The sequence below is a fragment of the Gymnoscopelus microlampas genome (genome assembly GCF_963454915.1).
Source record: "Gymnoscopelus microlampas genome assembly, chromosome: 4".
In the NCBI taxonomy this organism is placed as follows: domain Eukaryota; kingdom Metazoa; phylum Chordata; class Actinopteri; order Myctophiformes; family Myctophidae; genus Gymnoscopelus; species Gymnoscopelus microlampas.
This window is the reverse complement of record NC_139941.1, coordinates 17,856,686-18,000,864: the sequence shown is the minus strand read 5'-3', so window position 1 is coordinate 18,000,864 and position 144,179 is coordinate 17,856,686. Positions and strand designations below refer to the sequence as shown.

Sequence of the window (144,179 nt, the reverse complement as noted above, 5' to 3'; positions counted from 1 at the left end):
GCTGGAACATCCCCAGAGGAGGAGGAGGAGCCTGAAGCCAGCAATCTGGTGGTCGACCACCAGTTTTTTGAGGAAAAGATTTGGCCTCACTTGGCACACCGTGTACCAGCTTTTGACAACCTCAAGGTTACCAGTGCATGGGCAGGTTTTTACGACTACAATACCTTCGACCAGAATGCCATAGTTGGCATGCACCCCGTGGTCAACAACATGTATTTTGCCACTGGGTTCGGTGGACATGGCGTCCAGCACTCCCCTGCGGTGGGGCGGGCTGTGGCTGAGCTCATTCTTGAGGGAAACTTCAAGACCCTGGACTTGAGTGGCCTCGGCTTCAGAAGAATCCTGGAGCAGGATCCCATGTTGGAGATTAGTTTTTAACTGGTTTTAGTTCAACTATTTTATTGGATGGGCTTGTGCTTTGGCATTGTCATGTGGAGAAGAAAGCCCAAGTGACCTACTTTAAATTCCATTATCACAGAGAAATGTTTTATGTGCTGCTGCTAGTGGCAAGACGTGTTGTAGCAACAATTCAAGATCACTTTACGATATTGACTGATTTTGCAGATATGAAATTAGTATAGCTGACCCACTTTATGTGCTATGTTACATCCCCTGGTATCTGGTGTGTGTATTGTGTCCTGTGCTGTTTCTGCATAATCACAAAGATGGTTAATTTACTGGTACTTACGCTTGTCCATGCTTCACATGGTGAAGCATGTTCTGTCATGTTCTGGTTGAAGTCACCAGTCATAACGTGAAGTCACCGTGCTATTGGGAGGCAAGACGTGAAAAGTGATAGCTCTTGTATATAATGCACTGTGGGAAATGTAATGTACAGCAAGGTATGGACACAATTATAGGAACACACATTACTATACGTTGCTGTTGGGTAGAAACCTGTCCAAAAGCATTACCTTTCAGAAAAGAAAAAAAAAGAACCTGTGTTCCAGTTGCTCCAATGTAGTTTAGTCACAAGTTGTTGTTAATACTTGTAATTTCAATATTTATAAAACCCACACACATATCTAACCGCTTTAGCTTTAAAGATGATTAAAAAATAGCATAAATAGCTCATTTAATACCTTACATTTCCAACTGCTGACATTTTTTTCTGAATAAGGTCACTATGTACAACATTACAGTACATGGATTTTTGGCGGTACACGCAAAAGTCGTAGGAACACATTACGTGTGACCATTTTGGTATCAGAGCAGTTACACCTTACAGTATGTATTAATGGGCACATTACCTGTTTTACATTTTAGAATCCACATCCTAATCACTCGTTAACAATAATCTGTATTGTTAGCATTCAGTGTAGATGTACAATTACACTAGATGCATTTGCCTTCCATAATTTGTCCTAAGACACAAGATGCTGTGTGAGTCACGCCTTTCTAGCAACAATCAACAGAAGCTGGCCAGGAAAGACCTCACCCCAGGGCCCAGGTACATCTGATTTTTAAATCAATCTTTATTGAAAAAGGAAAAAGATGCTCTGTACAAGCATCGCATGACAGTGACATCACTGATGTATCCTTGGTATCTTATAACCAACCTCGAGCATATGCCGTCGAGCTCACTGTCGCATGATATCAGTGATGTCACGGGCGAATCCTTGGTAACTTTGACCAGCGTCATGGTCAATGTCACCACATGCTCTATTTTCTTCAAGCTTGCGCTATCGAAACACTAGTGGGATTATTATTTAAGGTCAATATTCAAGTAGAACTATCAGAAGGTGTAACCCAGGTAGAATGCTTCACTCACATGATAAGATATATAATATAATATAAATAGCAGTTGGGTTTCACACCTAATGCACATGAATTGTACTCCAGACTCGGTCCAAGCGTACCGGGGAACGGATCACTGTCCCGTTCCCGGGTACATTACGGAGTGTTCACACTAATCACAACACCTGGAGTGAATTCGCCTTTTATTTATTTATTATTTCCCAAATGTGTCAATCTTTCAAAAATAGCGTCGCGATGTGAGCTTGCTATTTTCACTACATTTGAAATAGGGCTTAAGTGTTTCATTCATAATGTACTTAAATGTAATGGAGTCAAAATAAAAAAATGTAGTGGAGTGAACGTATAAAAAAAGCAAATACTCATGGGTAAAAAATACAGAAAGAAAAATGTACTTAATACAGTACTCGATCAAGTAAATGTACTTAGTTACTGTCCACCACAGTCCAGTGCTGATGTCGAGCTGTTGATCACCTCACTCTCCATCAGACCAGTTTGACCAGTCTCTCACTGGCCTCCCACAGTTTCTTGGCCACACCGGAGTCTCTGGCAAAAGGACGCAAGGTGGCCGGCCGGCAGTCTACAAAGTAGCCCCCGCTGTGGCGGGCGGCCTCGTCCGACACGGCACAGTAGACGACCGTCTGAGCGCCCAGCTCACACGGCACAAAGAACATCCACATGATCACCGACATCAGCATCCGGAATAGGAAGGAGAAGTGGCAGGTCCAGCCACTATGGACGAAACCTGGAGCACACAGAGCCACAAACAGAGATATTAGGATCAGTGGGGCGGCGGTTTCAAAGGAGGTAGAGTGGCTGTTCCCAGTTTGACCACCGGCTCCCCCTGTGTTAGTGTCGAAGCGTCCTTGAGCCTTAAATGGATAGTTCACCCCCACATTTTTTCCTATCAATTAGTCATCCCATGGAGACTGTTTTTGTCGCATTCCTAAGCCAATAATTTGATGACCGGCAGCGGTTCCGGTAGGAGACACAAAGAGTCTCCTTTGTATCTCCTACCGGAACCGCTGCCTACTGGTCCGCTGGTCATCAAATTATTGGCTTAGGAATGTGACGAAAACTAAAAAAATTCCATGAATTCAAGTCTCCATGGGTTAACTAAGTGATAGAAAAAAGGGTGAACTATCCCTCAAGTCTGTTTGTTCGGCATTTGATACAGCCGTATTGCATGGCTGATAGCCTACAAAGTCTAAGCAAACTAATATCACCTATGAATTTTGTAATGTGCACTATGATGTTACACTGTGTTTTCCCACATAGTACAAGTAAAACTTGAAGGCGTGTAAGCTAGTACACAGAGCTTCTCATAAGTTCTCACCGGGATGCACTGCATAGGTGGTCACCCCTTTCCCCTCAGTGATGCGGGCCAGCTCCTGGCTGAAGTAGATGTTGGCCAGCTTGCTGCGGCAGTAGGTGAAAAACGGCAACAGGTTGTAGTTGAGGTCCTGGAAGTTCAGCCTTTGGTACTTGTAGTTGGAGCATGTGAGGGTGACCACTCTGCTGGGGGCGCTCTCCTTCAGGCAAGGCAGGAGGAGGTTGGTTAGCAGGAAGTGGCCCAGGTGGTTGACCCCAAAGCACATGCTGAAGCCATCGTCCGTCCAGTCCAGAACGCTGGGCATGCCTGCATGGGCAGCAAAATGGAAAAGAAAAGATCTAAAGGAAACATCTAAGTACGATGAGGCAGCTGAACTGCAATGTGAATAGCGGAAGATAATGCAGCATCAGTTAACCACTTAAGCTCTATTTTATACTTTTTCATTATGACTGTGGTGTGCGTCAAAAACAGGCGATCTACAAGCTCACCACGTGTCGCTATGCAACGCGTGTTGAGCTGAGCTTGTACTGTAGATCGGCTATTTTTGAAAATCATTCGCCTATAATGACATGCCTAAAATAGGGACGTGCCAGTTTGACAGGGGTTCAGCTCAATCAGGTTTTCAACAGACTCACCAGCGTTGTTGACAAGGATGTCCAGACGCTTCTCTTTCTGCAGGAAGCCCTTACAGAATTCCCTGATGGAAGACATGTTGGCCAGATCCAGCTCCATGTAGAGAACATTAAGACTGTGGCTCTTGAACTTAATCTCTCTTACAGCCTTCTCCATCTTCTCCACATCCCTACAAGCGATGATGACACGAGCACCTCGCATCGCCAGAGCCACAGCTGTCTCTTTGCCGATGCCAGAACTTCCACCTATAATAGAAATGAGGGAATGGTTAAAACATTTGCATTATTTTCTGTTCTTACTTAAAAAAGGTGGTGTATGTCAGTAGTTCTCAAAGTGGGGTCCAGGGACACAGGTTTGTAAATGTATGGGTCCATTTTGTACATTCTCAGAGTAATGGGGGTCCTTGAAATTAAAAAGTTTGAGAGCCACTGGTGTTAAGTGATATTTTTTTTGTTAAAGCTCTATATATTTTTATAGTAGTAAGCAGCACTACTACAATAGTGTTTTTCAGTAACGGGTCTCTCCCATAGACTCTCTCTCTCTCTAGCACTATACACAGGTGTGATTAATTAGACAACACAGTGACGCATCTTGTGTACCAATCATTTCGGCCCATATACGGCAAGAAAATGTGCTCCTTTGTGTGAAGCGCGTGGAAAAGTGGATATGTTTGACTAAACACAAGTTTTCTGCCATAACTTTCAAATGGATATGAAACTAGACGACAATATCTATCTGACCCCAAGTCGCAGCAATTCATTATTGGGTGAGTTATCAGAGTACACACGCAGCGCTACCACTTGATGATGATGACTCCCCGACACAGGAAGGCATGCCAGTGATGGTTCAGGTTGGGCTGTGTATACTGAAATACGTGGTGTAAAGCAACTAAGTACATTTACTCAAGTACACAGTACTTAAGTAGAATTTGAGGTATTTTTTACTGCTCGTTTCTTTGTATCATCATTTCCAATTAGTTCTCTTTGCTGATTAGATACAGTATCCCTTCCGTTTACTGTAATGCTGGACTCCAGCATTACAGTAGCTGGAGAGACCCCTACTGATCAAACACATATGAGAGATCTGAGCTAGCCTATGTATCATAATCAATCAAAACTATATCACTTACACCACCTGTAAGAAATGTCAACACACTCAGTCAACACACTGTATTTCATTCATTTTATACAGAGGAAAAAAATACATATGCATTGATTTACCTGTGATGAGAACCGTTTTTCCATCAAGTCTTTTCAGGTCGCTGCAAAACCTTCTCTTTTTCAGCCATTTCAAGACAAAGAATGCAAACAAAGACGCGACAATTGTATACAAAACATACATGTCTTTAGAATGAATGAACAAGGACCCCTACAGTCTGATGATGAGGGGCAGACTGTTGTTACGTTTGTTAAACGTGGCTTTGTTGCTGGTTTAGTTTTCCATTAGTTTCTCAGATTGAAGATGAATCTTGGTGATTTTGTCAGGGAGTATCCTTAGTGAATCCATGATCTTAGAGATGAGATATAAATGCTCCTCCTGCCATGAATGAATGTCTTCTTCTTCTCTGAAACAGCTGACATTCTTCTTCTTCTCTCTGATAATGGCGGATCGCAATCAATGTTTACCAGTCCACACCGCCACCTACTGTACCAGAGTGTGTAGTAACTCTGGACAGGGCATAAACAAGAAGTTGATGGGGAAATCTTGGTCGGATAATGATGTACCGTGCATTATTCTTTTTACTTTTTTTTTTTACATTTCGGAAAAAATAGCTAATTTAACTTTGAGGTCTGCCCACAATGTCTAGTTGCCCACTGCCTCACTCTCAACCTGTATTAGTTTCAAGTCCCTTTCTACAGTCCGTCCCTGTCAAATTATTTCATACATGTTATTGACTAGTATTTACCTCTCTGCATTGTATACTTCATAATCTCATTATCAGTATTTGAGAAGTACGCAGATTTTGTTTTACTTAAGTAAAAGTAGCGCTATCTTTTAGTGCAATACAGATTTTGTTTTGCTAAAAATTCCACACATCATGAACGCAGTGCCCGATTGCTGAGAAACCTTGCATTCACATCGACATTCCCACCCCGGTTGCCACGGCAACGGGGTGGCACTTTCAATGTTAAATTCCCAAAAATCCGCCGTGTGAATATGGTCTAAAGAGCGTTTTCTTCAAAACACACTCTCCTTCAGATGTTGTCCAAAACTCACACAAATCGGTACACATTATCTCTGGGGTCATGAGATATGAGTTAGATTTTTCAGATCCCATTCCAAGTGGCTATGACCCAAGTTTGCGGGCCCTGGGTAGTAGGACTCATTATAATGTGCATCACATTTTCTGGGACAGCATCTGTACGATGTGCATAGACCTTTTGACATAGCCATGATGACAAATGCCATATAGAGATCAGAATACATTTTATTGTGTTTAGTGTTTGATATTCTCAGCCATTGTGAAAGGAGATGACTTTACTCATGTCTCACTTGGTTATTTGCCAGCGCTCCGCCTCATATAATAGAACCAGCTTGTTTTGGTTTTGAGGCGTAGATGCTGGACTTCCAGATGTTATGGGGTCTTTCTCAAGTCTGTGCTGGGTGTCTTTTTAGGCAGCATTGTCCTGGCTAATCAAAAAAACAGTGTCCTAGAGAGTATAATGTATAGGCTCTTTGCATAACTGTAGTTCCCATTTCCAGAAGGTGGCATCAAACATTTCCTGTTCCGGGTCAGTTTCTCATACGGCAGCTTCATTTGATTGGCTCAGCAGCAGATTTGAACCGGAAACACACACTTTATGAAGGTGTCGTGTGTTACCAGTCCATTGACCCATCTGTTCAGTCTTAGATTTCAATGAACACTGTGGAGTTTTACTGTGTATATTTGTCCTATAGTTGTGTCGTGTGTCTGTCTGCCCTCTCCCAGGAATGTAAGGAGAACAGGACATGCTACTGTACCTTGAGGGGACAACACTGAGCTGCAATTCTGTTGCGATGGCTTCCTGATGGTTCACAGCAGCAGCAGCACACCTGTCAGGATGATGGAACATGGTAAGTGAAGGACTACCTTTCTGTGTGACATGTAGGTTTTAATGGGATGCTATCTAATGTAGCTCATCTTAATCCAATATCTCCCAACACTACACAGAAAAGTTCTCAGCGTTACTTTAACTCTGAGAGTGTACTAATGGAACCATTTGGACGCGTACAGTAAGGTTCTGTTTGGTTCCATTTGTACACACTCTCACTTGCAAATGGATGGATTATTGCTGAGGATTTTACAGTGTATGGACATTAAAAGCAGTGTCGATTTGTTGATTTATATCACACTTAATGTTCTTGCTTAAAGGTGCAATCCTACCCATGTTTTGAACCCAGTTCACTAAACATCTACTGCTCAGCCAAGACAAAATCAAGATATGTTGCACTTACATTTATGAGCTTGAGGCAGGTACTCGTCAACCAGGTGTCCTACTTGACACCAGGGTCTACATTTATCAACAGAAGAGTAGGGAGACCACCTCCAACCACTGCAGATGTAGTTCTAGTTATTTTGCGTTCACATACTTTACCATACCGGTTTGTTAAAATAACGTTTTATTCATTAAAATAAGACCCGGATTGCAGCTTTAATTTCTCAGCTGGTGGTTGTAGCCTATATAAAGAGACTGTCTCGTCCCATCTCTGAATTCATACTCGCTGTGCTGTTGGCAGGGCGCTCCGCTCCGGTGTAAACTGAGACGGCCTTTGGGAAGCCTCTTCTTTGAAAGCAGAGATTCCACTGTGCTTTGCTCTCAGACTCCCAGACAGACCATTAGCCACAAAGCTCTAAACGCATGAACTCTGGTTGGATCAACTTCGTGTTTGTAAATGGGAACCACCTGTGTCCCCCTCATGGCTCAGTTCAGCTCGATGTTCCCACCGTGACCTCTCTGAATGTGTGGTGTTGTAGTGGTCTGCTGTCACCACTAGGATGCAGTGTATCCCAGTGTATTCTAGACATTGGCTTTTGTGAGAGAAAGCACTGTTAGTGCCATGACTGCCATCTCATCTGCTTTCTCATTGCCAAGTGAAAGTCCTGTATTCACGAATGTACTTGAGTAAAAGTACACAAGTATTGGCATCAAAATATGTATGAAGGGGTATTTCACTTTGGAACACCTCTGGCTTTTGTGTGCACCCCGACAGTTTTTTTTATTAAGCTGCTTGATTCAGTATTTGTACGTATATTTCAATATTTGATATTCATTTGATCAGCAAGCTCACAATGGAGTGAGCTTGTAGATCTGCTATTTTCGAATAGACGATAAAATAGGGTGTAATTGGTAAACATATGTTTTGTAATAATCTATCCACAAAGTAGCCCAACTTGTGACTAAAGTGTTCAAATAATTGCAGTGGAGCAAAAACTACAATATTTGACTCTGATATGTAGTGGATTAGAAGAATAAAGTATTGAAAAAGTATGTATTCAAGTAAAGTAAAAGTGCCTCAAAATTGTTCTTAATTATAGTACTTGAGTAATTACTTAGTTACTTTAAACTACTGGTTAAGAACATGCTGCTGAGATAAGATGATGAATGTACATCCACACTATATCGGACTCTGTCATATTTCCTCAAGGATAACACATTTGTTTATTTAAAGCTCTTTTTGAAACAGGGTTACAAAGTGCTATACAGCAAGGATAAAAGTAACACGATAAAACTAAGGAAATAAAAACGGTACAGTAAAAAACAAACAATAAAATAAACATCAACAAATGGCATCAATAAAACAAGTACGAACACACAAGCGTAAAAGAGGCAATGCACGTTATAAAAACCGCCTTGGTGTAATATGTCCCTATGAAATAAGACATTGAGGAAAGAGGCTTTCCCAGTCTACCTCCACCCCCCACACAACCACAGGGATCCTGTTCCGTTCTCCATCCTCTTCTCATTAGCGCTACAAGTTGAGACTTCCTCTCGATAGCTATCAGGGATGGGTAGATCTTCTATCAGATGTGGAGCTCGGTTGCGCCGCTCGGTGTAACCGCAGGCTGAGTCACAGCTGGACACAATAGAACCTGAGTATTGACACCCCCACCCCACCCAACACATCATGAAAACGAATGGCTTTCATAACCCGGTGCTGTATCTATGGAGCTTCAGATGAATGGTACTTATTAAAGTCAGGCAGTGTTTCTTTCGTGAGTCATCCATGCACTGAAATCATCATAACGCACTGAAAATGTTACTTTTTCAAACGCATTCCTCCCGAGGCCTCAAAAGTCAAGTGCTTTTTTGGCTCTGCGTGTGAGGGTATTTAAGGCATATTTAGGTTTGGTAGTTCAGTCTCTTGTTCCCAGTGGTGGACAAAGTACTCCCAGTACTTGAGTCAAAGTATAGATACTCCTGGTCAAATATAATGTTACTATCTATGATTATTACAAGTGAAAGTTGCTCAGTCCAATTTGTACTTGAGTTAAAGTACTGGAGTACTTGCTATTAAAAATACGCATACATAAGTATTTTTTCTTATATGAATCTAAGATTTTCTTTTAAATAAATATCAAGAATAGTGAAAATAGCAAATCTTCAAGAAGCTCACAACACGTCACAGTGTGACCGAAATACAGCAGGGCATAAGTGGTTCTTTCCCTTCCTAGAAATGTAGAGGAGTGAAAAGTTCAATATTTGTCTTTGAAATGCAGCAGAGTGAAAGTATCTAAAAATACAAATACTCAAGTAAAGTACAGACTCAACAAATTTACTTAAGTACAGTACTCAAGTAAATGTCGGGTGGAAACTCATATGTTACTTTTCAGGATTCAAATACAAACATATCAAAAGTAGCAGATCTACAAGCACAAAGTTAAAATATGGAGATAAGAGGTTTCTGCCCGACAGCAACGATGTACTTCATGTACTGTCCACCACTGCTTGTTTGTGACTGTGCTGCTCAGGCGGCTCAGATCCATCCATGTGCTGACAGATTGGCCATTTTCATATTATGTGGTGGCTTTACAAAGAATGCCTTTCCCTGTTGAGTGACCAAGTGATGCACATGTGTTCACAGACACACGCATGCATGGAATGATCAAACTAATGGATGCTGCTGTGAACTAAAGTATTTATTTTTACCTGACAGGCATATTATAATGGGCCTACTACATCAGTGATTTTCAAACTGTTTGTGGCCAAGGGACACCAATGATCACACTTGCAAAGCAGACGTTCTCAAAGTAGGGTCCTTGAAGGGGTTTGAGTGGGTCCCCAACAAAATGTGTTAATATACTGTAGCATCACAATCAGTTTAACCACGTTAACCCTATTTTATACTTTGGCTATTCAAAAATATCCGATCTACAAGCTCACAATGATGTGAGGTTGTAGATCGGAAATGTTTTATTTATTTTTTTCTTTATTGAATCATTTTGAAAAATGTGAACACAAATCATCTCTTCTGGGGGCCCCTGGCACACAATGCTTTTAGATGTGTACATCTACATGGCCAAATACATATCAATTTGAGGGTCCTTGGCCCGGACGGTTGGCCTAACCGTCTGGGCACCTAGGCTGGTAATCCAGCTTTTTGCTGGGGACCCCCTGGTACCCCCCCAAGGACCCCTGGGGGTCAACGGACCCCAATTTGAGAACCAATGTTGTAAACAAATTCGATACCTAATACCCTACTACGGGAGATAAGACGGCCTGACTGGATTCTTCCCTTCCTACAGTATGAGTCACCCCCAGCATGCCGAGCAGGTTCAGCAGCCAGCCAACATGGAGCTGCGGTGCAACTGCAAAATGTGCATTTCATCACAACAAAGGCCACCGCGGCCAGTTTGTCGTCTTCCCCGAGTCACCTTTAATGAGTTCCTGTCAGCGAGGATGACAGAAAGTTCCCTCTGTTGACAGCGGATCACTGCCTGAATGTCTGCTGTCAGCCGAGTGAAAGCCCCATCGCGTCGCACTGTGACGGATTATAATTTGCCAGCCGTTTAAAGCGATGCGCTCGTCAAGTGATTTTTTTTAACAGCATCGGGCTTTACGAGGGATCAGCGTGTTCTGACGATCCATTTTACAGTCTTCTGCAGGAGAGCGGGGAGCGGGGTTTGGAGACGGAGTCCTTGGAATGTTTTTGATCCGAGGGAATATAAAATAGGATGCCGTGGAGACCTGAGACGTTAGGGGTTATAGAATTTATAGGCTTGGCTGGGCCTTATCGTGCTCGCCTGAAAAACAATAGGCCCTGGCTGAGGTTCAGATGCATGCATAGTGTTATAATATTAATAAAGTTCTTTGTGTGTTGGAGAAGAATGTGATTAAAGGGAATGTGACAGCTGCCGAGGATACGGAGACAGGCGTGAAGTAGTGGGGAGAGAGATGAAGTGATTTTCACAAGGGGGAAAAACCAAAACGGATTGGAGAGGCAAAGTCACGCTCGAGTTTTACGCCCTCCAGACCTCTCCCAAGATCCCTTTGAAATGCAGCAGATGAGAGGAGCGAGAGAGAGTATGTAGAGAAAAAGCTGCTGCAATGCCAACCAAGGCCCTCGAGACATTTAAACTAGTCACGTCCTCCAGGCACCAATGTTTTTGCGAAGCGTTTTCTGTGAATGATGAAGGACCCCGTCTGGGGCAGGTCATACTTCCTCACCTCTCATTGTTTCACTTTTATTCTCAGCTCCATCTCCCCCACATTTCCATTTGTTTCTGTTATGCTGGAATCACCTCTTAACTGCACAACCAGTTGAAGGTATGAGAAGTAATTGTTGGACAGTGACACTTCTCTTTTTGTTCCCTTTCTCTCTCTCTCTCTCTCTCCCTCTATCCTCTGTTCTCCGTTTGTCTCTCCCTCGAGTTGGTGAAATGTTGGCACCGTCACATCCCAGAACATCACAATTGAAGTCGTCCCTCCAGTAGTCATAAACGACACAGTGGTTCTGCATACCGATGGATTTATTTCCTCTCTTACTGGCACACATAATCCAATGTCGAACAAAATAAATAAAGCATAAACAAACAAAAGCTCGTATTAAACACATTGGGTGCCAAAACCGTATATATACGTTTTTTCAAAAAGTCACGTTGAGTGCCAAAACCGTATATATACGTTTTTTGAAAAAAAAAATATATATATTTTTTTTCCTTCACAGCACCAGGAGATATCATTTTCCGAAGATTTAGACTCCAATCCACTTCCTGGTTAACTTATGACTTCATATGCCTGTATCTCGGCTCCTAAAAAATTGTTAAAAATCCTGGCACTCAGTGTACTCTGTTTTAAAAAAGAACTGGCACCCAATGTGTTAACAACAGAAACATGACTTTGTACAAATAAGCAAATGGAAGCTAAACTAAAAATACAAACAAACAAACTTTGCTGGCTGCATATAGACTAGGAATGAGTCCAAGTGCGCACAAACAGACTCACAGCAACACAAACTGCAATAAAAATAATTTCATCAACCAAACGCCCATACCCATATAATGTTCAATATTCTTTCTTTAGGCATTAAAGATCCAGGACAAACACATACCTTTCTCCACTCAAGGGAGGAAGTGCAACCACTAACGTGTTCGAGTTTCAGCCGTAAGGAGTTCCGGACATTGAACTAACAGTTTCTGGTAATTAAATACTTCTAATAACTGTCTTAAACCAATGGGCATGGATAATGGGCATACATAATTATATTGACACAAAGAACCAAAATAAAGAAATCAAATTACTCTGGCAGCCACACTTTTTTATGCTTGGTCTCACGCCGCGTCACACACCAAAAATACCAGATCTACAAGCTGTGGTAGATGAGCTGTTTTCGGTGTGCAACACCGGCACGCAATCAGGTATAAATCACCCTTAATTTGATGCAGAATCTCCTTTTCTTTTCTCCTTCCTTGCATCGCAAATGTCGGGCATGACTAGGGGAGTGTTTTCCCATGTGGTTGACCCAGGTTCAAATTCAGCACATTAACTTCAGTACTATAGTGCACTTGTATATTTTTTGAGTATCTGTAGGCCTACTTTGCTTGAGTATTTGTGTTTGTGGATACTTATGACTTTCACTCCACTACATTCCAAAGACATTCCCCTTTTGACCGAGTGCTTGGTTAACACGTGGGAGACCCGGGTTCGGATCCAGGTGGTTACACAGGCTGCAGCGTACTCAAAGGTCATTCCCTTCATGGTGGAGCATTGAATGTTCTGTGACAGTAGCATGGCTCTGAGCCTAATTGCTTCAGACACCTCTGTCTCCCAGAGCTGCTGCTGCTGTGTGCAGACTGCACATTCTGAATCTCCAATGAGAGTCTGGACATGATTCACTGACCAAGGAAGGAAAATGGAGGGAGAGTGTCCTACAGTAGCATTGATAGTTGGCTGTGATCCTTGTGTATGGGGTGTGCCGATATATCGTCCCACGATATATCGCGATACGTTTTCGTGACGATATGTATCGTTTTGGAGAAAAAAAAATATCGTTTTTAATTTATTTATTTAAAAAAAAATGTTTTTATAATCAGGCATGCAAACAGCCCCGAGGTGAAAAGGGTGACAACATGTTGTTTTTTTTTCGGTCAGGTGTCACACTATTTCCCTATTTGGATGGAAAACGGCTATTGTAGCTGAAAAGCTACAAGTTTGCATGTCTGAATAATGCAAAAACAGAATTATTTGTTTGCATTTACTTCCTCCCCATATATTTTCATAATAAAAAAAGTGTGTATCGATATCGTATCGAAGTTGTGAGCCAAATATTGTATCGTATCGTTTGGTGAAATTAGTGTATCGGCACACCCCTATGAGGGGAAACAATACCATATTAACCCATTAAGACTTGAGGCAGATTCCACAAATATTGTCATCTAAATCCTAACAGTTTTCTGAAACACTTATGTTGCTATAATATCAGTGGTTCTCAAACTTTTTCATGTCAAGGACCCCCAAAATTATATGTATGGACAACCCCATCTCAAAATATTTACTTCCAGGGATCCCCCAGAAGCAAAGATTTGAGTTACAAATGTTCGCTTTAAAAATATATATATAATCAAAGATTTGCCCAAATGTTCATGATTTTTCAAAAATAGCAGATCTACAAGCTCATAGCTCATATGAGCTTGTAGATCTGCTATTTTTCAATAGCCAAAGTATAAAATAATGGTTAGAAGTGGTTCAAATCTAAAATGACAATCTTTCCTGGTCTTAATGGGTTAAAGTCTGAAGTGCATTCTGTTATATACATTGCCTGAATTCAGACACTTCCATGTATCACACAGCTACATCGGGCGAAACACACATACATGTATGATAGCCCAACAGTAGCTTGTCACTGATACAGAGATACAAAATGTTAAAGCTACAATCGGGGACTTTTGATGAATAAAACATTATTTCAACCAATCTGTATGACAGAGTATGTTAATACAATATAACTAGCACATCTGTAGTGGTTGGAGGTTCTCTCCCTTCTCTTTCATTCAGAAAATTCGACCCATGTGTCGGTAAAACACCAACTGGTTGACAATGTCAATTTTATATATTAACATTTTCAAATATTTATGTAGAGTAGCAAATTATTGAGGAGACCCCCCCCCCCCCCCCAAACCAGGGCCTGTTGTATTCGCATATATGCTTAGCCAATCCGGATACACTGACAGCGATGGATTCTAACCCCTAGACTGCGGTAGTGGACAGGGTACTTAAAAAAACAATGAATTTACTTGTAGAAGACGGCACACCAGATTGAACATGTGCCATCTTTATTGTACTTTGGACATTGTTACAATTAACCTACCTCTTTCCATTGGGAGAGCAAGACAACGGGCATAAAAGCTACAGATTGTAGCTTTAACCCAAGGAGAAAATAAAAGAAATGAATGGAATTACTTTTAATATGTTGTCGACTTTGCCAGAAAACTCATCTTTGGCTCAAAGAAATGCTGTCTGTGATAAGAACCTGCAGCTTAGGGGCTTACGGGTGCTCCAGGCTTTATGAAAAGAGTTTGATAGCCTCCTGTTTGCTGTTTCTCATGCTGACAGACATAGTGTTGAGGAGGGGGGGGGAGACACGTTTTTATTGCATTCAAACAAATTCTATGATCTGACATACCAGCAAAGTCTGTAAAGTAACAAGATAGCTTTGGGGTTCAGCCAGCCTCAAAAAACATATACAGTGAGTGCTGGGCTTCCACATGCTGCTTCTGGTAACTGTCTGGGCAGCTTGTCATTCAACCCGCACTCTGTGGCATATACAGTAAGAGCCTTGACCTCAGCCTCATTTGAAGATGTGTGTGTGAACTCTCGGGACAGGGAAGAACAGTTAAATTCTTCAAGATACTGCAACTTGGGAGAATTCTCCACAGGACCACTGCGAATGACACAACTGACAAGCGAAGCACATTATTGCAGCTTTGTATTCTAAAAGGGAGGGTGGAAAATGCTAACTTGTTTTAAACTAAAATAAATGTTTGCTAAGTGTCTTTGTATTAATATGTCTTTATGCTTCCTTATTGCCTTCATTGCAATAATAGCATAAATACATTTTGAATGTTGTAGATTGGCCATGGCCTTTTGTATGGCCTACAAAGCAACCAAAGGTATGGCACCCCCGTATCTTCAAGGCCTGATCCAACCCTACAAGCCCTCCAGCTCTCTCAGATCAGCTAACACAGGGAAGCTGTCAGATCGCTAAAACATCCGGGACAACGCTCCTCATGTCCCAGACACTTCTCCCTTCTGGCTCCCAAACTATGGAATGAACTCCCCATTGCAATTAGAACTGCAGACTCACTTCCAATCTTCTGCCGTAATCTGAAGACTCACCTCTTTAGACTCCACCTCTGCCCGTAGCACTTGCCCTAGCCTTCACGACCTTGCAGGATTATGCAAAGGCTAAATTGTAACTTAGATAGCATGTTATGTAGACAGATGCCAGGTCATTGTTGACCTGGCATCCTACAGTGTGTATAGTTTCAATGTAGGCTGATGATAGGTTATTGGTCTATGTATGTATTAGTTACGATTAGATTATTGGTTTACTTAAGTTATGTATTACTTTATTATTCGATTACTATTTCATTTCATTTGATGTATTATTGATATATTATGATGTATTATCTGTGTCCTTGCTTACTCTAAATTGCTCTGGATTAAGTGTGTCTGCCAAATGCCTAAACTGTATGCTAGTTTGGATATTAATTCACATAATCTGTGTGTGTGTGTGTGTGTGTGTGTGTGTGTGTGTGTGTGTGTGTGTGTGTGTGTGTGTGTGTGTGTGTGTGTGTGTGTGTGTGTGTGTGTGTGTGTGTGTGTGTGTGTGTGTGTGTGTGTGTGTGTGTGTGTGTGTGTGTGTGCGCGTGCCCGTGCTTGTGCGTGTGTGCTTGCGCGTGTCTTTGTATCCCAGAAATAACTCAGCCAGGCGCCGTCCGACTGAACGGCCTCAAACTTGGCGTTTGTGAATTATTGAGAATAATGCGTCTTCTAATAATACATGCAATTCATATAGCGCTTTTCTAAATACTCAAAGTCGTTTTACAAAACAACTTTATTAGGAAAAAACTACTCTGGGGTCGAGATGTGCATTGAAGTCGCTCAGGTTGACCAAGTAGTTATGTGTGGCTGGACAGTTTCAATTGTCTGCCTGAGCTGAGCTGTTGCCAGAACTGTGATTTGTCGTCATTGCCAGTGCAATTAGTTGGGGAATATGCTACAATGACTATGAGGACAGGGTTCCCCTGGAATGATGCTGTCATGATTCGCTCTGATATGCGTATAAACGCGCACGTGCACACAGGACCACATCAGAAACGTGGACCTCTAGGGGTGCCTCCTGCGGGTCACAGACAAGGTCAGGCCTGCGGCAGGTCTACAAGCTGTGAGCTTGTAGATCTGCTATTTTCAAAGGATTTTTATACATTTTATGTATGTTGGAAAACTTAAATGTCCCAACTTAAATGGTACTTTTACTTTTGGTACTTTAAGTATATTTTGATTTCAATACATAGTCAATTTTGAATACCAGACTTTTACTTGTAATAGAGTATTTCTACAATTGGTATTGATACTTTTACTTAAGTAAAACATTGAGTACTTCCATCACTGGGCACAGCTAGGAGTGGAAGGGGGCGTACCACCTATAGCACGTAGACCAGAGCCTTCTATTGGAGAGTTACGTCAATGAGAGGGCAGAAACTGCACTGGTCACGTGGTTCATGTTAACTTGAAATAGTGACAAACGCTCAGAGACTCTAATGCATTCCGTAAACTTCCGGTTCAGGGCTTTGTCATTATTTGCCAATAGAAGGCTCTGTAGAAAACCTGGCACGATGAAGTGAACGGAGGTGACTCTCCTTATATGGCTCTGACGTAGACACACTGTGGCCAGTGTTGGCATGTCCGCTAATTATAAGCGACTTCGGCTTCTTTTTCTGTAAAGTAGCTTGTAAATATTGGTAGTTGCGGGTTGTGTTAGTTTTAGCGGCGCTAGCCGCTCTATACCTTTAGGTATAGAGCGGATCCTGCTCTATACCTGACTTTGTCCGTGTTCACCGTCAACGCTCTGATTGGTCAGACCCGTCAACGCTCTGATTGGTCAGACCCGTCAACGCTCTGATTGGTCAGACCCGTCAACAAAGTGATTGGTCAAGCTTCACGTGACACATGGCTATAAACACATTATAAACACATATCGATGACAAAATGTATCAAAGGCGCCGCTACCTTCACACAGGGTGTGATTTTTTTGTGTAGTTTCTGAATGTTGTTTAAACCAAGGGTTATCAAATATTTTCATGTCATGGACCTGAATGGATGTGTGTCCATGGACCCCCATCTGAAAATGCTTTTTGCCAGGGATTTACCAGATTTGTGTTGTTAGAATGTTTCAAAAAATCGTCCAAATATTCCACATTGTATTTCAAGATATTTAGAAAATCGCAGATCTACAAGCTCACAACTGTGTTGTGAGCTTGTAGATCGGTCATCTGCGTAGATCGCTCATCCGCGTAGATCGGTCATCCACGTCATCAGCGACCGGATCGCGACAAACCGGAAAGACGTCTCACCCCAAAATAGGTCCGTCCTAATAAAATCCTTGATGCGCGTAGTTTAGCTTATTTTTTCATTAATATAAATGTGAGTGTACTTTCCGGAGACTATTTAGCGACAATCCGGAAAGAGGATTCTTTTTTTTTTTTTTTTCCCAGTAGGCGTGGCCTAGACTGGATCATATGGGTCTTTAGTAACGCATACCAGGCTTTCCTCCGAGGTGGAAAGACTGGTGACGCGAGGTTACATGTAGCAACACTGCAGAGCTCTGGATGCTGATGCTCGATATAATTCTAGGGAGTGGAGGGTGGCGATCTAGGTGACCCGAGTTGGTGTCGGCTAGTCCGCACCATCAAATCACATCGTCTATAGACTGTGGCCATGTAGCTCTGGCTTTCTCCTGCTCTCGATCCCTGTCTCCATTCGCCATTCACCCCAAAACACACCTGGATGAAAGTACAGATAATAATTGGTCTCTGTTCAGTCAATCTCCAGCCAAGGCTTCCCATACAGTATATCTCACGTTTCTACCCCTGAATAGATAGACAGTGTGTTCCGTGTCAGGAAAAAACTAGCACATAGCTAGAGGTCTCCCCTCCACCCATCTTCCTCAAGTTCTCTTCACTAAGCCAACAACGACAAGCGCAGTGAATCTCACCTGCGTATTTGATATCCAACATGTTCCAGCCTCCTATCTCCCTCTCTCATAAATTCCCCTTTCTGATCTGATCGAACAATAAAAAATACCCCCCCCCCCCCCACATCATCCCCAGGACTGGAGTCAAGCCTCCGGTCCAGGTAAGAGAAGGAGCTATAGCGCTACAGTTAGCTCCTGGGGCCTACAGAAGCAAATTAAAGGCTTTGTTTTATGGGCTTGCAGACTTCAAATGGGCTTCCCCACCATAACTCTGCCGGGCTGAAGAAGAAAGATGAGTGTCAGTAGGAGTTTGGAGCTGCCCCTTTGCTCCCGGCAGCCCTTGAGGCGGGAGAGCGAAACCACTTTGGTTTCAACCCATGGGGGGCAAAGAGGTGAGAGCACCTGCCCCCTTTTACAGCCTTGATCACGGGAGGCCAGGTGCATTAAGAGACGGGGAAGTGTCTCAAAGGTCTGCAGATGTGAGACAGGGTGATCTCACACGTGTGCATGTCAATACTCATGCTTGCATATTAGACGCAGGACACACGCAGCTACAGAACACAAGAGAGCTCAGTGTAGATAGACAGACTGACTGACTGACTGATTGACTGACCTGTATTGATGCTGTGGGGGAAATTCAGTCACCAGAGGCAGCACAGCAGTTAAGGTACAATAAGACACAGCAAGAATAATAAGAATAAGAATAACATCACAAAAAAACACCATCAATAATGAACTGTATACGACAATAATAGGCTACACCTTATACAATAGCCTGTCACTGTGGGCAGAAACACGGCACGATGCGTTGTGAGCTTGTAGATCTAAATACTAAGTATAAATTAATAATATCACCTATTGCAGTGGTTCCCAAACATTTTAGCTCAAGACCCAAAAGAGAAATTAGATATTGGCCCGCGTTGTGAGCTTGTAGATCTGCTATTTTCACTACTTCTTTTTTATTTATTTTTTATTTATTTATTTACGAAATACTTTTTGAAAAACATTTGAATTGTTTTTAATTGATGAAAAGTTTTTTTTTGTTTAAACTTTTTTTAGATCTAGAAAAAAATAGATATTTACTCGACCCATAACTCGACCCACTGTTTGGGAAACAGTGACCTATTGCGTGCGCTGTATGCATGTGTGAGTGTGTGTGTGTGTGTGTGTGTGTGTGTGTGTGTGTGTGTGTGTGTGTGTGTGTGTGTGTGTGTGTGTGTGTGTGGGTGTGTGTGTGTGTGTGTCGAGCGCATGCACGCACGCACGCACAAGGCTCCCGATGCCTCAGTCCCCAGTCTCAGACCCAGACATGCAGGGGTACTTTCCACATCTAGGGTTACACTGCAGGCCTCAACAGGTCTACTGGCAGCTCAGAACAGGAGCAAGAAAGTCATTACACCATGACGTGTGCGTGTGCGTGTGTGGGTACCTTTATGTCTACGCCCGCCCATATGCTATATATGACACATCAAAAGGTCGAGGGGCCTTGTCTGAACCTGGCAGGAGATTGAAACCATGAGGGAGGAAGCATTTGGTTTGTTTGTTTTTTAACGCAGACCAACAACGGGAAGTTAAAACGTCTTATACAATTAAGAAACATGGACAAATGATGAGCTTCGTGCAAAAGTCCCATGTGCAGCTGAATGCCAGTAATTGATCCCTGCTCTAAAATGGCCACCAGAACATTGCTTATGGTCATGCTTATGGTTTTGATTCAGTGTATTCAGTGGTGGACAAAGTACTCAAACCAGTATGAGTCAAAGTATAGATACTCCTTGTCAATTATTACTCCAAGTGAAAGTTGCTCTGTCAAATTCTTTGCTTTAAAAACATTTAAGTATTCAAAAGTACATGCTTTAAAAAAAATACTTCAAAAGTACAAATTACAAAGTACTTGTTTTTTTTTATCATCAATGCATTGCTGTATTGAAATGAGACATTTCCCCCCAAAAAAAGAATATTTTCCTTGTCTTTGAAATGTAGTGGAGTGAAAGTATAAAACAATAGTACTTTGTTACTGTACACCACTGGTGTATTTTATTCCACTAAGTCAAACTTCCTGGTCTCTTAAAAGACCTGCTGTAACTCTATAGTGAGTATAGAGTTTCGGGGAGTGGATTCATGGAGTCTTGCTATTAGACAAAATTGTTAAATTTGAATTCTGTAAACGTTTTTCTTCTGTAATTTTAGAGATAGAGAATAGAAGATGGATGGAATTGAGACTAGTCGACTTTTTTGTAGTTTGTAGTCGATGGACACCATTCTGCGTAATGGATCATTATGTGGGGATCGTGTAAGGGATATATTTCCTGCCGTTACTGAAAAGCTTTGGTTGAAAACCCCCCCCCCCCCCACTCCAAAAAAACATCAAGAGCTGAACATTTGGAATTCATACTTGTGTTGTGTAAGATAACCTTCCTTAGGCCGGTAGTGTTCTATTGACCTCATGACCTTTTCTCAGAAAAACCTCAGGCACTAGTTGGGATGTCTTTTGGTCTTTTATTGAGTTTGGAAAATCTCCAGGTCATGGTAATGAACCACACCAAGGATTCAGGGCATGGAGCTAAAGGAAAAACACAGAATATTTTGATATTCCTTTACATGCTTTGCATGGCCGACAGCCCTATGTGCGGTAGACAGAGCGTTGTGTAAGCACTATGCACAGATAACATCAATACAATCAACACACTCTGCTGCCATATGTCTCCGATTAATGAAATGGATTATTGTGAAAGTTTTTTTATATTTGAGTCAAAATGTAATTTACCTGAAGAAATACTGGAAGAATCCTGTAATCCTGTAAACATGGCTTTAGGTTTGTACTTTTGTGGTTATTGGAAAAGTTCTCTCTCATTTAGCTCTCATTTATATACCTGTCAACTATACTTTTACTGCATTGCATCTAATTGAACAATATCCAGTGGTTTAATGGAGATATCTAATGGCTTTATTGCAAATGAGAATTCTTTAGACATACCTCTTCTCTGAATGGGGGATATGTGACATAATAGCCTGGAAGTTGATAATGGTCATCATACTTGGGAAAGAAAGACCAGGTGGCTATACTACCAAACACGGTACACAGATTAAGATATGAAAACAACAACAAAAAAAAAACAGAGGAAACATGTGTGACTTCTGTAAGATGTCTCCTTTCTGTATGGTGGTAACAGGCAGCAGGTTGTTTATTGTGCATTCATATGAGAAAGGACATGGGACACAGTATGTCATCACTTGGGGACACAAAAGCACTTCTCTGTCTGTCTCTCATGGGAATCCTCCATAGCACTCAAGGATTCACCCATACAGCTATTGGAATGCTCAATGCAGGTACGTTTAAACAACAGCAGATGGCGTAGTTTCCAATTTAGCGGGATTTAACAATAACCTTTTAACTATGTTTTCATGCATATGCACAGGCACATGCTTAAGAGCAAACCCCAGTTTGCTCTTAAAGGGACACTTCACCCGAAAAAAAACTTTGTTTCAATGGATTAGTCCCCCCATGGAGACTTGAATTCATGGATATTTGTTTTGTTTTTTGTCTCATTCCTAAGACAATAATCTGATGACCGGCAGCGGTTCCGGTAGGAGACACAACAAGTTTGTGTGTTTTTTTTGGGTGAAGTGTCCCTTTAAGGGATGGCCAGCCCCTTACCAACATAAGACACAAAATATGCCATCTATACTCCTCTCAGTTTGCAAACCGCGCTCTATAACAAGGATAACAGGAAGATGCCTCAGTCTCAGGTATAAGTGCCAATGCATAAAAAAAAAACATTCATCAATCTACCCAGAAAACATGGTACAAACGAAAACAAAGAATCCACTGTTGAAACTAAGTCACCTACAATCTGTTAATTTATTTCACAAATGAGTCGACCTGCTTCACATGTCTACCTGACTCCTAGTGCAAAGTGGAGGTGGCTGAGTGCAAAGTACTTGTGTGAGTTCAGTTCACCTGGCTGTGTATTAATTGCATGGGTCTGTGGGAGGTCACCTGACACTTCGACACACAGCCGGAGCTGGGAATCAAACTTGGGACCTTCTGTGTCCAAGGCAGCCTCTCCATTTAGGCCGCCCATGCTCAGATCTGCTTGTGTTGAGAGCTGGGAAGGTGAATCCTAACATTACACGTTATGGGAAGGGGCCATGGGAAGGGAACTGTGCACCATGTGCTGGAGAATCTGAGGTATTCAAGACCTTATACACAGCAAGGGTGACAACAGTTTTCGGAGGGTGGGGCACCCACAGCCACAACAAGAGAACAATCGGGATGGCTGGCTGTAGTAGCTCCTCACTTGCAAGAGCCAGTTAATTGTCTTAGTCTCACTCTCCTGGCTGTACTTCAACTCACTTTGTTCACTTCCAACAACCTGGTCTGAATGGATGCATTTGAGAATCCAAAAAAAGTCACTCCAAAGATGATGGGCAACTGGCTATGCAACTGCTGTTAGCAGAATCTGTCTTGAGAAATTAAGTCGACATTGACAAAGTGAAGGATATCTGGTCCCATGCCTCTCAGCTGGCTGACACCTCCAGAGCCATGTGCCTCCAGCACAGCTGACACATCCTGTGAAGAGAGAGGCCCCTGAGGAGGAGGCGTGGTGACATCAGTTTCCTCCTCGGACTGGTCAACAACCAGCTGGCAGTTTGTAGTACATCTAAAGGCATCTTGGACTGTCCCATCCACCATTCCACTTACTTGGTTCAGCAGCAAGGTGTAGGGTTCAGTTACACGACTGTGGTTCACGCATGACTGGATAAATGGCTCTATATACTTTGCACATCTGAAACCACACCGTTTGTGCCAGGGACATAGTTCAGGTCACTGTATGCTGCAAGTTTCGAAAAGCAAGAGAGAGAGCAGAGAAATCTCTGTTCACCTGCATCTAACTTACTGTAGGTTTTGTCAAGATGTATGTTAACGGATTATTATCTATCTGTCCAGACTGTGAATCTTTGCCCTTTCAGCCAATGGCTGAACTCATGGCTGAATACACACCGGCAATTTTAGAGCGAGAAACTCCAGCCGATATGCTGGATAGTTTCACTGGGACTGTGAGAGTGTCTTGCTGGTGAGCACCACTGGTCTGGCAATCTTTCCATCATGGGGGCAATTGTGAGAGGACAGCTCCCAGGCCATCAAAGGAGGCATCAACTGCGAGGATGAATAGTGCATTAAAGACTGGATGGGCTGACGTGGTACTGTGCACAAGCTCATGTTTCAAAGCTCTAAATGCTTCCATGCACTCATCATTCCAGTCTGCTGGAGACAGTCTCTCGCCTCTTTTTATCCCCGCCAGGCCAGATTGGCCAAAGGTGAGGGATTATGTTTTCGCTATGTCTGTCCGTCTGTCCGTCTGTCCATCTGTGAACAGCTAATCTCGGTCACAGCAGAACTGATCGGCGTGAAACTTTGCACGCACACTCCCAGAAGGCCAGCCCCCACTTTTCCAAACAGCCTGTTATAGAGCCACCATGAGGCACCATGAGGCATGAAACAAATGTTTTACTACTCCTACAGATTTTGTCCAAACTTCACATAAAACACATTATGTCTGCAGTCATGTGATCAAGTCATATTTATTATATTTTTCATATTCCAATCCGATTGGCTACAATTGCGTTTCAAAGTTTGCGTTTTGCACAAAAAGTACAAATCAGGAACAAAGTGATTGCCGTGAAACTGTACACACACTCCCAGTGTTCCAAGGAAGATCTGGCACCCAAATGTTTAAAATCGGCCTCATGGTGGCGCTGTAACAGGTCGCAACACAGCCTAGGGTAGGCAACCCGGCCTGCCTTGGATCTGCACTCCGAGCAGTGCACTTTTCTAGTTTTACATTTGGTTTATGGCCTCTCTTTCTTTTGTTTGGTGCTGCAGGCCCAGCAACAAGGTTGAATAATGTTTAGCTTTGGCAGAACATCCCTCAATAAAAGGATATTTTGTAGAGAACATTGCTAAGATCGGATTTTCTTGGCACATGGTGTTTCCCCATCAGACTCCATCAGGTCAGCTTCCTGCACATCATTTATAGCGCGCACTTTACTTGAGTCTGTCTTAACACCATCTGCACATATGATGTGTCTCGGAAACTTAGAAAGTGTCACTTTTTAAGCGATAGCTTCAAGTTGTTGGCAGCAAGGCATGAGAAAATCTGCAAACGTTCAAGTGCAACCTGTTCAGATGGAGCATCCCTCATCCAGGTAGCAAAGCAGGGCTTGTAAAGTTCTCATTGTAAAAGATGAAATGGGGAGGAGAAAGCTGTGATTTTTTTTGTCATCCTTGTGTAGTCTGACTGATATTATAGAAGAAGATGTGAGTTCCATTGTCAGGAACATTGCCACCCAGTGCAGCGAGGGTGTCTGTCTGATGGGGGACAGGATGAGCTTGACAGCGTCTCTCACTGTTCTTGCATTCAACTTCCGAAAGTCATTGCAAATGCGAAGGTTACTGTTTGGCTTTACAGCCAGGACAAGGGGAGATGAATACTCGCTCTGAGATTTACGGATGATCTCCTGTCATTTCATTCAGAGCAGAACGGTGCTTGTCGTAATGGCATGGTGGGATCTGCCTGTATGGAAGTCTAAAGCAGTGGTTCTCAAACGTTTTCATGTCAAGGAACCCCAAATTGATATGTATTTGGCCGTGGAGCCCCATCTGAAAAGGCCTTTGCCAGGGACCCCCCAGAAGAGAAGATTTATTAAACAATTTCAAAATGATTCCAAATTTTCCAAACATTTTTGATAATCAAAAATAGCAGATGTATTACAAGATCTACAAGCTCAGAGCTTGTAGATCTGCTATTTTTGCACATCTTTTGAGTTGAGCTGTGTCGATTCTGTTTGGCACTGCTGCACCTTTACATTCATCTGCGTAGGACAGCAACCACTAAACGGAGCAAATTATCATTCAGAGCACTGTTCATGAACACTGCACCTGCTGCTAGTACACACCTGCATATCATGCTAATGTTTCAAAAACGAACATGTTCAAATCTGCATACGATGCTAATGTTCTAAACATTATGTACATACATGCTATCACATACTCTATCTGTACAGTATATACGTATGTATGGATGTATGTATATATTTTTCTCTATTTACCATGTTTCTTTCCTGTGTTTTCTCCTTTTTTCTCACGGAAACTTCAAAATGATGGAGCGCGCACAGAAGAAAGAAAAGTCTTTGTAGACCTTGCACAGTCAATGTTTCGTTTGATGGCACTGCACTGCTGTAGGTGTGATACAATGTTTCATAATCATCGGTGTGTGTCAAAGCCTTGATCTGTGCTGTTCTCCCTTGCTTGCAGATCATTCAGTTCCCCTGTTGACCATGGGATGGGGGCGTCTTCCCTCAAGTTGCATCTTGAATGACCAGGTAAGTGACACAGGAAGCAGAGTCTGTCCTCTACGACAGTGTGGGAAGGCAGAGTGTTCCATTTTGTATTTTGCTCATATCAATATTTGCCTCAATATGGATCAGGTAGGGTTAGACAATGCTATCTGAGAACGAATTTGACTATTTAACATGCAAATTCATTTCTATGATTCATGCCTATTGCATCACTATGTTTAGAGGCTTACAGTAAGTGAATTAAATGATCAACATACTGTACATTTTGTTTATACCTGACTACTCTCATACACAATGTGAGCAGGATCAGAACTTCCCTTGAAAAGCATTATGGGAGCTTTGCACCCTCCAGGAAGATGTCTCTCTGCTCTTTCTGAGCTCATGGGGTGACTCATTTTATCCATTGATTTCAACAGTTTTGGCTTAAAATAAAGTTCTGCAACAATCTATATCATGAATGGGAGCCCCTGAAGATAGGAAAAACATAGCTGTGCTCTGTTCTAACTCTGATAGAGGTACTTAAAAGTCTGCTGCTAGACTAATACTGTACTCATGTCGTGCGGCCAAAATAGCAGATATACAAGCTTACAATGCGTCACAGTGCAACATGTTAGGAGCTTGTAGATCAACTATTTTCGCTGTGCTGACCTCATCATACAACAAAGTATAAATCAGGCTCAAGTTATTTTTCCCATGTGTGGCCTCACTTCCTTCAGTCAAAAGGTGTTTCGTTATTTACTGAGCCTCAACAAATGTCACCTGAAGGTTACCTGTCTCACGAAATCAAGGGGGGGGTGGGTGCGGGTCAATAAATGTAGAGACTGGCTACAGGTGTCTACGCGCATATGTGTTTGTGTGCTAGTCTGCTACTGTTCAGACTAAACGGAAAAGAGCCACTTGAACCCTTAACCATCCTATTCTGGGGAAAACCTTCGCCAGATTGCGACGCGTTGACAGCTTGTAGATCTGCTATTTCTGGGGAAGAGAAGGAAACAAGAAAGAAACGGGGAGCAGACCAAGGACAGAGCCAACTCAGGTCTGTTTAACTAAGAATAGAGGCATTATAAGTGGTTAAGCAAGCAGGTATGTGCAGGGCCTGATTGGGCCAAATGGCCTGCCAGACAACCCCACATCTCATGTTACTCCCGTGGCCCTGTCCGTTGCTTTGAACCAGACTCACTTCTCCGTTTCAAAACAAACCCTTTGGGGGCAGTGGCTCTCAAACATGTTCATGTCAAGGACCCCCAAATTGTATCTGGCTGGTGTGTACCCCCATCTGAAAAGATTTTGTGGCAGAGACCACCAGAAGAGAAGATGTATGTACAATTTGTCAAAAATGGCAGATCTTTACAGATCTAGCTACTTGTACATCAGCAATTTTTGAAGTATAAATTAGTGGTTAAACTGAATTTGTTGTAAAAACTGATTGCTATATTCACTAATTCAGCTGGGGACCCCCTTGAACCCCCTCAAGGACCCCTGGCGGTCACCGGACCCCACTTTGAGAACCAGGGCCTTTGGCGGGGAGGGGGGTTGGCAATAGGTCCCATGTGGCTGATCCCTGTGAGTGATAGGATGGGGGTCCGGCTGGGGTAGAAGGAGGGGTCCTGAGGGGTGTAATTGAAATAACCTGGTCTGCTTTGAAGTTTCGTGCTGCATGGTGAGCCGTGGTTGGCGACTAGGAGCCGTGCAATGCTGCAACCATTACCACGTCCTGAGCTCACCAGTGAGATGAAAGTAACGTTGCAGGAGAATGGATGGTTCTCAGAGTCCAAGGAACATGGTAGTAGCCTTGTTGTTTGTTTGCGCACTAAACAAGACATGTGCACTCTCAGTAACAAAAAATGAATGAACAAATGTTTCTGTGTACACATGCACCCACATACAGTATCTGCGTTCTCTGTTCTCTTAATCTGGAAATAAAGCCATTATGATTCAACAGGGTATGCTCGCACAGAAACGGGTCCTAATGCCACCGACAAAGCCTCAAGCAAACCTCCTGCCGTCTGGAACCCTCCGCCAGACGAGGTCTTTCTACAGTATCAGCTTAGATCGGCTGACTAACTGTATAATCTCCTAACTGGGTGCAAATTTCCCTGCTTTCATGTGTCAGTCAGTGCTTACAAGAGAGGCAATGGAGCGAGTCACTGAGCCTGTTTGCAGAGTCAGATGCTGATTAATTGCGTATGGATAAGAGTGGAGGTTTTTCATCTCTGTGGGGGCCCGTTCTAAGCCCGAAAAGTTTACCCGTGCTTATCGTCCCTATAGCCCAATGTAATTAGCTCCATCAAATTCAAACACAAATAAATGCCAACGTGCTCTTTGAGCCCTGTGAAAGCCTGCTGCCTTCACATGGGAGTTTTCCCCATTTCTCAGATCTGCCCTGTATCCCTGGATTATGAAGAAAGGCTTCTGGTGTGGCTTTAGATGATGCTTTTGTTTTGGGTGTGCTTTCTTTTTTTGTTGTTGCAGCAAGGTGACTTCAGCTTCACAGGTGCATGTTGTCTGTTGCTTCTTGATACTTTTTGTCCCATGGTTCAGTTAGCACCGTGACATGTTCTCTCCTCAGTTTAAAGGGCCTTGGTTGAAACAAAGATTGATCAAGAGATTACGGTATTTGCCCAAACACTTTTTTTGGCACTGTCGACGTGAAATGCTGTTGGAACTGTTATGAGAGTAAAGCCAATCTTACATTAGATCAATATGGACGCTATCTATTTATAGACCGAATTCAGTCAAATGGAACCGGTTGAGTCATTTCAGGACTGTGCCTGTTGGTATGCAGACAAGCAAGAATCACTCCTAAATTGAATTTGACCCAGGTTTGAACCTCCGCTTCTTGGCTGATCCATAGAAACGTGGCCCACTTCAACCCTACTGTGTAGTACTTAGTTGACCGAGGTCCCCCAGAGCTCTATTCCAGGTCAGATGATATTTCCCTTGCTCTACACCAAAATCTCTTGGCCGAAAATAGAGCCAATCTACAAGCTCATAATTTTGCTAGCTTGTAGATCGGCTTTTTTTGCCGAATGTTCGCCCGAGAATAGGGCAAGTGGTTATGACACAAACTGCTCTTGACGTTAACACTGCATATAACTTTACTACTCACAGGCCTGCTACCAGTGTTCCCCCTTCCTCCACATCAACATCAGAGGCTCAGTTCTATCCCCAGAGGTATCCTAATCCACTCACCAACCGGCGGCCATTAGGACCCAAGGCTCATTTTTCATTGGAGTCAGTTCTTTTTATAATGGAGCACGTCATTCTCCCAGGCCACAGAAAAGGCAGATACCTCACTTTACTACACCACAGATGAGCGTAGCAGAGCAAAACACAGCCAGCATGCCCAATCCGCCCTTACAGATGTTCGTCCTAGACCCTGCCCAACACAGGAAGCCATTAAAGAGCAAATCAATCAGTCAGCCCTATGGAAACTTTGGGGGGGGGGGACAAACTTCCATGGAAAGCTTGCCTTGCGGAGGGGCTTGTTGCCAGGGGAGTGAGATGCACTACGTAGCCTGTACCAAATATAAATTCATTGCAGGCTCTTGGAAACTTGTGTTTTCATAAACACGAGAATAGTGTGTAAGCGATTTCCCGATTTGGAGTGATTGAGATGCTAAGCAGCATGGGCCTCCAAAAACAGAGGAGGGGTGGTGGGTTATTCTTTCTGATAATTCTAAAACACAATTTCTCCCAGATTCCCCGATCTACAAGCCTTACAATGCGGCACAATGCGACGCATTGTGAGCATGTAGATCTTTTTGCTGAATTTCGCATAATGTTCACCGTGCCCAGAACAGGGACGCTAAGATGCGTGTGGCTAAATGCAGAGCTCTTTTGACTATGGCGTCTGGTCCTGAATACAAATGACCATGATGGCCGATCTCAACAGCACGCCAAGTTCAAGTTCTGCTCTCGTCTCGGTTGTTTATCCTCCTTTTGAAGAAGTTCAGTGCCTGAGGAAACAAAGTCATTTGTTCAGTGACCCACGTCGCTGCACTCTGCACTACAGTACATATCTCTTTTTCACCAGGCGTGGACTGAGTCAACCCGCCGCCTTTGCAAATTAGTTCCTTCGAATCCTATCAGATCCCACCAGCATCTGCTTTAATCTAGTTTTGTGTGGTCTTCTCTTTACTTGTTGGCAAGTAGACCTTTCAGATAACGTGTTGCACTTAAGTCAACAGACAGGAACCCTAGCGTCCCTCACAATAGGTGAACGTTCGACCGAAACGGGCGAACATTCAGCGAAAATGGCAGATCTACTGGGGGTGGGGTGGGGGTGGGGGGGTTTAGGTTCCAGGGGGTATAAGAGCAGTTAATACAGCATCATAATCATTTTAACCACTTTATCCATTTATACGTTGGCTATCTACAAGCTCACAGCTTGTATATTTGCTGCTTTTGAAGTTTTTAGAACATTTATCGAAAAGGTTTGGAGATTTCTTTTTTCGTTTTACATAAATCTTCTCTTCTGGGGGTCCTTGGCACAAAACCTTTTCAAAATCAATTTGGGGGTCCTTGACATGAAAATGTTTGAGAACCAGTGGTCTATGGAAGTTGAATAGAAAGGTGCAATATAAATGCAGTCCATTTGCCAAAATAGGCAATCTAATTACAGTTGCTTCCTAACATCATACATGTATAGCGGACCTCAGGACCCAAGTACTTGCTCCTCACCTACATGTTGTGAATATCATACATCATACGCGTGTGTGTGTGCGTGTGTGCGTGCGTGCGTGCGTGCGTCCGTGCGTGCGTGCGTGCGTGCGTGCGTGTGTGTGTGTGTGTGTGTGTGTGTTTTTTTAAATGGCGGATAACGACATGTTGTGAACTTGTAGATCAGGTACTTTTTCCTTTTTTTAAAAGCCATATTCACAATAGGGGGGTACAGCCAGGGGTTATGCCTATTTGGGGGTCTTTGGCATGGAACAGTTTGGGAACCCCTGTCCTACTGCATGTGGTAATGTGAGCCCTGTATCTCCTCACAGGACCCGTGAAGCTGGCTAAAAGCTATGAGATGATTTACAGTATGTAGCCTAATCTACACATAATCTTCTACCTAAGGATTCTTTTATCTCCACAGGTCATATACTTTTATCTCTATAAGTCATATACTTTTATACCTCGGTGTCTTTCACTGTCTAAACCTGAGTCAGTATAGCCTCAGCCTCTAGATTTATGGCAGCACCTGTATGCTAGCACAGCACACACATCAAACTGTTAACTGAGCAGAGGAAACTGTTCCAGCAAGCAGGGGAAGTCCCATCAAATCCAACCCCAGAATCCCCCAAATCATCAGCAACTTTGTTCTTGCCAGCAGAGATAAAGCTCTGGAATCCTCCCCAACCATTATGCTTAATGATCTGCTTAACTAGCCACGCTATGCCAAAGTCAGTTCCAAGAAGAAAGGCGACTTCAAACAGCACAAATATCTACACGCTCCGTTTGTCTTCCCCTCTAGCATGCAATGTGTAACTTGCAACGCACATACAGTAAAGGAGGAGTCATATTTGCGGTTGTTATACCTGGAGCTTCATCAAAGCCTTTTTTAAAACGTTTTAATGGGAAATATACATTGAATCTGGGCACCAGTCGGTATTAGTTGCCGGTTTTATGAGACGATAATATCTGTCGCAGCCGGCAGACTTGATGAGCCTGGACTTGACTACTCTGCACCACCTGCCTTTAGATGCGCCCACATTAGAGAGAACGCTGTAGACTGCCACTTAGGCTAATTATCCAATACCTCTGTTCATTAACTACTTTCAACCTGGCGTCACTATTTTCGGCATGTCGTCATAAGATAAATCATGTTATTTATTTATTTTACAAATAGGGCTTGAATAAAAAATGGTTAAAAGAACAAGCTAATGCTGTACCACTGGGGTGTGTGTGTGTGTGTGTGTGTGTGTGTGTGTGTGTGTGTGTGTGTGTGTGTGTGTGTGTGTGTGTGTGTGTGTGTGTGTGTGTGTGTGTGTGTGTGTGTGTGTGTGTGTGTGTGTGTGTGTGTGTGTGTGTGTGTGTGTGTGTGTGTGCGCGCGCGCGTGCGTGCGCGCGCGCGAGAGTGAAAGACCTCATCAAATGCTTGACAGTTCAATAAGATATAAATAAACATATATGTCATGTTTATGAAGACCGTTGTTCAGATTGGAAATTCTGTACTTGAGGATTATGTGGTCTGAAAACGATGTGGAGGCTGTTTGGCTCCCTTTGGCGTCTGGTTTTATTTAACTCACATACTGTCCCTGACTACACACTCCTCAAGCCTTGGTCGGGTCCCACACAAGCAGTCATATAGTGTTTCTCCATGTGTTCCTGTGTACATATGCACAAAATTGCATTTGCACTGAGGGTCTTTTGGTCTCTGTGTTGTTGTAATGGTCCACCACTGCCGTAACTCACAGTTTGTCCTCCCCTCATCTTGGTTTGTCAGGTGTTATGCGAGGTCAAAGGTATCCTCACTTTTGTTCTTCTCCACTCCAGTGGTGCCAGTGTACACACACAAACCACCTCAAACCCATCAGAATATGGAAGAAAGGTGATTTTAAGTGACTTTGAACTTGGCCTGAACCGTTGATGCAAGGCAGGATGGATCCGTTCTTTCATGTTGTAGACGCCAAATTCTGACCGTTGATACAAGGCAGGATGGGCCCGTTCTTTCATGTTGTAGAAGCCAAATTCTGACCCCATCATCCGAATGTCGGTGTACAAATAGAGACTTGTCAGACCAAGCACAGTTTTCGAATCTTCTGTTGTCCAATTTTGGTGAGCCTGTGCAAATTGTAGCCTCAGTTTCCTGTTCTTAGCCGACAGACGTGGCACCTGTTGTGGTGTTCTGCTGCTGTAACGCATCTGCCTCAAGGGCTCACGCGTTGTGCTTTCAGAGATGCTCTTCTGCCTACCTCGATGGTAACAAGTGGTTATTTGAGTTTTACTGTTGCCTTTCTATCAGCTCGAACCAGCCAGGCCATTCTCCTCTCACCTCTGGCATCAAGAAGGCATTTTTGGCCCATATAGAACTGCTGCTCGCTGGATTTATTTTCTTTTTTTCCGCACCATTCTCTCTAAACCCTAGAGAAATCCCAGTAGATCAGCAGTTTCTGAAATACTCAGACCAGCCCATTTGGCACCAACAACCATGCCACGTTCAAAGTCACTTAAACTCTGATGTACATGTGTATATATATATAGTGTGTGTGTGTGTGTGTGTGTGTGTGTGTGTGTGTGTGTGTGTGTGTGTGTGTGTGTGTGTGTGTGTGTGTGTGTGTGTGTGTGTGTGTGTGTGTGTGTGTGTGTGTGTATTTTTTGTATAGTTTATATATTACTGTTTTGGAAATTATAATCTCTTGCTCATTACTGGGGAATGTAATATAGTAATAGTAATATATCATGTAGTAATAAGTTACTGCCCAGCATAGTGTAACACACACTGTACGAGCCATTCTTGGGTTTCTCTCAGAAACTGTAATTGCATGACTCTGAGAGAGCATCATGCTCTCTGAAGTGGATCTTTGGAGAGGGCATAGTTTATGTCGTTTCTCCTGACTAGCCTCACGTCGTAATTGAGAGTGAGTTGTGGTGGGAGAACTGCCAAACATTGGAGGAACTTTGACATGGTGTAATAACGAGGAACATGCATGGGATGTGCAGGGGAAGTCTCGTCCTCATCTTGAAACCCTAAACCACGCTTTTGTTCCCGAATTCCGTGGCCAGACAGTATGGTAATCCGTTCTGTCAGCTGCAGATACGGGGCACTATGAAATCAGGATGACAGTGTTGCACACCGAAATAGCTGATCTACAAGCTGACAATGTGTCGCCTCCGTGACGCATTGTAGAACTCCTATTTTTCATGCATGACACCGTAGTACGATGCAGCAATTGGGCATAACCCCCTTTTGGCCAAAGAAATGTTTAGCTGTTGAAAATGACAACAGCAATGTATCGTGCTGTCGTTTTTGCTGTTGTAAACACTACCAATGTACGCATCCTCAAAGTGTGTTTCTCATCAGCATTTTACGCTTTGCATATGGCAAATTGCGGTTCTCTCTGATGAGACATTGCATTCCCTCCCTGAGTGGACTAAATGAAAGGACAGCCATCAGAGGATGTTTGCGGTGTTGTTGCATTCGACATGGGAAAAAAAAAGATGAGTAGTTACGTTGTAGAAACAGGTCTGCCCTCATTGTACCCCACAAAACTAAAACCCTCGAGTTGTTTATGCGCATATGGAACAACATTTGAATTGTCCTAGATTTGGTTGGGGAATGATTTTACACAGTCCTTTGAAGACCAGACAGGCTAACAAATGTCTCAAAGAGAAAGGCGCTCTTGAAAGACAAAGAGAACTCTCAGATGGTGCTTCGCAGAATGTCCCAGACATGTTGTGTAGACAACAAAGACAAGAGTGAGGGACCTTTCCAGCCCAGTGGCTAAGGGTCTAAGGTCAAGTTGTTGTTTGGAAGCCTGTTTAAGTAAATTCAGCTACGATAGCACGACTCTTGTGTTTTCTGCTTAACATGATGTTTCCAAATAGTATGTGGAAAAACTGCTGAGTCACTCTTGCTCATCAGTGGCGCCAACAGGTTTTGCTGTGTGATTTAGATGTGCCGCCGTTTTGAACCCCCTGGCGAGATCTATCCCATTATGGTCCCTGTACCAACTGTTTCTGTGGGAAACGTGACACTGCTGGCATCTGGCTGATGGCCCGTAGCCTGTGGTGAGTTAATATGACAGTGTTATCGGTTGTAATAGACCATGATTAAGATGCTGTTACGGTTTTGCTCATCTTGATCATTGTCTTTGGCATCATTATATCGTCATGGCAGTTAATTAGTTCTGCTGAATTACCGTCATAACACTTCACTGCTTCAATTACTGCACAGTAATGCCCTGGGTGCTGATATAACTCTGATTTAATGTAAAAATGGATCCGGTGTACCCGGTGAATCATCACCTCAGCGATTGCCAAACATGGAGTGATCACTTATGCAGACATCCGGCTTTGGTTCACAACGACCAAGTTTAGCTGCTTTTAGGCTTGGTTTCCCGAAAAAGGTTTGAACACTGAAAAACATGTGCCTGTTTTCAGCCCATGGGGTGTGGCTTTACAGCTACCAATTAAAGCTACAAGTAAACTAATTAATGGACCAGGTGCAAAATGATGGATGAACGTCACCCGTCAAGGCCAAAAGATGGCATCAGAATTCATTCCTGCCATGTGGTGCTCCAGGCCCACCCGACGTTGCAGTTAGAATTTCCTCAGCTTTGGAGCACTTGGGTGGTGCAGCGGTAAAGTTCCTACCCACCCCCATGAAGACTATAGGGGTTTGAGTCCTCTGTTGGTGCATGCAGCTTGGCAACGGACGCGTGGAGGTGACGTTGTTGTATTAGCGACTCCTATACAGTGGAAGAAGTACTCAGATTTGTTTTACTTAAGTAAAAGTTGCAGTACCATAATATAAAATATACTCTGTTACTAGTAAAAGTATTGTATAAAATGTTTTACTTTGAGTGAAAGCAAAAAAGCATTGTGTCAAATTGTATGGAATGTGTGGGTCAAGAAAGCACCTGTAGACCTGTAGGGATGGGAGTGGGACGGTTTAACGGCTCTGTAATGTGTGTCACTAACCGTTTAGGACTAAATAACCCAAATTAACCGAAGTCATATAAAAAAAAATACAATATTAAAAGAATATTACTGGCATAAATCACCTGCTTAATAAAGAAAAAAACCTTTGAAGAGAAGAAAACAACCTTACAGAATGAGATATATGTTACAATACAGGCCCTATTTAGGCCCTATTTTTACTGCCCACACATGGACTGCAACTTTATTTATTGATATGACGTCATAGATGGTTAACCGCGGTTAAACGCCCACAGTCCGAAGGTTAAACGTTTACCAAAAAAGGTCCAAATGCCCATCCCTACTGTAGACATTTTATTGTTTATAGTCTTTATTTATTAGGTCTGTCCCCGACTCAGGATTTAATTGGTCGAATCAGATTCTTAATTTTGATATGAATATTCAACGATTTGTTTTATATAAAATTCGTAATTTATAGTCTATGACCAAATTGTTTACATGATGTAAAACAATTGTGCAGCTCTGTACTAATACTAATAATATGACTAATGCTAGTCACATATAGTCCTGTTAATCAGACAGCTATATAGGAGGGAACTTGTCATGTAGGATGAGGGGCCCACATTTTTGTGCTAACCTGCATTTAACTATTTATATATTTATTCACTCACACACACACACGCACGCACGCACGCACGCACGCACGCACGCACGCACGCACGCACACACACACACGCACACACACACACGCACACACGCACGCACACACACACACACACACTGTACACCTGTATATATTTAATGTAAATGCATATTTATATATTTCCATTTAAGTAAATTGTTAGTGTATTTTAGTCTATAGAATACACAGGGAGATGAGAATTGGCACGACTAAATTGGGAGAAGAAAACGTCCCTGCTTCTTTCTCTCGGTCGAAATGGGCAAAGACATGTTAATTATTAATGACTGTTTAAATGTACAAAGGTAGAAAAGGTCATGACATCAGAGTGGTTTCTGTCATCTTCATGCACCTGGTTCATATGGGACTCATAATCAGATTTTGGGGTGCAACTGTTAATCAAACTAATCGATTTAATCACTTAAACCCCATATGGTTGAGCGGAGTCCCTCTGGGCTCTATACTAGTGTATTTTCTGTTTTATGTTGGGAAAGCGTTTGCTGAAAATAGCTGATCGACAAGCTCTCAACGCGTCGCAGCGCGACACGTTGTGAGCTTGTCAATCTGCTATAATCTGTTATCTCTGTTGACCTGCTATTATCCCCACAATACGGATGCTGGGGTTTAAGTGGTTAATTGATTATAAAACAATTTAACATAATAATCTATTAATAGTCGGTCCCTATTTTGGGCATGTCATTATAGGTGAAAAGCTTCAAAAATGTTTAAAAAGATTATAATTTAAATGGTGAAGTTAGCCAATCTACAAGAGTTTTAGATTTGCTATATTCACTGTTTGTGCACGACACCATTGTGCGATGAAGTACAAAATGATGCTTAGGTTAATCAATTTGTTGATATACATTTTGTAATATAACGATTATTCGATTAATGGAAATCGATACGATAGAATAATCGCTAAGAACATAATGGATAGTTGCAGTCCTATAATCTGATTAGATGAGCTCACACAACCCCGACACTGATCAAAATAAATAAGTAACCAGTACGTTTGGTCAGATTGATTAACTGTCAGTGCGTCCCATCTGTTGATGATCCGTTCTGATTTGTTTTCTTTTTCTATTCCTTTTCCTTGCCGCTTTCTTCTCCCTGCCTGTATATGTTGAACAGCAGATAAACCGGAGCAACGTTATAATAAGCAGCCATTCTAGAGGGTGTCACCCCCGGCTCTAATTAAAGACCTGGGAGGCAGAGCGAGATGGATGACTGCTCAGTGTGTCAGAGAGAGAGAGAGAGAGAGGGGGGGGGGGCTGTTGCTATCTGCTCACTGCTCGTGGCTGCTGGTTACAGTATGTGCAGGTGGCTAGATGTAAACGTTAGCTTTTATCTTGGCTTTGAACAAGGGCAGGCTCAGGGGCCTGTGCAGGTGGGGTTAAGGAGGGATGAGGGATAGGGGTTTGCGGGGAGGGAGGTATGGGGGGGGGGGTTTAACGGCTGGAGAACAGAGCCCGAGGCCATTGTTCGTCAAAAGGAGCCTATACTTCAGATGAGCTGCGGCGCGGACAGAGAGTGACACGATAATGTGTCTTGTGTTGTGTGTGCAACCGCTAATGATGAGGATCATATAGGCAGCGGTGTGGCCATAGGGGGTTGTCGTCTGGCTGGGATATAGAGAGAAAAAAAGACAACAACCAGATGCCTGGGTTGAGTAATTACATTGACTCACGGTGACCCCCACAAGAGTAGAGACAAGAATGTGCGCGCGCGCGTGTGTGTGTTTGTGTGTGTGTGTGTGTGTGTGCGTGTGTGTGTTTTGTTTTTAATTAAAGTAATGAGTCAAGCAGTAGCAAAGATTTGGCAGTGTGAGGAATTAACCCGGCGTTAAACCTTGTGACTCAGGCGTGATGTCAAAAGAGGGCGGTGATCATCTTTCAGTTTATCACCACACAGCAAAAAAATATTATTACAAAATGATATATATTTGACTTTTCGCCAGATTTGAACTGAAACAAAATCTGAAACGTTGGCCCAAGTTCCCAAGGTGAGGTACTTAGTCTGCAGAAAGCGGGATTTGTACTTAGTTGCCCTGCGTACTGCGCCGAAAATAGTCCACTTACAAGCTCACAGCTTGAGCTTGTAGATCGGCTATTTTCTGGACACGGCACACAACCAAGTAGAACTGTAGGCCTGAACACTTCCCCACTGCATCACATTATGAAACGGCTCATCCACGCAGGACATTTCTCATGTTTAGCCAATAGGAAACAAGAACATTATCCACACTCTCTCTCTCTCTCTCGCTCTCGGCTCCTGCGTTTTTGCATGTAAAATCATCTGGGTCTAGTTCTTATTCAAATATGCATACCTCTCACTGGCGAGGCAAGTCAGGCATGTCGAAAACATCTCTCAAAGGGCTCTTTTTCGCCTACAACAACCGCGCCATGCTGTGTAACGTAGTTCAGCGGTTCTGGGTTTGTTTCCATGAGCACTACGGCTGGGTATCAGATAAGGTTCTCAGAACCTCATTTGAGCCCTGCTCAGGAGGTGGTACTAACCCTCGGAAGACCTCAGAACTTGTACTTTTTACATTATCTGAGTTACCAGCATTGACATGCTGTATTTTATATTTTGTGTGTGTGTATGGTCACCGTTTTTGGGGGGGCCTTTGTGCTTAACAACAACTAATTATTTCCTCATACACCTACGGTATGACATGAAACAGCGAAAATAGCAGACCTACAAGCTCACAACGCGTCACATTGGAGATTGTAGATCTGCTATTTTTTTTTAAAGTGAGTAAAATAAAACCATCAGAGAACTTCAAGGTTTCAGGTCATGGAGGGTTCTGGGTTACCCGCCGCAGTTGAAAAGGGACATTAACCACTTAAACCCCAGCATCCGTATTGTGGAGAAAGCTTTCGCAGAATATAGCAGATCGACAAGCTCGTAACACTTTGCACTGTGATGCGCTCTGAGCTTGTCGATCGGCTGTAACAGAAAACCAAAAAGACACTAGTATATAGAGCCCCGAGAGACTCTCGTCAACCATATGGGGTTTAAGTGGTTAAGATGGTGCTCTGACCTCCACCTGTGATCAGATACTGTGTGACGGGGTCCGTTGTGTCTCAGGGTGTACGGTGTTATGTGTGGAGGTGCGGCGGTTTAGCGGGAGAGCGTGAAAGACAAAGAGAGCAGGCATTACTGTAAACTCCAGCAGACCACAAGGAATGCAGCCAGGCAGCGTGTACGGGCACGTCCAACATGTGATCACACACACACACACACACACACACACACACACACACACACACACACACACACACACACACACACACACACACGCGCACACGCACACGCACACACAGGTATACAGACAGACAGACACACACACACACACACACACACACACACACACACACACACACACACACACACATGCGCACACGCACACACAGGTATACAGACACACACACACACACACACACACACACACACACACACACACACACACACACACACACACACACACACACACACACACACACACAGGTACAGACAGACAGACAGACAGACAGACACATAGACAGACACATACTATACATACACACTTACACCCATGCACACACACACAGACAGACAGACAGACAGACAGACAGACAGACAGACAGACAGACAGACAGACAGACAGACAGACAGACAGACACTATACATACACACTTACACCCATGCACACACGCACACACATTCACACGCACGGATGCACTCATACACTAACGCATGCACGAGTGCACACCACGCACACACACACACACACACACACACACACACACACACACACACACACACACACACACACACACACACACACACACACACAGAGGAGGAGACAAAGAGAAATGTTCTACCTTTACTGAACATCATCTGGTGATGCAAAGGGAAGTGGCATGAATGGAACTCAAGATCAAGTTCATTTTAAAGTTCACATGGCGTTCATAATTGGCGCTCTGCATGATGGAAATGAGAAAAAGAGGATATTAATGTCAGAAGAAGGCATACTACAGTATGTGTAGCAGAAGTCACCCACTGGAGTGTAATGAGTTTTCTCAGTTTGACTCATGTGGATTTCTTCCTCTCACTCAGAACAAGAGGGTGAACTGCCAGCCTCAAAGCGCCACTGATCTACTATGGCAGCCAGTGGTTCTTAAATTGGAGTCCGGGGACCCCCAAGGGTCCTTGAAGGAGTTCTAGGGGGTCCCAAGCAAACAATTTTAATATAGCATCAAAACCAGTTCAACCGCTTTAACACAAGTGAGCTTGTTGATAGTCTATTTTAAAAAATTCTTGAAATGTTTTGAAAATGTGTAATATTTTTTGAAACATTTGAACACAAATGTATGTGTGTATGGGTTTACTGCACAAACTATTTTCAGATAGCCCTCCGTGGCCAAATGCGCATCAATTTGCGGGTCCTTGACATGAAAAAGGTTGGGAACCACTGGACTATGGCAGCGCAAATGGCTTTTTTTCTCAAATCAAGTCAGTCATCACCACAATGTAAGTGAGGTCTGACGCTGGCCAGTATCTCCCGGCCACACTGTTATAGAAAGGGCACACGTCATTTTAGATTACTTTCCCAGTGCACCCTCTCAAAACTCAACCCCTTTAGGTTTGGCAAAATAATGTTTTTCTTTTTTTTTCTCTCTCTCTCTTTCTCTCTCTCTCCTTTTCCCCAAGACTGGTGAGATCATAATGGGCTTTCTATTTTGGGGCTTGTGACTGCTTTTTTGCTTGCAAAGTTTTTCGCTGGTGAGGTGATTCATTATTACACAGTACGTGCTGCTTGATTCATGGCACGTTGGATGGAACACACGAGGGTGCTGTTTTGCAGACAACATCTGCTGGAATGTGGAACATGGTAAAGAGGTCAGGGCCACTAAAATGCTTTCACACATCCAACACTGTGCACCTGTTTTCACGCAATGAGCAAGATATGGACAACTCTGTTGGAGGAATGTTTGGAAGCAACATCATTTACATTTAAATGTTTGGTGTCTGAATTCTATATAGTCAGTTAATCAATGAATTGGTCCATTTTGGTCTTAGTCTTTGGTTGGATGAGCACATCTCTTGTAAACTCTAGATATCGTTGTTGTCGGTAAGACCTCTTGTCCCTATATTTTGACTTTTTGTGTTTTTTCGTAAACTAACGCCCTAATTGATCATAGTACAGCGTCACACAAAAATAGCAAAAATAAATATTTTTTTATTTGAATCCTGAAAAGTAACGGTTTTGGACATGTGAGGTTTCCACCCACCAGAGACGATATTCTTAGTCAGTTAATTAGTTTTGATCTGTTTGGTCTTGTCTTTGTTGGATGAGCACATCTCTTGTAAACTCTAGATATAACCCTTTAATTCTACCAGTCAGGACCTTTTTGAAATCAACTTCAGCCATCACTGAGTGTGAGTTTAAATCAACGAATCGATGATTCAAACAAAGTTCCTATAACTATCAGTCAACTATATACCTTCTTTAGTTGTCAGAACAGTCCTATATTGTCTGTTTACTTTTCCTTAGCTGTGGATCTCCTAAAAAGCATGCACAATCTTATACGGAATGCAACCTACTGTAGAATCAAAATCCAATGCTACAAATTGGCATATGAAAAGTATTCATCAAGAAATAAAGCATAAAAGTGGAATGACACTTACATACAAATAGTCAAGGCTTATATTGGAGCAAGAACATTTTAGCACCAATAATAATACATATCCAGGTTATGGGTTAGTGATATACACCAGTGATGTTCAACCTTTTTAATCAAGGACCCAAAGTTTGATGATATGCATTAGGCCAAGGACCCCCATTTGAATTATTTTTAGTGTTTAATCTCTGGGACGTGAGATCCCAATCTAAAACTGTAAAATCCGCGGTGTTAATTTAACTCTGTGAGTGTACAAATGGAACCAAATGGACCCTTACGGGCACATTTGGTTCCATTTGTACACTCTCTGATCCTAAGGGGATTCCTAACTATCACTATTAGTTGGGGACCCTCTGGACCCCCCTCACATGGCCCTGAAGTCCCCAGACCCCACGTTGATCAGTGACCTATAGACCCCTTAACAGACGACGTCATACTGGCTGCGTGCAGCCAGTATGCGCGCAACAAAACCCATTATATCAGGTCTCGTTAGGACGCGTCTCACTAGCCAACACACACAAGAGGGGGTTGGGGTGTGCTGAAACCAGTGCACCCCGAAACAGGTTGGGAATTGATTGCGTGAAACAATCACCTGTGCGTCCAGGCTCAATGTTAGTAAACAAATAATTGGTCTATACAGCGCTCTTAACCTATTAAGACCTGAGGCCGATTCTACAAAATGCCTTCTAAATCAGTAGTTCTCACACTTTCAAGATTTAAAAAATAGATGTACATGCTGAGCTTGTACATCTGCTATTTTTGAATAGCCAATGCAAAAATCTAAAATGACACATATTCTTTCCTGGTTTTAATGGGTTTAAAGGCTAATATTAAAGGTACATGTAGTCTGGTGGTTTCCTCCAGCTTTTGAGGCAAATTTTCCTAAACTATATTATTTATTTAAATTGGTTTAGGATTGTTTAAAAAAAAGTTGAAAACTAACATACAGTAATGTGCTTCTTCATTGCTGAATTGAAATGGCAATGAATGCCATGGGTTTTATGAGACATAATTTAGGCCAGGGTACAACTACAATTCATCTAGTCCTGAAGTAGCCTAGCTATTACATTGGTATTCTCTCTCTCTCTCTCTCTCTCTCTCTCTCTCTCTCTCTCTCTCTCTCTCTCTCTCTCTCTGTGTGAGACACACACACACACACACACGCACGCACGCACACCCCCCCCCCCCTCTGTCTCCCTGCATTGCCCACCACAAACGCTGCTGCAGGTTGAATCTATTGCCCCGAATTTCCTGTCACATGATTGGAAATAGGATCCCTGCGTTTCTCTTTACTATCTCTCTCCCTGGGCTGGTGTCAGTGGAGTGAAGCTAGGGACCTGCCTTGAAGTTCAGGGACTTTTTAACCAAGGACTTTCGTAGAGGAGCGACTTCTTCATCTCTACAACAAAACCAGACAGAGCATCAGTCCCAGCTTCAGTCCACCTGAGACCCTGAGACTATACTCTCCGTGTCCCAACAAGCCGCTTCCATCCGATCTCTCTGCTTCTTCTTTTAGCGATGGATTCTTCTACAATCACCGCTGCCATCCTCCTCGCTGGCTTTCTATCTTCGGCAGCTTTCAACAAACACTTCGAGACCGGTAAGTAAGTCCGATGATGATGGAACTTAAGAAATATAGACTTTCTCTGTTTTTGTGCCTTTTTAAGGCTAATTTACATGTTTAAGTCGCATTTGCGTGTTGTTCGATCAGATCAGTTGCGCACTGTACCAAAAACAAAACCCAACAGAAAACGGCACTCCACAAAAACGGGAATAGAGAATTCCATTCGCGTGAACTTCATTCATAGTTTTGTCTTTGTAACAAACCTCATTGTTATTGCTGGCTGCAGTGTTGATGAGAACTATTTAGTGTGTGCTCTAGTCTCCGGAGTGTTTCCCAGAGAAATCTCAACCAGGCAACTTATTTGTATGGACTTCTCTCTCTCCCCAAAACAACAGCCCGGCGTGTGCGCTACAGACTCCCGGACAGATGTGCTTGCTTCTGCAGTGGCAGACAGCGCAGGACATGGGACATTTGTGACAGCCGGGTCGCGATCGCGACCCGGCTGTCACAAATGTCCCATGTCCCGCAGCTGCAGTAGCCTTGGATCAAGACCTGTTATTATGTATTTGCATCGATTTTGACATTTTTATGTCTTGAACCAAGGCTGCAGCAGTAGCACAGTAGTGGCTTTTTGTTTGTTTGGTAATTGACATAGAAGGGGGGGTATTTGTTTTGAAACCGGTTATTGTTTTGCCATCCTTGCTGAGATGGTGAGATGGCACTGCATGCGGATCGCATTTCGTTATGGTTATAAGTGAGCTATTATTGGGTGACACATCAAAGTGACATGCGACACTGTAGCGACGGATTGCACTTTCAGATAGACTTGTATCGGTATTGCCAGGTGTGTAATCATAGCCTACTATACGACCCTTTGGGTAATTAGTCTAGGCTATTATACCAAAATCCTCCCCAAGTTTCCACACTATTGTTTTATAAATAGTCAAATTTTTGTTCTTGTATCAGCCAATTCCACATATAGTTTAAACAAATAAAGGTTAAACCAAAAGCCTAACATATGCCATGGACTGCAGAGGCTCCCACATCACAGATGGATCTCCATTCAGGGCTAGCCTTTCTTCTCCTCAGAGAAGAATGTCTTTTAATTTGAATATCTAATAATGATGACCACACAAACCAAAACTTCTCCTGCTGTAATTTGTGCTGCGTTTCATGTTGAAACGGCAAATCCCCATGCTTTCCTTTTTAATTTTTTGTCTCTTAATTATACCCTTGGACTCAAATTAGAGGGCCCACCATCTGGGCCAGTGCGTAAGTACTCCCATGTGTACCTATGTATTAACAAAGTATTTAAAGCTATGGTATTCCCCCCATCTCAATGGAGGGGGATGAGAAAAAAAAGAGGCAGAGTTTACCCTCAGTGCAAGTCAACTGTGCCATATAGTCACTGTACAATAAAACAATCATTTAGAACAGTCAGAGGGAGCGAATGGCTCGAGTCTGTTTATGAGTGCAACTATTTTGCTCTATTCTGGATGGCTGTCTCTGTCCACATAACACACAGCCTACTGATTTGACTGTCCCATACATACCATAGGAGTCACATGTGGGTGACTGCTTCAGATGAGTGGTATTCATTGCCATACTGCAGCTATGGTTTATATGCAATGTCTTGTCACCGCTCAAGCAAGGAGTATAGTCACAGACAGCCTGCTGTTGCTATGTCAGTGGCTCTCAAACTTTTTCCATGTCAAGGACCCCCAAAATTATATGTATTTGGCCGTGGACCCCCATCTCAAAATATTTTGGTCCAGGGACCCCCAGAAGCAAAGATTTGAGTTACAAATGTTCGCTTTAAAAAATATATAATATTCAAAGATTTGCAAAAATGTTCACGATTTTTGAATAGCCAAATAAATCTAAAATGACACAGATGCTTAATGGGTCTTAATGGGTTGATATAGCATCAAAATCTGTTTTGACCACTTTAACCCTACTGTACATGTGTCTTTGTGTGTTTTTGAATATTTTAACAACACAGATCTCGTATGGGGGTCCCCTAGCAGCACACATGAAACAGATTGAGAAGCACTGATCTAAATCAAATACACAGACAGGAACACTTCCCTGAAATGGGTTGTGCACGATGTGCAGATCTGGAAGTCCCTTTACACAGGGAAATCCTGTTTTAATCCTGTGTTCATTTGACTAGTTAACCACTTAACCACTTAAACCCTCTTGACTTAGTAAAACCGGCCCTGAGTCGGCTCTGTACTTGGACCGCTTTTAATCTATACCACATCACTCTGCCATAATTTGCTGATCTACAAGTTGCAACGCGTTGTGAGCTTATAGATATGCTGTTTTTGGCGAATGTTCCCCCCATAATATGGATTCTCAAGTGGTTAAGCCCTAGTGAAAACAGCCGATCAAAATGCTCATGATGCGTCGCATTATGACACGTCACACGTGAGCTTGTAGAGCTGTGAATTTTGGACATTTTTGGAATATGATGACCTGCCCATTGTAGGGACGCCAGGGTTAACGTGGTTGAATGAACGCTGAGGATTGTGTTTCCAACTTTCCAAATCACATCACGCAGAAATGGAGCATTCTATTTCATCTTATGCAATGGGATTATCATGCATGCACACACTCAGTCTCTCTCTCTCTCTCTCTCTCTCTCTCTGCACACACACGCACACTCTCTCTCTCTCTCTCTCTGACACACACACACACACACACACACATGCACACACACTCTCTCCGCACGCACACACACACTCTCTCTCTCTCTCACACACAAAAGCACCTTTTCTGCAGTATGTCTGCGCAAATCTCCCATAGCCTTATATCAGGTCAGGTGGAAACCTCATATGTCCAAAACTGTGACGCAGCGTTTTGAGCTTGCAGATCTGATACTGATCAAGTAGGGCGTTGATTTACAAAAAAAAAACACAAAAAGATCAAATATGGAGATAAGAGGTTTCTGTCCCGACAGCGACGTTATGCACAGTGCAGACAATATTTGTCTATCATCATCCCCTCTCTCCTCCGTGTTTCACCTGAAGGGACAATATTATACACTGTAGCAGCGTTCCTCAACTCTTTGGAGGGACGTCAAAGATCACAGACCGTGTCTGTTTGGAGGTAGTCGAATATCTTAAACATGTTGCACAAAACCATAAATTGCTTTGTCGTAACTTGTCATCACAGAAAATTTGTATTTGAAAGGTTTCAAAAACAGCGAAAACAGCCGATCTACAAGCACACAGTTGTGAGTTTGTAGATCGGTTGTTTTCGCTCTTCATCGCACGACAAGCACATAGGAATTAAGTTGTTAACGTGAGGCATTTTAAAAGGAAGAACCATGTTTAGACACCCACATGCTTATTCTGCACTTATTATTATATTCAGGCCTGACGTTGCTCACTTGGCAGCCGCTGCAGGCCTCTTGACATGAGCACACACACGAATGGAAGCCATCTCCTGTCAGAGAGCTGTCACGATGAGGTGTAATTGAGTTGTGCCGAGAGCCGGTAATGTTCGGGGAGGTTGTCGGCGCCGCGAACAAGCCAGAGCCGGTTAATCTGCAGGGAATTATTCTCCTGTTGTCGTTCCCTCTCAGGGGATTTAGCGACGGCCTCGTTGACGGGGTCGGGGTGGGGACGCTTGCCCTCTTTTCAGGCGAGAGTCCTGCAGTCACGTCACGCTCACACACATCAACGCTTTTTTTTTGTTTTGTGATGTCATGACACGGCAGAGGGGAGCGGCACATTGTTGGAATGAGCACTGAGCTTACACACTTTGAAAAGGGCTGTGTTTATGTTCAGTAGCAGGGTGAGCAAGGTGTGTGTGTGTGTGTCTGCCTCTAGATCTGTCTGTCTGACTGCATGCACACGCAGGGGAAATTCTGTCCAATCCAAATCAATCTCCTGCATCAGGGAGAAAAAGGGCCCCCCCCCTATTTTTGCCCTAAAAACAGGCAAAGTTGTAGTCCTCTGGGGGTCATATTTATAGGCGTTTCTTGACTCCAATTACCCGTGCAGAGAAACATGAACATAAATAGCATAGGTGGGAGTTTCTCATGCAGAGTCTTGATTGAGGGCAAGCTGTGACATTTGCCAGTGTGGAATTCACTCCAAATATCGGATCAAAGAATGCCGCGGCTGTCAGAAATAAGGCCTGTTGTAGAAAACATCGGGTTGCTATCTGGGTGCGTTCGATTCCACTTTGGATTGATGTGAGGCAAGACGTGTATTACAGGCTTTCCTTCTCTCCTCCACGCTTGCCAAGGCTCTGCTGAACTAGACATGCATGAAATAACTTGTAAGGCTGCACTGGAATGACGTGCAAAACGCTCGCGCTCCGCGCGACAAAGCGTCACATCAAACTAACTCGCTGCAGATTGAAGCAGCGACATTATTTCCAGACTGGGTTTCTCCAGCACGTGCATGAATGGATGGCGGACCTGGAAACGGGGGTCCCTCCCTAGTCCCTACCTATAGGGAGCCCTCTCCCATCCCCACTCTCCTCCCCTCCCAATCCCTCCCTTTCAAAGCAGGGCAGGTGGTGAACAGCACAACACCGGGGCTGAGTGAGAGGCGAGCGTTTCCCCTTGTGTCGCTCGACGCAGCTTCAGATGAGCTGCTGGAACTGGCAACTCGCCGCCTTGTGCTTCTTCTTCTTCTTCTTCGAGGCCCGACCGCCGGGCCAGCAGAGCTGTAGCGCAGCAGGCCTGCTGCGCTCCGTCAGGGCCATCACACCCAAACCGCAGAAGACAGCCCCCGCGCTGGCCTTCGCCTTGCAGCGGGGAACAGATGAGGCGGTGCCAGAACACTGGCTTGGATCAAAAATGCGGCACATGCACTAAGCCACTGCTGCACAGTAGCTGAGATGGGAGATACGCATCATAGCTGATCGTTGCTGTCGGGGCAGAAACCTCCTATCTCCATATTTTAAGTTTTTGTGTTTTTTTCCGTAAAATTTACGCCCTACTTGATCATCCTACAGCGCCACCCCAAAAGCATCAGAAGTAGCTGATCTGCAAGCTCGAATTGAGCTTGTCGATCTGCTACTTTTGAATTTGAATCCTATTTTGGACATATGAGGTTTCCACTCGACAGAGACCTTATGCTCATTATAACAATTTTACAGCCTCTGTGTTTCCTGGGTCGATATACAAATGTTAAAATCCGGAGTGTTGATTAAACTCTTCACAGTGTGAAAAGGGATCTTTGAGTTATACCTGATTTATACTTGGTTGTGTGCTCCACAAATAGCTGACAATGTCGTGCTGAAACATGTTGTGAGCTTGTAGATCAGCTATTTTAGGTGCACAAATAAGTATAAATCAGGCATGTTTTTCAAGTAAGAGAAGTTCGAAGAAAGAGAGAGAGCAAACCAGGTGAAAGCTTTCCCTATACCATGGCCTATCATTAAGTATGTTTGTGTGCACGTGTGCGTGTGTGTGTGTGTGTGTGTGTGTGTGTGCGTGTGTGTGTGTGTGTGTGTGTGCGTGTGCGCGCGTGTGTGTGTGTGTGTGTGTGTGCGCATGCCCACACATGTGTGTAAAGTTCAGATGTGAGGTCTTAACCGAGGCCATCTGGAGAGTCCATAAACCCCCTGTGTTCCTGCTCCGGGTTTTACAGGGGCCACGTCGAATGTCTGACCCCACAGGTCTCACATCCTCCCCCCACTGACCCTCTCCACCCCCCACCACATTTACAGGCGGACCCGTAAGGGTCCATTTTGGTTACATTTGTACATTCTCCGAGTTTCAAATGGATAAACTAACAACTGAGGATTTTACTGTGTAGCCTCAGCCCTCTCTCACACACACACGCACACGCACACGCACACGCACACGCACACTCGCTCCTGTATCGGCCTCCACTTAATCTTTCCCGGCTCTCTTCGTGTAACTGTAGTCTAGCCTCCATCAACCTCCACAACCCCCAGGACAGAGAGATCTTTGTGTGTGTGTGTGTGTGTGTGTGTGTGTGTGTGTGTGTGTGTGTGTGTGTGTGTGTGTGTGTGTGTGTGTGTGTGTGTGTGTGTGTGTGTGTGTGTGTGTGTGTGTGTGTGGGAGAGGGAGACACACACACACACACACACACACACACACACACACACACACACACACACACACACACACACACACACACACACACACACACACACACACACACACAGAGGGATAAGGCGGGATCCCTCTGTTAGAAGATAATAACAGAGCATCCTGTGCCATCTGTGGAAACGTGAGCATGATGGCGACAGGGATGGAGTTTGGAGGAGAGGCCGTGGCTTTTCCGTCAGAAGGTCAAACGTGCAGCGAGAACCACCGACACCACCGCACACAGTGGTGGTCGGGGGGGGGTAAACCCCTATCCTCTTAGTGCGGGGAGTGGGGAGGGGGGAGGGTTGTGGAGGATGGTCTGTAGGTGGTCTCAGATGTGGGCCCTGTGGTACCCCTCTTTTTTTCCGGCTGGGAGATGGAAACCTCTCCTCCTCCTCTTGACAGGCTTCTGTGCAGCAGACACTGTTCAGACAAACCACGCGGCTGGGATCTGAATGCGTGTGTGTGTGTGTGTGTGTGTGTGTGTGTGTGTGTGTGTGTGTGTTGTGGTTAGGCTGCACAGTTACTGGACTTGACTGTGTGTGTGTGTGTGTGTGTGTGCGTGCCCGTGCGTGTGTGCGTGTGGATCTCATGTACAGTATGTATGATCCTTTGTGCTTCTTTTGCGCATCTCGTTTCACTACAGTCTCGTCTTTGTTAAATCCCCAGTCAGTCCGGCTGCCTTTCTAGTGCTAAAAACGCAGCCAGTCAGTCAGGCCTTTCCTCGTCTCTGTGCTGATTGTGTCCATGCATAATCAGTCCCGCGCACACAGTAAAATCCTCAGTGTTAATGTAACTCAGAGAGTGTACAGATGTAACCAAATGGACCCGTAAGGGTCTCTCTCTGAGTTACAGACCCTGCTAAGGTCCCTTTGGACCGGCCCTTACGGAGCCCTCATAAATCTTTAATGGTATGTCAGAAGAGGTTAACTTTCGCAAGACAACGTAACACAACAAAAAAATGTACTGTTCATAATTGGCCCGAACTGACTCCCGGTCAGGGGTGGCAAACAAGGGTGTGGGGCCTACATTTTTTTAGATGGAAAGATTAATGTGTGAAATTCATATTGCTATTATGCACCGTCCTCAGTTGGCACGTTTGCCAGCAGTGGCTACCAATCTGGCCTCAAGGGTTTTATGACTGCAGCGAGTTTGAATGTAGTGCATTTATAGACAGGAACAGGAAACCGGGACAGGAAACTGGATTAAAAAATGAAACTGTTCAGTGGTCAATACATGATTGGATTGCTACCCTATGTTACCCAATTGGGTTTATGTTGATGTGATTCCCCCTCTACTGCACCAGAGAATCTACACTAGATATAGAGAATCTACACCTAGATGCTATTTGATAAGGTCATAGCTTCTTATTTTGATTGCTTTCTTGTTGTGACGGGATGTGCTAGACAACGCTGCATACATTCTTTTATCTGCTGTCCTTGCTGAGTGTAACCTTAGCCTGCAGTAACAAGCTTGCTTTATGAACATGTATAGTGGCAATTTAAGCATGATTTATATTATGCATCTACAAGCGTTGTGCGCTTGTAGATCTGCTATTTTCGGTGCCGGGACACCATCGTACGACTAAGTATAAACCAGGCTTCAGGGTTAGGGTGTGAAGAGACAATGTAGAAAGAGCGAGGGAGGGAGAGAGACGAAGAAAGGGAGTCTGAGCGAGGGAATGCCAGAGATGCCAAGAGGAGAAAGCGTGATAGCTTTTCCTTTTTTAAATCTCTCTACACTCCCTACGCTCAGCATGCCCTGACTTGTAAAGAGACGCCAACATTTTGAAGAATACTCTTGTTTACTTGGCTGAAAGTGAGTTGAAGTTGGCTCGCTATCAGCAACAGAAAAAGGCTGGACTGTTACTGGTGCACGGCATGTGGCTCCGTGTCAAGCAGCTGGCCAGTCACTTCCTCTTGACCTCTGGGTGGTGCCTTGTGAAGGTCATGTTGCGGCCGACGGCCTGGCCGGGATCCTCCAGTCCATGCCAGTGGGTTGGACTGCCCAGGAAACCGCCGACCGGCGGTGAGATGGACAAGCAGACCCGGTTATTATAAACACAATCACGGTCATTACCATACCACTGTGATTGTTCCTCCAACTGTCATGTTGCTCTGAAGAGTTCAAAGGCTCACACGTGTTTGATCAAAGCACTTCTCTCTCTCTCTCTCTCTCTCTCTCTCTCTCTCTCTCTCTCTCTCTCTCTCTCTCTCTCTCTCTCCCCCAGTCGCTGTCTATCTCCTTTCCGTGTGCTCTCGTTTTTTTTATTCTTCTCCTCTTCATAACCTTTGTTCCCATCAATCCTTTAAAATTGTTCTCTCACCTGCAAATCACCACCTGCCCGGCCGGTTGGCATGCAAAGCGACCGGGCCCAGCCCACCACTTCAGCGTCTGTGTGCTGGTGGCAGCAGCAGCAAAAGCAAGTCAGCCCCTTCCTTCAGAGGTGGCAGGGCATGACAGATGTCAGAGTCATGTAAAGCATGGGAAAAATAGGCCTCTCCAAACAAAGTGGTGTCAGGTTGACTGCGTCAGCTCGCTCCCTGAACTGTCGAGGCGGCCCCCGCAGGACAACATGAAATTAAGTTGTCAAGTAGCCGCCCGCTCCGCCAATCCGAGGCCACCGCGTCCGGCTCCGGAGGAGGCCGTGCAGCGCAAAACTGTCAAGAGCGAAGGAGATAAACAGCGTTTGGGCGGGGGAGAGCGCACTCGGCTGCTCTTGTTCCATCACGAGGCTAAAGTAGTGGTTTGTTTCGTCACTCAAACGTCAGTCACAGTGCTGACACTTCAGATCTGTCGGTTTCCGGAGCTTGTAGCATTTTCTTTACCTAACATCTTTCTCTGTAACTTTTAACCTCGTGAACCCTAGCATCCCTGTTCTGGCATGTCACAATAGGCGAACATTCGACAAAAATAGGCAAACGTTCGGTGGAAATAGCCGAACTACAAGCTCACAACGTGTCGCGTTGCTACACATTATGAACTTGTAGATTGACTATTTTTGCCATTAGGTGTACAACGAAGTATGTAGGATTTAAGTGGTTGATGCTCTCTTCCCTGTCGATCCTCCTCTATCGAGGATTCTTTTTTCCAGCTTTCTTTCTGGACTCTTCCAGCATTTCTACACCCCTCCAAGCCCTTCCAGGCTCATTTGACCACCATTATGCATGAGCGGTGTTCACCAGCCTGCTCATGTACCTCCTTGACATTTATTTTGCTTATGTATGAGGAGAGCCACTTCGGTTGCCGGGTGACATTCTCAGGCCTGCCGGTCCAGCAGTCGGAGCCCATCAGTGGGAACACACTCCGGGGCAAGAGGGGCCAAATCAAACCGTAATGAAATCCCATTGTGACCCGTGTTCCTCTATGAATTCTATTAACTCCAACATAAACAATTGTTTTTCATTATCGAAACTCAATTTAATTCACAGGGAATCGGCGCTATATCCGAAGGCCCTGGAGGGTAAACAGAATTAAGCAAAATATGATTTTCCTTCTTGCCAGTTTTGGATTTATATGAGTTTAAATCACATTGGAGATTTACTGGCTTTGGGCATTTTCATAATAAGAATGTGCTGTCGCTTTTCTCAAGCAGGGCTCGTTCGAGCTGTGGAGGCCTTCGCTTTTATCTTCCCGAGGAGAACATACGTACAGCAGGAGAAGAGACTTTGGGTTTGTTGTCTTTGGTTCAACCCCCAAAACCATAAAGCTCTCTCTTGTTGTTTCTCCTTTTACGCATACTATTAATAAAGCTTTGACATTGTATGATTGAGGTGAAACAAGCTGTTATTCTTCCTTTGATTCAAACATGTAACATATTCCAAACATCACGCCAAAGATTGGTGGGGTGTTTCGCAAAAAAATCTCCAGTGACCACTGACCAGAGTTTCAAAGCAAACATGTATTTTCGCGGTGTCGCATGCAGCTCCGAGTTTTGAGAAGCGTAACCAGGAACATAGCGGGAGGATATTGAATTGCTACTGTGTGAGACATGACCTGTCCAGTGAACTCTGGTTCCTTTTATACTACTAGTTATGTTTGGTCCAGGGCCACTGAGGTCTGTGCTCCAGCGCGGCAGAGGAATGGCAACCACTTTAACCCATTAAAACCGGGAACGCATCTGTGATCATTTTAGATTTTTGCGTTGGCCGTGCAAAAATAGCAGATGTACAAGCTCACAGCGCGTCACTTCGTGCCGCGCTGCGAGTTTGTACATCTGCTACTTTTGAACATTTTCGGAAACATCTTGAAAGTGTGAGAACTACTTATTTAGAAGGCATTTGTAGAATCGGCCTCAGGTCTTAATGGGTTAAATAAATGGAGAGTAATTTGGCTGCAGTGCCCGGGGGCCTGGTGCAGGTCCAGCTGCAGCAGTTTGTGGCCGAAAAGGCAAATTGTCGCCTTCCCCCCCCCCTTTCTGCAGGAAACGCCCACAGACAGAGCTATGTTGACAAGGCCAAGCAAGTGGACATGGTTAAGTGGACAGAACAAACATAAGGACAAGGAAAGGGAGCAGACGCAGCTAAGTGGACAGCAAACAAAGGACCAAGGCCAGTAGTGGGCAGAGCTAAGATGCCATGACAGGGAGATGGACAATCAAGAGAGAGAGAGAGAGAGAGAGTACACAGAACAGGGATGGGATGCTGCGTTTTTTTCATGGTGGTCTATTGAAAGAATATGGAAATAAATGTCCATTAACTGAAATGGAGATGTTTCTCCCCTGAATCGAACCCTTGAGTTAACTCGACTTAAGCAATTCAGTTATATAATGGCCTCTACTTTAGAAGCACACAGGAACATCTTGGTCCAGTGTTTTCACAAACAGCCATTGTACTTCCAAGCCGTGGAGCCAGTGATATCCCGTTGCAAAGTGAAGCTTTGAAAGAGGTGGAACCCAAAGGGGGATGAAACCCAAGTCGTCGAGAGACCCTGATTTAGTTGTCTGTCCTGTGTGTGCGAGGTGAATGCAGCTCCCTGAGGTGAAAACAAACGGGCCGGGCCCGCAGTAGCCTACGTGGCACCAGCCCGCGACCAACGTCAACCGAGGGCGGTCACACTCGGCCGGTGCCATGAAACGGGATCTGCCGGCCCTCAATGGATCCTCCGAAATGGATCCCCTTCTCAGGGACTGCATGCAGTGGGATGCCCCCCTGTCTCTTACCAGAGCCATCTGGTTCCCAGTACTGCGTGCTCTTCCCACAGCCACACAAACCGCAGTGAAAACGGATCGCTTTCACAGTCAAGATCAGGAACTGGAGACTTGGCTGGTTTAAAAGGAGGCTGAATGCCCAACGCTTTGGTTCCCTCTGTAGCAGCCTTTTGTGCTAGTGTTATTGTGTCCTCGGGAGCATGTTTTGTTGCGGTTTATCTGACAGCCTTTTGTGATATGATACAGCAGTATTGCATGCGCTGTTCGCTCTTTGACTGGGTCAGTCAGGCGAGATAAAAAAAAGGGGGACACTTCGAACATAAAAATCCTGAAGTTGAGAAGTTGAGATGAATGCGTACTTTTGTGTTTTGCTTCATTCAAAAGGCCTGCATCTTGATTAAAAAGGAAACTTACACTGTAGGGCAGGGGTCTTCAACAAATGGTCCGGAACCCCTAGGGGGTCCTTAGAGTTACTACAGGGGGCCCACCAAATATTTGTGTGATAGATAATAATTTTACATTAACCCTAGCATCCCTATTCTGAGGGGAACATTAGCCAAAAAATAGCAGATCTACAAGCTCACAACGCCTCGCCTCTCTCTCTCTCAGCTAAGGAGTCCTTGGCCTGAACATTTTTGAAGACCCCAGCTCTAGGGCCGGAGAGTGTAAAAACGGATGTGTACAGGTCATTATTGAAACTCCATTAAATCCACAGAGGATGGGATTTGAAGCTCTGTTTGAGGGTCATGAAACCTCTATTTAATTGTTTTTCTTTATTTCTATTTATTTAATTATTTATATTAGTTTAAATCACAATGGAGAGTTATTTTGTGTTATCTTCCTGAGGAGAACATGTCGTTGCTGTCGGGTGGAAATCTCATTATGTCCAAAACTGTTTTCAGGAAAAAACTGCAAAAATTAGCTGATCTACAAGCACACAGCTTCAAAATCGCCTATTTTTACTACTTTTGTGTGACACTGTAGAATATGACGAAATAGGGCATTAAATTACCAAAAAAAAAACTACCAAGTTGAAATAAGGAGATTCAAGGTTTCTGCCCGACAGTGACAATATTGTACAGTCGGAGAACAGACTTGGGATGTTCGCTGAGAGAGTAAAAACGGACCCGTACGTACGGGTCACAGCAAACAACCGTACAGAGCTGAATGAACTCTCAGTTTTTTTTTTTGCGGTACAAGAGTCGGAGATAAAGGTAGAACAGTAAGGTGCCCTTGACTGCTGTGTAACCCTCGCAAATTCCATCGCAGCTTTTCTTCCGCAGAGGGAATCGGATTAAAAGTGTAAAAGAATCTATACAGACAGAGGAATACTGGCGGGACAGGGGGCCAATGCCACCATCTGTAGTTTACAAAGATAGACAAAACAAACACGACGGGGCCTTTAGTGTTTTTTTCTGATGTGCTCGCCACTCTCTCTCCGAAACGAGCGTGCTGGGGATTCATTGGATACAGATGGGTGCATGTTTGTGCTCCGCACATGGCTCTGCTGAACAACAGTGCAAAGGGAATGGAGTAACAGGGGGCTGCCTTGATTGAACTATAGACTTGAATGTACAGTACTGTACTCTATGACTCTATCTATGCCAGCGGTTCTCAAACATTTTCATGTCAAGGACCCCCAAATTCATATAGTATTAGGCCGCAGACCCCCCCCCCCCATCTGAATATATTTTATGCCATACAAGATTTGTATTGTTATTTATTTTCAAAAATATTCCAATGCGCTATTTTCAAATAGTCGATGTACAGTTTCTAGGTTTAAAATGGTTAAACCGATTTTGATGAACACATTTTGCATTAGTTTCCATTTTACACTCTGTTGAGTTACAGACCCTTTAAGCCTAATTTATGCTCTGTCACGCCATGGTGTGGTGCGCCAATGAACGGCCCGAGAACAGCAGACTACAAGCTCACATCCAGGCCGTGTTATGGCCATTCTTGCCGTGAGACACTGTCGTGCAACAAAGTATCAATCAGGCTTTAAGGCCCATGTGGACCCCTGATTGTCCCCTGACCCCACTTTAAGAACCAGTGATGCAGGTATCTCTTTCTGATCCCTTACAGTATGTCCTCCCTACAAAAAGGCTGCGTTGTAACCAATGTCGGTCTCCTTCAGTTGCGTTTAAATCAGTACACAATGGCCCGAAGGCTCAGTCCAGAAGATTTTTGAAAATAAGTTCCTTTTCCACGATGACTGTTTTGAACGGATACCCAAAATACTGCCCTGGGGTCTCGAGGGGCGACTGATCTCCTTGATGTTCCTTCCTCCTTGGTGTTTGTACTCTCTAAGTGACATTCAGTAATTCAAATGTATACAACCCTAACTCAGTATGAGGGGACATTTTCTGCAACCCAACGTCAGTGAGTTTTGGTTTGCAGATTGAATTATCGGCACAATCATCTCACTGAAGATCATCATAATGCTCTCCTCTTCAAGATGACAATGTACTACTACTACTACTACTACTACTACTACTACTACTACTACTACTACTACTACTACTACTATGACAATGTTTGTGTTGCGTTACAATAATCGAGTAAGTCCATCTCCATCAAGAATAAACAGGGGGAAAAATTCCCAGCATGTCATTTCGTTTTAATGGCAGCATTGTATTTTAATTTTATTCACAAGCAAGGGAGGTCCCTTCACTTCAACCCCAAGCCCTTTATTTATCCTAGTCAGACCTCATCTTCCCTGCGCCCTGTAATCACGCAAAAGGCCTCAGAGAGAGAGAGAGAGATAGAGAGAGAGAGAGAGAGAGAGAGAGAGAGAGAAAGAAAGAGATGTGGGTGAGAGGGGGGGTGGGTGGGGGGTGTCTAATGGCTGCACACACATGCCCCTGAAACAGCACTGACAGTGCCTTAGCTCCAACCAAACCACATATAATTAACATTCCCCACATGCCAGCTAACCTGAGCACAAACAGGACGATCGAAAACAGGTGTGTTTAGCAACAATCCCCCCCCTTCTCTCTCTTTCTGTAACTCACCTCTCTGTGAGGTGTGTTAAGAAATCGGGGATAAACACTTTGATGTTAGCAGCGAAAACTTGACCACTTGAACCCCAGCATCCCCTGTTCTGGGGGGGAACATTTGGAAAGCCTCTACGCACCAAAGAGATTTGGTGTGTAGAGGGAAAAAAGAGCACACCAAGTACAGAGGGAAGTTGTCCATTTGTTTTCTAAGTACAGAGGGTTTAAGGGTGAGAGTCGATGAGTTGTACGGGTGTCTGGTGTCCATCGGCGCGGATGAGTGGATGAGGGATCCGTTTGTTATAATTGGGGGCAACATCAAACATTTTTGTAGTCAATAAAGTTGTACTTTTTCCTCAATTACATTTTTGAATACAGGACTTTAACTTGTAACAGAGTGTTTTTTATATTGGTATGTGTGGCATTGCTACTTTTGACTTAGTACTTCTTCCACCGCTGGTTGCTGCACAGGAGTCTGGTGTCCATCGGCGCGTATGAGTGGATGAGGGATCAGTTTGTTATCGTTGGGGCGACATGAAAGGACGCTGAGCGGCTTGGCATGGGGAGCTGAGTTGTTTGCAGAGACATACCAGGCCTCTACAGCATGTCACACGTTTAACCACTTAAGCCTGACACCGTCGTACAATGAAAACAGCCGATCTACAAGCTCTCGACGGGTCACGAATGCAACGCGTTGTGAGCTTGTAGAGCTTGCTGTTTTCACTGCCCAACAACTAAATGTGATTAATAAATGTGTCTGCAGATTGCAGAGGCTACGGATTGACCTGAGATGTACAGTACAGACAAATGCACACACAGATGATGGCCCAGCAGCAACTCTACTGCAACGGGAACAAAGGAGCCTGTGTGTGTGTGTGTGTGTGTGTGTGTGCGTGTGTGTACTGTACTCTAATGTACATGTACATGCGTGTGCATGCGGATACGTGTGTGTGAGATGTAATGTTGTAACTGTGTGTGTGTGTGTGTGTGTGTGTGTGTGTGTGTGTGTGTGTGTGTGTGTGTGTGTGTGTGTGTGTGTGTGTGTGTGCGTGTGCGCATGCGTCTGCATGGGGCATTTGTGTGGGTATGTCTTTTCCGTCTCCACATCGGCTACATCCTAAAACACTGTGGCTCCTCTGCTGATGAAAATTGCTCCCTTTCATTCTTACTGTAAGTCCCATCAGGGGATGTCAGGACGGAGAGAGAGAGAGAGAAAGGGAGGGGGGGCAGAAATAGAGAGAGAGGGCGAGAGAGACGGAATGATGTGGGTAGAAGTTGAGATTAATGCATGTTTTGTCACTGCATGTGTTTATCTGGGAACATCTGACATGAGCTGGCTGACAGGGGGATCATCTTACCATCCATTTGGACGAGGAAATGGGAGCGAGCGGGCTGAGAACGCCCCCATGCAGCGCGAGAACAGCCATTAGCAACAGTCAACCATCATGTTTTGCATCGCAAGCCATAGATCCTCCTTCTGCTTATCAAAGCCCTGAATGCCACGAAGAGCCCATATGGAGACATGTTCTCTCCCTCCAGAACGCACGCACGCACACGCACGCACACACACACACACACACACACACACACACACACACACGCAAGCGCACACACACACACTTGCAAGCCACAGTTTGTTTGTTTCCTAGTATAGGGGCCCAGCACGCAGCTGCGCCACAGAGCTCCTCCAAGCATGGGATTTTTGAACTCTGTGTGTACGCCCAGGCCCTCGGTGTTAGCAGGCGCTATCTGTTGTGTTTGCTGTTAATTTTATGGAGCCAGGGCTTTGTTGTCGGCTCCATCCATAACAATGGGAAGTGTTAAAGTAAACCAAGTGTTACATCAATGGCGCTGCGCGGCAAGATGGAGAAAATTAGAGTTGAAGGGGTGGAGAGGCATGCCCAATCTGAGGGATCGTTAAACCACTTAAACCCTGCAGCATCCGTATTGTGGGGAAAGCTTTCGCAGGAAATAGCAGATCGACAAGCCCACAACGCGTTGTCGATCTGATGTTTTCAGCAAAAGCTTTCCCCACAATAACAGAAAACAGAAAATACACTAGCATAGAGCCCTGGGGGACTCCATATGGGGTTTAAGTGGTTAAAAAAAAAGTCTCTCTCTCTCTTTCCCCTTTTCGCTCCAAGCTTTTTTTCCTCTTCCCCAGCTATCCCTCTATCATATCATTCCAAATGGCTTCATTTGCTCTACGCTGCAGCACATTTAATTTGCAGTTGGTTTTGACTTTTTGGATGAAGCCGTCCCAAACACGCTAATTGTGTACCTTTGGAAAGCGCAGCAGAACCAAACACGTGCAGGCAGCAGCGTCTCTGCCGGTCCCGCCCTGGCAGTGGTGGAAAAGTAACTAAGTACCTTTCGTCCCTGTCGGCTGGAAACCTCACATGTCCCAAACTGTTATTTTTCAGGATTCACAATTCAAAAAGCATCAAAAGTAGCAGATCCACACAAGCTCCAGCTTGCAGATCTGCTACTTTTGTGGCTTTTGTGTGACGCTTTAGTATGATCAAGTAGGGCGTGATTTTACGAAAAAACGCAAAGTTAGAACATGGAGATAAGAGGTTTCTTCCCGGCTGATAGTGCCGATTTACTACTGTACTAGTACAACGCGCCACACCGCGACGCGTTGTAGACCTGCCATTTTTTAAAACGTTTTACACATTCTGAAAGGGTTAGGTACTTTTACTTTAGCACCGTGAGTACATTTTGATGCCGATACTTTTGTACTTTTACTCAAGTTAGAATTTTGAATGGAGGCCTTTTACTGGTAACAGAGAGTCTTTTTTATATTGTGGAAGGTTATTGCTACTTTAACTTTTTTTTTTTTTTTTTTTGCTTTTTATGCCATTATTATAGATAATAATAGGACAGTAGGCTGACAGGAAATGGGGAGAGAGATGGGGAGTGACACGCAGCAAAGGCCATCGGGGTCGGGAGTCGAACCCGCGACACGGTATTAGGCTACATTGTAGCCTAGGTGCCTGGACCGCTACGCCAGCGGTCCAGGCCATTGCTACTTTTACTTTTAAGTAAAAAAAAAGAAAGAAGTAAATTCTTCCAGCTTGGCGCCCTGGCCTGGCCTGGCCTGTGCTCTGCTGGCTGCATGAGGGCTTGTTTACTGTGGTGTCAGAGCTCCTTTGGAGCCACTTCACCAGCATGTGTTGAGCGTGGAGCAGGTTTCGCCTTCTGTTTGTTTAACCCTCCTAACCCTGTCTATTTAGTGTATGAAGAGGGCCCGCGCACAGCCATCCTAACCCTGTCTACTTAGTGCATGAAGAGGGCCTGCGCAAAGGCATCCACGTTTGTTCTTATTCTTTTCTTTTTTTTTGCCCCTTTCGGGCACATATGGCTACATTGATTAGAGGAAATCGTACGGATCAGTGCCAGGGGGAAGTAATTGAACGCGACACCCGTTTGACTTCATGTTTGTTTGGTTGGTCGGCCTGTCCCTTGTGTGGACATTCTGTCAGCAGCTTGTTTTCAAGGGGTTCAGTGGCTCCCTACATTGCCAGTGTCTTCATCACATTTGTCACAACCTGAATCTGCCAAAAAACCCAAACAATAACAAAACGACAACAAACAAAAACTCCGAATTGTTCCATCCTTGCCTCTTGGAAGCCAAAACGACATGCAGTCCATCATGCGCTGTGTTCTGTCAAATATCCCTCCATCCCCTGTGGGAATTACTATAAAGGTAAGACATTTTATCCCCTTTGATATGTTTGCTGATAGATCGTCCAACATCAATCAAGACGTAACACTTTAATTGAGGGCCAAGGAGCTGCTTGAGGCTAAAACCTTTTTATGCTTTTCATTTGTGATGTGAAACTTCAAACGGAGGTTTCTTTTTTTTGTTGGTCTTTTTTTGGCAGAGCCTTCAGCCCACCACTGGCTCTGGCAGTGGGCTCGCATTAGGCTCTTTCCATTACAGGGCTAAAATAATAGGGGCCACACCAGAAAGAGATGCAGTCCATGTTTTATACTAGGTGCTAGCCGTCCGCTTTGGCAACCAGCCCCATGGACCTGTGGCTACTGCGGTGAAAGAATGGGGGAGGGGATTTGCATGGAGGGAGAATTAGTACTTTGGTGGAAGGATGGTAGTAGTATAGTGAGGCTATTTTGGGGACTCAATGAGGTCTGGGTTTATTGCCCAGCTTTCTGAGGCCACAGCACTGCAACAAAAGCATGAATAAGCTGTAGAACGTGACCGATGCCAGATATTTGGGTCCGATGCCGATCCCGATTCCTCCCCAGTCCTAGACCACCAATGGTTTGAACGCTATTGTGTCAGATCAATCAATTCCAATCAATTCGAAAAAACTTCTGCAGATCTACAAGTAGATGTAGATCTGCTATTTTTGATATTTCTAAAATACTGTTAAAAACATCCTGCCTAAAGATCTGTTCCTATCTGATGTGATGTGAGCAAAAATGGATATGAAATGCAGAAAAGTGTGGGGGTATTTTTCTCCTACAGTATCTCAGAAGGCATGTGATTATGAAATGGAAATGGCTGCTGGCACAGCCTGGCAGTGGTGGAAAGTACATTTACTCAAGTATTGAACTATACTTAAGTAAACCTTTTAGGTACAGTACTGTACATTTACACATTTACTTGAGTATTTCTATTTCTTGACACTTCTAACTCCACTGCAAGTATTTGACAACTTTAGTTACTAGTTATTTTGCATGTAGATTATTAACACAGAAACATACATTAACCAATTAAGCCCAATGTTATTCTTCGGCAAAAAAACAGTATCTACAAGCTCACTACACGTTGCAAAGTGACGCGAACATTTTTAGCACTTTTACTTTGGCACTATAAGTATATTCTCATTTAAATACAGGCCTTTTACTTGAGTATTTTTGTATTGTGGTATTGCTACTTAAGTAAAAAAAATATCCCACTACTTCCAGTACCAATGGCTGCTGGCGAGTAGAATGAGAGGCAGCCAGCTACACCCCCCCCCCCTTCCAGTGTGGAACTCTGTAACCCACCACAGCTGGCCTGATTTGGCCCAGCCCTGGCCCCTGTTCTTGCTTACCCTGACATTAATGAGCACCACAACAGTAATGGCTACCAGGGCACTGTGGTAGACTGCATGATATTAGAGGTTTGATTTGAGGTCTGTGGCATTTCTTTGTACTAATAATGTGTCGCTGACGTGAAATGTCGTTGTTTTGTTTTTTTCGAACTATCTTAAAGTTCCAAAAAGCTGTGTGTGCGCGAGTGTGCGTGGGCTTGGCTCACCTGTAGTAAGAGTGCATATCACGTCATGATGAATTGGGTGTATCAGTTCTCAAACTTTTTAATTTCAAAGACCCCCCCCCCCAATAACTCTGAGAGTGTACAAATGGACCCTTAAACCCTATGTACAGTAAATAAAATAAATCAGGTACCCACAGAGGTCTATACTTAAATAGTCCCTTCCTTTTTTCCCTCTGTCTACACCAAATCGCCAAAAACAGCCAATCTACAGGCTCACATCATGACAGCTCTGCTATTTTCACAGAATGTGTGTGAAGTAAAAAAAAAAGTAAGCTATGTGCATGGCTGACAGTTGCGCAGCGCGAATAGAGTTTGTATTGACGCTGGTGTACACACAGCACATTTCCAGCGGTTGTATGTATGCGTATCATGTAGCCAGCACTTGTTCACTATAATGGACTCACACTGCGAGGCTGCTGTGATGGAAATATTGCCCCTGCAGTCAAGCTCGCTCGGCTGTTCGCCTGAAGCGCCAAGCATATAATAAAGATGGAAGGAAGCTCTTTATGTCAGCCCTCTGCAAGGAAACAGTCATCTGTAATTATCGCTTGCCTTTCAACCCTCATAGCAAACACAACAAATAAGTGCTGTAGCGTGACCTGGCAACGCGCTTCAGAGAAAACGCCTGTTTGCTTGTTTGCATGCTTGTTTGTTTGTGTTCTGGAGATCACGTGATCACGGTACCATAACACTCCCCCCCCCAAACTCTACCCCTCCGAACTCCCCCCCACCCCACTCCGGAGCATCAAGTGCATTTGAAGTCACAATGTGGAAGTCATTAGCCGCAAATCCCTACAAATATAATAACAGGGTGATTAGCCCTCTCAGAATTATCCTGCGCTCTTTTTTTTTCCTCTTTTCTTTTTCTGAAAAGGCTGCTCTTGTTGCCGGGTTTGTGCGGTGTTCTGCGAGCTCAGGGCGAGTCCTTCTCCTCCTCCTCTGTTTCCCGGACTTTTTCTATTTGTAGATCTGCATATATTTTATAGGAGGAGGTTTTTCTTTTTCCCCCTCTCTTTGCCTTTCATGCGGTGGTAGTTCTGTTTCCCATCACAGCCTGTGATGAGACCACAAGAAAGGCCTGGCCCATGTGACGAGAGCACCACGGTCGCTTGGTGACAGGGAAAGGGCGGGGTGTATGTATGTATGTGTGTGTGTGTGTGTGTGTGTGTGTGTGTGTGTGTGTGTGTGTGTGTGTGTGTGTGTGTGTGTGTGTGTGTGTGTGTGTGTGTGTGTGTGTGTGTGTGTGTGTGTAGGGTGCTCTGAGGTGACGATAGCCCAATCAGTGCACGACGGGCACCTCATCATGGAATTGGGAGTGAAACACACGGCCCCGCGCCACTTAACCCGTAGCGGGCCTGCTCTTTTTTGTTGACGGATGTGTGGCCGTCCGCAGGGCTTTTAAATGCTCCATTCATCTTTATGATGGCCTCACTTATCTCAGAGTCCTTGCAGATCCACTACTTCCCATTCCCACCGCAAGCAAATGGTGCCTTAAGACCACATCAACCCCCCTCCGGCGGCTGCAAAACGCTGCCATATTTACCATCTCGTCCTGGAAGGCGAGCTTGGCCACAGCAGGCGGAGATGATTGCCAACAGCAGTTCCTTCCAAGCAGCCCGTGTGCAGACGAGCACCGCCACTCCACTCCACTCCACTCCACACTTTAAAAACTCCAGACTGAAAGTACCCCGGAGAAGAGGAGAGGAGAGGAGACATTTACTAAGTCACTTTAGAGAGCTAATTTTGATGCAGTGCGTTGAGCACTGCGCACGGCAAAGTCCAGCCCATTTCAGTCTCACTCCACTCCTCTCACAGAGTCACTGTCTGAAGGACCGGGAGCTTATTTGGGATGCACTTGGTTACCCCTCTCTCTCTCCTGGCCTGATGCTATCCTCGCTGGCTGCAGCCCGGTCCGGCCCTGATTACTTTTTGGCGATGGAGTGACTCATACCCGAGCCTCTGCCAGTACCAAACTCTCCACAGTGATCAGTCTGCATTCCGTTCGCCATCCTGTCCAGACCTCCGTCAGCTCAAAAGAAAAACCCAAACTTGTCACATCTGTGTTAGCTTGCGCTCTTACCATTCTCTCCTTTAACCCATTAAGACCTGGGGCCGATTCTACAAATGCCTTCAAAATCAGTAGTTTTCAAACTTTTTCGTGCCAAAATTATATGTATTTGGCCGTGGACCCCCATCTGAAAATGTTTTGTGCCAGGGACCCCCAGAAGAAAACGTTTGGGTTAAAAAAATCCAATTATTAAAAAATACTTTAAAAACTACCAGATCTACAAGCTCACAACGTTGTGAGCTTATTTTTGAATAGCGAAAATATTACTTCACCCCTTTTCAACCCCTTTTCAACCTATCTTTATGTAATTGGTCATCACTAATGCTCATTATAATAAGGTACCATTTTTGTCTACTCGGTCTGTCTCTCAGAAACCCTCCTACCAGTGTCATCATCAAGCAGAACCTCTACTCTAAATATTAGCCTGACAGTGTCTCCATGGCCCCCCCCAAACACACACACACACACACACACACACACCCACACCCACACCCACACCCACACACACACACACACACACACACACACACACACACACACACACACACACACACACAGACACACACACAGACCAGACTCCCATAGGCATCACAGTACAATTGCGGTGAGAAGCCGAATCGCTGTCTTCTGTGAAGTCATGTTCCACTTCAGCATGGGTCTCAAGGTAGATTCACAAATCCGCTGGCTGATGTCTGTCTGTGCTGCCGAGGCAGAATTAATCTGCCGAGGGAGAGGAGCCATTTACAAAACACAAAGTGCCATCATAATTACAGGAGCCCAGCACCCCTGAAGCAGCAGCAGCAGCAGCAGCAGCAGTAGTAGTAGTACAGCAGCACAGTCCCTGTACCGCTGGTGAGCTCTCTGTCAGCCAGACAAAGGCTGGCTGATGGGCTCTGGATCAACAGCAACTCCTAAACGGCTTTAATTAAAAGCAACTTTGGCTCAGTCATACACCGAGAGCGCCCCTGGGCTTCTGATTTTATGCTCAGATGAAGTGTGGTTCTTTCGGGAAGTTGAAAGAGCTGTGTGAACCGTGTGTGTGTGTGTGTGTGGACGGGCGTGTGTGCACCTGTGTGTACACTATTATGTGTTAATGTTGCAAACTTGTTCTTCGTAGGAAAATCTAGTACTGTATATGCAAAGTTGTCTATCTGTGTTGTTCACATTAGATCATAATGTGAACTAAACTAAATGCATTTTATCAGTATTCTGTAGCTTTAATCCAACCCCTGCATCTCCAGCCATGGCCATTAGGGGTCTGGTGATGTCATCGTTCCGTTTGCAGGTTTTCTTGGTTGAAATGTTCCAACCAGGCCCAATCAGCATCCTTTGAATGCGATGGCGTAATACAACTGCGCCAGACATTTCAAAACAACAGTGCAGGCGTTAGCATCATCCGTTCGTATCGATGCAGCTATTCAAGCGGTTGTGAATAGAATCCCAGGAATAACAAATATAGAGTGTGTATTTACTGATTGCCCCTTGATTCCTAAAAAAAAGGCTTGACAGTATCATCACCCCCCTGTTCAGCAACACCTGTCTCATAAAGCAGCTGCAATAACTTCATTAATCAGACTGAATAATGAAGTGAAACCAAATAGAAATTGGGTTGAGTGTCAGGCTGATATGTATTTTGGCTATGTTTTTACTGTCTGTTTTACACTGTTTTGCCAGAGTGCCGAAAGCACATTTTTATGCACATTTAATGGGCAATAAAGTTATATTATCTTATCTTATCTTGGTGTCAGACCGATTGGGAAACCGTCTGCGCTGAGTCTGAAGCTACAGTATGAACTGGCTCAGAATCGGTATCAGCTTTATTTGTCACATCACAGGTTTACAGGTGTAAATAAGGGGTGAAATAAAAAAAATGTTTGTTCGTGCACGCTCCATCATTTTGTAGCATTCCGTGAGAAGACAGAGCAGAAGGGAAAGAGATTCAAATATAAAACAAAGATATATACACACATACTGTATATATATACACACATACAGATAGCGTATGTGATAGCAGGTATGTACCCGATGATCATTAGCATCATATGCAGGTGTGTACACGTTACACATTGACGGTGCCAATTTCCTCAGCTCCTGTTAACAAACTTGGGGGCTGACTTCCTGTCTTCCCCCGATTGTTCATTCGAGAACTTTGCTGTAGGGCTGATTTATTCCTCAGCCAAAACCAGCTATTTCTGGCGAGTGACACAGACGTACAGTGAGTGCGATGATGTATTCGGTCGTGACGCTGCTGTGGGTCAACCCGCGCGACCCTTGGCTGGGAGAGAGAGGTCCGTGGGGTGGGGGGATTGGGAAAGACACCTCCCTCTGCTGTGGTCGAAGAAGTACTATACTTACAGTATCAAAATTTGTCAGACTTATGTTTGAGCTACACCGTGAGCATTGTGAGCTTGTAGATCTGCTATTTTTAAAAGCTAAACTATAAAGTAGGGCCTAATTGGTTAATATATGTTTTCTGCAAAGTAACTTAAAACTAATGCTGCCAAGTAATTGTTGCGGCGGAAAACAAAAGTACAATATTTGCCTCTGAGATGTAGTGGGGTAGAAATATAGCACTGAAAAATGGTAAAGTAAAAGTACCTCAAAACTGTACTTAAGTACAGTTACTTGAGTAAATGTGCTTAGCTACTCTCCCACCCCCTGTCCCTCTGTAAGTGGACAGACACCCAAGAAGAGACCGCAGAGTGTAGCAGCAGAAAAGAGGAGGGAAGAGGAAAACCAGAGGACAACGGAGGGAGGTGATAAAGAGCGAGCGAGTGGGTGGGAGGAAGCCAGAACAGCTTGAGTCTAATTTATACTTGGCTGCGCATCGTGTCGCGCACCACAAAACCCCTGATCCACAAGCTCACGGTGCCATCACGCCGTGATACGTCGCGATCTTGTAGATCGGCTATTGACTAATTAAAAGTGTAACTCAGGCTTGGCTTTTTGAACTGCAAAGCGGGGGGAATCACTCAGAAAGAGCCTTTTGCACCACAGCTGGCTCACCATGGGGGCATAATGACTGTCACATTGCGAGGCATATGAGCTCATGCTCAACTGAGACGGCGTGGCGATGATGAAAGGGACCGGTCAATTGGCTCACCATGTACTGTACATAGCAACGAGAGCCTCCCTGGAGACCGGCCAAAACACAAATCTTCCGCTGTTGTCGGGCGGAAACCTCCTATCTCCCTATTTCAACTTTTTTATTGTTTTTGTTTTTTTTCCTTAGTAAATTAATGCCCTACTTCGTCATCTGCTAATCTGCTACTTTTGTGTGACACTGTAGAGTGTCAAAACTAAAGTAGCAAATTAGCAGATCTACAAGCTGACTCATCAGCTAATATGTGCTATTTTTTGGGAAACAAATATGTGTGTTTTTCCTGAAAACTTTTAACAGTTTTGGACACAAACGGTTTCCATCCGACGACGAAATGTGGAAGTCTGTTTGATTGGCAGGAAACGATAGTAGGCTGTTTAATACCGTCCCATGTGTTCTCTCGCATTACCGCAGCCAAGCTAACGCCACTATAGCTAAACGCAAATCCATTCTAAAGCGTCTAGAATGTGCATGTTATCGCATTGTCACAGCCGTTGCCCTTGTGACATGTCTGGATTGTTGTGTGTTTGTGTGAGTTTAAAGAGACAATAATTTTGTTTAAATAAAAACATATGTTGTTTGGTGTCAGATGTTTCTTTTGTGTGGATTGAGTCATTCTTAACGCCCTGGCTACATTGATTGAGCACCCTGGGCAGTCAACAATTTAATGGTATTTATGAGTTCCTGCAATATAAATAATGACAATAATTTATCAGAGCGCTGAATGAATATCCCATTTTAATCAAAGCAGGAATTCAGACTTTGCGGCTAAAGTCTTAATTTATTATGCTTCCTCATGCGGCCGCGTCGCGCGCCAAACATAGCCGACGTACAAGTCCACAACACAGCGCGGGTGCGTCGCGTCGTGGGCTTGTAGATCGCCTATGTTCGGGGCGCGCCACCGCCCTACGACAAAGTACAAGTCGCCTTTAAAACTCTTCCTGACAGGAGGTCGCCTGAGGCTGAGTGTGATGAGCTATGATGGCTCACTCGCCATTGTTTATATGACTTCTCTGTTTCAGAGAAGAAAAGACTCATTCCGACCATTGTTTTGCTTTGGGGACCATGCTCTCTCTCCCTCTTTCTCTCTCCCCCCCCACCCCCACCCCCTTCTCTCCCCCCTCCCCCTCTCTCTCCATTTGTTCTCTCCTTCCACCATATGGTTGTCATATATTTCCTGGAAATTCAAACCATGTTTGCTTTAGCTGTATATCTGCAGGTCTTTTTTTTCTCTTTTCTTTTTTTTCTCCTTCTAAGCTCTTGTGAAACTCGGGTTGACATTAATTGAAACAATACCAAGTCGTGATTGATCTCACTTTGACACGCTCGGGCCAATGTTGCGAATTGAGACTGTGCAGAAACTACAACGTATATTCCTCGAGGCTTATCGTCTATTATCATTCCAAATGCATAACAACAACACAAAAAAAAACATTTAATCCAAGACCATCTGATTCAACATCTGATTCTCAAACAAGTGTATATAATAGATCTATTGGATGTCTGCCTGTAGCATGCCTGCTTAGAATCACTTATTCTGATCCTTATCTTAATACACTGTCTCTTTAACGTGGGGTCTCAGGACCACCAGGGACATGGACCCTGGTGGTCTGTAGCTCTGAGCGTGTACAAATGGAACCAAATGGACCCGGACGGGTCCATTTGGTTCCATTTGTACACGCTCAGAGCTAAATTAAAGCGGCACTATGTATGTAACTTTCTTTTAATGAATAAAATGTAATTGTGTCCGATATGTATGGTAGAGTATGTTAATACAATATAACTTATACCATTGGGGTGGTTGTATTTTGTCTCCCTGCTCTTCTATTGAGACATTTAGATCATGTCAAAGGTCATGTCTCACCTATAGACACGGAATATGACACAAATTTTGACCTGATGGTCAAGATTAAATGTATCCCCTGAGCGAGCAGGCAGGCTCTTATTAGCTTAATGGTAAAAAATGGCAGCGCTTGTGCAGGAAACCGGGTTCAAATCCGGGGCAGAAGAGGAAAGTTACATAGCGCAGCTTAAACACTGAGGATTTTACAGTGTAGATTGGGATCACAGACATTAAAAAGGGGGGGGGGGGGAAGGCCATCAAATGGGGGTCCGTGGCCTATTAATAATGCATATCAAACGGAGGGTCCTTGAAATTAAAACATTTGAGAATGGCTGTCATAATTAACCCTTAGTAGGTGTCACACACAGACAAAGCTCTTAAACACTCTCTCTTGTACTCTCTCTCTCTCTCTCTCTCTCTCTCTCTCTCGCCCAGAGTGCTACACTGCTAATGGAGAGGACTACCGGGGCTTCCAGAACCAGACCAGCCTACAGGCGGGGAAGCCCTGCCTCTTTTGGAACGAGACCTTCCAGCACCCTTACAACACCCTGAAGTACCCCAATGGAGAGGGGGGGCTGGGGAGCCACAACTACTGCAGGTGAGGGAGGCCCACCCACACCCCTGGAACTGGGGAGGTCGTGCTGAACAAGCCTCTTGTCGCCAGTGTTGCCAGCTTTTGCGAGATAAACAAGCGACTTGGTCTATGAAAACTGAAGCCCAAAAGAAGAATGCACTTCAAACCTATATACGTTGGCTATTTTGAAAATAGCCGATCTACAAGCTCACAACGCGTTGCAGTTGAGATCTTGTAGATCTGCTATTTTGAAAAAAAATCTTGAGGAAAAGAAAGTGCAAAATGTGGAATATATGAAACATTTCAACAACACACATCTGGTACGGGGGGCCCTGGCACAAATCATAATTTCAGATGAGGGTCGGTGGACACATTAATTTGGGTGTCCCTGACATGAAAACGTTTGAGAACCACCGGTTTAAACAATAATCAAACAATTTGGAAGCAAGCCCAAATAAGCAAGTACACTTTAGAAACAAGCCCAAAAACCTCAACCCGCAACTTACTAATATTTACAAGCAACTTTACAGAAAAACAAGCCCGAAGTCGCTTATAATAAGCAGACCTCGCAACACTGCTTGTGACGAACCGAGTGAACTGTGCCGTGCCATCTCTAACGTATTTCACAGGTTCAGGGTTTGTTTCCATGTGCTACGGCCTGGTTTCAGGTACGGTTCTCGTCTCGGAACCTCATTTGGGCCCTGCTCAGGACATAGTAGTTACCGGAACTAGTACTTTCACATGTTTTCTAAACTCAAAGCAGATCAGCTATTTGCTGCTTTTTTGTATTAGTTTTATTTATAAAGTGCCTCCCCTGGTTCTGGTTATGATGGAAACCTAAACAAGAAACCATCACAGAACTTCACTGGTTCTGGAAAGTTCCAGGTTTTATGGAAGGTTCTGGGTTACCCTTTGTCGGTGATAAGAGCCATTAGTCTTAGTCTTTGAAAGTGTCATGCCTGAATGACAGTATATTTGGTTATGTGCCACGTCCCGTATCCGAAAATAGCAGATCTGCAAGCTCACAACATGTCGCAGCGTAACGCGGTCCTAGCGCCTCATATCTGCAGGCCATATCCTACACTACAGCATTCTTTTTGAGTAGTACTTCCGTGTAGACACACATTGTAATGACAACGGAGCTACCAGTGGCTGCCAAAAAACGACTAAAATGAATAAAACAGTATGACTTGAAGTTAATGTGTTGAATTCATAATGTACCTTTGTATGCTTGTGTCCCGGGGAGACACCTGCCCTAAGACACACTTACGTCACTGACCAAGCTTATATCGTGGCTGCTTTTGCTGTTTTTGAATTTGAATCCTGAAAAGTAACGTTCTGAAAAGTCAAGTTTTGGATATATGAGGTTTCCACTTGACAGAAACCACCTGACATCTTCCTAGCCTTCAGACATGACTCATAGCGGAGACCACTAGACTAAAACGTTTGAAAAAACATTGAATATTTGAATACTTTTGACTGTTATGATGACTTGCCCGAAATATAGGGATTTATGGCTGAAAGTGGAAGAAAGCAATTTATGATTTTGTGCAACATGTTTACAAACAGATAAGGCCTGATAACATTGTGATCTTAACCCGGACCCCATGGTAGGAAACGCTGGCCCAGACACAGACGTCTCCTCTGCCTGTTGCCCCGAAAGGTTCCAAAGATCAGACATTACATTACACTTCTGAATGTTTTATTAGTGGATATCCCAGCAGAACGTGCAGTCCTGTCATCACAAGGACGCAGCCACTGCTTGAAGAGAGTTTGCACAAGCAAATCTCCATCCCTCATCCCAGGAATGTCAGGGGGACAGAACATGGGCGGCCTTCATGGGTCTCCAGACAAACCCCATCCCATCCGTCAGTCATGCCCCATGTAGGACTGTCAACGTTTGCATGCATGACTGTCCAACTTGTGTATTTGTATTGAGCCGCACTCCTTCGCGAGTCAAGACAAATTTCAACGCAGACTTCCAGAACAGTGGCTTGGCCCAGATAGCCGAACCATGAGAGAAATCGTACATCTCTTTCCCCCAAAAGCCTCTGAAACGTTTTCTCTAAGTCATGGTCGTAAACTCATAAAGCAACAATGCTTTGAAGTGGCAATGGACGGATTTGTTCAAACTTGGCCCCGGACGGGAATTCTGAAGATTTATGCGTAGGGATATATACAGAGGATCGAGGAAAGCTTTCGCCACACATTAGAAGCTTATTATATTCGACAAGTAGGGCAGAAATGGACATCTTCATTGTTTAGATTTGACATTTTTTGGCAATTGTGATACAGTGAGAAATTATTTTTTTTCTCTCCACACTAACAGACCATGGCTTTGTTACTTCTTGACAGAAGGGTTTCAGTCAGTAGACTCCGGTCAGGATTGACGCTCAATCTATTTCCGTCCCCCGGACCTCTCAGACTGTCAAAAGAGTCACTCATCAGCAATACACAATGAAATCCCCAGTGATCATTTAACAATTTGTAACTCTGAGAGTGTACAAATGTGTCTGAAAGTGTACCTTTGTACTTTTTCAGACAGGGTTTGATTTGTTGGGAGAGGGGATATGGGGGGAAATCCATGCCTCTGCTTTTGATATCCTCCCGTCCGTCCGTCTCTCTGGTCATTCATGTTTTTGTCCCCGGTGTGGATATGTTTCATCCCTACTTCTGCCCAGACTGAATTACATGTTTGGTTATTATTGAATGTATAAAAATGGGCTCATTCTATTCTTTTTAATTGTGAGAATAGGAATTCCTCCAAACTCACAACGCATCACGACAGGAGACGTTGTTAGCTTGTAGAGCTGCTATTCTCGCTATTTGTCATACTAAAAACTATATAGGGTTTAAGTGTTTTAGTTTTTTTGTTGTTTTTTTCCCTAATCGAACCCTGCTCTAAATGAACACTGACGATGTTACTGTGTAGTGTGGAGACTGAAGTGGCTACTTGATTCTCAATAGATAAGAGATGGCCTTTACGAGGAGCTCACACAAGCCTTTGTTATATGGCTGTATTCCGGATTCTATTTCCCTCCAGGAATAGGTGGAGAATGTAGGGGGGTTTGCGAAAGAAAGTGATCTCCTCTTTTCATTTTGTGTGTGTGTGTGTGTGTGTGTGTGTGTGTGTGTGTGTGTGTGTGTGTGTGTGTGTGTGTGTGTGTGTGTGTGTGTGTGTGTGTGTGTGTGTGTGTGTGTGTGTGTGTGTGTGTGTGTGTGTGTGTGTGTGTGTGTGTGCGTGCGTGCGTGCGTGCGTGCGCGTTGCATACTAAAGGTGAATGTACTGTATACTTTCTCGCAAGGTTAGGTTGGTATGACAAAAATGAGACGTTTCTGAACAAAATTCAGAAAATGTTATCTTGATAAAATAAAATAAAAGGCTTTAACTGAGCAGTGTGTGGAAACTATACTGTAGGTTTGACACAGGTCTGCACCATTGATTCAGAATCATGCTCATCTTTATTGTCACTTCACATGATCACAGGTTTAAAATAATGGGTGACATTCTTTTTTTGTGCGAGCTCTCAACATCGCACTTATAGGAAGGGATAAGACCTTTTATTGATCCTGCGGGGGAAATGCAGTCGCCAGAGGCAGCACAGCAGTTAAGATACAGTTACAGGGCAATAGAAAGTGCTGTAGATCAGTACAGCACCCCTGGGGGTCCGGGGACCCCCAGGGGTCCTTGAGATGGGGGTTCCAGGGGGTCCCCAGCAAAATATGTTGATACATCATCACAATAATTTCAATCTCTTTATCCATATTTTATACATTGGCTATTCAAAAAATTGCAGATATACTATCTCAGAGTCAGAGTGCTGGGAGCTTGTACATCTGCTATTTGTGAATATTAAAAAAAGAATCTTCAAAGTATTGGAACATTTTGAATCATTTTGAAAAAATCTTAATACAAATCTTCTCTTCTGGGGGTCCCTGGCACAAAACATTTTCAGATAGGGGTCCGCGGCCAAATACATATCAATTTGGGGGTCCTTGACATAAAAAAGTTTGGGAGCCACTGCTCTCAAGCCACTGCTCCCCCGCAGGATCAGTTAGTGGCAGGAAAGCACAGAGGTCATGAAAGGACATTAATATGTTCTTTGTTACCGGCAACAATGATGAAACGTTTGTTCCCAGCTTTCCCCCTATATGACGTGCACACGTCCCACAGCCGTGGAACATGCATACATATTTGATCGGCGCTGGGCTAGCCGCGAAACATGCTTGTACGCACAGGGCTCTGTGTGTGTGTGTGTGCGTGTGCGTGTGCGTGTGCGTGTGCGTGTCCGTGCGTGCACAAATGCACTCATGTGCCCTAAGAGGGAGAGTGCTCCCACCACAGACTGAGAACCATATGGGAAAGGGACAACAAAATTTGGATTTCAAAACACCTTATTTACATCTGTGGTGTGGCCTGTGGCTAGTCAAATGATGTTTCCAATGCACCCCCCACCCCTAACTATCCCACTTTCTACCTCTAGCACTAACAATTCTCTCTTCGCTCGGCCATGTCTGTCTGGTCTCCATCTCTCTTCGCTGTCCTTTTTTGGCACAACAGTTGAACTGCAACCTCTCAATAGGCGGTATGACCTAGATCGGGAAGGGGGTTAAGCCCGGTTAAATAGCCAATCTACAAGGCCACAACGCGTCGCAATTGCTTGTAGATCGGCTATTTTTAAGCATGTGACGCTGAGCTTTAAAGTCCTTTCCACACGCGTCCCATGGTGTGGTTGAAATGATCCCCTTAAAATGGTCTCTGTTCAATAAATGTACATGCAAATCAGTGACATCTCTTTATAGAAATTATTTGTATATAAAGAGATTGAAAACTGAACATTGGTCAGGATCGAAACGTTGTGAATACAAATTTGGAGTTAAACACAGTAAGCTTCATAATGTCATTAACCACTATTAACAAAACAGTTTTTTGAACTTTAAACATGTAAACCTCTTAAATACTTCCAGGATCCCCCAGGGGTCTATCCTTGGCCCCTTCATTTTTCCCTCTACACAGAATCTCTTCAACGGGAAAAAGCCGATCTACAGTGCAAGCTAACAAAGCGTCACAAAGTTCGCAACCAGAATAGGGCCACTGGGGTTCAAGTGGTTAAAGTGAAGGATATGGGAGAAGGAAAATGTGATGAAATGGGGCGGGTGTTGGGGGGGGGGGGGGCGGAGGGAATGGAGGGGGTGGCTGTCTGATCCCAGCGCCAAGGGGGGTTTTATGAAGCGAGGGCTGAGGCACAGGTGGATAACACGAGGCTAAGAAACATCGCATGTCGTTACTTGAACACACGTCTCCGAGCGGGGAGCGGATGTACGGGGATTAGAGAGGCGTACATATGTGTGTATGCTGCGTACAGTATGTGTGTGTGTGTGTGTGTGTGTGTGTGTGTGTGTGTGTGTGTGTGTGTGTGTGTGTGTGTGTGTGTGTGTGTGTGTGTGTGTGTGTGTGTGTGTGTGTGTGTGTGTGTGTGTGTGTGTGTGCGCGCGCGCGCAGAGCTCAGACAGTGAAGCAGGTGCAGTGGGGGCGATGGGATATCAGGATTGAAGGAAGTGGGTCTCATAAACCCCTCTGTTCTCATCTCATTGGAGGGTTTTCCCCAAACCGATTGAGTTGAAAGAGCTCTGTGATACTAGAGAGAGAGGGAGAGAGAGAGAGAGAGCCCTAATAGTCCCCACTTTTCATCTTTACGGCTCTCCATAAAATAACCCAGTGAAAACAGAGAAGAAATTTGGCTGAGGGAAACCTCATATTAATCCCCCCCCCCCCAAAAAAAAAGGAGAGCGAAGTCCACTCCTATGCTAGCTTGGCCAAGGCTAAACAAGAGTCATTAATAAATAAATATGTACCGTACGGGTCTATATTTACACTCTCAGGGTTAAATTAACCCTGCTCTTGTGACGTTATAGGATATAATCACTTTGAGCTCATACGACACTTAGATAGTCCTCTAAGATAGTCCTCTGATCTTTCTCGAGGAGTTAAGGACTGTACCAGAGACATTGCTGAAACAGAAAGGGTAGAATGTACTCTTCCCGCGCACCGAGACTGGACTCCCCTCTGCTGTCTGCTCCATTAGTACGAGAGTGTGAATTGTGTGATGGTTTGTTCGGCTGTTCAATGAGTGGCCATTTCCTGGTCATTTGTATGCAGGTGTGTGCGTGCACGGTGCGGAATTTACGAGTGTCCACTATAGCTGTGAATGCCATTCCCACAAACGGATGGGATAATGGCAGTGTCGGAGTGAGTTATGTTCCTTGCCTTTATTGTAATTGAAGACCCATGATGTCAGGTGTAAATCTGAGATCATGGCGTTCCATCACACGGCCATCAACAATACAACACGGTCCACCTGGATGTAGCATGGGCCATGTGAACGCAGCACAGGTCACTTGAATGCAGCATGGGCCACATGAATGTAGTATGGGCCACATGAATGTAGTATGGGCCACATGAAAGCATAGGGCCATCTGAATGCAACATGGTCCACATGAACGCTGCATGGGCTACCTGAATGTAGAATGGCGCCTACTGTACCTGAACGCTGTACAGGGCCACCTGAACTGAATGAGCATTCATGTGATGTTTGTCCAGAACGCCGTGCTGTACAATTCTCAGCGTTAAAGCTGCAATCGGTCGGTTTCATGTCCTACCCGGGATTTGAAACTGCTTCTACCGCCTGGCGCCTGCCAGACCAAACTTCTACCGCTCTTCCAGGACGGAATACCCCGCTTGGCCAGTTGAGACATTGTGCTTATGAGCTTCAGGCAGTACTACTTGTCAACCAGTAGGTGTACCTACCTGACAACAGAGTTGGAATTTCTCGATGGAAGGGAGACCACCTTGCAGCCACTGAAGATGTTCTGCTTATATTGTATACCATTATATGTATTGGTATATACATGGTAGACATAGTCTACCATACAGATATGTTGGAATGATGTTTTATTCATTAAAATACGTCCCAGCTTCAATTTAATACTGAGTGGAACCAAATGAACCCTTATACGGGTGCATTCACTCACGGCGTTACAAATGGACAGATTAACACCAAGGATTTGACTGTGCATGTGTCAACACGAGGGACCTTGTTAGTAACAGTTGGTACAAGCACCATGACGTCTCCGGGCTACATTGACAGATCCTAATCCACCGGGCGGCCGGCTATACCCCCCAAAACCCAAAGTGAAACATGCAGGCCTCTCAAAACTACGTCCAATCAGCATTCCTCCACGCTCCCTCTGTCCTACGAGGCAGAGGAGGGTCTACTTTCATCTTCATCGTGTAAGCTAAGCTCGGGTGTTCTGCAAACCTCCCTTGAAAGCGAGCACACGGTTCACGTTAGAGAAGAACCATCGCTACACGGAGAGCGTGTTACTTGCAGGTTTTCTGCAGATTAATGTAAAACGCGATGCCTCACATATTCTTTCTTTTTTTTTTGTGGTAATTATAGCAGCGCGGTTGCCAGGGCCTTTAAAGATTATCATACATTTTTATGATTTGAGAATGTGGAAAATGGTTATTAAAAGAGAAAAGCTTTTGAACAGCGGCCAGCCCAAGAACAGCTGCTTTTGTCTTGTTCTCAGATGTACTGTAAAAGCCCGCAAACTGTGCCTTCAAACGCAAAGAGCTGGACAGAATGTTATGCCCGATGTAGCACTCCGTCGTACGAGGGTGTCTCGCACCGACAATAGCAGATAGCAGATCTACGACAACAAGCTTTTTTCCCAACATGGTGTGTAAGTGTATATCGTCTCTGTCGGCTGGAAACCTCATACCTCCAAAACTGTGTTCTGATTCAAATGGAAAAATAGCAAAAGTAGCAGATCTACAAGCTCGAAACGCGGCGCCGTGGTACGCTGTAGTATGATCAAGTAGGGGGTTCATTTACGAAAAAAACACAGAAAGTTAGAATATGGAGATAAGAGGTTTCAGCCCGACAGCAACGATATATATCAGGCGTTGGGCAAAAGCAACGTGGCCATAATTGGCCATGCATTGTGGCTCACACAGGGCCAAATGAGACAGTTGGTGTAATTGTGCCAATTTAGTGTCGAAACATCCTCTCTCATCTAACAGTGGGCACAGGACTCCCACTTAGAGAGACAGTAGACACACACACACACACACACACACACACACACATGAATGCACACACACGCTCACTCACAGGTGAAACTGATCGGTTCACTAAGCTATGTAGCTTTTATGTGCACTGTGGCACCTCTGCCCCAGAGCTCTGCACTCACTTCCCCACACACACATGTACACACTCCTTGTCTCACACACATGTACACACTCCCTGTCTCACACACATGTACACTCCCTGTCTCACACACTTATACACACTCCCTGTCTCACACACATGTACACACTCCCTGTCTCACACACATGTAAAACTCCCTGTCTCTCACACACACACACACACACACACACACACGCACACACACACACACACACACACACACACACACACACACACACACACACACACACACACACACACACACACACACACACACACACACACACACACACACACACACACACACACACACGAACACACACGTGCACATGAGTTCGATTCCCGGGTGTTACACCTGCAAATGCGTCCGCACACACACAAACTAATGCAGATAAACACACTTTTACGCTCATGCACACATCTGTACAACTGCACACACACACACACACACACACACACACACACACACACACACACACACACACACACACACACACACACACACACACACACACACACACACTGTAGTGGCACCTTGGGACAGCATTCTCTCTTTGATGTGGGTGGGCCGATTCCCCTTTAGCTCCATGTAAGTTGTTCCAGAAGGTCCTGTGAAAAGTGTGTGTGTGTGTGTGTGTGTGTGTGTGTGTGTGTGTGTGTGTGTGTGTGTGTGTGTGTGTGTGTGTGTGTGTGTGTACGAGAGAGAGAGTGGCAGGGAGGCTCAGTGCGATGGACGGAGATAGACCACACCACAACTGTGAGTGTGCGCGTGTGGATCGTTATTCATTTGGTTCTCCCTGGGCGGTAATTAGCAGTGCATAGGGCCCAGTAAATTAGCTAAATGGCTATAGATGAGTCCAAGGGAATCTTATATCAAGTGGGGCTGCTACACGCTGACAGGCCCTGTGTGTGTGTGTGTGTGTGTGTGTGTGTGTGTGTGTGTGTGTGTGTGTGTGTGTGTGCGTGTGCGGGAGAGATTGAGAGAAACCCAACTCTTGCGGGCTGGTCCCTGTCCCCCGTCTGTACTGTCATGCTAGCAGCAGCCTCAGGCCAAACAAACAGGTGTGTGCCTCTAACGTGGGTGGGGCAGCCAATAGATCTATGCTCAGGATAAGGTGTCCAAAACACACAGGAAAACAAGCTACCCAGCCAAATACTCTGTGTTCATTTTATTTAACTCAGGGGATGTACAAGTGGGACCAAATGGACCCGTAAAATGGGTCCATTTGGTCTCAACTCCTGAGTTACAGTCCCGTAAAGGTATCTCAGAGTGAGCTCAAATGAACACCTGCAGGTTGTCTTGCTGATGGTAGGATACAGATTAGGACCCAATATAAGTGATACAGTTCTGTCTTCATCAACTCCAAATCTCCCAACGCAGTTTAGTTACGCAGTTTAGTTTTGCCGGTAAATGAAAAACGATAATGTTTCGCCATATTAGTGGAACGTTTCTTTCACCTATTATGAACTTGAATTAATTCCCTCAAAAAAAGAATTTCACTGCTGTCAATAGCGTGTTTCTGTCTGAAAAGAGAGGAAGAAACCCAGGAAAGTGTTTTTGATAGGAGAAGAAAAGAAATGGAAACGCCCTTCACAGTTTTGCCCACAAAAGGTGAAACGGGATAGCAGCAGAGCCCCGGGGCCTTTTCAAGATGCTACAATAAAGTGTGTCAAAAAAGAAAAGGACAGGTCTCTCCAGCAATTACTGCCAAGTCTGGAAAAAGAACTGCAATGTCATTTTAGAAGGTGTGTTTTTTTTGTCTGCGTTTTCTTTTCTTTTTCTTTTGACTGGGTGTGATTTAATAACAACCTAACAGGCCTGATATTGCAATGGTATGGCTGCAACGGCCCCAAAAGGGGGGATAAACCTTTTTATTATCAGTTATTTACAACTGGCCAAGCTTTATTTATCTTCTTAATAAAAGATTGGTCTTTTATAATGATGACCTCAGAGATATGGCGCCTGCTCAAAGCCCACAGATATTGGCGCACGCCCCCGGCCCATGTCTCCTCCCCTTTGTCAGTGAAACTGAAAGGCAAAAGAAATGAAGGGTGGGGGGTTGTCAGAGCCTTATTATGATGGGTTAAAAGTGCCCTGGTGAGGTTCAAAGTGGCTGTGTCCCCAGACAAAAGCATGGCCCCATTGCCCACCCCTTTTCAGGTCTGTGTCTGGCCCCAGAACAAAGACCCCCGCCCCACCAGAGAGCCACGTTAAGGCCCCTGACTGACACGCATGGCCTGGCCCCTGGAGCTCCGCGGGAGGAGGCTAAGTCAACAAGCGTCCGAGCGATGCTAGCGGGGGTGATTGACAGGCCTGAGATAATCTCCCTCTGTGATGTTACTGGGTGTTCAGCCCTGAGTGGCGCGGTTGTGCAATTTCTCCTCATCTTTTTGTTTTCCTTTTCCCCCTGGTGTCCTTCTCCACCTTCTCTCTTCCTCCTTGCTCTCTTTTCCTTCCCCTCCTCTCTTTGTTGCCTTCTCCTCCACTCCCCATCTTACCTTTCTTTTTCACACACACACACGTCTCCTCGCTTGCACCACCTCCTCCGCCCCTTCTCACGCAATCGTCTCCTTCCTCGTCTCCGCAGGAATCCCGACGGCGACGTGCAGCCGTGGTGCTACATCGCCGACCACGAGGATGGAATCTACTGGCGATACTGCGACATCCCCACCTGCCAGAGTAAGGATGACTGCACTTATTGTACCGTACTGTACCGCAGTGGTTCTCAAACCTTTTCTTGTCAAGGACCGCCCAAATTGAGATGTAATTGGCCGCGGACCCCCATCTGAAAATGTTTCATGCCAGGGACCCCCAGAAGACAAGATTTGTGTTAAAAAACGCTTTCAAGGCTTTAAAACATTTTCAAAAATTGCAGATGTACAAGCTGCCAGCTATTTTTGAATAGCCAACGTAAAAAATATGGGGACATTGGTTAAAATGATTGTGATGCTGTGTCAACAAATTTAGCTGGGAACCCCCTGGAACCCCCCCAAGGACCCCAGACCCCACTTTGAGAACCGCTGCCATACTGTACCGTACCGTACCATCTTATCTTGGCTCTTATAAAATAGCATTTTTCGGTGTGCGACACGGGGCGCAACCAAGTATAAATGGGGCATCAGAGCCACATCAGAGGGCTCTGCCTTTTTGCATGACTCTGTTCATCTGGCCTGCCTCTCATGAATAGCTTTTATAGACGTGTCTGGCTTGTACACGACCATTATCATCTATAAAAGATAAGATAAACCTTTATTGATGCCTGGAGGGAAATTCAGGTGGAATAGCAGACACAACAGGGAGAGAAACACAGCAGAGGTACAGGTAAGAGTAAGAGTCACACCAAGATAAATAATAATAATAATAATAAAAAGATACTATTAAACACTGAGTTGCTGGCCCTAGATATGCGTACTGGAACTCTGAACGAGTGAATGTACAATCTACCAATAAATGCACATTGAATATACTGTATGAATCAATATACTTGTACACAATGCATAGTATATTAACAGTCTATCAACACTGAGTATATTAATGAATATATTTACAGTCTGTCAACAATGACTATGTTAATGATTAATGAATGAGTATTATATTTACAGTCTATCAACAACGAATATGAGAATGAATACATTGTATATATGGTCTGTCAACAGAACTTCAACTTGTTTTTATCTGGATGAATATACAATCTATCTACAGACTAAGAATGAATACACAGTTTCTCAACAGTTATCCTGAACAGGCATCTGTCCACGTTTAGCAATGTACATCCTAATGGTACATAATGGATGTTCGTTAGAGTTCATATACTGTCCATTTAGGGGTCAGCTGTCAGAAACCTGAAAGACAGTGCAGGTCTTAAAGTTCTCATAATGGGGATCAAGCTTGGTTGTGGAGCCTGATGGCTAATGGCACAAAGGACAAGTAACTTTGTGGTGTGCTTAGGAGGGATGAGTCTGTTTGCTGAAAGTGCTCCTCGTCTTCGCTAGCTCAACTTAATGGATGGGAGTGGTTCTCCAGGATAGCATCCTGCTTCCTCCTCCCATCTGCAACCACCTCCAGATTGTCCGGTTCAACTCCAACTATGGAGCTAGCCTTGCTCAGCAGCTTGTTCGGTTTGTTGGCATCCCTTATGATTGATGTTGGACAACGGCTACTGCAGACTGGTAGAGTATCTGCGGCAGCCTGTTGCGCACGTTGAAGGTTGTCAGTCTGGTCCAGTCCAGTTTATTGTCTCCAGGTGTACGCTCTGTGGGGTGCAGGTAGCTGATTGCATCATCCACACCAATGTTTGCCTGGTGTGCGAACAGCAGGGGGTCCCGGGTGTTTGTCAGGGGTTTTGACAATGATTGACCATGATGAATGAATGCACTGGGGGGGGTTCTTTGCCTGTAAAACCAGCGAGTGGATGACATCGCATGTGTGCGCCGCCACAACACTCAGTGGGACGTAAACAATAATAGCAATGGCGTGTGAGAATTCTCATGGCCAAGAAAATGCTTCTAATTGCCTGCCGTCATGCCTACCCCTGCCTTGCCTGGGCCTGCATTCACCTCAGTGTGAGCTGCCAGTCACCGGCTGACGCTGGTTCTGTGTGTTCGTGTGTATGTATGTATGTGTGTGTGTGCGTGCGTGCGTGTGTGTGAGTGACTGTGTGTGTTTCCCTTTGGCTTTTTTAGCTTGTATTGTCATGTTTTTGCACAGAAGTATTCAGAGGCATGCGTCTATGTGTGTGTACATGTTTGCACATCTACATACATAATGCATGTCTAGGTATACGTACGCGCTCCCGCGCGCGTTTGTGTGTGTGTGTGTGTGTGTGTGTGTGTGTGTGTGTGTGCGCCTCTATGCATCCGCCTCTATGCATCCGCCTAGTCTCAGCAGTTTTGGATGATAGATCTCCTGGTGTCATATTAGCTGTCATTCAGGGAGGCTTCTGTGCATCGTTTCTACCGGCTTGGCAGCGACTCACAAAGAGCTGGCTGTTTTTTTGTTGTTGTTTCTTTAATCCCATCACATACTTACCTAAGCTAACCTTTTAATTATAGGTGTTGAAAATGAGCTGGGGGTGGGTGAACCCACAGCCCGTTTCCACGTCAAAGAACAGGGTTTTTTTTCTCCTTCTTCTTCTTTTAAACGTCCACATGCAGCGTTTGTTTGGGATGCGGCTTGTCTGGGTTTTCGAGAAAAAAGAAAAAGCCAAATTCAATCGCATTTCAAGCACTTGAAAAGAAGGATTATACTATTACGAATTTGCACAGCACCTTACATTGCTGACATTTCTAATAATAAAAAGAACACACACACACACACACACACACACACACACACACACACACACACACACACACACACACACACACACACACACACACACACACACACACACACACACACACACATCTTTCATTCTGGATTGCTGTGCTATAATGAAAGGTTATGTTTTGTGAAAGCACACCATAATGATTAGAAGAGTTTCAGCTGGCGGCGTGCTTTGAAACACTTGTGAGAAACCGGCATTGAGCCTAGTTTCAGACTTTTTGTTGTCTGAGACTTTGTTTGGGATTTGGCTTTTGGATTTTCCACATTCGTATTAGACCAGGGAGAAGCCCCGGTTCCCCCTCAGGGCAGTACAGTACGCGTGACTACAGCCTAATGTCTGATGAATGGCCATAGACCCATTAAATCATCTAATAATGCATGTCTGGCTGGGCCTGGCTACCTACTGTACTGCCCGTGTATTGTCTGTCTGTGTGCATGAATGCGAAGGTCTACTTAGTGTGTGTGTACGAGCAGTGGTGTAAAGTAACTAAGTACATTTACTCAAATACTGTACTTAAGTACAATTTTTTGGTACTTTTACTTTACTGGAGTATTTCCAATTTCTAATACTTTTACTTTTACTCCACTACAATTATTTGATAACTTTAGGTTTAGTTACTAGTTACTTTGCAGATATACATTTTTATATTATAAAACATCCATTAACCACAACAGCCCTATTTCATACATAGGCTATTTGAAAATAGCAGATCTACAAGCTCACAACGCGTCGCGATGCGACGCGTTGTGAGCTTGTAGATCTGCTATTTTCAAACATTTCAGTACTTTTACTTTTGGTACTTTAAGTATATTTTGATGCCAATACTTTTGTACTTTTCTTAAACAACATTTTGAACACAGGCCTTTTACTTGTAACAGAGCACTTAAGTCAAATATCTGAGTACTTCTCCCACCACTGTGCGCGTGTCAGTAGTCTGTGTGCGTGCATAAATGTGTGCACCTAGAGTTGTGTTGTGAGCTCGCGGCATTGGGCTTTTTAAAATGACCTATTTCACAATGTGCATTTAGCGGCCTGTCCGTGCCAAGAACCCCACCTTTATGTCCCGGGGAAAAAAGGAGAGAGCAGAGAAGAGTCCATTCCTTATCTCTAGTGAAACGAGGCCAGCCTTTGTTGCCGATGATGGCCTTCCAGCTTCCAGTTGTGCGCTGTCTACTCTGTAACCCATCCATGCGGCATGCGTCCCAGTTCTCTGGCTCACAGCGGGGGATCATCGCACCGTATCGGATGGTACCTAGTCTCTCTCTCTCTCTTTCGAGCCAGACTGTATTCAAATGCTTCCGCCTATCATGCCTAAACAGTCTGTGCAACGGAAGCGCTGAAAATGAGGATGAAAGTGAGAATGAAGGGAATAAAGCGCCAGGAATAAAGCCTCCCTGAATGACAGCTAATGACACCAGGAGATCTTTCATCCCAAACTGCTGAGACTAGGCGAATGCATAGAGGCACACATAACGCTGTTATTTTCACAATTTTTGCATGCCTATTTTCACTGTCTTTGCATGACACTGCTGTGCGACAAAGTATAAAATAGTGCTCAAGTGGTTAATTGATTTGCTGATGTATAAAAAAAACTGTGCTTCTCGAGTATAATTCGATTAATGGAAAAAGCAATCAAAGGAATAATCGCTAAGAAAATAATGGATAGTTTGCAGGCCCTGTGAAGTGGATTGCACTGTGAAAACACAGCCGCTCAGTCGAGGCGGTTTCTCCCTCCGGGGGCCAGACCAGACCGAGCAGAGCTCTCAGACATGAAAAGCCTTCCGTCTCATCTATTGTGAAACCAGAATGGCCACGTGGTGCCGCACCTTCTGGCGGTGCCTGTTCTGTTCTCAATCTGGTGTTGTCTGAAAAGCGGCGCGGCTACAAAGTGAGAAGAACGCGCTGATGCTCCGTCAGCGTCTCGCTCGGTCTGCGGCCGGGCTTAGAGATGGCTCAGAACCAGTGTTGCCAGATTTTGTGAGAGAAACAAGCAACCAGGTCTAGGAAAACCAGCCCAAAAGAAGCGACTATGGTCCACATGAGCACTTTAACATATACATCAGCTATTTGAAAATATAGCTCACAACGCTCAATATAGCTCACAACGCGTCGCGATGCGACGCGTTGTGAGCTTGTAGATCGGCCATTTTCAAATAAAATCTTGCGGGGAAATTATAATAAGCATCTGGCAACCCTGCTCAGAACCCCTGGTCGGCGGTGACTCGCCAGGGAAAATGGGCACAGCATGGCTTTTGTTTTCGTTTAGTCTGTCTTTTTGTTTTGTCTGCGACCTCAGTTTTGTCTATCCTTTTTCTTTTTGTGCCCATGGTCTTTGTTGTAGCTTCCCTGTCATCTGAGGCAATGCCACCCCGGGCGAGTGGGGCGACACGCCCTGGTGGCGTGCGCTTGTGCCAGACGTGAGGTCACGTGAGGTCAGAGCGAAACACGCAGTCGGTCAAAGTGGATTATAGTGTACGCTGAGACATTGTTGACCCTGGTAATCCCTCAAGGCAGGAGTTACCGTGTGGTTGAATAACGTCAACAACACTTCAAGCGGTGCTCGTTTTTTCAAGATGGTGGGACGCTCTACTGTACAGATTGACATAATAGCCAGTTGCTGTTGTCATTCTGGCTCAGTGGGTCTCAAAGTGGGATCCGGAAATCAAGATATTCAAGTGCATTTAAGGCGTTATAGACCCGTATCTTGTCCTTTATTCCATAGAGTGGACAACTGTCCAAAGTTGTTTATAGAAGTTTGGCGCTATTAAGAAATGGCTTATGTATTGTTGCATTCTTCACCCTGGCCTCATGGACGAGGGCAGAGCAGGGCTAATGGTGTGGCACCGAGGGACACCACGCTTAATGAGGTGTAGGCGATTGGACTGATAAATCACAGTAGCTTCTGGCCAAAGCAGTGAACTCCAAACTAGTGGAGGTTCCCGTGGTGCACAGGATGACACAGTGTGTGCAGTGTGTTGTTAAGAAACCTTGTGAACTTGTAACGGCGTGGCTCTGCAAGAGGCCAGCGGTCTTTGACAGGGTCTGTTTGTCTATTGTGTGTGTGTGTGTGTGTGTGTGTGTGTGTGTGTGTGTGTGTGTGTGTGTGTGTGTGTGTGTGTGTGTGTGTGTGTGTGTGTGGGGATGTGTGTGTGTGTGTCTGTCCGAAGCTAATCTTGCAAATCGCTGCACCAATCCGTGCAAACTTTGTATGTATGCTGCCAGTAGGCCACAGAAGTACCTCCTCCATTCATTTTATTTCCACATATACTGTAGTATGTTCAACTTTTTTCTAGAGCTTTAATTTTTCAACAAAAAGACGTTGTGTTTCTTACTTTCTTACTAATAATAATTACAGTACCAATATTTTCTGGGATAAAAATGTGTTACGGCAAAATATTTTCCATTTGTAGGCTAACAAAGATTCCCTTTAGTGACCTGTTCCATCTCTGTCTGTCCAGTATGTCGAAGAACCTGCTCTTTGAGCGGAAACTAACTAAGTGACTTTAACGGCGAAAGTGTCAAGTTTTCTCTAGGAACATGACATGACATGTCACTGTCAAAAAAAAGGAAAGGCGGCTTTGGTGTGACTGCCTTTCTTCAGCTGGCATGCATTTAGTTGATGGGATCCCGCCAGCAGAATGTGATTGACACAGAGTGAAATTGTCAGTCCTCAAGGCTTTGCCCTCGACAAAGAGGCTTTGATGTTTTGAAGCTAGTCTCTCATGTGACCAAAGGTAAAACCTGCTGTTCCTCCACCTTGGGGAAGCATGTGGCTCTGCATGTATGCTAAGAGTTCAGAGACTCTTTCACTGCACTGGTTCTCAAACTTTTTCGTGTCAAGGACCCCCAAATTGATATGTATTTTTCCGCGGACCCCCATCTTAAAATGTTTTTTTTTGCCAGGGACCGCCGGAAGAGAAGATTTGTGTTAAAACATTCAAAATATATATATAGATCTGCTGTTTTTGAATAGCCAACATATAAATGGATAAAGTGGTTAAAATGATTGTGATGCTATATTAACTACTTTGGCTGGGGACCCCTTGGAACCCGCCCCAAGGACCCCTTGGTGTCCCCGGACCCCACTTTGAGAACCAATGTTTTACTGTTTTGATAGAACAACATTGGAACAGTGTGGGAAGCTTCATTATTTTTCTATCCCATTCACACGATTCTAATCCAGAGTATTCAATGATCATTTCTCAAGAGCATGCTGCACCGGATAATGTTATTTATTATCCTTGGTACAGTAGGTACATATTTCTATGACAGCGTTCCCAACATAGAAAGATGTCACCGTCTTTTAAGCAAGACACTTTTACATCTTGATTTACCGCGTAAATGTCACACGTCGTACAGTATACCTTTGATTGATTCCAACCATTTAAGGATTGCCTGATTAAGCCTGTCCATCACAATGGAACCATAGATGTAGTGCTGCTCCACATCCACATTTTGGCAAGCTAAGCAGCCCCACCCTGCACACAGTAAAACAAAGCAACTATGCACTTGGCGAAGGTTTGATCACTGCGCGTTGATGGAAACATGCAGCAATGATATATATACCGCCTTTAGCAGGATTGACTTATTAACAACTTTCAACCTGCCATTCCTATTTTGGGCATGGCATTTATAGATGAAGACTTCAAAAGAAATTTGCATATGGAGCAGTGATTCTCAAACATTTTCATAAACTTGGTTTAGTAATTTTGAACAATATTTAAAACGTGACATTTTATTTAAAAAATATATCTCTGCTGTCCGGCAGGAACTCCAAAATGTTCATTTTTCAGGAAATGAAAAAAACAAAATAAAAGGTTAGGAGGTTTTGTTCATCATTGATAAGAACAGCTGAATGGACCTCCAAGCTCACAATGAGGGTGGAGGTCGAAAGGGGGTTGAGCCTGGAGTCTGCTAAACCAGCTAACTCCACCCCCGTTTGCTGGAGTTGTTAGCTGGTTTAGCAGAAAGTTTGAGGATCCAATGGAGTTAGCTGTTTTTGTCAGAAGCACTTTTTAATACTTTTCATTGGTTCAATATTTTTTTTACTAACACACAGATGTAAAGGGTGTTCAATAGCACTGATTCATGGAAAAAAATGCAAAAGCGGAAAAGCTGGTTCCTGCCGGACAACGATATGTTATTGCAATGGCTTCTATTTTAGCATGCTAACTTTTCAGGAAGAGAAAGGCTGTAGGCTAGTTTCTATTAGTTTGGAATCCCCATCGACGATATCATTGGCTGGCAGGTTTCATAGCCCACCAATGAGACGCAGAGTGAATAGACGCAAATTGTGGCGTCGTATAATGAGCGTGGACCTGGCTGGGGGTCCCGCATACCCCCACTGATATAGAGAGCCTGTGTTACCATGCACATCCGTCATCACTGCTCCAAGGCACAGCGGCACATTGTACAGGTAGATTCTCTGGCGCTGCAGTGCGGGAAAAAAAAGTCCCCCATTCCCCCCCCCGACGTTGAAATTTCCCGCGGCCATTGGGTGCGTCGTATGCTTTAATATGTGTGTGTTGTGTGTGTGTGTGTGTGTGTATGTATGTGGGTGGGTGAGTGTGGGTGTGTATGTGGGTGGGAGTGTGTGTGTGTGTGTGTGTGGGGGGGGGGTGCCGGCTACGCTTTTAGCTTTTATAAGATGAAAGAGAAGAATACCTGAGCAGACATGAAGAGGACGGTGCTTGTTGTTGGTGCTCTCATCTTCTACGCACCTCCTTGTCGTTGTTTATAAAAGCCGAATATTTTCCTAGATACAGTAAAAAGTTACATTATCCCCCTCTAAGCCCAGCGATTCCCAACCTGTGGGCCGGGGGCCCACTGGTGGGCCTTGAGGATATTTGCAAGTGGGCCGCCGAATAATTGGCAAAACCCCAAAACATTGTTAAGGTATTTTTTTCTCTAAAAACCTTGAAGAATGAGTTTTCATTGCGATACCGATAAATAAGTACTTACTGTTAGTTCCGTTGATCCAAGCCGGAACACAATCGATCGATTGATCATTAAGATAAAGAATAAATATACAAATATTTTACAAATAAAAAAACATATATTCAAAGATTTGCACACATTTTCACGATTTTTCAAAAATAGCCAAAGACATCTAAAATGACAGATGCTTTCCCGTATTGAATGTGTTGTTAAGTGGTCAGATGGGTGGGCCGCGGACACTTTCAGGATGTTCAAGTAGGCCCTGATCCAGAAAAGGTTGGGAACCACTGCTCTACCCAATATCCATAGGCCTGTTGGAGCTGCACCGAGTGTGTGTGTGTGTGTGTGTGTGTGTGTGTGTGTGTGTGTGTGTGTGTGTGTGTGCTTGCGTGCGTGTATGACTCAACCTTTTAACATCTGTCAGTTATCCAGGCTTGGGGGGTGGGGGGCCTTTGAGCATTGCTTATTGTTTTGTTACTATGACCTCTGACCCCATTTAGCTCCGCCCACACCTGGCCCCGGGGGAAATACCTCCATGCAGAGCTGTTAAGAGACTCTGTCAGACAGACAGGATCTGTCAGACAGACAGGGGACTCTGTCGCACTGCTTAGATTCTAATCGCTTGCTGTGATCCACTCTCCTGGTCTCTGGGTTTGACCTGTGGTGGTACTACGATTCGTTACTTGAGTAAAAGTAGCAATACGGGCAATATAAAAATACTCTGTTACAAGTAAAAGGCCTGTATTCAAAGTAAATCTTTTTCAAAAATCTACAAGCTCACAGCACGTCGCGTTGTGATGTGTCGTGAGCTATTGTCGAATAGCGGAATTATAAAGTAGGGCTTAAGTGGTTAACACATGCATGTTTTGTAATAACAATCTAAATCTACTAAATAACTAGTACAAAGCCTAGTCTAAAGTATTGAAAAACAGAAATACTCGACTAAAGTAAAATTACCGCAACATTGTACTTAAGTACAGTACTAGAGTAAATATACTTTAGTTACTTTCCACCACTGGGTTCAGCCCTTTCTCGCGGTCGCACGGACTGAATGAGCCAGGGCCATTAGGGAATTAAAGGTATCGATTACAAGACTAGCTGGTTTTTGTCGAATGTTTACTAATGGGAATAAGCAAATGCTCATTATTTAGTGCTTGTCCCGGGGAAACGGGAGAAGATAAATGTCTGGTCTGCTTAGTCGACTTTACTCAGGAATGAAGAGTGAAAGGTAGACCAGGGTATAACGACAAAAAGAACCGCAGCAGCATGCATAACTGAAAGCTTATCGTTCCAACCTGCTCTACCAGTGCTGTCATGGCCACTTATGTCAAGTCAAGTCAAATTGTATTAGCTCAATATCACAAAGCATGTCCCAAAGGGCTGTGCATGAAAACAACAGTAAAAGGATAATAAGTAACATAAAAAACAAGCATGCAATGCACATACATAGAGTACATGCACGCATACAAATACACACACACACACACATACACGTACACAAAAGCACTGTAGGCAATTGAAGATTAACTGACTATAAATTTAATGACTGAAATGGAGTACTTGGTTCAGACTAGATGATGCGAAAAGGCATGTTTTGAGTTTAATTTTGAATAAGCTGACTGAGTTAGACTCTCGCATTTGGATAGGGAGACAAGGCTTGATAGAAGAAAGCTCTGCCACCTACTGTTGGTGTGTATAGGGAGCCAGTGTCAGTTTTATTGTCATCACACGATCATCATCATACGAGTTTAACTGATTTTTTTTGTATCAGTTTAAAAACTGAAATGAAAAACAGCATCATGTATTGAAACCCATCAAATAGCAGAAGGTATATAAGTGTTGTGTGAGTGTGTGATGCAGCCTAATGCAGGCAGGAGATGCAGTCAGACGCAGAGGTTGTTAAGGCATGCCAGATGGATTAGCCGATCGCTACAGGGAGGAGGGAGATAGTGGTGCATAGCCATAATGTTGTGGCTTGAGTGTGGAGCAGTGCTTCTCAAACTTTTCTTTTATCACATTTTAAGACCTGAGGCTGATTCTACAAATGCCAAAATTCAACACTTTCAAGATTTTTCAAAAAATAGCAGATGTACAAGCTCGCAGCGAGCACGAAGTTCACATGGTTGCTTATTTCTCTCGCAAAATCTGGCAACACTGACACTGACTTCTGCTATGCGAGCAAAGGAAGTCACACACTCACGGGAATACACACACACACACACACACACACACACACACACACACACACACACACACACACACACACACACACACACACACACAGGAGACATTGGCCAATGTCTTGACACAGGAGACATTGGCCAATCAGATGCAGCAGGCTGAGAAATGGGGTTGCTCGTTAACTCTGTCGGCTAACTACACACACACACACACACACACACACACACACACACACACACACACACACACACACACACACACACACACACACACACACACACACACACACACCAACCCTCCACCTGCACAACACGTGCACACTCCCAAGCTGTCATCTGTTGTCACACGATTCAAATGTGCGGCTTCTTCCAGAAATCCTGTTACCATCTCCTCGTTAATGCTTAACCACTTTGAGCCCTATAGCATCCCTATTCTGGGAATGTCATTACATTCAGCAAAAACACAAGTTGTGAGCTTGTAGGTCGGTTAATTTCATAGACCCCTAGGGGACCCCGGTCAAGGAAGTATAAGTTACACTGCTGCGGATGGTGTGCCGTGTCAAGCGCTGACAATATCCTGATCAAGAGTATAAATCGGGCTTAATCCAGGCACGCATCCGTGAGTTGCGTGCCGTGTTACCCAAGACCATTCTCACCCCCCGGTTCCCACAGGGAAACCTTCGTCAAGGGCAAGTCCTTATCTGTTTTTTTGCCTCTAAACACCGGAGATACTACCGTTACACGCCATGCGCGCCTCATATACAGCAGCTAGGCCCGTGTTGGAACTGGCAGGGCGCTGGGAATCACTTTTCACATTCCAGCTTAGCTCGCTGGCGGCCAGTGGCGGAAGAACTACTCAGATAGTTTTTTAATTTAACCACTTAAACCCCCATATGGTTGAGCGGAGTCCCTCAGGGCTCTATGCTAGTGTGTTTTCAGTTGTCTGTTATTGTGGGGAAAGCTTTTGCTGAAAATAGCCAATCGTCGCAGCGCGACGCGCTGTGAGCTTGTCGATCTGCTATTTTCTGTGAAAGCTTTCGCCACATTACGGATGCTGGGGTTTAAGTGGTTAAGTTATAGAAATACTCTGCTGCAAGAGCCGAAATATTGGCATCAGCATACTTACAGTACCAAAGAAAAAGTCCTAAAAAAAAGTATAAAATAGGGCTTAATTGATTAATGTATGTTTTCTTCTAATAATCTAAAAAGCTACACATTGACTTGACACTGAAGTTATCAAATAATTGTAGTGGAGAAAAAACAAAAGTGCAATATTTGAACTATTGAAAAATGGAACAGTACAGTTACAGTACTTGAGTAAAATGCACTTAAGTTTCTTCCCACCATTCGGCCAGCCGGGGGGCGGGGCGTCTGAACAATCAAAGCCACGAATGCGAAGATGCGTCTTTTGAACAGAGTTGATGATGAATGGAAACGCTTTGTCACGACCGTCCAACACCCAAGGGGACGATTTTAGTTTATACTTTTTCGGGGGGGGGCGGGGGGGGAGGAGGGTGTCTTCTCATGTTTTTGTCTCCGGATAGGCCCTTCCCCTCCCACGTATCAGATCCCCCCCTGTGATTCCTCGGGACACACAGTGTGATCCGAAGAGCAGTGATGTGGTACGGTGGCCATTTTTCATCGCTTTTCCCCTCCTTTGTTCGCCTCAGTTTCAGGGGGGAAAGCGCTGATTATTCATTTAGGGCTTGGGCTCTTCCCCTCTTTTCCCCTGTAATTACATGGTTTAGTCACTCTCCCGGGACCCTGGGGCCTGGCCATTGATCTGCTCCATCTCAATCATGTTGTAACGCGGCCCTAGTGGCACGCACGCATGCACGCATGCACGCGCACACACACACACACACACACACGTTTGTATCACTATACTTGTGAGGACATCAACGTTTTAGGACGGCGATTTTATGAATGCTATCTTTACCGCTTTGTAACATTTTTAACCCTAAAGCCGAAAATAGCGAATCTACAAGCTCACAACGTGTCGCAGTTGCGAGCCGGCTATTTTCTGGTGTGCAACAATGCCGCACAACTAAGATATGAATCAGGCATATCTCTAAAGTCTAATGTCTAATCCTAATCCTAACCTCTATACGTACGTAGTTGTAAGCTTAACACGTACAAATCACTTTTAACTATGAAACAGGAAAATGGTCCTCCTCACGATGTCTATTTCTCACATTCTACTGTACTCGTGGGGACATTTGGCCCTCACAAGTATAGCAATACAAGTACACACACACACACACACACACACACACACGCACACACACACACACACGCACACACGCACACACTACACACAGTATGCTTTTACTTAAGGGAAACTCAGGCAGCGTGGTCGGAAGATCCCAGCAGTGCAGTCAGGGACAAACAGCTGTCTTTCTGTCTTCTAATCATCTCACCATTGTCTTGACTGTTCAACTTGTCCCGGTGCCCCGCTCCATTTATCCTCCACCACCACAGTCCTCCCCATAAAAACAAGTCCCACTGCAGCGCCTCGCTCACAGGCTGTGTGGGATTTACCATTTTCGCAACAAAAGCAAAGCAAAGCATAAACCAAACAAAGCGTCATAAGAGCGATACCCTCCACAATGCAATACTCGGTTCTCATAACTTCTCAAGACATGTGCGTCCCTGGGGGCGCGGGGGGGTTCTATGGCATGTACTGTATATACTTTCCGGCTTCGCCGTGTTTTCCCAAACTGCGGTGGAGTCGACAAGACTAATCGCGGGCCTCGTGCACAAGCAGCTTGTGTTTGTTTACGCGCCGGAGATGCCGCGCTGTGTGAGAGGACAAATAGATGGGGACGGCGATACGACGGCAGATGAGAGCAATGGGGCGGGAGAGACAGAAAGAGGGCGAGGGGGGAAAAGAATAACAAATCTTATAAACAGTGACAGTGATAAGTATTATTTCCTTGATGTGTGGCACTTAACATTCCTGAGGTAGACAGGTAGTGTGGATTCCAGTAGGCGTGTGCAAGCGTCTGCGTATCGGATTTGAGACGTTACCATGCTGACATGGAGCGTGGTGGCACCCTTAACCCTTTAAGACCTGAGACGATTCTTAAAAAAAATCAAAATCCTATGTAAAAAATATTTTTTCACGATTTTTCAAAAATAGCAGATCTACAAGCTCATAGTGCGGCACTCGGTGCCGCGCTATGAGCTTGTAGATCTGCTATTTTTGAATAGCTAAAGAATTCTAAAGTGACACAGATGCGTTCCAGGTCTAAATGGGTTAATGGGCTGTTGGGAGCCGGTCCAATACCTCAGAATTCCTGTGTTTTAAATTACCTGTATCAGGGCTCTGTTATGACTCAGGGGAACATGCCTTTTCTCTCCCTTTCTTTTGAGTACTTAAGCCTCTCTGATTTACCTCAAGGTAATTGCACATTAACGAAGCCACAGCGTTCGTTAAGACAGTCGTTCTCAAACTTTTTCATGTCAAGGACCCTGAAAATAATATGTATTTGCCCACAGACCCCCAATCTGAGAAGATGTTGTGCCAGGGCCCCCCGTAAAAGATTAGTGTTTTCAAAAAATATTCCAACTTCTTAGCCGATGTACTGCACCACTGCGTTAAGAAGAGACCCCTGCCACTGACCGGGGGTGTAGTTTTTACTGACCTGTTGCCCTCCAACATTCAGAATTCCTCAGATATGGCCTGGGGTCACCTCTGAGCTTGCGTTTAGTTTGAGGGACAGCTGCACAGCAGAATCACACAGAATCAAACTAAATAAAAACAGTGTTTCAATTCAGCAGCCAAGTTAACTGTACATCTGTTAATGAGGTAACTGTTTATCCCCCAATATCATGAAGGCTTATTTGACCTTCGAGACAAATAAATAAGTCAATGTCTCAAAAACACGTAGTTACAGCACTTTGGAGCTAGGAGTGGCCTGCTCATAGAGAAGACTGCGATGCATTGTGAGCTTGTAGATGGGCTATTTTCACTGTTTGGAAAAGGGCTTAAGTGGTTAATTCATAATGTACCTATTCCTTTCATAGAAATGTAGTGTAGTAGTCAAAAGTACAATATTTGTCTTTGAAATGTAGTGGCATGGAAAGTCATAATTATCCAAAAATACAAATACTCAAGCAAAGTACAGATACTCAAAATATTATACTTAAAGCTAAACTTTCCTCTTCTACCCCGTATTTGAACCCGGTTTCCTGCGCAAGTGCTGACATTTTTACAATTGAGCTATTAGAGCCGGCCTGCTTGCTCAGGGGATACATTGAATCTTGACCATCAGGTCAGAATTCCTGTCAGATCCTGTCTCTAGGTGAGACATGACCTTTGACATGATATAAATGTCTCAATAGAAGAGCAGGGAGACAAAATACAATCACCCCAATTGTATTATATATACATAAGTATTATGTATGTATTCTATATGTATATATAATTATATTATAAGTTATATTGTATTAACATAATCTACCATATAGATTGGACAAAATAACATTTTATTAATAAAAAAAAAGTTACATAGCTTTAAGTACAATTCTCCACCACTGCTCCTTTTCTCCTTCCCTCTCTCTCTCTCTGTCTTTGTCATGGCTCTGGACCCGTCTCTCCCGATGTCACCGAAATTTATGTCTGTAATTACGCTTCCTTAATAACACAGCGTGCGATGAGCCCCGCGGCAGATCAACCTGCTCGCCTGCCCTCCCTGCCAAGTGGGCCTGCCAAAGCCTGCCGTACGCGTTTGATGTTGTTTTCCGTCGAAAACCACGTATGTCCAACACTGTTACTTTTCAGCAAATGTATAAAAGAACCTGTGTTCCAATGGATCCATTGTAGTTATGTATTATTTTAGTCACAAGCTCTTGTTAATACTTTTCAGCGGTTACATATTCCTAAACCCACACACATTATTTAACCTCTCTCGCTCTTTCACGTAATTTATAAAAATAAAATAAAAACAGATCTACAAGCTGACAACGTGTTGCATCGCATAGCGTTGCAGTGCATATTATGATGAAGTAGGGCATTCATTTATGAAAACACACACAAAGTTGAAATATGGAGATACGAGGTTTCTGCCCGACTGCAATGTTTTGCTTGTTATGTGTTGTCCCTGTCTCTCTCTCTGTGTGTTTCTCTCTCTGTCTCCGTCTCTCTCTCTCTCTCTCTCTCTCTCTCTCTCTCTCTCTCTCTCTCTCTCTCTCTCTCTCTCTCTCTCTCTGATGTGTTTAGGGTCGTCACGGTCATTGCATGTGCGTCTCCAGGGCTGTCCTAGCCGTGGTACAACAGTATACATACAGGCAGGCCGGCAGACAAACAGACATGAACATGGTTGTTTTGTCTGCCGCTGCCTTTTGACAACAATGCGCTGCATTGTGGGTAGTGGCTAACTCTCTAGTGGTTCTCAAAGTGGGGTCCAGCAAAATGTTGAGTTAATATACTGTAGCATCAAAGTCAAGTTTAACCACTTTAACCATACATGGTTCGGCTATTTGAAAATAGCAGATCCACAAGCTCACGGCAATATCTTTTGAAACTTTTTAACAACACACATCTTGTATGGGGGTCCCTGGCACAGCACAAAATATTTTCTGACGGGGGGGTCCGCGGACAGAACCACTGGGCTAACTAACTGCCACGTGGGGGCACCCCCGCCGCCGCCGGTATTTCTCACTCGGCGTGAAGCGCACCCACCCCTCGCTGTGATCTCCCCAGGGGGTCGACTGCTCTGGTCTGGGCCGACTGGTACATTTACACACCTCTAACCCCCCCCCCCCCCCCCCCTCCTCTCCCCTCTGGCTTGTTAAACCCCCGAATTCCACTGCTTCGTCTTTGAAGTGCGTCGAGTGTGTTTGTGCGTTCCTTTTATTACATGTGAAGATATTTGCACTTGTTGCGCCTGTGAAGCAGATGTGTCAACGGAGGAACAATGCTCTGGGGTTGTTTTGTTTTTTTCCAACTGCAACTGTTTTCTTTTTCTTTTGTTTATTAACCACTTTATTAACCACTTAAACCCTCTAGTCTAGACTTAGTCAATTGGACCTGAGTTAGCTCTGTACTTGGACTGCTTTTTTCTGTCTACTCCAAATCTGCGTTGTGAGTTTTTGCTAATGCCCCCCCCCCCCCCCAGAATATGGATGCTGGGGTTCAAGTGGTTAAAGGAGCACTTCACCCATTTTCAACTTATCTTCATATAATTGGTCCTCACTAATTCTCATTATAAGATGGCACCGTTTCTGCCACTCTGTGTCTCAGATGAGGGCTGTGGACAGTTCAGAAACCTGCCTACCAGTGACATCATCGGGAGACAAGATTTCAAACTTGTTTCTTTAATGGAAGAACAATGGCCTCTATTTCGGCACGCCAACTTTCCAGGAAGAGAAAGGCTTTTAGCGTGAAATCCACATCGATGATGTCTTTGGGATGTCTTTGGTAGGCAGGTCTCTGAACTGTCCACAGCCCACCAAATGACGAAACTAGTCGACTAATAATGAGCATTAGTAAGACCAATTATACGAAGATTAGGTGCTCCTTTGAGGCAGCGTTTGCAGGGCATGGGGGTGGGGGTGGAGGCTGTGGGGGGGGGGGGGGTTATCGGAGAATGCCGCCTTCCTTCCTTCCATCTCCGGTTCCATGGAGGACCGCTGCTGCGATACGATCCCTCCACCTGCCGCCGCGTTTTGGCGGTCCCATCGCTGTGCATTAGCCCCTGGGACCAAGATGAGCACAAAGACAGATAAACTGACTGTAGTCTGCAATCTTCTTGTCAAAGCCCAGTGAAAAAAGAGGCCTGCTGCACTTTAATCTGGCTCGCGGGCCCTGCAGTAGCACCCCACCCACCACACACACACACACACACACACACACACACACACACACACACACACACACACACACACACACACACACACACACACACACACAGCTTTTTCTTTTTCAACACGCTCTATTGAAGTGGTACCTGCCTGCCTTGCTCAGTGGGAGGTTGCCGGTTCTTCACCAGGTGTTTATCTCTCCTTCGCTGACCTGGGGGGGGGGGGGGGGGGTTATTATTGATATGACCTCATCACACAGATAGCAGATCTACAAGCACAACACGTTGTGAGCTGTAGATTGCCTATTTTCACTACTTTTACATGCCACCATTAAAACGAAGTACAATACAGAGCTTAAGTGGTTCTTCATACTAATCAATTAAGTCAATTATAAAGAATCTATCTAGAACTTTTTTTGTGTCGCTTTGTTACATGAGCATGGTTAAGTCGGTTATTGGTTCTACATTTCGGTTTTCGATATATTTTCGGTTAAGTGCCCAGCCCTATAGTCTCAGCCTTAAAATATGAAGCACCTATTCATTGGCCCGCATTTCCCCATAAACTGTCACATTTGCCTCTTAACTCGTGGTATAATCTGGTACAAGCAGTGCTGTGCCTTCACTCTAAATGATGCACAGCGTCATATTAATCCTCTCATAAAGCCTGGGCTGGATGGGCCTGTAAAGAAAACTGAAAAAACGGTATATTTGGTGTGATTTATAGCTGGTCTGAGGGAGTTGGAACACGCGGTGGTGAACTTTTAAGTGATGACTCTTAGCGTCCTCATCTGTCAAACGCTGTTCCTTCTCTCAGCGGCAAATCACCACGCCGGCCAAGAGCTCGCTGGTCACTTTGCGGTCAGGAAAACGTGGGTGAGACGCAGGGAGTGTCCCAGAATCTCTCTCTCTCTATTTCTCGCTCTGTCTCTTTAGCACTGTCCTCTCCTTAACCGCGTAAAGCCCTTACATCAGCGATTCCCACCAGCGGGCCGGGCCGTGAGGATGTCGCAAGTGGGCCCCCAAATAATTGGCAAAACACTAAGATTTTAAATATAATATAATAACATATCGGTGGTATTTTTTCCTTGGAAAACAAAATGTTTTCTTTGTGATACCGATAAATGGGAGCTTAAAGGAGTAGTTTAATAGTATGACTTATTTTCTATCAATTACACACCCCGTAAAGCCTTGAATACATTTCTTTAGTTTTTGTTGCATTCCTAAGCCAATAATTTGATGACCGGCAGAGTAGGAGGCGGTAGGAGTCTCCTACTGGAAACTCCGCCGGTCATCAAATTATTGGCTTAGGAATCTCCATGAATTCAAGGCTTCATTGGGTGTGTAATGGGTGAACTACTCCTTTAAGTATACTATGTTAGTTCCTCTGATCCAAGCCCGATCGATTGATCACTAAAGTAAACATGCTCTGAAAATGCACACGGCCCACCCATTATGACCATATGAAGTGGTCAGATGGGTGGGCGCGTTGCAACGCGCTGTGAGCTTGTAGATCTTCTATTTTTGCAGAATGTTGGCCTATTATGCCCAGAATAGGGACTCTTAGGGTTCATGTGGTCAAGCGTTTAAACACTATCAAGAGCTTGGCCTCTCTCAGACAGAGAGTGTTTCCCATGGTGTTTATGCAGCAGTGCTATTGTGACTGCCGTCAGGTTTACGTTGGCAACACCACCAGTCCCCAGTCACGAGTGTGTGGTCTTCATAGTGACTCATAGTCATCCTGGTTTTCACAACAACAACAACAACAACAACAGAAAGAAAAAAAATACTGAAAAATGTAAGAACAAAAAACAACCTGAAGCTTAATGTGGCTCAATGGCCTCAAATAAAACTGGAACATTCCTGTTTCTAGTTGGACCATACGCTTCTCAAACATCTTTGTGGTGGTACAGATAGTTGAAATAAACCATCCCACTTGACCTTTGATGATCGCAACAATAAAGCTCACGCTGAATTCAAACCAGCAGCTGCTAGCGATTGCCTGTAGTGCAGACATTTGCAAAATGCAATAAAATATTGCGTGTCCGAGCCGAAGTATGAGTGACACCCTCATAAATGTTGAATGTTAGATGAGTTGTGCACCAGTGAGAGCTCCAGCCCCCCGAGCAGATCAAAGCCAGCAGTTTGTATAACGATTTAAACATTTTAGGTAAGACTCAATCTTGATTAATTTCACACCTACACCTGCTAATTTGAAACGTTATCAATATTCACTGCTTCCGTTCAGAGCACATCGCGCTTCTGATTAGCTACTTCTGTGTCATACCACACAGCGGCAGAGTTAAAGTTGAGCTTTTCTCGGTTGCTCCTGTCCATAGATAATGCATTCAATCTCGTCGCTTTCTCAGACGTCAGTGAAAGACTGAAAAATCTGCTGGTGTGAATTAAGTGTCACCCCAGGCCCCCAACATACGCATAGCAGTCTGTCTCTCTCCTTTAATGAGTTATTTTGGTCCCTTCTGTTGGATTATACAAATCCAATTAATAAGAAGGAACAGCTTTTGGGCAAACATTTTCACATTCACAGTGGAACTTAATTGGAGATGAGACATTGACTTTTGTTTATTGAATTCATCTCACCTGGGAAGATTGGAAAGTGAAAGAAGAGTAAACAGTAAAGCCATTTTAATCACAAATGAAGAAGCAATCGGATGTGGGATGTTCAATTTGCTGCTGTTGCACTTGACTTGATGTCCCAATGGGCTGTTCATCCAAATTTGGACAGCTTCCCACCCATTACACTACCCTCCCTCCCTCCCTTCCACCATGAAACCTTCATTTTGTCTCCACTGCCCTCCTGAAGGATGTCTTTGACTTAGCCGGTCCCAGCATCTTCTCTAATATTAACAGCTCAGTGGCCGCTGGTACCGTTCCATCTAGGGCTATAAAAAATAAATATCCTGATTATTTCAAACTTTTTGATTACAATTAATGAATGATTTTAAACATTTCTAAATAGCAGATATCTATTTTTACACCCCCCCCCCCCCCCATTGTTACACAGTATAATATAGGGTTACGTTGATAATCATTAGAACTTTTTTTGTCGATTCGTTGGGGGGAAAAACTGCTTTTCCATTTTAAGATTAAGTTGGTTATTGGTTCTAAATGTCAGTTTTGATATATTTTCAGTTAATTGCCCAGCCCTATATTTCCTCTAAAAAAACAACAACTCTGACCTTTCCCTGCCCACTAACTACAGACCTATCTCTAAGCTAACATTCCTGTTGTTACAGATCCCCAGAAAGGTCATCTTCACTCAACTACTGCCCTACCTACACAAACAATATCATGGAGAGATTTCAGACAGGCTTATGACAGCAAAGAATCAGTTTTCTGAAAATCTTCACGTTTTTATTAATTGTTTTTTTTTGTATAATAATGTTACTATAATAGCAAAATGGGTGTGTTGTTCGATACTATGGATCACAGCATCTCCCTACACCGCCTCCAGTGCAGGGCTGGTGTTGACTGCACTGACTTGAACTGGTTCCCATTCCACTGTTATTCTGATGACACATATCTTTTATCTCCCCCTGAAACCAAAGCGCCAGTCCAAACTAGTCAGCCTTATGAACTGCATTGAGGACATAAAGTGTTGGATGGCACAAAACGTCCTACAGCTGAATGAAAGCAAGTTTGAAGTTGTTCCGTTTGGCCCCCATGATTCTGTCAGTCAGATAAAAAAGGTATTGGCAACCTGTCCACCCTTGTTAAGCCCCATGTCAAAAACCTTGGTGTGCTGCTCTCTGATACTGCCTTTAAGTTTGACGAGCAGCTAATGCAGTAGTAAAAGCCAGTTATATCCAGATCCGTACCGTCGCCGTGTCTCTCTGTCCAAGACCTTGAGAAAATCATCCACACCCTCATATCATCCCGCTTGGATTGCTGCACTTCCCTATACACTGTCCCTGTTGTCCCTGCAACTGGTCCAAAACGCAGCGGCCGGGCTCATAAAACGTGGGTCATGACAGAAAGAACAAGAAGGCGGATACAAGCGGCCGAAATGGGTTTTCTCAGGAGGTTGGCCGGCATCTACCTTAAGGATAGGGTGAGAGGCTCTGTCATTCGTGAGAGACTTTTGATTGATTGAATACTTTATAAACAAGTATGTTAACAGTACAGGCAGTACAGTAACAGGTAAATGCTAAAAGGATTACACAAACAAATCCAGGGAGCTGGTGGTCCTGATGAATTGCACTCAATTCATCAGTAATACATAATACATACAATACAATACAACCATTTGTACAGTGTACACTTGGTTTGGTCATCTATCATGGCTGAATCCTTCTAGGCACTCCCAGCTGGGTTAGAACTTAGAAGAGATGGATGGATGGATGGACAGACAGGCTCCTGGCGGGTACGCGGAAGGGGGACCATGTTACCCCTATCCTGTCCTCTCTACATTGGCTGCTAGTACAGTTTACAGTTGAGTTTGAGATTTGCATGATCGTTTACAAAGTTCTAAATGGGTTGGCCCCCTCCTACATCGCTGACCTTTTAACCCCTCCTCCTACCCCCAGGGTAGCAGCAGGGGTTAACCGATCACCCTCTGAGTGACTCAGGGGGCTTGGTATTTATGATTTAGCTACCTTCTGGTCTGTGTACAGCACTGGACAACAAGTGTTGTTTTCAATTACCAGAGGTTCTGGCTACTATGCGGCCCTCACACATACAGTACGTTGCGCCGCCAATCCGACCAACACACTCCATATTTGGGCGTAGCTGCATTGGGAACTCCTTGTGGTCATGGACAGTCAAATGGCACAGGTCTGGTATCTATTGTTTAGAGTACAGCTTGGTCCCGTGACACGAACAATGTCCCCTCTTATCTTTTGTATATAACTAGGCTCTCTCTCCCTGTTTCTACTGCCCCACCACCCACCCTGAATGTTTAACGTACCTCTCCCATGAGCTCATGAATTAACCTTCTATCTTATAACGTGACGTGTCTCAGACGCCGTTTGCCTCAGCAACTACTAATTGATGCAGAATTCCACGACACCAGACAATATACATATTCTAGATTCCATCACTCTTGTTATGACTCAAACGTCCCTATGCCCTCCACTCACCCCTCCCTCGGTCCTTCTCTACCTCTCTTCCCATCTCCTCCCCCCTCTTTCCTCTTCTGTCAGGCTCACATTTGCGTCTATGTCTAGGCCACTGGCACAAAAACCAGAAGCCACAAAATGTTGGTTAGATACGTATTTCCTTCTTTTTCCTCTGGGCTGGTGGTGGCATCAGTCGGACACAGTGTGTCACCATAGACGTAGACGTTCCTGGAGGTGGGCCTGCGTCCGTCTCCACTCGTAAAACCATGACAATCTCAAAGGGAGCAATGAGCCCCATACAAGGTTCCACAACCTGCGGGCGTGTGATGTCTTTTATAAAAACTGCTCGGGAACCATGCAAGTTGGGAATGGATGCCCCACCCGGTTATGCAATACCCATTGTACGTCTGTCTGTCTGTTCCCTTTTATGCCCATATATGGAGATCTCTGTATCTGTCTGTCTGGATGAAACTTGTGAAAATAGCGCCGCATTGCGATGCATCGTGAGCTTGTAGATCGGCTATTTTAGCTCGTTTTAAAACAATTTGAAGGAAAAACGCCAAATTAAAATGTTCAATTTCCCAAAATCGAGTTTCTATTTTTTATAATGAATGAAATGGATTAGTTTGATGAACTGTTGCATCTCTATGTGTGTCCCACAGTGCCAGGGAACCTGGGCTGCTTCAAAGACAGCGGTGACCCTCCCACCCTGACAGGGACCAGCGAGACCTCCAACAAGCTCACCATCCAGAACTGCATCAGCTTCTGCAGGAAACAGCGATACAAGGTGACATGTTTTATAACTGTTTTTTTTTTTACCACTTGAACCCCAGCATCCAAATTCTGTGGTGGGGCCATTAGCCAAAAATAGCAGATCTATGATAAACGATAACATTGATTTGAAGTCTTAACGCCCAGCCGTAATGTAAGATAATTGTTTTAATTGCAAGTATAGATATTGCGCATGTGTTTCTCCGATTTGTACTGTATGCCTCTGGGCTCTCTCCTACGCACCTGTCTCCTTTTATAGGTGTGTGCAGAACATAGCGTCCCTATATTTAATTCCCTAAAAGGAACATTAAGCAACCGCAGTGATCAGGCGAGCTGTAATGGGCCAGGCTGTCATTTTGTTGAAGTATATTTCCTGATGAATGAACAGACAGTGATGCCCGGCGCGGTTATGAGTAGTCTCCACTCTTAAGCGCTGCAACTGAACCTCCGGTTTCAAGCCGGGCCGAGCGTTAGATGACAAATCATGCTCGGCAATCAAGGCTGACAGCTGGAAATGAACAATTATTGTTCCTCAACGCAACTCGCTGGGTCTGGTATCGGTTGCCACATCTGTAAACCATGCTAGGTTGCTCATCCTCTCTCTCTCTCTCTCTCTCTCTCTCTCTCTCTCTCTCTCTCTCTCTCTCTCTCTCTCTCTCTCTCTCTTTCTCAACACATCCGGGTTGAGCTCCCCCAGAATTAGACCCTCTGTAACAGAGACATTACCCCCCCCCCCACCCCGCACGCGTGTGTTATATCTGGGTAGTGGTGCAAGAAGTACTCAGATTTATTTTACTTAGGCCTATAGAAAAAGGCCTGTATTCATAATTATACTTAAAAGTATTTAAGTATTGGCATCAAAATATACGTAATAGTGCCAAAGTGAAAGCACTCAAATTTGTAATCTTTTTTGAAATAGCAGATCTACAAGCTCACAACAGGTTGCAATGCATCGCGTCTTGAGCTTGTAGATATTTTCTAAAGCCTAAGTGTACGATAGGGCTCAAGCGCTTAATGTATGTTTGTTATGTCAAATCATTGTGGTTGAGTGAAAACTTACCTCTGAGACATAGTGGAGTAGATGCTTAAAGTGTGAAAAATTGAAATACTCCAGGAGAGTAAAAGTACCTTGACATTGCACTAACAGTTTTCGAGTAAATGTACTTGATTACTTTTCACCACTGCGTGGTACGCCGTCATCTGCCTCTCTGTTTAGTCATCCGCTTACTGTCACTAAGCGTCACGAATGCAGATCCGCAGCAGGAAATGCAGGTCCCATGGGGCTGCGTCACAATGAGCCTGTCTGAATGTCTGATGAGTTAGTGAGTGATTCAGAAGAACCACCCACCAACCCACCCACCCACCCACAACCTCCATGCCCCCCAAAACGTCTCGCCCGTGAATCGCTTGGTAATTCGCCCCCCACTAGACAAGAGGAATTCATGTTGGTGTTCCCAAGCTATTTCTTCATCTGTAAAAATGCAGCGAGGAAGTCGGCTTGACACATGTTGGCTTGGCAAGAGGCGAGAGAGTATAGAGAGCCTCCATAAATTCCTATTCCATGAGGAAAGGGGGCAGAGTGGGAAATGATGCAGTACCTTCAATTGTGTGAATTCATTTAGTGGCAGAAAATTGCACAATGGCATCCCTTTCAACAGGAGACAATAGCGCTTTTGACTACGACCGGGGCCTGGCGGTGGTCGGGGTCAAGATATGTGATGGTTTCTGACGGTTTCGCATTCCTCGTCACAGCGCAGTCAGTACCAGTTTCATTGTTTTGATTTTAAATGATTGTTGCACACTTGGTGCTATTGATTTAAAGTCAGCTCATAGTCATAGGAGAAACTATAGACCAAGGTCAGTCAGAGACATTTATTAACAATGTCAACATGGGATCATGAACTACAGCATTAGCACAGAAACTAATGACTATAGACACAAATAAATTATGTTATTTTGTTTCTCCATAGCGAAGAGAGCAGTCCAAAGTCCAAACCTTATATCCACACAAGAACTCTGGAGTCCCTATCCTGCTGTGAACATTCTGCGGAAATGGCTCCAAACGTGTTGTTGTGATCGTGTAGATCTACTTGTAAATCCAGATCTGCTATTTTTGAACAGCGGGAAACATTTTGTGTAGCGGGAAAAAAGGAGGGCTCCATGGATAGACCCCTGGGGGCAGTGGTGTGTTCTAGGTTTTTTCGGAGGGCATACGATAATCATTCCCTGCACGACATGCGCGTGGTCGTGGTCATACGCTCATGCATGGTCAATGGATTAAATGGTCCTTGAGAGGGGTCCCCAGCATAATATGTTTAAAAACTTTAAACCTATATACGTCGGCTTCAAAAAATCTTGGAATATTTTCGGATGGGGTTCCGCAGCCAAATGCATTTTCATTTGGGGGACATTTGAGAACCGCCGTGCTAAACGCCTCTTGTGGTCCACAGCTGGCTGGAATGGAGTCGGGTTACGCCTGCTTCTGTGGCAACGACCAGGACCTCCGTACCCACGGCGAGGCGCCCAGCATGGAGTGCAACCACGTGTGCTTCGGTGACCACACCCAACCGTGCGGCGGAGACGGATGGGTCATCATCTTTGACAGTGAGTATGGGATGAACGTTATCTACTCCATAAATGATCTCTCGGGTCAGCCGCAGCATCATTGGTCCAAATCTATTCTATTTCATCGAGCCACTTATGTATACTGTAATTTGTGATGAATGAAAACTATGTCTTCTATATCATTATCTAATTTGATCAGACATATTTTAACACATGATGTAAAGAACCTGTTCTCATGAACCTGTTATTGAAAAGTCTAACTTAAAGGAGGAGTTCACCCAAAAAATGATTTATTTTCTATCAATTGCACACCCCATGAAGCCTTGAATACATGGATTTATTTTGTTTTTTGTCGCATTCCTAAGCCAATAATTTGATGCCCGGCTGTATTTCGGGTAGGAGACACAAATAATCTACTTTGTGTCTCCTACCGGATACATTAGCTGGTAGGAGACAGGAATCAAATTATTAGCTAAGGAATGCGACAAAAACACAAATAAATCCATGGATTCAAGGCTTCATGGGGTGTGCAATTGATAGAAAATAAGTCATTTTTTGGGTGAACTACTCCTTTAACTAAATAACGTCATAAATAACAGTTGGCTGCATTTTGACATCACAAGAGCAATATATGATTATCTATCCCACTGGTTCCCAACGTCGGGTCCGGGGACCACCAGGGGGCCAAATGGACCCTTGCTCAGAGTTAAATGAACACTGACGATTTTACAATGTAGACTGGGGTCACAGAGATAAAAGGGGGCCCATAGCCTAATGCATATCAAACTGGGGGTTCTTGAAATAATAATGCTAAAAGGTTGAGAATCACTGATTTATCTATGATCTGTTCTGTATCTCTGACCATGATCCCCTCTCTCCTCCTTGTGCTCTCTCTCTCCTGTCCAGCGCGAGTCGGGGCGTGCGGTGGGAACTACTCTTCTCCCTCGGGTGTCGTCTACTCCCCGGACTTCCCCGACAAGTACAACGCCGGCCGTGTCTGTTACTGGACCATCCATGTAGGCACCTCCATTCTTTGCTGATATTAGGGATTGTTCTATCGATTACTTTTTTGATTGATCGAATAATCAAGAAAAAAAAATAATAACCTACGTTTATTTTCTACTTTGTTGCACAACAGTGTCCTGCAAAAACTCTGAAAATAGCCGATCTATAAGTTCAATTGTGGTCCAAGCTCGCGAGCATGGACATAGCTATTTTCTCAATTTTGGATTGTTATTTTTTTCTACAATTTGCTTTTTACCTTTTGCATAATGACATGCCCAAAATAGGGATGAATTATTAATGGATTATTTCATGAACCCATTAAAACCGGGAAAGCATCTGTGTCATTTTAGATTTTTGTGTTGGCTATAAAAAAAATAGCAGGTATACGAGCTCACAGCAAGCTTGTACTTCTGCTATTTTTGAACATTAAAAAAAATAAAATGTGAGAACTACTGATTTAGAAGGCATTTGTAGAATAGGCCTCAGGTCTTTAATCAGTTAAATGATCGATTATCATTTAACTGAGTTTAACTGTTGCACCCCTATCGTACATCCAGGTGACCGGCGCGTCGGCCATCCTCTTCAACTTCACCTTCTTCGACATCTCCGACCAGACGGACATGGTGGAGCTGCTGGACGGCTACACCAACCAGGTGGTGGCGCGCTTCGACGGCCGCAACCCGCCGCGCAGCCTGGTCAACGTCACGGGAGACTATGTCATCCTCTACTTCTACTCGGACCGCACCAACCAGGCCCAGGGGTTCGCCATGCTCTACCAAGGTACATTACACCAGTGGTTCTGAAACTTTTTCATGTCAAGGACCCCCAAATTGACACTTATTGGCCCGCGGACCCCCATTTCAAAAGATATGCCAGGGACCCCCATAAGAGAAGATTTTTACGGCTCTAGCAGTGATTCTCAACCATTTTAATTTCAAGGATCACCTGTTTGACATGCATTAGGGCTACAGACCCCCATTTAATGGCATTTCTATCACTTGGACCGCAATTTATATTGTGAAATCTAAGTCAATTTGACTCTAACGGGTCCATTTGGTTCCATTTTTGGTTCCACTCTCAGAGTTACAGACCCATAAGGGTCTGTAACTCTGTGTACTGCATTTGAGAACCTGCATTTGTACTGCATTTGAGAACCAATGCAGTACAGGACCAGCAGCTCCGGCACATCGCTTTGTAGGAACGTGTTATGTCGTCGCTTTCGGGTGGAAGCAGACAGACTTAACCACTTTCATTTTCACTTTCAAACTTTTTTTTTGCACGACCTTCGTTTACGACAAAGTAGGGAATTAATTTAGGGGAGTGAATAAACATGAAAGGCTGAAATACGTTTTCTGTCCGACAATATACATCTGTACATATCCACGTTGCAAAGAGGTTACATCTATACAAACAAAGTCATGTTGAAATGACATTGCAGTCTTTTACAGACTTTTTACAGACTTTCTTTTACTCTTACTGTTTATGGAGTGATATCGTAATCCCAACGCCACCGAATGCGCCTCTCTCTCTCTCTCCCTCCGCGAGAGCGTTATTTGCATGTGCAGGTGTGGAGCTTGACGCCCTGGCTCGTGTGACAGTTTTGCATAGCAACCTGGCTCCCTCATCGCTGTTAAATTGAGCAGACTAATGCCTCTTAGCCTCTTGGCGAGGCAGATATGGCAGCTCCGCCAGGCGCTATTCTCTTTTCATTTGCTGGCCAATGCTTCACAGGCCCCCGGGTGACGCTTGCCTTTTAAATGTTTTGTTTTTCTAGGAACCCATAAACTTAAGGTATGCTGTATGCATTTTAAGCTGCGTCGGCTGTCCCCCCCCCCCCCCAGATATATCCATATATATATATAAGGTGCATACTCACTGCAGTATTCAGAGCAGATAAAACTTTTTAGGCACAAGCAATGCAAACACTAGTAATGGGCAATTAACTGAAAAATATATTAAAACCGACATTTATAACCAATAACTTACTTAATCTTGCTTATGTTGGATAAACAAATAATTGAGAAGCTCTTTTTTTCTAACAAAAAAAAAGTCATATCAACGAATCAAACCCAAAAACTCCAATAGACCTTTTTCTTTTAAGCGACTAAATCATTTTGTCGCATCAATCATTTAAGCCCTAGCTGTATTATACTTTCTTGTACTGTGGTGGTGTGCTAAAATAGCCGATATTTTACTCATAGTGACAAGACCTGATATTTTCACTTTTTTGTTTTAATAATCGTTCATTAATCAAGACAAAAGTGTGAAATAATTGTGATATTGATTTGAAGTCATATTGCCCAGCCCTAGAGACATTTCAACGCGGCTGACATTCAGGCTCTGTGTCACAGCCACACTAGGAGGCAATCTGCCCCCCTCATCCACCTCCACCAGCCTCCATTTGTAATTCTCTGTCATGTCGTTGCCTGCTGGTGTTCCATACTGAAAAACAATATCAGAAGGTCAGAATCTGACCCCGTGGACACGCAGACAATTCTCCCTGTGCTTGTATCTCATTCCTGGCTTGGCAGCCTAGAAATGGTGTGAGGCATTTAATAAGAAAGGGTCACCCCATAAAGAGAGAGGTGTTGTTGCCTCAAGTCGTAATTTTTACAGATACGCAGAGAAGGACTGGGGGACAAGGGAAATGTTGAAGGAGAACATCATGCTAACAGAGTGGTTATAAATATAAATATCACGATTATTTCAAACTTCTGCCTCGATTACAATTAATGAACAATTATTTCATAGTACTCTGACAAGGTCTGTACTGTAGGGGTGTGAGAAAAAAAATATTTGAATACGAATCGCGATTCTACTGTTGGACAATTCAGAATCAATTCTCATTTTCCAAAAATTATTTTAATTTGTTTTGTTTAAAAAAAAATACAAAAACCTTTGTGTGTTTACATTATTATCAGTTGATAAAACCTTTACAATTATTTAAATAGCCAACGCGAAAATCTAAAATGACAGATGCTTTCCTGGTTTACCTGTATATGAGCAAAGATTAAGTCGGTTAGAGGTTCTAAATGTGGGTTTATATGTATTTCCGGTCAATTAGCCCAGCTCTAGATAGAAGATACAGAGTTACAGTATAGAGACACAGACAGACAGTGGGAATAACGTGTCCATGGTGGTGTGCTGAATGGTCTGGCAGGATGGTAATTTCAGGATAAACACTCTCAGATGACGTCGGAAGAATGCGTTCAGCTGAGCTGGGGTCTGAAGCGCTTCATTTTGTTTCCAAATCGAGTGGAAAGCTTGTATGTCCAAAGCCGTTACTTTTCAGGAAATGGAAAAAAAGAACCTGTGTTCCAATGGATCCAATGTAGTTCTGTCATTTAGTTACAGGCTCTTGTTAATACTTTTCATTGATTCAATATTTATAAAACACACACATGCACACACACACACGCACGGACACGCACACACGCACGCACACACACACAAAAAATCCAAAATTAGGCTTGTAGATCAGCTATTCTTGCTACTTCTATGTGAGTATGTTTAGACGAAATAGGGCATTAAATTAAAAAAAAACATATAAACAAATATATAGAGATACTAGGTTTCTGCCCGACGGCAGCGAAATGGGGAACATGTGGGGCGTTCTGGGAACATCACAGGCAGGTTGAGTTATTATGTGAAAAAATCCCACACTGGTTTAACAAGCAGCCACCATTCATGAAGGAGATGTACAGAGCCGGGCCAAGTAGTGTCTGCATTCTGCATGGGATTCACAGGGTTTGGTTTCAACTACACGGAACACTACAGCAGCAGGGGTTCACCAACCAAAACATACATTTGGTGGTCTCTTGGGTGGTAGACCACCACTTAGAACAGTGGTTCTCAACCTGTGGGTCGGGACCCCCAGAGGAGTCCCACTCCCCACGTGATTTTGGGGGGGGGTCCCGGCCTAAAAAGGTTGAGAACCACTGACTTAGAATACGGTCAATTCACACTCTAATATCAAACATATGGGTGAATGCATAGAAACGTCTCAAAAACATTTGTGTGAATGTCAGATTTGTCTTCTTCATCAGTTTCGTTCAAGTTTTTCTCCCTGCCCCCCCCCCCACCCCCTTTTCCTCCTGAAAACTACGAATGATGGAGGTGGTACAAAAACAATACTTTCACCCACTTCTTTACGCCTGTAAACCTGTGATGTGACAATGAAAGTGATTCTGATTTGTTCTCGTGTTCTCTCCAGCGCTGAGAAGCACCAGAACGGTGCAGGACGAGGATGAGGAGGAGGATGAGGAAGAGTTTGGGGAGGACAGACTAGAGGAGGTGTCCAGCACGGCGGGGCCGCGGGTGGGCCCCGGCGCCGTCACCGAACGCTCCAACGGTACCGGCAACGGACGCTCCTCCCAGATCCTCTACGTGATCACGTCCAGTCCCGGTAAACCGGAGCACAACATGCCAGGTCAGTGGGCTGGACGCAGCGAGACCACCGGCCACAGCGCTAGTATGTTCCCACCCACCATATATATATATATACTGTGTACCTAAACCTCTCTCACCTTCTACTGGGCCTTTCTGGGACTCTTTGTTTTTTTGGGGCTAATGCTGTCATGATAATTAAATTGTACTTGACGATTAATTGTGTTTTAGACATTGAACATTGTAACATAAAAAGTTACATTTGTGTTTGCCTCAGGCTTTTTAAAACAGAAATCGCTCAGGGCATAACTTGATAATATATTATTATAAAGAAACGACTACAATGACTGGTACCAGTAATCAAAATAAATAATGTGCTATGGTCAAAATAGGCCATATTTAATAATGCTTTACTTTCCAAACTAAAACCAGCTCATCTCCGTTATCATTGAAAATGCATGAACATTTTTCAACTGATGAATGTACACAGATGGATGGAAATGATTCTGACGATTATGCGAAATAATTGCGATTATCTCAAATAACTGTGATCAGGCGTTTATGTAATAATTGTGACAGGATTTGTGTTAGCATGATTTCGGTTTCTTTGTCTTTGGTTCTTCGGCCACTGAGGCACAGGGTTCTGTTGCAAAACCCAAGACCACCAGGGTAGTTGTGTTATAGAACTATTTTAATGAAGGATACATGACAAATTCAACTCACATTCACATTCCCTGGGGAAGTATTTTTACACATGGGAAATATCAATGTTTTGGCTACATAAACATCATACTATCGGTCTATCGCTGCTAAGTTATATATCATCCAGAACTAATATGACCGTCGCTCTGAAGTAACGCCACACTCTGAGTGACTCAGCATGAAGTGTCTGCGGCAGGGGTGGAAAGCACTGTAGCTAAGTACTGATATTCAAGTACTGTACTTATTTTGAGGTACTTTTACTACTTTTTATACTTTGATACTTCTGGTCCACTACATCTTAGAGGCAAATGTACTTTTTATTCAACTACAATAATTTGACGGCTTACTTTATAAATTCTGATTATTACAAAGCATACATTAAACACTTAAGCTACCTATTTTATACCTTGACTATTCAAAAATAGCTAATCTACAAGCTCACAACGTGTCGCATCACGTGCACTTTTTGAAAAGGTTTGACGAATTTTGAAAAATGAGAGTACGTTTACTTATATTGCTACTCATACTTAAGTAAAAAACAAGTGTACTTCTTCCACCACTGATGTTTATAGACTTGAACACAATTGGACTTGTCATTAAATCAGTGCGGGACGGACAGATCAGCTCCATGTAACTCTACTCGGCTCATAAACATGATTCTTTTCTCGCTCCGAGGAGTCTTGCCCTCAGAAGGCAGCCTCTTGTGTTCCTGACATCAGACAATAACAGATGTGCGCTGGCCATGTATCATCCAGCCCAGACAACTCTCTGGCTGAACATTGCTAACAGGTGTGGCCGCCGAGCGGGGCGCCTATCCTCCCAGTTCCTCTCCGAGTCTTGTTCGATTTGTTCGCGCCGCTGCGATGTGTAAAAGACCTGCTCGCAGTTATTACATAACCCCCCCCCCCCCCCCCAGTCGCAGTTATTTGAGATAATCGCAGTAATTTTGCGTAATCGTCACAATCGTTTCCGTTCGTCATGTATGAATTCCTCTTTTGAAAAACTGTGGGAATAGCGTCTCATTGCGATGCGTTATAAGCTTGTAGGTCAGCTCTTTCCGCTATTTTTGTCATTTTCTGAAAGTATTAAATAGTTATGTATTATGGCCTGTTTTGTCCATAATACATTATTGTCAGTCATTTCTGTGTATATTTAAGTAATTTATTATATCTGCCATGTGCAATATGTGTTTGAAAATCTTAAAAAAGCAAACAGAAAAGTAATTTTGATGTATTTAACATACTCTTCTGCCAAAAACACAAGTAAATTGAAAATCGCAATTATTTGTACAACAATTAATCGGCAACTAAAATGTGGTGATTGTGACAGCCCTAATCACATCATAGCGCTGGCTAGGTATCATCCACTCTCTGGATGAACATTGCTAACAGGTGTGGCTTTTCCTCCTGGTTCCTCTCCAAGTCTTGTTCCATTTGTTCGCCCCGCTGCGATCATGTGACGCCCCCTGCTGTTTGACCGCTAACGGCTCTCTCTCTCTCTCTCTCTCTCTCTCTCTCTCTCTCGCTCTCTCTCTCTGACAGTGTGGACCATCTACGCTCTGGCCGCCCTGCTCACTCTGACGGTCATCGCCATGGTGGCCAAGTTACTTCTGCATATGACAGTCAAGTAAGTATGAGGTGCAAGGAGACGTCCTTGACCGCCGTCACAATAAAGCCCCATTTATACATTGTCATGCTAGCTCAGTGGCCTTGTGGTTAGAGTGTCCGTCCTGGCAATGGGAGGTTGGGGTTTAATCCAAAAAAAAGTGGACCCAATGCCTCCCTTCTTGGAACTCAGCATCAACCGTCAAGGGGTTTTCAAGGGTAAAGGGGGGGTGCGTCCCTGTGACATACTAGCATTCTTTTCCCAGGGAAATGGAAAAATTAAATAATAATGAAAACATGTTTGAAAGTGAAATATCCCTTTAAGCCTAAGAGGATGATGTCTTTTTGTAGTTACCTCCGCGGCGGGTTCCCAGTTCCCACCACAGATTTCCAAAGGAGTTATTGTGTTGCATGTTGGACAAATTATGAAAATAAGCTCTTGTAGCAAACAAAGCCATTTTACCATAATACGACACGTTTTGCTCAACAAGATAATCTCCACAAATGAACACACTTGTTGTGATTTCTTTTGAACAACATACGCAGTTAATCAAAGTTTGAAAAAGCATGTTAACTTCAAAGTCCACGGCTGACATATTAACGGGTATGATTTATGTCCGAACAAAGCATGAAACTCTATTGTGTTCACCACAGACCTTGTTTTCTGCATACAGTACATTAAAAACACCATGGTAAGAAGCATTGGAAAACTTAGCGAGGGAACCAATTGTGAACTCAATCATACGCGTTTTAGGACACCAAAATATAGCACTAGTAGTACTGTCCATTGTTAATATCAGACATTGGCAGCATAAGACAAATTCAGATTTCTTTTTACCATTTTGCACAGCTAAAGATATTACAAGATAACATTTCATATCCATCCAAAATAATAGGCTCATGTATGAAATATTGTGAAAGACTAAAACTAAGTAAGTAAGGGAAAAAAAACTAACAGTGTGTTAGTTTCTTTTTTTTTGCCTTGTTTGATTTCAGTAAACTATTTTTTTTCCAATCCTAACTTGCGTTATTTTGTTAGTTTTAGTCAACTATACTAACGCTACCCCCATCGGTCTCTTCTCCACCTCGCAGGTCTCAAAGCATCCCAACAGTCAGCGGGTCGGACAGCTGCAGCCAGAGCACGGCATCCTCCGAACCCTGGATCATCCTGTACCGGCCGTCCACCATCTCCCTGTTCAAGAAGAAGCTGAAAAACCACCACGGAGACCTCAGCCCCCTGGTGGGCAACTAGGGCTACTGCACACCAACCAACAACCACCACCACCACTACTACTACCACCACTACTACCGCCAGTACTACCACTACTCTGTGCCAGGCCCGTCAGACGCAAGGCCCCACAGACAATTAAACTCTATGGGAAGGGGTGGGCGCGATAAGCTAACGAGCTAATGACCTAACGAGTGGCTAATGGCGACTGACTGCTACTAAACGGCCCATTAGCCAAGCCCTCCCCTAGCTCAGCACCAAAGAAGAGAGGACGGAGGGTGTCGGTGTCTGCTGCCTGCGACAAGAGCGAGGAGGATATCACAGCGCTCCGAGACAAAGACGAGTGGGGTTCTCATGTACTCTTAGTAATGGTAAATGATGCATTCATATACAGAGCCTTTATCCAAAGCGCTTTACAATGTGCATTACATTCACCCATTCACACACACATTCACACACTGACGGCAGAGGAAAACAATGCAAGGCACCAACCTGCTCACCGGGAGCAGTTTGGGGTTCGGTGTCTTGCTCAAGGACACTAACCCAGACACTAACCCAGGGGGAGCCGGGGATCGAACCGGGAACTTTCCAAATCCCAAGCGGCCCGCTCTACCTCTCCAGGCACTGCCGCCGCTTGAGGTTCCATCCCCATTGTGCACGTCCCTAGTCACTGGAGTTCCCTGTCCCAAGACAGGCTGAGGGCCAGAGCGTGTTGCCCTCCAAAAAACCCTTCCAGAGTACCAGTCCGCCCCCGAAGGTACTCCACAGCCAGGCACAAAATGGCCGACTTCACTGTCCCTAAGCGCAATAGTCAAAACGGGGATGCGTGACTCTTCCAGGTGCTTCTGAGTCAAAACGGTGACCAAAGCTTCATTGCTAGCAAGGGAATGATGGGGGAGGAGGAGACACATGTATGTGACATGGACACACAAAGTGGAATAGTCATCCATTTTTACTCAACTCTCCTGACTGCCTCATGTAGAGAAATGACCGCCATCCAGGGTTGTTATGGGAAACTGAACTCTTATGTCTCTTTTCGACTACAAAGGGTAACCCAGAACCTTCCATAACCTGAAACTTTCCAGAACCCTTGAAGTTCTGCGATGTGCTTTTAGTTTACTTCTCCATTTTACCTAGAACCACCAGTGATGGAGAAGGTACACAGAACAATTTACTAATAAAAAACAACAAATAGCCTCACAACATGTGAGCTTGTAGATCCACTATTGAAATGATATCGTCTCTGTCGGGTGGAAACCTCATATGTCCAAAACTGTTACTTGTCAGGTTTCAAATTCAAAAGTATCAAAAGTAGCAGATCTACAAGCTCGAAATGCATCGCTTCGCACTGCGTTTCAAGCTTGCAGATCTGCTACTTTTGCTACTATTGTGTGATGCTGTAGTATGATCAAGTTGGGCGTTCATTTGTGAAAAAACACAGAAAGTTAGAATATGGAGATAAGAGGTTTCTGCCCGACAGCAACGATATGTTGGTGGTTAGTACCACCTCCTGAGCAAGGCTCTGAAACCGAGCCGTGGCACATGGAAACAATACATTTCACAGCACAGTGCGGTTCACTTAGTTCTTCTAGTCGAAAAGATCCGTATTAGTTCAATATTCACTATTCATAGTGTTACTGTTTCCGTTGAACACAAACTATCAGAGGAGAGAATGGGGGATGAATAAACCATAAAGACGGTAGATATGGCAGTTAACTCTGGGAGTGAATCACCACTCCGAAATAAAAATAAAAAAGAGAGTGAGAATAACTATTACCACCACATCACTGAACCCGTGTGCGGAGTTGGGCAGAGAGAAGAAAATAGCATCACGAAGCAAAAGGCGTTGGGTGATTTAAGGTTGTAGACAACTGCCATTTAGGGAGCCCGGGGAAGATGTGAGGTTCTCTACATGGCTGTGGGCGGCAGCCTTTCCGGTTTGATGGCATTCGAGTGCCTTAAGGATCGCCTCTCTCCACTCCTCTCCAAAAATCCAACATCCATTCCTTCCACAAAGCCCACTGGCTTCCCTCAGAGGGCTGTGCACTTCTTTAAAATAGCAATGGTGTCCAAAGGAACGAGAGGGTTTTCACTCCAGAAACAGATATTCCACCATAGAAATGGATGCATACTTTTTTTTTGTTGCAAAATTAGCGATTGTCATAAATCAAGTTATAGTAATTTTTAAATAATAGTAAGTAACTTAAGTCCATTGTGGACACAATGACAGCTTTTACAGGAACCTTTATATTTAAGAGATATTAAATGATAAGATTCAGGTGATGACTTTTTTTTGTTTTTCTTTTCTGAACAGATATATTGTTTCGTTTTTTTTAAATAGAGTAGAAACAGGCAAAGCTTTACAAGAACATTTTGTTTATGTTTCTCATCTCTTGTGTGCTCTTATGTGTAGTCTCGGACATTTACTGAACATATTGTTCGCGTTAAGTTGTCTTTTGATTACGGGAGGGGGGCGGGGGGTGAATGTTGTTGTATATTGTGTAATTCAATGTGGGAATAATGACATTTTTTGTTTGCTCTTTCATTTTGTATCTCGGCGAAGCAGCTGAGAGACAGTCACATCAAAGTGCTTTTTGTTCTTGTTCATCAATCAACACTTAGCTTGGAGGTGGAACACTGTTTTGTTGTTTTTCTTCGACAGCTGTAAATTATTTAAGTTTTCAGGATGCAGGGTTTGATTTGTAAAAATGTAAAAAGCAGAGGGAGGACATACTTTGTTGTGCGACAAATAGCGAAAATAATCAGATCAACAAGCTCTAAAATGTGTCACATCACGACGCATTGTGAGCTTGTATTCAAAAGAAAAAGATTTTGACAGATTTTGAAAAGATTTTACTTACCCAAAAGAGGGACACCAGGCTTAATGTGAATTGTTACATTTTGATCAAACATATCTGACAGTCTACATTTCCCAAAAGGAAATGCATGATCCCGCCCCCCAACAAATCCAACCCTGACAGAATGGACCTTCTACTGGCCACTTTGTTTCCAACGCAAACAGTTCAAAACAAACAGCATACCCAAAAACAAACCCAATCCTTGGCACTCTGCAGCTTCCGTTCCGACATTTCCGTGCGTTGCTGTGACATTTAAACTGGTTGTGAAAGGTCACACAATCTGCCACCGCACCACTGGCATAGCAAGTGCCGTTGTTTCAGAATTTGGGTGTTGGAGAGTATTCCTTAAGATTTGTTCCGCACAACAAATGTCAACGCAATTACAGTACATTTGGCCCCCACTTGCATGGCATGCTCTTTATTCAGCTTCATTCAAGGAAACAAACTTAAGAGAGGTTCATCAACCTGAGCACTCGTGACTGCACGCCTAAATCCTAAGTTTTGCTCCGTTGTACGAAAATAACTTAACCACTTAAACCCTTTTTACTTGGTAAACTTGACCAGAGTTTGCTCTGGCGCTCTTTTTCTCCCTGCTCTACACCAAATATTTTGGCCTGAAAATAGCCAATCTACAAACTCAAAACTTGCTAACAACGCACACATTGTGAACTTTTAGATCTGCTATTTTCCAGAATAGGGATGCTAGGGTTCAAGTGGTTAAAATCACTGATTTTCATCAAAAGCACGGGACCATGTTACGATGTAGTGGGCTATAAATTAGGCTTACGGTGGGGTCACAGTGGAATCCAAGTCTTATAGTAGGATTTACAGCAGCTATGATTATACTATCATGGGAGAGCGACCTGATGCTGGCCATGTTCATTCCAATGTTCTCCACTTTGTCTAATAGTGACCTCATTCTATATCATTGCTGTCGGGGCAGAAACCAGAAACCTCTTATCTCCATGATCATCGTGTTTTTTGCGTAAATGAACGCCCTACGTGATCATACTAACACGTCACACAAAAGCATCAAAAGTAGCAGATCCACAAGCGAAGCGACGCGTTTTGAGCTTGTAGATCTGCTACTTTTGCTGCTTTTGAATTTGAATCCTGAAAAGTCACAGTTTTGGACATATGAGGTTTCCACCCAACAGAGACGATATGTATCCTGTCTGCTGAGCTGTAACTCATGTTAAAGGTAGTGTAAGGGATACTTTTGTGAAAACAAAAGTTTTTTTTTGTTAAAAGGTTAAAGCTCTATATTCTGATAGTAATCACTGCTGTAGAGCGTTTGTTCAGTAACAGGGGTCTCCCCGTCTCTCTAGCTCGCAAGTAAACACAAACTCTTTCAGGAGGGTTGCCAGTTTCAACCAATCGCAGCGAGGACCCATTTATCAGCTTCAATTTGCTAGTGTTCCAGTCACAGTTTATCCTGTACCCTGTTATGTACAGTATGAGTTCTTTCTCCCGATTAGATAAAATAGGTATGCCGACCTGAAAACCTGTGTTTTCTGTTTACTAAAGAGCTGGAGAGACGGGGAGTCCCCTGTTACCTGACCAAACACTCTAGCAATGATTACTATCAGAATATATTTTAACAAAAAAAAAAGTGGAATTCAAGTCTTAGGATTTACAGCAGGTACGGTTTTAATGTCATGGGAGGGCAACAATGCTGGCCAGGTTTATCCCAATGTTCTCCAGTTTGTCTAATAGTGACCTCATGCTATATTTCTCCTGTCTGCTGGACTGTAACTCATGTTAATTATCGCAACTTAAGACAAGAGCACACACCCCCTGGGTCTGTAATGTTCAGAGCGGTCTGCTGTCCATGCATAGAGAAAGAGAGAGAATGAAAGAAACAGTCAAAGAGAAGATTTATGTACGGTCAAATCCAGTGATTTTCAGTGGTTCTCAAAGTGGGGTCTGGGGAGTCCTGGGGGTCCTTGGGGGGGTTCCAGGGGGTCCCCCGCAAAATGAGTTATCAGCAAGTCCGTTTATTTTATACTTAAGCTATTTGAAAATAGCCGATCTCCTTGTGAGCTTGTACACCGGCTGTTAAAAACAAATAATTATGAAAAATAATGATAAACTTTTTGAACACAAATCTTCTCTTATCCCTGGCACAAAATCACATCCCTGGCACAAAATCTTTACAGATGGGGGTCCGCGGGCCAAAAGCATATACATTTGTGGGTCCTTGACATGAAACAGTTTGAGAACCACTTGACAAATCCACGATAAGCCAAGTAAAATCTAACAAGGGCTTATGTGTTTGGATAGCGTGGCGTAGTGTGCAAACTCATCCTGTGTATTGTCCTGGAGTCAGACAGATTCCACGCTACCTTCTCCAGCGCTGGAAACGCTGTCATCTCAAGCTATGGTTGATGTCACTGGTTCTCAACACACTGAGGATGTTGTGTACATTGGGGTTCCAGAGCAACAAAACATACAAAGGTAAATCAAAGGGGGTCCTTGAAATCAATAAGGTTGAGAACCACTGAAAATGTATTTTCTGTTTACTAAAGCGCTGGAGAGACGGGGAGACCTCTGTTAACTGAACAATCAAACATCAACAACTAACTAACAATTAAACTATACTGGGACCCCAAGCTGCACTCTAAAATCCTCAGTGGTAATTTAACTCTGAATGTGTACAAATGGAACCAATTGGAAGAGTCCATTTGGATCCATTTATACACACAGAGTTGCAGACCCTTTAAGTTTTTTTTTGGACCTCTGGTGGTCCCCAAACCGGACGTTGAGAATCAGTGGTTGATGTGAGTGTCCTTGACCTTGGAGGGGGGAGGGGGGGGGGGGCATATTGTTTTCATGAAATTGTAAATAACAAAATAGTGAAAATTTTAATTTATACAGTAAATTATTGTTATTTTGTACGTGAATGGGATATAATCTATCTTTTGTATTAAGTGAAGTACCTTTGTAGTTTTATTTAATGTGTCCATGGTTGCAAAATAAACACTGTATGCATGTTTCTTAATACCGCTTTGTGTGCTGATTCATCTAATCTAAAATAACACAATTTATACTCTTCCATTTTCATCATGTGTGAACAGATGAAGACAGATGTCTGCATGGAGGCTCATCTGAGCTCTCCTGTTCTCTGAAGCTAAATACTTATAAGTTATCATCACATATCGTTGGTGTCTGTTGGAAACCTTGGATGTCCAAAACCGTTCCTTTTTTATTATTTTTAAAACGATTTAAAATAGTGAAAATAGCAGATTTTTTTTACTGAAGTAAAAGTAGCAATACCACTCTGTTGCAAAAGTCCTGTATTCAAAATTGTACTTGAGTAAAGGTACCAAAAGTAAAAGTACTCACATTTTTAAAAATGTCTAAATTAATTTTGAATATAGTAGATCTCCGAGTTCACGTGTTGTGAGCTTGTATGGCTATTTTCAAATAGCCAAAGTATAAAGTGGTTAATGGATGTTTTGTATTCTAAATCTGCAAATTAACTTGTTACTAAAGTTCTCAAAGAAAGTACAATATTTACCTCTAAATTTGGTGACTTTCCAACCGCTGCTTATCAGATTATGTGAAATGAGTCCCAGATTGCATGTACTGTAGACATACAAACACACACAGAGAAAGCTCCATGTGCAACCCATTGACTCCGCACTGGGCGGAGGTCAACCGTGCAACCTGCACATCGGTGCTGTCGCCAGGAAACCTTGTATGTCCAAAGCCGCTCCTTTTTTAGTATTATTTAAAAAAAACTTGAAACATTTTGAAAATAGCAGATCTACAAGGTCACAACGCGTCGCAATGCGACGCGTTGTGGCCTTGTAGATCTGCTATTTTCACTACTTTTGTGTGACACTGTATGATGAGGTAGGGGGTTAAATTACGAAGAAGAAAGAAAACATAAAAGGTTGAACTACGGAGATACAAGGTTTCTGCCTGACAGCAATGACATGTAACAGAGGAGAGCAGTGTGTGGTCAGCCTCACAACTCCTACAGCATGAGAAATGAGAATGAAAACGGATATGTAATAATCTGTAGCATTTGTGATGCTTGTTAATTCACGAAAGACCTTTCTTCTGTGAACTTTTGTTAAGATAGATGGATAGATATACTTTATTAATCCCTGAAGAGAATTCAGATATCCCATAGCTCATACAGACATACAGTTAAAAAGGTTAGTTAAAAACACATCACAAAAAGAGGGCGACAAATATAAAAATATTATATTATGAATAAGCATAAAAAGCATTAAAAAGGTGTCACTGGCCTAGCGGCTATGGAGTTAAAGAGCCTAATTGCAAAGGAGCACTTAAACCATCTTCAACCTTCTGTACTAACTCTGTGTCTTATAGAGGAGGGCTGTGTGAACAGTTCAGAAACCTTCACTACCAGTGACATCATCGGTAGGCAGGTTTGGACATTTCAAACAAGATTTCATACTTTTTCTTTTGGTTATTAAAGCAGCGCTATGTAACTTTCCTCTTCTACCCCGGATTTGAACATGGTTTCCTGCTTAAGTGCTGAAATGCTTACCATTGAGCTCATAGAGCCGGCCTCCTTGGTCAGGGGATATATTTAATCTTGACCATCAGGTCAAAATTCGGTCAGATCCTTTTGCTATTGGTGAGACATGACCTTTGACACAATCTAAATGTCTCAATAGAAAAGCAGGGAGACAAAATACAACCACCCCAATTGTATAAGTTATATTGTATTAACAAACTCTACCGTACAGATTGGACAAAATTTCATTTTATTCATTTAAAACAGACTTACATAGTGAGGCTTTAACGCAAGAACAATGGCTTCTATTTCAGCATGCTAACTTTCCAGGAAGTGAAAGGCTGTAGTTTCTATTAGCTTGGAATCCCCATAGATGATGTTACTGATGATGACAGGTTTCTGAACTGTTTCTGAACTCAATTGAAAATGGCTGAATTTCTCCTTTAAAGGGCTGATATTAATATCACTTTGTTTATAAACTTGGCAGCAGTATATAGCCTGCTTTGTACTTTCTTGTATGACCAAGCATAAATTAGGCATTTAGGTTAACATTTGGTTGTACAGTGCCAGACAGTACAATTCCACAGCCAACCATGCATCCAACTTTCAGAAAAGCCTTACAAGTCCTTCCAAACAGTGTATTTCCCCATTGATCTGCACTTAGCAGTAGACTGTGTGGGCAATGTTTCAGAAACAGAAATGGGCCTATTTATTGACATGACAATGTAGTAAAAGTCTTGGTCAGTGATCAGATAGAAGCTTCTTCAGAAGTCTTGGACGAAAGTAACCTGAGAAGCTTCCACTTTGAGTTATGTTATGTGTAGCCTAAAACCTAATAAACAGCAATTGTGCATTGTTATCATAAGCCAAAGATTGCAGATCTCCAAAACGCGTCCTGTTTTGAGCTTTTAGATCTGCTATTTTTGACAAAGAGATTTGGTATAGACGGAAAATAGCGGTCCAAGTATAGAGCCAACTCAGGTCCGTTTTACTAAGTCTAAAGGGTTTGAGTTTATGTGTGATAAAACAGTAATGTACATTGTTGCCATGAAATATCATAAGAATCTGTTATTAAAGGTAGGGTAAGTGATATTCCTTTGTTAAACTAAGTGTTAAAAAACTATATATATTCTATAATTATTGCTATAGAGTGATTGTTCAGTAACAGCGAGGGTCTCCCTACCTCTCCAGCTCTTTAGTGAACACTGAACAGAAAATGCATTTTCAGGTCGGGATACCAATTGCATCCAATCAGGAGAGACAACTTATACAGGAAACAGGATAAACAAGTGGAATTGGAAGTGATGACAAAAATAAATGAGCAGACAACATTGAAAATTGAACCATATCAAATTGAAACCGATAAATGGGTACTCTCTCCTGATTAGTTGAAATGTTGCAACCCACCTGGAAATGTATTTTATGTTTATTAAAGAGCTGGAGAGACGGGGAGACCCTTGTTACTGAACAAACACCCTATTCTATGGAGTGTTTGCTATAGAGTCTATAGTAATGATTAGGCCTACTATCAGAATATAGTGTGCACGCACGCACGCGCGCGCACGCACGCACGCACGCACGCACGCACGCACGCACACACACACACACACACACACACACACACACACACACACACACACACACACACACACACACACACACACAGCAGACATAAAATACTTGACATGTGATCTTCTGTTGCCCTCTGCTGGCGGAATGTATCAATTACAAACTTGCCCTGTGGTTCATTCCCAAGAGGTGGTGTCCCATCAAACAGTCCATTGTAGACAACAGAGACAAATCCACACACAATAACAGGACTTTTGTTTTGTTATATTTTTGTTTTTTATAATTACAAGCACCTTGGTGTAAACAACAGAGACAAAGCCACACACAATAACAGGACACTTGTTTTGTTTTATTTTTGTTTTTTATAAATATAAGTTCTTATTTACAACTCACTGTGCCCTGGCAAAAGGTAATCCTCATGAAATATCTAGAAAAGGTACACTGTTTGCTTTTGAGATGTAGTGCTGGAGTAGAAGTATAAAGTACTGGAAAAAATATTTTTCAGGATTCAAATTCAAAAGTAGCAAAAGCAGCAGATCCACAATCTGCTCGACAGCAGCGTTATAGTTACTTTCCACACCACTCCTTATAAGAGCAACAACAGCATGTGAGCTGGGTAAAGTTCCACAGGGCCCTATGGGACAGCCCTGTCTTGTCCCACACACACTGTCACCTTTCTCAGAGCATAGAGCACAATTAAAAAGCCTGCTGGTGTAAGACTATCCCTCTCAACCTGGGTCGACCAGTAATTAAAGCAACAAAAGAGACAATGCATGCCAGTTTCTGCTTTCCTATAAAGACTGAAAGACATGCCACCGTTAGCTAAATGGAGGACAAAGCCCTGCCACTTTCTGTGCACGAACAGCAGCAGACACTAAAATATGATACCGCATCATTTGAGAGGAATGTAAACCTATAGCTTCAGATGTACTGTAACACAGTTATTCTGAAACCGTTTTTAATAGGCTCAACGCACAGCAGCCATATTAGAAAGAAATTGATTCTCTTCCTTGGGCCTACTTCCTTCACAGGTCTTACAAGTTACCAATTATACTAATTAAGGCTCTGTTGCATTGAGTGTAGCACAGTGTTCTCAAACTAATTTCAAGGACCCCCATTGCCCATTTGGAACCACCTCAAGGAACCATGAGGATTCCCAGACCTTTGACACCCACTGGTGTAGCAGAGTGATTCCAGTGAGCCCACATGCACAATATCAGCACCCTGACTCTGTTTGACCAGAATGGAACAGAGCCTTAGTTAGTTAGTTAGTTAATTAGTTGCAGAACAAAAAGTAGAAATAGCCAGTGGTGGAAAAAGTACTCACATTTTTAACTTAAGTAAAAGTATCAATACTGCAATATCCAAAATCATCGGACTTCCCATACCCACACTTGCTGATATGAACAATAAGGCCATCACACGCTTAGCACTTTCAATAACAAATGACACTGATCATCCCCTGTATCGCTACTTTGACCTCATGCCATCTGGTCGGAGATACAGAACCTTAAAGTGGAAAAAGGTTCGTTTTAGCAGGAGTTTTGTCCCCTCAGCCATTGCGGCATTAAACCAACTGCCCCGTCCATAGGAGGGTTTTCCGTGTACAGTGGGGACCTCATGTCGTTGTCTTGTGATATGTTGTTTTTGTTGTCATGTTGATATGTTGTTTTTGTTGTGAACAGACCTTGTGAAGACAATTTTCCCCTTGGGGACAATAAACATTATTATTATTATGATATAGAAATACTCTGTTACAAGTAGAAGTCAAAAGTAAAATGACTCAATATGCAGAATGTCTTATTTCACAAGTGTTCAAAATGTATACAAATCTTTTGAAAATAGCAGATCTACAAGCTCAAAATACGTCGCAAATATGCGTCGTAAATAGCTAAAGTATATAGGGATAAAGTGGTCAATGCATGTTTTATAATAATAATAAAAATCTACAAAGTTTTCAAATAATTGTAGTGGAGTAAAAAGTACAATATTTGCCAGTAAATAATCCACTAAATTAAGTACTTGAGTAAATGTACTTACTTTCCACCACTGGAAATAGCCTATTATTTTTATTTTTAAAAATAGTTTGAAATATTTGAGTCTATTGTAACTCGCAAAGTCTGAACATAACACGTATTAATGAAGAAATAAAGCATTTGAGAGGAATTTAAAACTATGATAAGAAGTTGAACTTGGGGTTAATTTAAAAAAAACTACAAATCGCGTCGTCGCGCGGCGCGTGTCTATGACGATAGTGTGACGTAACGTTGCATAAGGAAACAAGTCAAACAACATGGCAGCCTCCATCAGACTGCTGGTCCGGAGGGTACTGAGAGATCCTCACCTAAATACTACACATTTAAATGTTAATGTTAGACAGCATGGAGGGAGGCTGCGATGGACGGCGTGTTGTTCAGCGTGCCGCTGTTTCAGCGACGGTGCGGCGGACAGAAACACACACTTTGGCTTCGAGACCGTCCCTGAGTCTGAGAAGAAACAGAGAGGTAGGATAATGCCGTGGTTCTCTCAACCTGTGGATCGGGACCCCCAGGGTGGTCCCCACATGACTGTTCCAGAGGACAGTGTAAGGACAAAAGTAATCAACAAACGATACTATTAAAACTGGTCAAACATTGGTCAAAGTGTCAAATAATATAAGTATTGAGGCAAAACATGTGAAAATAGCAGATCTGCAAGCTCACAACGCGTCTCTTTGCGAGGGGTTGGAACTTGTGAGCGTGTAGATCTGCCATTTTCACTAGTCAAACTAAGTGTACTGTCTAAACTCCTACAATGCCAAGTGTTTTTCAGGGTGGGGGGTCCAAGTTCAAATATGATTATTTTGGGGCGTCCTAAAAAGGTTGAGAGCCGCTGGGCTTATTGAAGTACTCACATTTTGTACCACAATGTAGAAATACTCTTGTTACATTGTGAAAGCACCAGTATTCAAAATGTACTTGAGTAAAAGTACAAAAGTATTGGCATCAAAATATACAGTAAGTACTAAAAGTAGAAGTACTCATTATTCAGAATGTCCCATTTTGACAAGTTTCTAAATGTATCCTTTGAAAATAGCAGAAAAACCTAAAGCTTTCAAATTATTGTAGTGGAGTAAAAAGTACAATATTTGCCTCTGAGATGTAGTGGAGTAGAAGTAAAAGTACTGAAAACTGGAAATACTCCAGTAAAGTATAAAATACTGGATTTGTACACACACACACACACACACACACACACACACACACACACACACACACACACACACACACACACACACACACACACACACACACACCAAGGTGTCCAGATAATTAGGTGGATACTTGCTATTATCTGATAAAAAGCAATTCATTTCTCTTATGTGACCATCAATGAAGACACTGTTAAAGTGGGTGTAAGTGATTTCTTTTATTTATTTAAAATAAGTGTTAAATAGCTCTATTCTGATAGTAGTCAATATCATTGCTACTAAAGTGTTCAATAGCAGGGGTCTACCCATCTCTACAGCAATACATTAGTAAACAGAAAATGCATTTTCAGGTCGGGATACCAATTTTATCCAATCAGGGAATGAATGAAACAAAACCAAAAATGAGCAGACTCGCTGGATGATTGCTCTCTCCTACTAAAAATGGCAACCCACCTGAAAATGTATTATCTGTTTACTAAAGAGCTGTAGAGACAGAGAGACCCCTGTTTCTAACTTATCAAAACGTTTTAGTTTTAATAAAAACAATATCACTTGCCTGTATTGAATTTGATTGAGTGGTTAGATTTGAAGGCATTGCATCCAGTTATACTTGAGGACAGACTACAAAACTTCTCTCTCTCTCGCTCTCTGATGGTGAATAACTGTCCAGTCAGTGCCATACAGTACTGTAGCTCCTCCACTCATTATTTCTCAAACAATATTTCTCAGGCGCTTCCACAGTGGAAGACACTCAAGACTCAACCACCTGAGAACAGGAATGGGGGCGATCAAAAGCTGCTATGGTCAGATGGGGCTCCAAAATTGTCCCACACACCTGTGAATGTGGAGAAGCAGCAAACCATACCATGCGGCACTGATTTGTCTCAGTTGTCTGCCCTCTATCTACTACCCAACCCGCGCAGCTTAAAAGATTTTGCTGCGTTCAATAATATTGCAAAGGACTGTGTAAAGAATAGGGAAACTGTTATATAACCCACTGGTTCTCATTCTCAACCTGTGGTTTGGGACCCCCAGGGAGGTCCCCTGATGACAGTTATGTGACAATTTAAGTACTTTTAAGACCCTTTTAATACTTAAAAAAAGACGAAAAAAAGACATTACTGCATCTAAAGTAATCAACAAACTATACTATAAAAACTGTTAAATTTGCCAAATTGTCAAATAATATAAGAAAGAGGCAATCTGTCTATCTGCTATTTTTATCTGTGGAACCGAGTCAAACTAAATCCAAGTCAACTCCAACAGTTCCAAGTGCTTGTCAGGGTGGGGGGTCCCCACTTCGAATATGAATATTTTGAGGTGTCACGGCGTGAAAAGGTTGAGCATAACCAACATGCTTCGAAGACACGAAAAGAAGAAGCAGAATTTCTCAAACGGCTATTGAGCTTTGAACACATTAACCCAGTTGTTGTTGTTTCTCCTGTCTCCATGTCTGCTCAGTGTACAAGGTGTTTGAGAGCGTGGCCCAGAAGTATGACGTGATGAATGATGCCATGAGTCTAGGCGTACACAGACTGTGGAAAGACATGCTACTACACATCATGAACCCTCAGCCTGGACAACGCCTGCTGGACGTGGCCGGAGGCACAGGTAGGATTTACTTTGTCATGTGCCCTGTGTATAATAACTGCCTGCCTGACCAGTCCAGTACTATCACCACAACCAAAAATGTATTCCCGACTAGGTAATGCCGCCAGCGCATTTTAGCAGTATTATTCATTAACCTTATTTCTGGCAGAACAGGACATTTGATAATGTTGTTATTGATTATTAGAAATATTTTATTTTGTTTTAAATATTCACAGGTTGACGAACAACATAGTTCTACAATGGTACAAATAGAGACCACTGACAATGGTCTTACGACCGAAACGTTTGGTTCGGTCATACGTTTATTTTACTAGTCTCTGTGTAAGGAGCCACCTTTAAAAAAAACATTTGGCTGCCAGTCTTTCACCACTCCTGTTCCTCTTAGTCTTTGAGACTACCGCACCTGCAACCAACCTGAGGGGGAAAAAACTGTCTACCCTGGACTTTACACTCAGAGTTAGAAATGGACAAATGAACACAGGATTTTATTCATCAAGACAATTAATGTGCGTGTGCGTGTTATTTTTTGCATTATCGTCATACTCGTTTCCATGTTGAAAAATGTTTGTAGACCAGCTATTTCTGCCATTTTTTAAAAATGTTTTTGAAAGTATAAGATTATTAAAAGTGTCAGTAATGTCTTTGTATATTTAAGTTATTTGTCTTATCTGCCCTGTGCAATTTGTGATTATGAAGCCTAAAAACCCAAACCGAAATTAAAATTGTATTCATAATGTTCCCATTTTGAATGCCAAAAACACAATTAGATTGTTAATCACAATTATTTGTGTGACAATTAATCGCCAACTTCAATTTGTAATGGTGACAGCTCTAATGCTCCCACCCAGGTGACATTGCCTTCCGTTTCCTGGACTATGTGAGCTCCCAGCAGGAGCGCCGGCAGCGGAGGGCCATGGCGTCCATGCAGACCCCGTCATGGCAGGACATCTCCAGCAAGTACTACGGCTCAGAGGACCAGGCCGGCGAGCCCGGCCAGGAGTCCAGGGCCGTGGTCTGCGACATCAACAAGGAGATGCTCAAAGTGGGCAAGCAGAAAGCCGACAGCGTGGCTACCGCCGGTAAGCTCTCCAAACGGGAAGCTCAGAGTAGGGCTGGGCAACTAAATATGAAGGAACCCACATTTAGAATCATTGGTGGGCTGTGAACCTGCCTATCAATGACACCGTCGATGGGGATTCCAAGCTAATGGAAACTACAGCCTTTCTCTTACTAGAAAGTTGGTATCTTGAAATAGAAGCCATTGTTCTTGCATTAATTAACCCAGTCAATCCGGGGACGCATCTGTGTCATTTTAGATTTCTTTGAGCTGTGCGTCACCGAGTGGCGCGCTATGAGCTTGTATCTGCTATTTTAGAAAAAACGTGAAAATGTTTGCCAATCTTTGAATACATTTTTTTTTACTCAAATCTTGGCTTCTGGGGGTCCCTGGAACACATCTTTTGAGCTGGGGGTCCGCGGCCAAATACATATCATTTTGTGGTCCTTGACATGAAAAGCACTGATATTATAGCAACAGCAATATTTTTCTGAGGATTTCTGTTAGGATTTAGAAGACAATTGTAGAATCCCCCAGAAGCAAAGATTTGAGTTGAAAATGTTTGCTTTAAAAATACATACCGGTATATTCAAAGATTTGCAACAATTTCCCATGATTTTTCAAAAAATAGCATGAGCTTGTAAATCTGCTATTTTTAGCCATTTTAAAGAAATCTTAAAATGACACAGATGCGTTCCAGGTCTTAAATGGTCAAAGAAATGAAAATAAATAAATAAAATAAAATGTTCAAAAGCTTATTTGAGGTGACCAAACCAGCCTACCGATGATGTCTCTGGTAGGCAGCTTTGTGAACTGTCCACAGTCGTTTTGTTTTAAAAGGAATGGCTTTGGTCATACAAGGTTTCCACCCGACAGCGACGACTTTAAAAAAAGGTTTATTTCCCCCCCCCCTGTTTTGTTGGTGTGGTGACTGGTATGTTTGTTTTGTGCACTGCTGTGTGACACAGGCCTGTCCTGGGTGGTGGGAGACGCAGAGGAGTTGCCCTTTGATGATGACCAGTTTGATGTGTACACCATTGCCTTTGGCATTCGCAACGTCACCCACATGGATCAGGTGATGGATAAGACACTTAAAGGGGCTACACCATGAATTTCATTTTTTTTTAGGTTTTTAGTATTTTTTGGGCTCTCCAGTGTCTCTTGTACCCAAAAAAAAATATTTTTTTAACATTCAGTCATTCATGCTCATTTCATGGATTTCCTGAATGGGCGTGTCTGAACAGGCCATTTCAGAATGGCTGTGCAAGTGATGTCACTTGCACTGATTTTGCATTGACGATGGCCAGACAGAATTGCTCAGTAGCCCCCCCCTGCCCAATAGGATGTTTTGGTATTGCAGCTGAAAAAGCTTGGAATGACAGACAGTCAGATTGTGAGAAACAATATCTGGATGTTTTTTAGGCTTACAACCTGTTTAAAACGTATTAGGGGGCAATATTTATATATAATATATATTTTTTTAATTCATGGTGTAGCCCCTTTAACGTCTCCATATTGAAACTTTTTGTGTGTTTTAGTAAATGAATGCCCCACTTGATCATACTACAGCGTCACACAAAAGCTTCAAAAGTAGCAGATCCACAAGCTCGAAACGCGGGCGACGCATTTGAGCTTGTAGATCTGCCAGTAGGGCCCAGTTAGGGCCAGGCCTTAATTTCCAGGCCCGTTGAGAACTCCAATATGAATTGCATGAATTATTATTATGAAACCCTGAAAAAAAGAGCCTTTGTTTTCTTCTTGGGTTCAGCCAATCCTCACCAGGGCACTCTGGCTATGTTAGTAGTGCACCTCTGAGTCATGCATAGTCAATTCATTTTAAGTGATCCTGTGGAGTCGCTGTCATTGATAATAGATGCTTCTAAATGCAATTTCTTTGTTATGTTCAGGCACTGCAAGAGGCACTGCGGGTACTGAAGCCTGGAGGAAGGTTCATGTGCTTAGAGTTCAGCAAAGTGACCAACCCTCTGTTGGCTAGGTGAGGACACAGAAGCAATGTAATGTAAAAAACCTTTTACTTGGATGGATAGTTATACCTGCTTGTTATTATTTTGGGTCCTAGCACTGCTGCTGCTCAACCCCTATTGTTTTTTTTAAGGATTATTGGTCCGCCATTTCTTCCGTCCTGAAAGTATCTGGAGCTCTGTTAAGACCAAAAATGTCTAAACTCTGCAGATGGATCCAAAGTCTCAGCTGCTACTTAGGGTTTGAAGTCCAATTGGCCAAGTCAATTTAGAATAACAAAATCCCTTTCCACTGGGTTTTTGGGGTATTCCTCGTCTATCTTCCCCATATATTTTGCTACCTATGGTCAGTCCAGAAGTCCCATCACCCCTTTTTTCACCCAAATATTTGACAATACACCCTTAAACCAGCACAGAATTTTCTCCAAGCATTCTTTCTTTCTTTCTTTCTTTCTTTCTTTCTTTCTTTCTTTCTTCCTTGCATCCTAAATGTATGTGAGTTTCAGACACCTTAACAGCTACAGTATGAAAGACTTTTATTGGACTAAAGTCCAATAAAAACGTCCATACTACAGTTCCCAAACTTAGCAGATAGGTTGAAAATGTCACCCACTACTCAGAAGATTACTAATTATACAGATTGGCCAGATGGTGGAGCTATTTTGAACTTTTATGTTTTGTAAAAACACTGATTGATTCTTATACATGGATGTGAGAATATGGAAAGCTGTCTTCCATAATTTTTATTGAGAAACAGTTCAAATGCCTCTATGATTTTTGTTAGAAGTGTTTGTTCAGATCTCACATGATTAGTCAAATGTACATCTGAATATTTATTTATACAAATAGCAAAAAGAAAAAATCTATTATGAGTGCATTAAAGAATAATAAAGTTTGAACAATGTCACACATAGCAGTAGAACAGCTGTTGAATATTGAAACTTAAGTTGAAAGAAAATGTATGTTAAGGGTGGGACAGATTTAGCTGCTTAACTCATTGAGTGCCACAATCCGTCAAATCCGTCACGTGGCCTGACGCCCAGAGCGCCACGATCCGTCAAATCCGTCATAAAAAAAATTTCAAAATAAAAAAAAGATTTCAAAATAAAAGTTTTTTTTTTTTTTTTTTTTTTTTTGGGAAAAACATGTTCAGAACCCAAGATATGATGATTTGAAGATTTGCTGCTCCATCCACTCCTTGTTTAACCTATAACTTAAAAAGGCTGTATCTCGCTTCCTAAGCACTTTTTTTTTACAATGAATTTTGGCTGTGGCACTCAGAACCAAAATTCCATTAACATGAATAAATAAGTTTGGCACTGAATGAGTTAATGAGAATTTTATAAGAATTCCAAATTATAACATAAGTGCTGTTTATTTCCACATTATTTTAATATCCAGCTTTTAAAATGATATTAGCATGACGGTAACTGGTGCCATGTCATTCCGCAGGATGTATGATGCATACAGTTTTCAGATGATCCCGGTGCTGGGGGAGGTGATCGCAGGGGACTGGAAGTCCTACCAGTACCTGGTGGAGAGCATCCGCAAGTTCCCTGACCAGGTCAGACTGCTCAACTGACTCACTGCTCATGCTCACATGTTTAATAAGGTTTCTGTTTGGGCTGCAGCAATCGATTATTGTCTTAGCGAATGATTAACTCATTCACTGGCACAATTATTGCTTTCCGCGTTTGCCCACTGCCAGAGATTTTTCATTGAAAAAAAAAAAGTACTCAGGAGCCGAGATACAGAATGTTTAAGTTTTAAGTTAACAAGGAAGTGGATGGGAGTCTAGATCTTCGATGGGAGTCTAGATCTTTTTTTGGGTCAAATGGGCCCCAAAAAAAATTACGTTTTTTACGTTCTTGGCAGAATTGGTTAATTAAGTTTTTTACGTTTTTGGCAGGGAATGAGTTAATCAAATAACCTAGATTTTTTTTTGTCAAATGTTTTATTTTATTTCTATATAACAATGAATCAATTAAGTCCAATTGTATTCATAGTTTGTCATCGTGAGCTTTTAGAGCAGCTATTTTCCGTATTTATTATGTAAATTGCCTATAAAGACATGTCCAAAATAGGGGTAGATTATTAAATTATTAATTATCTTTTTTGTAATCGATTAAATCGATTAACTGTTGCACCCCTAGTTTCTGTATCAAGTTATGATATATTTTTATTATTTTTATTTGATGCCGAATCCTGTTTTGACTTAACAATTCTGTTCTTGTGTTACACACAATTTGTATTATACTATTTTTATTTTGTCAACAGGAGACCTTCAAAGGTATGATTGAGGATGCTGGTTTCTACCGTGTCCAATATCACAACCTTACTGGAGGTGTAGTCGCCCTTCATTCTGGCTTCAAGCTGTGACACTTTCATCCACTGCCCCTTTAAACACTCATTTGTTGTTGGCTCTGTGACTGTGGGCTTTCCTGCTTGTACCAAAGACAAAGTACAAGAGTCTGTGGCATAAGCACAATGCCCTGTATCAGACTAGAGCTCAGTTCACAGGACGCATGCTGTGTATATTTGCTAAGTGTATTTATTTCTCTGTTCAGTGAAGCTTTCAAAAACATGAAAAAAACACACGCTGAAATGCAAAAAGAGCTTAGAATGTACTGGTTCAGTACTTACAGTAGCTGTTGGTGAGTCAGTGAAAAAATATTTGTGAAAATGTTTTGCAAATGTCCACATCTGTACAATAAATGCAAAAACCTGCAGATATCAATGCTCTCTGTATCTGAGTGAAAATAATGATTTCAAACAATATACTGAGCACACATACGTTAGGGATTCCTGCAACAAGGACATGGGAAACCAGTTCAATGGACGACAGTAGCACTACAGGGAACATTTCCTGGAGGAACTCAATGTTAGGTGGACCTTTTTTTTAAAACAGTCCTGGTTCTCCAAGAGGTTATGATGCATTAGACTCGGCCCTGGGCCTGATGGGTGTATTGTGCTGTGTATGTATGAGGACAGTCTGTTTCAGTGTCAGTGTTACATGCCTTACACATGTATTGTAAGTATACTAACTGAAAAATTGTTCTTTGTACTCAGGAATGCCAAATAATATTAATAATATTTTAATCAATAATGGAGAAACATTTAGTCTAGCAGCAGAGGCCCTCAGATTTTGAGGTACCCCAAAACTCAATCATGTGTTTTTCTTATCTTCAGGGTCTCCTATTGATGAAAAGGATTGTTGTGAACTTAATTATTTTTGCCAATTCTTTAGACCCCCCTGAAAAAGAGGCAAATTTGGCAAGTCCGAATAGGGGAAAGGGGACCAAAAAAAGCCTGTAACTTGAGAATGCTCACTTTATCTTCATCACATTCATTGTGTTGAGGTATGAACCAGTTGTGTACCCTTATATTAGGTGAAGAGGAAGCTTGCCATCTGCCCTCATTCATTCTATGATGTGCTTGTGGGGATGAGGAGCGCAGTCCGCCACAGATTGATCCTCACAGGTCCACTACAAAGCGGCTGCACAACCAAGTCCTAGTTCTTTTCGATTACTGATATCTGCTTGACTCTGGCACACTTGCACATGGACTACTACAGAACCATGACAGATGCCTGTTGATTGTAATACACTTACGTATATTCACTCATACGTTAATTGTTGATACAGTATAGAGGTCAGTGACAAAATGGGGTTGGCAAGATGACCAACTATAAATCTGGAATGAACAACAAAGCCCCAAGCTGGTGTGTAGGACACAGGTGTATAGACTGAGACTGACTGTACTGTCTGTTGCTGACTGTAATCTGTCTGTGGCTGACTGTACTGTCTGTGGCTGACTGTAATCTGTCTGTGGCTGACTGTAATCTGTCTGTGGCTGACTGTCCCCTGACTACGGACTTTGATGTCCTTACGGATCTGACGTTCTTAACTTAACCAAGACCGAGGCATTATTAAGCCTAATTTATGCTCCGTCGCATGACGGTGTCGCGCACTAATTGAAACTATCATGTGTAAAAACAAAATACAATAAAAAGAAAAAACATTAATTTACACAACACTGATGTTTGTTTGACAGTGCTGTCAAACATGTACTGTATTCGTCGCTGTCTGGTAGAAACCAGCTAACTACATTTTTCAGCTTTTTTCTTTTTTTTTCATAAATCAGTGCTATTGAACACCCTTTACGTCTGTGTTGGTTAAAACAATATTGAACAAATGACAAGTATTAAAAAGAGCTTCTGCTAAACCAGCTAACTCCACCAAAGTGGGGTGGAGTTTGCAGGTTTTGCCAACTCCAGGCTCTGCACCCTTTGACCTCCAACCTCATTGTGAGCTTGGAGGTCCATTTAGCTGTTCTTATCAATGATGGACAAAACCTCCTAACATCACTTTTAGTTTTGTTTTTTCATCTCACCAAAAATGAACATTTTGGTGTTAGCTGGTTTCTGCCCAACAGCAGAGATATGAAGCTTGATATGAAGTTTAATCTGCAACACAGTTTTATACAATATAGTACATCCATGCTTTATTTCTCTGTCAGCTAAGGGGTCCTTAGCCTGAATACCGTATAGTGTTATAATAGTGATAGATCTTATATTATATTTGTATACACAGTGAAATGCGGTATCTGCATTTAACCCATCCTAAGTAACAGGAGCAGTGGGTGCTATGAGTGCAGCACCTCAGGGAGGATTTAGGGGTTAAGTGTCTTGCTCAGGGACACTTTGATACATTTCTGAGGCCTGGGATAGAACCTGGGACTTAAGGCTTCCCAGGCGGGCTCTCTAACCATTCAGTTATGTCCCATCATCAGATATTCTAAGGCGGCAGTTCTCTGTAACAGTAAAGGGGTTTCAGGGGTTCCCCAGCAAAATGAGGAATAATAATATAATGCAAGACTGTCTTGCTTATAAAGCGTCACTGCCTCTCATTTTTGATAATGTATTTGATATTACCTTTATATTATTTAATCAATTATGCATTTCATCCTCTATATATTGTCCAGCAAAAGAGGCGACGAAGGAGTATATTGAAAAGTGGAAGTGGGGATTTTCTTTTTTTTAAATAAATATTTAACCAAAGAAAAGTATGCACGCGTCGATACTGATGCTTGTAGATCTGCTATTTTCGACACCGTTGTATGACAAAGTATTAATCAAGCTTCTGTGTACGAGATTTCAGAAATCTGATTAGAATCTAATTTCGAACCACTTGGAATGTGATTCAGATCCGATTCATGTACATCAAGGAAAAAATGCCAGAAAAAACATGTCAAAATAGCTTATCTACAAGCTCACAGCACGTCTAAATGTGACGTGTTGTGAGTTTGTAGATAAGATATTTTTACTATATTATATTTACTATGTTCATTATATTTGAAATGGGGCTTAAGTGGAATTCATTCATAATATATTTATACTTCATATAAATGTAGTGGAGTCAAAAGCACAATAGGATTTGAACCCAGGACCTTTGGATCGTATAGAGAGTGTCTTTACAAAGTGAGCTTTTGGTACTTATTACTCATCTGAAGCCAAATGTTTTATCACAAAAAGCCAGAGTTTTGTTTCAATTGTGCTCCAAACTGCTCCATAAACAATCCAGACAAGCAACAGCACAACAAACGACGATATATATGAAAACTAAACTGCATATCTTGATATATTTCGTTTGTATAGTGTCATAAAGGGAGTAGGTGTCAGCTTGAACTGACATCAATATACCCTATACATTTCGGCTATTTGAAAATAGCCGATCTACAAGCTCACAATGCGTGCACAATACTTTTACTCTAGTATATTTTGAATTCCAGACTTTTACTTGCAACGTATACATTGCAGTATTGATACTTTTACCTAAGTAAAAATTGTGAGTACTTTTTCCACCACTGCCACTAGTCTACGATTTCCCTCCCATACCCAGGCCTGCATTAAGGCAGTACGGATAACAGTTCTTTTGTCATCAGTCAAACCTCAAGCCTGAAATAAAACTTTTCTAAATCTCAGACATTTTCTACACTTGTTGTCAATTCTGACAGGAGACATCTGATCTGCCCAACATCAAAATTGCTGTATATTAGCTTAGCCTACACTATTGGTAGCATACAAACATTTGACAGTTTCTATAAATATATAGCAGCATGAAACATATGTTAAGCCTCATATAATATAATAAATGCTGCTGAGAATTGATCATCTATTGTAGAAAATGTATGTCTTTGTGACTCCTACCATGAAAATCTCCCACAGCCGCTATAATGTTATGATGCTTTAACACTATTGAAGGAATGAAGAAGAGTTCTATCCACATATGCATTACATCATGCTTTGTAAACTTCAAGTCCACCACTTTAAGTCCATCACAGTAGATTTTCCACAAGGCTGAGTTTATTTCTTATGGATAACATAGCTTTTTCATACTCCTCCCAAACAATTTCTCCAATTGAATCTTTCATGTAGCCATCTTTCACATTTCAAAACATACATAGCCCCTGAAATCCCCCCCCCCCTTCAGAAATTAAATCATCATAATATAGTAACGTCTACAGTATAAACCAAGCTAAAAGACCCTCAAAGTCTTTGTTCCAAATGGAATATATATATTTAAAAAAACAGTATACTCACAGGATTGGTACACAGTCACACTACAAGGGGGCTTACATTATGTATTCGAAGGAGGCGCTAGAGCAGTGGTTCTAAAAGCCTCAGGGTTCCTTGAGGGGGTCCAAACGGACCCTTAACAGGACTGTAACTCTGAGAGTGTACAAATCGAACTAAATATTAAAGGTTCCATTTATACACAGAGTAATGGGGTCCTTGAAATGTTGAAGTTTGAGAACCACTGTGCTAGAGGAAAGCCCATGGGGTCACTATAATCAGTGGGGTTCATCCTGCATTCCACACATTGAATTTAGAGATATATTCTGGACAACTGGAACTTTGGCCCAACAGTGTCATCATATGCGTTCGCTCTCCTGATTGGGAAACAATTGGTATCTCTCAAAATGTATTTTACATTTTCTAAAGAACTGGAGATATGGGGGGAGACCCCTGTTATTTAACAGACAACCTATAACAAAATACAGAGTATTTAACACTTATTTTAACTACGAAAATATCACACTGCTTTCAACTTCAAATATAATCTGGCACAATGACGTCATTTCATTTCTTCATTTAACTCTAGACCTCACTCAGGTGCACCCCACAGGACTCAAGCCCACTTCTGGTGGTCTGAGTTGTATACGGATTGGAATGATTTCTCTTTAAAAGTGCATGAGCAGATGATAAATCACTTCAATATTACAATTTAGGCATTGTAGTAGAGAAGCTAAATGAGTTAATATAGCATCACAAACATTGGCCATTTGAAAATAACCGATCTACAAGCTCTCTGCCCGATCAGAATTTTTAAACATAAATCTTGAATGGGGGTCCTTGGCACAATAGCTTTTCAGATGGGGGGGTCTGTTGCCAAATATATCAATGTGGGGGTCCTTGAAATGAATGTTATAAGTTGTTATGCATAGTTATAAATATTTATAACGCGTGTTATGAAGCCTTATAAGTGCATTAAGAATGCATTATAGACCCAGCCTTTAAGTAAAGTGTTACCCCAGTTTCCTTCACAGCAGCGCTCTGTTCTGAACACATCCTAAACAATACTAAAGGAATATTGGCATAATGAGTCAGGCAACAGTTTATATAATAGTTCTTACATACTGTACCAGGCTCCATCACTGGTGGTTTCTTTTGGGTCCAGGAGATTCCATTTCATGCCCAAACCTACCCAGGAGGGGCTTCTACCTTGCACAGGTGTTGTCGTGGCTGGTATCTCCTGCCTGGAATGCTTTGGTTTCTGTAACATGTTTGTTTTAACTATGGATTGCCCTTAGTCTGATCCCTTACCCTTTGAGCTGCTCGGCATGGTGGCACCTGCCAGGAGCTTAGCTCTCTGGGTCACTGGGATAACGCAAGCTCCTCCACCACGTCAAGGTGTCAATCCATGAGAGGAGATCCCAATTTAGTCATCGCCAATTCCCAATTGTCCCCAAGTGTCCTTAAGTCCCTGTTGCTGGCACCACAACCACCTCCACAGCTGGAGAGAGGTATAAGCTACTATGTGCATCCTCCCATACACACTTGCCAGTAACTTCTGCCGTGCAGCAAAAAGGACGGTCACTTGATCCATCGCCAGATTAAGTTCCCACCCGTAAACACGGCCAATTGTGTTTGATGGAGCGCCCGGGCCAAGTTTGAGGGACCGCCGTTACTGCTGGGTGTTGAACCCAGCTTTCTGCTGCGGTGGTGGGAGAGTGCGTTTACCTCTACCACACCCAGACGCCCCATAGATAGACAGACAGACATACACACAGACGCTAAAGGCTCAGGTGCAAGACGCTACCTAAAGCCTGACCCCGCAAGACGCCAGGGCCATCACATAGACACAGACAAATGTTTTTTTTTTTTTTTTTTGTGGGGAGGGGGGGGGGGTGCATTTCCTTAACAACAACAACAACAAGTATTTCTAATACGACTATTACCAGTTGATGTTAAAAGTCAGCCAACAGAATAAAAAGTCAACAACCACCCCTTAATTTAACCTCAACTTAACATTAAACGACCTATCAATATCACAACATTATAACAAACAACATACAGTCGGAGCAACAGTGTGCCCCAGAGGCAAGGACACACCCTGGCATCAGCCAACCTGATCCTATCACGACACACTGACATCATTGTTGGAACACTATGAATAACAATTATATTTCTGGTTGGCTTTTAGCCTCCGTAAACAAAAATAAAAAAGTTGCACAGGGCAGATATGACAAACATAACACATAAAATAAAACATTAATAGTGGAAATCGCTGATACAAGCTAAAACATTTTTAACATGGAAATGATTATTACGATTATGATGATTATGCAAAAAACAACTGCGATTATCTTAAATAATTGTGATTAGGCGATTATGTAATAATTGTGACAGGCATACTCACCTACTCACAAACTGCGACCTTTCCTTTAAGTGGTGCCTCCCCGACAGGGTTTCCACCAGCATCTAGTCCAGTCCCGGAGCGGTGATGTCCACTGAGGCTACTGTTCTCTACCAGCATCTAACTCCACTCCCGGCGCCTCCTGTCCCTCCGCTCCTTCAGGTGGTGCTAGCAGCCCCTTTCAGGGGCTCCAGGTGCCCCATGCGCCTCCACTTCTAAGTGGTTTTCCCTCCGGCTTTGAATGGGTGTTTCAACAATCCCACGCCTGTCTGCGTTACAGTCTTAGACGTGGCTTGCTTCGAGGGGGGCTTCTGACGATGGTCTCATCGACATCAGCCTCCCTCTTGCCCTGCGTAGAAGGGGAAGGCGCCCCGTTGCTGAAGACAAAACGCCTCCGTACCTTATCGCCGGGGAAGCTACAGAACACAGACAGCATCATCTGTCCGTCTGTCCTGTACACGGACACCCTGAACTGGCGATGGAGCACCCGTCCCCCCTTCTCCCATGTCGTCTCCACACAGGAGATGACTCTGGGCAGCTGCTGACCAGAGACCTCCACGAGGTCGTACTGGTTGCGGGCGTGCCTCCACCCATTGAAGGCTGATGTTAGGGTGTTGGGGTGGGGCGGAGTCACCAGGGACTCGGAGAAGACCTGGTAGAGAGCCGTATCTGCAGTGGGCATCACCCCTGGTGGCTTCACGGTGTTCTGCTTCCAGGTGTGGCTGAAAAGACAGTAATACCATTTACTTACCTTACCATCCCACAGGGGCTCTGGCTTACGAGGCGGCACCGTGAAGTCCTTTGGAGGCCTGAGCAGCTCCTTGTCGACCAGTGTGAGCGAGGAAAGGTCCCTCGTCTGGTCGATGCGAGTGTACAGCTCAGGGATGCACGCTGTGATGACCTCCATGTCGTCATCGGACAGGGGACGGTTCCTAAGGTTGTCCACGTGAACGTTGATCAACCTGTTGTTCGCCCTTCTGGAACGCTCTGCAATGGAAAACACAACATTAGTTTACTATTGTTATTCTTAACTGAAAGATTCCTTAAATTTCAAATCAAATTGCATTAAAAAAAGAATGTGGATCTAGTGAGGTGAACAAGCTAAACATCAAACAGCAGAAATTACTTACTTGCAAATCCAGAGGAAGGCCCAGGGACCAACGTTCTTGTAGAAAAATAGGAAGCCGACTTGTTCTTCAACTGGATGTGATACAGCTCCATCCTGCTCTGTGGAGAGAGAGAGGGGGGGAGAGAGAAATAGAGAGGGAGCGAGCGAGAGAGAGGCTGAGCACTGAGAAGGAGAGAGAGTTGAGAGCTGAGAAAGAGAGAGCTGAGACAGGGAGAGAGAAACAGAAAGATATGTCATACATCAAATTGTACTTAAAGTAAAAAAAAACGCATTGTGAGCTTGTAGATTGGCTATTTTCAATAGGGCTGAAGTGGTTACTGTACGTTTTGTAATAATACATCTACAAAGTAACTACAGTTTTCAAATAACTGTAGTGGAGTAAAAAAAATACAATATTTGCCTCTGAGGTGTAGTGGAGTAGAAATAAAAGTACAGAACATTGGAAATACTCCAGTAAAGTAAAAAAATAGCTCAAAACTGTACTTAAGTACACTACTTGAGTAAGAGTACTTTACACCACTGTACACAGGACCCCAATGGAAGCCATTGGCTTTCTTGGGTTTATCCTTTTAGCATCCTTTTGTATGAATCTGTATCTTTTTTTTGCAAACCGTTAATACAGTATTCAATCAATCAATCAATCAATCCCATGCAGGCTTCTTACATTGACGACACAGTATGACAGTATCGTTTGCCAAAGTATAACAGATCTACAAGTTAAACACAGCCCTAGCTCTGAACTCCTTCTAGCGCTATGGACCAGAGCTACAATGGCCCCACAAATCGATTCAGGTTGTTAGCTTAACGTCTTTTGAACGACAGCGCCAATTGTTTGTTTTCAATTATAAACAAGCTACAATGAGACGTTTTGAATGTATGAAACTCATTTCAACCCAGTACAACCAATTCAAATGACATTTCCACCTTAATCCCAAGAGCGTTTTGAAACGTTTTTTGAAAATCAACAACACAACATACATAAGAGACAGCAGACGTTACACAGCTATAAACAAGCTAGCTGTTATTTCGAAAACGATCGTGCAAAGACGACAGCACGACCGTTAACGGTAAACAGTAAGCAGATCTACAAGCTCACAACGCATCACGATGTGTCGTT

At 43.5% G+C, this 144,179-nt stretch overlaps 4 protein-coding genes across 5 annotated transcripts in view; 3 read left to right on the top strand and 1 right to left on the bottom strand.

Annotated features, from left to right (window-relative positions):
• Positions 1–378, top strand: part of LOC311043984 (FAD-dependent oxidoreductase domain-containing protein 1-like) — a gene marked incomplete at both ends in the record, with an annotated part of 1,524 nt that extends 1,146 nt beyond the window's left edge. Inside the window, one exon of the mRNA XM_084055407.1 lies at positions 1–378. This exon is cut by the window's left edge and continues 1,146 nt beyond it. Within this exon, the coding sequence (XP_083911533.1) occupies positions 1–378 (378 nt within the window).
• Positions 379–1,285: 907 nt separating this feature from the next.
• LOC311042889 (retinol dehydrogenase 14) lies at positions 1,286–5,266 on the bottom strand. Its single transcript, XM_084053968.1, has 4 exons — positions 4,942–5,266; positions 3,724–3,966; positions 3,092–3,394; positions 1,286–2,500 (listed from the first exon to the last, which is right to left on the bottom strand). Exons 1-4 carry the CDS (start codon positions 5,060–5,062, stop codon positions 2,241–2,243), a joined length of 927 nt encoding a protein of 308 aa, XP_083910094.1. The 5' UTR covers positions 5,063–5,266; the 3' UTR covers positions 1,286–2,240.
• Positions 5,267–43,024: 37,758 nt separating this feature from the next.
• kremen1 (kringle containing transmembrane protein 1) lies at positions 43,025–119,023 on the top strand. Of its 2 annotated transcripts, none has more exons than XM_084053964.1 (10): positions 43,025–43,295; positions 70,217–70,379; positions 81,196–81,287; positions 104,595–104,719; positions 107,154–107,307; positions 108,175–108,284; positions 108,831–109,053; positions 112,487–112,702; positions 114,903–114,987; positions 116,058–119,023. In XM_084053964.1, exons 1-10 carry the CDS (start codon positions 43,214–43,216, stop codon positions 116,215–116,217), a joined length of 1,410 nt encoding a protein of 469 aa, XP_083910090.1. In that variant the 5' UTR covers positions 43,025–43,213; the 3' UTR covers positions 116,218–119,023. The 2 variants fall into 2 exon arrangements, with proteins under 2 accessions (XP_083910090.1, XP_083910089.1); XM_084053963.1 differs by having other exon boundaries at positions 112,487–112,744.
• Positions 119,024–127,406: 8,383 nt separating this feature from the next.
• coq5 (coenzyme Q5, methyltransferase) lies at positions 127,407–135,695 on the top strand. The gene is made up of 7 exons (XM_084054610.1): positions 127,407–127,619; positions 129,767–129,916; positions 130,765–130,995; positions 131,942–132,048; positions 132,881–132,969; positions 134,408–134,519; positions 135,233–135,695. The coding sequence occupies exons 1-7, from the start codon at positions 127,409–127,411 to the stop codon at positions 135,332–135,334; spliced, it is 1,002 nt and encodes a 333-aa protein (XP_083910736.1). The 5' UTR covers positions 127,407–127,408; the 3' UTR covers positions 135,335–135,695.
• Positions 135,696–144,179: the final 8,484 nt, after the last annotated feature.

Coding starts and splice junctions, on each gene's coding strand:
- LOC311042889 (XM_084053968.1), bottom strand. CDS start 5,062: ATGTATGTTTTGTATACAATTGTCGCGTCTTTGTTTGCATTCTTTGTC. Junction 3,967..4,941: donor AAAAACGGTTCTCATCACAG/GTAAATCAATGC, acceptor TTTCTATTATAG/GTGGAAGTTCTGGCATCGGC. Junction 2,501..3,091: donor CACCTATGCAGTGCATCCCG/GTGAGAACTTAT, acceptor TGTGTGCTCCAG/GTTTCGTCCATAGTGGCTGG.
- kremen1 (XM_084053963.1), top strand. CDS start 43,214: ATGGATTCTTCTACAATCACCGCTGCCATCCTCCTCGCTGGCTTTCTA. Junction 43,296..70,216: donor CAACAAACACTTCGAGACCG/GTAAGTAAGTCC, acceptor TCTCTCGCCCAG/AGTGCTACACTGCTAATGGA. Junction 108,285..108,830: donor TCTGTTACTGGACCATCCAT/GTAGGCACCTCC, acceptor TCGTACATCCAG/GTGACCGGCGCGTCGGCCAT.
- coq5 (XM_084054610.1), top strand. CDS start 127,409: ATGGCAGCCTCCATCAGACTGCTGGTCCGGAGGGTACTGAGAGATCCT. Junction 129,917..130,764: donor GGACGTGGCCGGAGGCACAG/GTAGGATTTACT, acceptor GCTCCCACCCAG/GTGACATTGCCTTCCGTTTC. Junction 130,996..131,941: donor CGACAGCGTGGCTACCGCCG/GTAAGCTCTCCA, acceptor TGTGTGACACAG/GCCTGTCCTGGGTGGTGGGA.